The 116173-nt window shown below is 43.7% G+C and overlaps 3 protein-coding genes across 4 annotated transcripts; 2 read left to right on the top strand and 1 right to left on the bottom strand.

Annotated features, from left to right (window-relative positions):
• Window positions 1-23162: 23162 nt before the first annotated feature.
• Window positions 23163-70278, top strand: MYH15 (myosin heavy chain 15; the record flags this gene model as incomplete). 2 transcript variants are annotated; one of them, XM_084274485.1, is made up of 42 exons in its annotated part: window positions 23163-23253; window positions 24366-24469; window positions 24779-24922; window positions 26585-26741; window positions 28117-28144; window positions 29202-29295; window positions 30624-30641; window positions 31258-31350; window positions 32316-32379; window positions 32477-32575; window positions 34771-34874; window positions 35305-35443; window positions 36022-36140; window positions 37169-37318; window positions 38220-38390; window positions 39433-39612; window positions 40821-40953; window positions 42777-42844; window positions 44283-44370; window positions 44602-44719; window positions 45010-45133; window positions 45831-45967; window positions 46472-46727; window positions 47186-47428; window positions 47903-48079; window positions 48607-48752; window positions 49369-49459; window positions 50299-50688; window positions 51644-51770; window positions 53854-53972; window positions 54452-54648; window positions 55837-56186; window positions 56729-56853; window positions 59070-59185; window positions 61153-61345; window positions 62058-62261; window positions 63194-63319; window positions 64529-64699; window positions 66064-66168; window positions 67365-67460; window positions 67877-68014; window positions 70261-70278. In XM_084274485.1, the coding sequence occupies 42 exons, from the start codon at window positions 23163-23165 to the stop codon at window positions 70276-70278; spliced, it is 5811 nt and encodes a 1936-aa protein (XP_084130611.1). The 2 variants fall into 2 exon arrangements, with proteins under 2 accessions (XP_084130611.1, XP_084130610.1); XM_084274484.1 differs by having other exon boundaries at window positions 30621-30641.
• Window positions 70279-70394: 116 nt separating this feature from the next.
• On the bottom strand, window positions 70395-88951 carry HHLA2 (HHLA2 member of B7 family). Its single transcript, XM_084274502.1, has 7 exons — window positions 88629-88951; window positions 78633-78729; window positions 77223-77543; window positions 76512-76772; window positions 75006-75296; window positions 72593-72720; window positions 70395-71547 (listed from the first exon to the last, which is right to left on the bottom strand). Exons 2-7 carry the CDS (start codon window positions 78694-78696, stop codon window positions 71380-71382), a joined length of 1233 nt encoding a protein of 410 aa, XP_084130628.1. The 5' UTR covers window positions 78697-78729; window positions 88629-88951; the 3' UTR covers window positions 70395-71379.
• Window positions 88952-91786: 2835 nt separating this feature from the next.
• IFT57 (intraflagellar transport 57) lies at window positions 91787-109176 on the top strand (the record flags this gene model as incomplete). Its single annotated transcript, XM_084277312.1, has 11 exons — window positions 91787-92133; window positions 94318-94480; window positions 95557-95675; window positions 96596-96686; window positions 99692-99760; window positions 100320-100442; window positions 103304-103375; window positions 103921-104052; window positions 104932-104994; window positions 107451-107517; window positions 108747-109176. The coding sequence occupies 11 exons, from the start codon at window positions 91787-91789 to the stop codon at window positions 108923-108925; spliced, it is 1425 nt and encodes a 474-aa protein (XP_084133438.1). The 3' UTR covers window positions 108926-109176.
• Between the last annotated feature and the right edge of the window lie 6997 nt (window positions 109177-116173).

Genomic DNA, 116173 nt, shown 5'->3' with positions numbered 1-116173 from the left:
AGTCTAAAAACCATTTATGTTATAGATTCAGTCAGCAGTGCCAAAAGCGTTCGCTGCTGGGCAGGATTTATGTCCTTTTTATGCTTACAGTTGTCTTGATCCAGAGGTATGGGTCTAGTTCTCAGGGAATTCTCTAGCAGTGTGCTTTCCTGGAATGTGCACAGCCCAAAACTATGGGACAAATGCCACTGAAACTGTGACATCCAGCTTTATGGGTTTGATTTAAGTGTTCTTGTGAAGATGTAAGGAGAGGTTCTCTGCTCCTTTTTCTTAGCATTTATTGTTAGCAGCCAAAGATCAAGTATTTTTAGTGCAAGTACTTATTTCACAAAAAATGCTTTCAACCTTGCAAAGCTGGTTTATATATAAACTCCTCCATGCATTCCCATCTGGCTACTTTTGAAATCTTCAGATTTGCTCACTGTCTGAAACAAGCTTCCTTTCCAACTCTTTCTCACCAATTTCCCTTCTGCAGCATGGTGAAATTGGGAACAAGCTGGTAGCTTTTTATCCCCAGCGACACATCCATGTTTCTCCACCCCAGTCCAATCTAAATTGGCTGCTGTCCTAGGAGTACATAAAGATGAGGGATAAACTGGTTAGGCTGAATTATGCCACGCTGAAAACTCTGTATATTTGTTGCTGTAAATATCCTGGTAGTCCCACACCATGCCTGACAACCAGGGCATGGTGGCACTTCACCTCCTGAAGAGCAGCCTGGATTGTCCTGGTCACTGCTGGAAAAATGAAGTACCTTTTCTCAAAGAGGACATCCATTTGGGGACAGAACAAACAGATAGTGTGACCCTCTGTTTTATGTCCAGCTGTAATGGGGAGGGTCTGGCGCTTGGCAGCAGCGTTGTGTGTATGTGATTAGAAACTCTCCGTGTCTCCTCTTACACCTGCTTGGCTTTCAAACTGAATTATAAATGCAAGTTGGAGTCTGAAGGGAGGAAGTGGGTTTGGGTTGGTTTCTTTGTTTGGTTATGGGGTTTTTCTATGGCCACTAGTTTTTGTCTGAAAAAGGAAGCTCGAGAATGATGGCAGCCTTTATCTGATTGGTGTGTTTGCAGTCACTCTTCCTAACACGTTATTGTTGCGATGTGCTGGGTTTTGACTGAACTTTGCAGCCACTTTGCTCATAAAAATAGATTTTTTTTAATTATCTTTTTTTACTGAGGATGTTATTGGAAATGGAAATAAGTCTTATCGTTATATCTCTGCTAAAACTTTTGTGGTGTTTGCCCTGCTACCCCTTCTTTCCAGGAGTGTGTAAGAGCATCACTGCATGCTGAATTCTTCCTTCTGCCAGTATCTTCCCTTCTAACCAGAATGTTTGTGAAGAAACCTGTGAAAAGGGAAAACGCTGACAATGCCAGTAGGGCAGCGACTTCCTCATTCAGCCTTTGAATTCTCAGCATTGACGAGGGAAGCAAACCCAAAAAATGGTGTTGGGTGCAAGGCACCTGACTGGGAAGAAGGAAGTCTGAGTTTACCTGGCACTGAACTTCAGTCTTGCAGTGCAGGCCCTGGCCCAGCTTGAGAAATAAGCGATGTGGACAGCACTGGCAACAGGAAGTGTTCAACCGAGTTGTATCTGACATCGCTGTGTTATACTTGCAAAGCCGAACCCATTGCTGCTGGGCTGCTGGCTGAGCCTTTGCTCAGCCCCAAGGAAAGCATAGTACAAACTTCATGTAGTGCATGGGCCCATAAGGAAGAAGGTACACAGGACCTTGAAGAAAATTTGGGAGTGAGTCTTATTGCTAAGACGGACTCTGAAAGCACAACGTGCTCGCAAGGCTTTAAAACATCTTCTGAAGCTCTGCATCACAAATCAACCCCTCAGCATCTGAGAAATACGGTGAACGCAGCATGGGGAGCCAGGGGAGACAACCTGTGCAATTGGTTTGGGATTTTTCCCTGTGGGAAGCTCCCAACACTGCCTATGCTCTGAGATAAGGAAAGGAGAGTGCAGAGAAAGGGGACGACTGTGTCACCAGATCCTAAAGAAATTGATAGGAGGGGAAAAATCCCAGACTTCCTTGGCTAAGCTTCTGTAGTATACCAGAATAAGAGACTGCAGTTTTCTTCTCATGTGGTTGGCTTGTGATGCAGTCTCTGTTCTAACGCCAGCCTGTGGGTTGTCACTCAATATGTGCTGATTTAATTCTGTAGGATCTGGTTCCTTTGGGCAAAGCCTGCCTTAGAAAAGGCATCTGTAAGGAGACTGACCAGCTTGTACTGCTGGGATCTTCCATGTAGGGGTGATGGCTCGCTCCTCACGTCCCTGTTTGTAGCTAGGCCTTTACATGAGAGAGCAAATACTGTATTAGTTATGTTTTTCTTCAGAGTAATTGAACTATCAATGTGTCTTAGGGATTTGCACTGTATTAAGTTATTAAAATCTAATTTTGTAAGCAAGCAGCTGTTGTTTTGGCTCAGTTTTACTTCAAAATAATCTCTCTGAGCCTATTATTTGCTTGTATTGATACCCAAGTGTTGCGTTTCAGCTGTGATTTACAGCACAGCCAAAATGTACTGTAACCTTTGAAGGAAATATAGGCCTATTGTTATTTAGAAAGCCAGAGGCTTATGATAAGCTCCGTGGGGAACAAAAAATAATCCACTGCTGCTCAGTTACAATATATTTTGTTTAGTCTTGGTTGGAGGGTGGGGACTGTGATCAGAAGCCGTTTCTGCTTATGTGTCATACCAAGTATCTTAATTGTTTCTCCTTTGATTTCTTAAGGATAAAGCTTTTGAAAAACATCTTTGGTGTATTTTAGTTGTGTATCTAGCAATTGGAAGTGAATCTAGGTTTTCAAGGAAGCCTTTAATTTTCTTGCTTACATTCAGGATGAGGTGAATCAATACAACTTCTTGTTGTGGCTTGCTAAGGCAGCTGTTGTGTTCGCTTCGGTATCAGTTTACTGGTTTGCTTCAACACCAACAAGCTCCCCAGAATGTGCTTCAAGATGGTGTGTGGTTGCCTTGTTTGTGTTCTGCAGAGACCAAGTAAGTGTCTTTGTGCCTTTCACTGGCAGGAGCACAAGTGGTTTTACTGGGGGCCTGGGAGTGCTAATACGGTGGGGGACTGCATCCTGTCGGCATGAGGCTGTTGTCACTTCTTCACCTGTTTAATGTCTGTGGCTTGACATGCTGTGTATTTTTAGGCATGGTGTGCTTAGGAACTGCAGTCTTTGGGCTGGCTGATGCACGCTGCCCTCTGAGGTGACTGTTTTACCCCAGGGAGGTAACAGGCTACTCCACTCCGTGGAGTGCCAGAGTACAGGTTGCTCCTGTCTCTCCTTGCAGGAGCAGAACAGAGAATCAGCATGCAAATTGGGGTAAACTGCTAATTTGAGGCTTATGTAAAAAGTTGAAAGCCTATGTTTTTTAGTCCATAACCCTTTTGTACCTGTGTATAGATATCCTTTCTTTAGCTCCAAAGAATGGTTCTTGGTGGCTTTGGCTGCAGCCCTACATAGCGCGAAACACTTTCAGGTGCTTCCACTCGGCATTTTCATGTAAATCTGGGGATTTCAGTCCAGTTACATAGAAAACAAAACCAGTTAGGGAAGTTGCCAGTCCAAAGGTTGGTGTAAACAGCTGGCTTGCCATCAAACAGGTAGTTGGTGGTGAAGTCTCTTGGCATTGTAAAGCAGCAAGGAATTACTTGAATCTTAAAATCGTCTTTCGCTCCCCACTTCTGACTCATAGAGAAGGCAGCTTCTGCAGCAGAGTGAAAAGGGACATGCAGACAGCAGTGTCTCCTTCACCACCTGACTTCGCCTCCCTCCCCACGCAGAACGAGACAGAGCCCCCAGGGGGAAAAATAGCATCTCATCGCATCACTGGAAGCAGAGTGCTTACGCACGCAGGTGCTGGAGCAAGGTCGCGCAGCCTCCAATTTTAGTTCTATTTCTGAAGCTGGAGTACTCAAATGACATTTTTCCTTCCCCCTTTCCCTCCTGCTCCCAAGCCTTGTTTATTATAAATCTAACTACTCCAGGCCTGACGAAGAACAGTCATGTTTATTCATGAGCTGGTGAGAAGATAAAAGCTGGATCTAAACCGTAACCACTGTTTTATTAGTTTACCAAGTCTGCGCACAAGGAGGATTGCAAATGACTGTTGCTAGAGGGTAGGAAGCCTTTTGGCTTGAGCCCAAGCAAGTGAGTGCACCTCCTCAGGTATGGTTCTCCAGGAGATGACTTCACTGCTCAGTAGAGGAGACATAACAAACATCAGCCTCTATCTCAACAGAATATTAAGAAAAGATAAAAACTTATGGTTTTATGTTATTAAGCCTCAGGTTAGAGGGGAAAGTGTTCAAATTCTACATGAATTTTACCATTGTGTGTGATGTGTGCAGCTTAAAAACTATTGCTCTTACAGCCGTGGATAGGCAGGCCATAGGAGCAGGTCTTGCCCCACAAGCTAAGAAGCAGGGGATGGCTTGCATTACAGGAGCTGGAGCATCCCCTCCACCATCATCTTCCCAAAATTCTTCTTAAAGTATAAAGTGATGAGAAAGAGGAGAACTGGTGCTCATCTTTGGGAAGTGTCTTCCGTTCATGGCAGTGTTGAAGTCTGGTAAAAGTTACAAATCAGGTGCAGTCTGGCATGAGGCTCTGTTGTTAGCTATAACACCTTACTGCATGTTCCCCAGACTCATTAAGCATCTTGTGCCCGGGAAAGACCTCTGCTAGGCTGAAATATTAAACAATGGCCAGTCATACCACTGATACAAACTGGTCATTTTCTGTTGGGTAGGTCCCATGATGCTTCACAACTTAGGGATGAGCTAAGGGATTCAGTGGGCAACTGATGCCGGCTGGGCTCTGGTAACTTCTGCACTTGGGCATCACCCAAGGTGAAGTTAAGCCCAGCAATTTAGGTCAAACCTGTTTTACTGCTGGCTAAAATAAGTTGCTTTCTGCAGTTTGTGCATGTGAACTAAGGCACCACCTTACAATTAAATATCACAATAGCTTTGACTTTTCCTCAGACTTTACGTATTATTCCTCCATGCAAAGATCTCTGTAATCTCTTTAGTGCTTTCTGGGGAAGGAGGTAGGATTCTTCCTTCTTCCAGGAGCAGGTCTGTGGTCTAAGCTACCATTAATTTCATATATAAACACCACTATTTACTATAAAGAGCTCAACAACTTCAGTAGTGCTCGCTGTGTGTCCTTTTGGGGTAATCTTTGCTGCCTGGCTCAGTCATTCACAGCATGCATGTGCTTCCTTTTTTGCCATGTTTTTGTCTCCATAAAGGGTAAGAAAAGATGTGTTTATTTTTACCCATTTGGAAAGGGATAAGGCTTAGATCAGATCTGGGACTTGAGTTCAGCACTCGGGTAGCAGCACTTACAAAGTGAAATTGGATTTTGTTATCTTCTGTTAAAGGCTCTGACTTGCTTGTATCTTTAAACAGTGAAAGCTAAATGTCTTCAGATTCAAGATCTTCTAGGCTGTGAAATTCCATGAACTCACTGAAAATTGTTTTCCAGCCCCTTAGAAGTATTAATACCTTAACTGAGGAATTGTTTGGAGATATTACTGCACGTTGAAGTTGCGTCTTTAATAACCCCGCTTAGAAAAGAGAACATTGGCTGGTTTATACAGACTCAAGTGGGTCGATAAGTGGGTAACAGATGCATGTGACGTGCTGGAAAACCACTTACAGAACAATAGCCAAGGTCACTCCATGTCATTTCTGCAGCGTGTCGTAGAACTGCAGAGCCAGGTCTCCCTCACCAGCTCTTCCAACCAGAATAAATGTAAGCTCCTCTTCACAAATCCACACATCCAGAGACTGACTTCAGAAGGAGAAGGAAGACTCGGTGGCAGGAGCTGGTTACTATGGCTATATGCATTACTCACTCTTGATGGAGAAATCAAGCCAACAATCATATACGTTAACTATACTTGTATATGAAGGAAGCTTGTTGCAGCAGCTGTGTGAAGGTGTCATGCTGGAAATCTAACATTGTTCTTGCCAGTCAGGGACTTAGTGGCTTTCATCCATTTCAAACCGTGCTTACCAAAAGTAGCAAATCTTACGCACTGTGGGATCGGATCCTTTGGCCTCCTTAGGCCCTTGTTTTGCTCGATGCAAAAGTGACCTCCGTTTCCTCACCTCTGTGCCCTTGGTTATCATAGAGCAGCCCATGTGGGAAGGGACATCGAAAGATCATCTGGCTCAACCTTCCATGAGAAGACGGAGTCTAGATGAGATTATCTAGCACCCTGTCCAATTACATTTGGAAAGCCTCCAGGGCCAAGGCTCTACCGTGTCCCTGGAGGGGGTTGTTTCCTTGGGGTGGAAACAGTGTGTCATGGTACCTTGGAATCTATGGAGGTGCTAGCTGGCCTGGGCTCTGGTGCACAGAATATGAGGGGAAAAGTCCCAACTTCTGCCCATGCTGGCTGGGTGGATGGAGGGAGAGCAGTGGATGTCGTCTACCTTGACTTCAGCAAGGCTTTTGATACTGTCTCCCATGACATCCCGATAACAAAGCTGAGAGAGCATGGGATAGATGAGTGAACAGTGAGGTGGGTTGAGAATTGGCTGTCAGACCGAGCTTAGAGGGTCGTGATCAATGGAGCAGAGTCTGACTGGAGACCGGTGACTAGCGGTGTTCCCCAGGGCTCGGTGTTGAGTTCCAGTCCTGTTTAATATCTTCATTGACGCCCTTGATGCGGGAATAGCATTGACCCTCAGCAAGTACGCTGATGATACAAAGCTGGGAGGAGTGGCTGACATGCAGGAACACTGCGCTGCCATCCAGAGAGACCTGGACAGGCTGGAGAGCTGGGCAGGGAGAAACCTAATGCAACAAAAGCAAGTTTGGAGTCTTGTACCTGGGGAGGAATAACCATCTGTATCAGTACAGGCTGGGGGATGACCTGCTGGAGAAGAGCTCTGCGGAGAAGGACCTGGGGGTCCTGTTAGATGACAGGTTGGCTATGAGCCAGCAGTGTGCCCTGGTGGCTAAGAGAGCCAATGGGATCCTGGGGTGCATCCGGAGGAGTGTGGCCAGCAGGTCAAAGGAGGTGATCCTCCCCCTCTACTCTGCCCTGGTCAGGCCCCACCTGGAGTATTGTGTCCAGTTCTGGGCTCCCTGGTATAAAAAGGACAGGGATCTCCTGGAGAGAGTCCAGAGAAGGGATATGAATATTATTAAGGGCCTGGACCTTGATTGATCATAGGGCCTTTCCCTATGAGGAGAGGCTAAGTGAGCTGTAACTGTTCAGTCTTGAGAAGAGAAGACTAAGGGGGGCCCTTATTAATGTTTATAAATAGCTTAAGTATGGGATGCAGGGGGAAATGGCCAGCCCCTTTTCAGTGGTCTGTGGGGACAGGACAAGGGGCAACGGCTGCAAGTTGGAGCACAGGAAGTTCCGCACCAACAGAACTTTTTCAGAGTGAGGGTGACAGAGCCCTGGGACAGGCTGCCCAGGGAGGTGGTGGAGTCTCCTTCTCTGGAGATATTCAAGACCCGTCTAGACACCTACCTGTGCAATATGAGCTGGGGAGCTGCTTTGGCAGGGGGGTTGGACCCGATGATCTCTCGAGGTCCCTTCCAACCCCTATGATTCTAGGATTCAGAGTCCAGCTTCTAGCCAGCTACTGACTTGTAGCACTATCACCAGAGTCATTTTTCCTTTGTCAGGTGTCACTGGAATTGATCGGTGAGAGTGTGTGCAGGAGGAGATCTGTACCACAACCACAAGCCTCGTTTTCATTGGCTACAAGCTTAAAATGTTTTACCTTTCCTCTTTGAAGTTACCCACTGAAGCTCGTGTTCTGGGGGGGGGGGGGGGGGGTGTAACCTAGCAAACACAGTTTTCTTGCTGCCTTGAAGGGTGACTGTTCTTGGCCATCAGAGCTGGATGTTGGTTCCCCCCCTTACACAGTGCTGCACAGACAGGTAAGCATTTGGTGGGTGAAGGGGGTGAAGCCACAGCGGTTACCCCCAAAGGCTCTGGCTAAAGCTCTTGTTTCTCTCTCTCTCTCTCCCCCCAGTTTCTCTCACCTAGGTCTTCGTGCAGGGGGGAGCAGATTTGGGTACCTTGAGCAACGGTTTGTTGCTTGGAGCCCAACCAGACAGAGCATTTCTGTTACCTGCTGCCGGTTTTAGCTCCGCTGTTGAGACTGAAGAGGCTTTTGCCCTTAAACCAGCAGAAAACAGAGCATATTCCCTAGAGATGTAAAGGTTGGCTTTCTGAAAATGGACTAGATTGTTGCAATCTGCAAATCTTTTAATTAGCCTAAGTTCAAATTAAAAACTGTCATTGAAAAAATTGTTTCACATTTTACTGAGTTCTGAATGATCTTAATGAAATAAAACAGACACTTAGAACTTTCTACATAATTAAACATAACTGAAATCTTTTGCCTGCATGTATGGGAGGAAAGCAGCTAATAATTAAGCCAAGTTATTAGGAATGGCCATGTTTAATGTTACAGATAGAGTACAGCTGGGCTCCAAATTCTTAAACAGGTCCACTGTAACATCAGAAATAATGCAATTTATTATTGGTCTCATGCAGTGTCATGGTCTAACCCAGCAGGAAGCTAAAGTAACTATGCAGCCATTTGCTCGCTCCTCCCACCTTCCTCCCTCATCCCCTGTGGGATGGGGGAGAGAATCAAAAAGAAAAAGGTAAACCTCTTGGATTGAGATAAAAACAGTTGAATAGGGCAGAAAAGGAATAGAATAACAATGATGGTGATAAAAGAGTGTACAAAGCAAGCGATGCATAGCACAATTGCTCATCACGTGGAATGGAGGTTCAGCTAGTTCCTGAGCTGTGGCTGTTCCCAGCTAAATCCCCCCAGTTATACATGGAGCATGATGTCATGTGGTATGGAATGTCCCTTTGGCCAGTTTGGGTCAGCTGTCCTGGCTGTGTCCCCTCCCAGCTTCTTCTGCACCCCCTGCCTTCTCGTTGTCAGGCCAGTGTGAGAAGCTGAAAAGTCCTTGGCTGCTTGTCAGCAACTAAAACATCAGTGTGTTATCGGTGTGATACTCCTGCTAACTCCCAAACACAGCAGTGCACCGGCTGCTTGGAAGAAATGGACTCTATCCCAGCTGAAACTGGGACATGCAGGTAATTTGAAGGCAAGCACCTGACTGACTGGAATGCTGCTCTTTCAAGGGACAGGGCACACACAGACTTTCATTGGTGGACTGGCACTGTCACTTTATTCTTTAAAGCTTGAATGACTTAATGGTTGAGTGGCTTGCATGTTTCTGCTTGAAATGTCCCCCATACCACTGAAACCCTGCCTCGTGGTAAGAAGGAGGTGGAAGCAGAGAGAGCATCAGAAATTTGGTGCTTGTGGGACTCAAAGTAGGATCTTTATGCCATCTCTTCCTATGTGTTCTCACTGAAAAGAAAAAAAAAAAAAAAGTCCCAAGCCAGTTGTTGTTCTGTAAAGTAAAAGCCAAGCTGCCTTGTGAGGCTCCAGTTCTGCAAAATGGGTGTGAGCCTCTTCAGAGGGCTGGAGACCACTAGTTGTTTTATGCATCTCTCAGAGGGTAGCTCTCCCCTTAAAACAGTGCCCTGTTCAGTGCTGTGCTCCTCCAGAAGTCTTGTGTGGGAGCCCAGCTGGTGCTCTTGGTTCAGTGTCTACATAGTCATCTTGAGATGGGAACTTCTGAATGGGAGAAAAGAAAGGAGGAGTGGGGCGGGGGTGAAGCCCGTAAAAATGCATAGATGCTGGGGATTACTCATTCAGTGGCTTCAGAAAGGTGGAGCTGGCTTTGAAAAAGCTTGTAGGAATGCAAACATGTGGATGCCTTAGTCCCAGGCTGTCCTCGCTGTACAGCAACATTAAGACTTTCTGAACTCCCTAAGTACATGTTTCCTACTTCAATTTTAGTTTGGTTTCGTTTCATCTAATCTCTTAATTTCCTGGATCAGTGGTACTTGGCTGGAGGCTAACGGCAGCATTCTGCCCTTAATATGTGTTTTTCTTCAAGCTGAATACGTAAATACTGGGCTCAATTTACTGAAGGCTGGCCAAAAGGAAAACTAAATATTATGAGTAAGTTAAGGCACGGCTGAGTGATTGTCATTTGGCTTGCTCTTTGAGGGCACGCTGTTACGAGCGGCCTTCCTGGCTGGCAGAGGTCCGCACACAGGCGCTCTCCTCGCTCACCCCGTCGCCGCTGAGCTGGCTGGCAGCAGTCGGATGCAAACCCCATCCACTGAGAGAGCCCTGTGCAAAAATATCCTTCCTTTCCTAATAGCGTCTGCTTTTGGTTCTGGTAATGGTAACGGGGGACACTCCGTGGAGTCAGCTGGGTTAAGACAGGCATTGCTGACTCCCATTGTGCAGGGCCTCGGGTGGGCCTTTTTTCCATGGTACAACTTTTATCAGTGGTTCAGAGGTCTGGAGCTCAGCTCAGCAGAGCCCGGCATGACATGCCACACGTTGTTACTGCTAGCATACAAGCTGCGGTGTGGGGAATGGGAAGAGAGTGGAAAATGTTGGTTTATTAGTCCTTTTGGAGCCTCCTTTCCATAAATTGTACAAAAGCACCTAATTATACATGTCTGTCTCTTTTTTTAAATGCTCGTTATAACACATCTTGAAGCTGTAGTGTGAAAGACACTGTCCTTTCTGGCTAAGGGAGTATCTGGGTGGGTTTTTTCTTTGACCTTTAGGTGTATGCAGTGATCAGATTGGTCAGGCCTGTCTGTATTGCATGGGTACAGTATGGGATTGGTGCCCACTGTTGGACTTGGTCTCAAACAGCATTTGGTTTATTATTTACGCAGAATGGATCTATACAACTGCTTTCTGATTCCTTCTCCTATTGAAATAAATTCTACTGATTGGTCTCATGCTCAAATTTGTATGGCTTTTTTCCCACCAAGACAGAGACCCCCTGTGTGGCAACAGAAAAAGGTAAGTAGTTCAGGTGTATTTGGGACACTTCTCTGATTGTTTAGCCTGGGGAAAAGGAGGCTGAGGGGAGACCTTATCACCACCTACAACTACCTGAAGGGTGGCTGTAGAGAGGTGAGCAATGGTCTCTTCAGCCAGGTGACAGGTGATAGGACAAGGGGAAATGGCATGAAGCTGTGCCAGGGCAGGGTCAGATTAGATTTTAGGAAAAAGTCCTTCACTGAAAGAGTTGTCTGGGCCTGGAACAGGCTGCCCAGGGAGGGGGTTGAGTCACCATCCCTGGATGTGTCTTAAAAAACGGTAGATAAGGTACTTAGGGATATGGTTTAGTATACGTCAGGAACAGTTGGACTTGATGATCTTAAAGGTCTTTTTCAACCTTGTGATTCTGCAAGTAGCTAGGAGTCAACTCTGTGTCCCTGATGGAGAGTGAGACGTAGCCTGAAACACAATGGGCGTTGCTTTTATCTTGGAATGTAGGTATCTGCCCGGTCCACTCTGAAGGATAGCACTGCTTAGTGCTACTGCTCCTTATACCCTCAGGATCTAAAATCTGCCCCTCTCATTCCTAATTCAGAATAAACTGTTTGGGCAAGAACGACTTGCTATTAGTTTTTACATGGATAATCTTCCTACCTTTTAAACCAAGGAAATGTGAAAGGGATGGCCCATCTGTTGGGAAGCCAGTCTCCCTGTGGAGAAGAGTGAGACTGACTCTTGGGGGTTTGTCAAATTCTTTTCAGCCCTATTGCTTTGTTGTTTTTCCTGGTCCAAAGGGGTACTCGTGAAGGGACTGCTTAGTCCCTTCTCTTTGAGTGTAGCAATCTCTGTAACCCCTGAGAAAGCAGGGGAAATAAATGCCTCATTGTTTATACAAATGTAGCCTGTACAGGTGCCTCATTTGGCTTCCATTTCCTAGAAAGGCGGCAGTAATTTCTGTATCATGGGGATTTTTTTAATTATTATTATTATTATTTTCCAAGGATGGATACATTGCAGATCTTGAAGTACGAAAGTATGTCAGCAATGGATGAATGTAGGTATCCTTGCTGTGTTGGCAATGCAATGGGAATCACCTGCACCTAAGCTCTGTAATTCCTTCTCCATGATTCTGGTGCATGTTTGGATGAGGATGGGATGAGAGAGTTTTGTGCTGTGGAAAATCTCTGTTCATCAACTGCACCACAACAGGATGGATGGGCATTTCCTGAAAGGCAAGCGGCAGAATAATTCAACTTTAAAAAAAATAAAATCAAGATCCTTTTCTTTTTTCCATGATGTATTTTCATACCTCAAAAAACCCCTTTTTTGTCAAATTTCTGTGTCAAACTTTTCAGCTAAGCCTTCTGCTGTAAATTTAGATTTTCTGAAAAATATCATCAATGTTGATTTAAAAAATAAATAATCTTTCTATAGCTATATAAATAAAAATGTTCTTTTGTTGCCCTGCAGGAGTTATTGCTGGGATAATATTTCCTCCTTTAGCAGAGGCAAGGCACAGGCACCAGACCTGCAGAACAGCATCTGGAGAGACGAGGTGAAGAAGCATCTGCATCCACAGGGCAACAGGTCTTCAATCAAGGTGGTTCCAAAATGCTTTTTTGGTGAATGGCTTTGAATAGACTGAGCTACAGGTGAGAAGTTTCTCTGGGATGGGCTGGATAGATCGAAACCTCAGGCTTTCCGTCGAGTGAATTTTGATGAAAATTTAACAAGTTACTTGACTGGGCTGATGGTCCCGTCAAATGTTTGGTGTTTTCATGCTGCTGAGCTACTGGTATTTAAAGTGAAGTTTGAGGCCCCCAGTGAGACAGGGAATATAGTCCACTCTTGCTCAGTGTTTTTTGCAGCGATCTAGCTTTACATCATCATACTAGATGCATAATTGAATTGCTTCCTCCCTTTTCTTTTTTCCACTGCTGTGTAAGACCTAAAAACATGTATGTGGCAGGTACTCTGGCTTTGTGCAAGCATGTAATTTTTACCCCATATCCTTTGTATTTTTCCCCCTGTAGAGACAAAATATGTATTTAAATTACAAACAAAAAGACACTTAAAATCATTTCTGTTACAACAGGATTAGCAGCTGCTGGGGAGCTGTCAGGACCCTGAAGCAGGTTGTACCTGGAACATCACTGGGAGTCTCAGCTGCCACTTGCTGTTGTAGCAAAGGTTGTCCTCCTCCCGGATGCCTATGCCCAGCCCATCTCGACAGTGGACTTTTGGTGGGTTTTGGTCTCAACATGTTGCATGGCCTGTCTCCAGAGGGCTCCGTGGGTTTCTCTGGGTGTCCCAGCATGGTCTTTTCTCACCGCAGCCTCCCTGACCCCCTCTCCTGTAACTCCTGGCCTCTCTGCGCTCCTGTCCCTGCCTGTCCCAAGCAGCGCTGAGGCAGGGGGAGTGCAGCAGCCCGTTGTGATATCACCCTGCCATGCCTTTCAGGAACTAATCTGGGGTTAGAGGTGATGTGCTCACGTAGCAAAATAGAAATGCCCTGTGCAGAAAAGAGCCTGAGCCTGAAGTGCTGCAGGGGTCTTGCTGGTGATGGGATTTTGTCAGCCCCTGTGCCTCACTGGTGCTGAGCCTGGGTAGCAGGAACCTGGTGTAGTGAAAGAGGGGAGTGCAGCGGTGGGGGGGTCCACACGGGTTTGGCTGCAGTACAGTGCCCAGTTGGCAGGATCAGTTCTGCAGCTCTCTGAGCTGTAAAAGTGTGTTTTATCTAGTATGGAGCTGTAAGTGAGGAGAGTCGTAGCTAGAAAGAAGGGGAGAGGTTAGAAAATAAACCTGGCTTAACACTTGTAAATATATATATATGTATATATATGTCTATATAGACACACAGACATACAAATATATAGGAGTGTGTTTATATCTATGTATATATATTTATATGCACACACCAGCCAGTCGCTCCAGAACACTGCTCCTGGAGAGAAGGATGTCATGTCCATTTTTGGAGGTGTTCACATTTGACTGACAAGAAGCACCGAGTCACTAGACCATATGAGAAGCACTGGCTTGTGCTTTGTCGAGGTAGTAGCAGAAAGTAATACCTCTGGAAATATATATATATATTAAAAAATCCAACAATAACCTGGTGTTTTATTTTTTGAGGAGCTTTGCTGACCGGGTTTCCTGGTGGAGGTGACCAGCTCAGCTGTGCTTGGGAAGAACCAGTGACTTGCCTTTGTGTGCAGAAGGTAAATACTGAAAAGCTCGCAGCCGGCTTCCTGCGGCGCCTTCTCGCTGTGTGGTGTTGCGTCAATTCGGTGTTGATTTTTTTTCTGCTGGCACTTGCAATGTTAATAAAGTATTCACCCCATGGCAATTATTTCGCCAATTAAACTGTCGATGCACTGTTGTAGTGTGTAGCTTGCGGTTGGCATAAGGTAAACACAAAACAGTCCTTGATGGAAAGATGAGTTATGACTCAGAGTTACAGAAGCAAAAAAATTGAAAAACCTTTTGTGTCTAAAAAGGCACGGATTTTCCCTTCTTTTCCCCCTCACTTCCTCTGAAAAATAAACCTTCACAGCAGCGGAACCAGGGGATCAGCAAGGGCCGTACCCACCCCTGCCCATCACTGCCAGGCAGGCTCCTAGGGGCTGAAATGTGAAGAGAGAAAAAAAACCCAAACCAAAAAGCAGAGAGAGGTAAGTTGTCTTGCAGGAGCTCGGCACTGAGAGCTGGAACGCGTTGTGTCTGAAGGCCCAGGAGTATTTCAGGGCAGTGCTGCCTATTGAAATGGAAATGTGGTTTTTCAGGCCGCTTGAGCAGAGTATGCATCATAGTCATGGGCTGCAGTAGGGGTAATGAAGTACCCCGGCTTTGAAGCCGGATTGTGTAATGCAAACCCTAGAGAGACGTTTATGGATTATTTTTTTCTTTTCTGCAATAATCAAGGCTAAAGTACTTCTGACTATTAACTTCAGAAGGGCATAATAACGCTGGTGAATGGGCTACAGTAATTCTAATGACGTGCTGTGCAAATAAATGCTTAGTTAATGAATGCTGAAAAGATTAACCTGAACTACTTACATGCATTATTAGGGCTTTTAACTCCCTGCCTTTCCCCATGGTTATGGAAAATGCAGAACACTTCGGGGAGGGAACCCAAACCTCACTAGTGGCAATTACAATATGTGAAAGTTGGAAAAAAGGATGAATTCTGAAAACATGCCATTATGTACTTTCTGACCTGACTGGCAAAGTGAGATGGTCAGGATTATTTGGGACTGAAACCTTTTCTCAGAGGGGGTGGGTAACTTCAACTTTTAAAGAGAGAAGAGCGAGAAGGCACGTGGCAAAAGCCTTCTTTCCCTTCCCTGGTATCGAATCACTAGGTTGGAGAAGACCTTTGAGATGGAGTCCAACCATACCCATCCTCTACTAAACCATATCCCTGGGTACCTCATCTACTCATCTTCATCCAGAATCAGTGACCCAACCGCCTCCCTGGGCAACCTGTTCCAATGCCCAACAACCCTTTCAATGAAGAATGTTTTCCTAATGTCTAATCTGAACCTGCCCTGGTGCAGCTTGAGGCCATTCCCCCTCGTCCTCTCACCTGTTGCTTGGGTGAAGAGACCAACACCTACCTCTCTACAACCTCCTTTCAGGTAACTGTAGGCAGTGATAAGGAATCCCCTCAGCCTCCTCCAGGCTAAAAAACCCCAGTTCCCTTCAGCTGCTCCTCATAAGGTTTGCTCTTCAGCCCCTTCACCAACCTGGCTGCCCTTCTCTAGACACGCTTCGGGACCTCGCTGTCTGTCTTCTATTGAGGAGCCCAGAACTGGACACGGTACTCGAGGCTCAGCCTCACCAATGCCGAGTACAGGGGCACAATCACTGTCCTGGACCTGCTGGCCACACTGTTTCTGATACATGCCAAGATGCCATTGGCCTTCTTGCCCACCTGGGCACACTGCTGGGTCATATTCAGCCTGCAGTCAGCCTACACCCCCAGGGTCCTTCTCTGCCCGACAGCTTGGTAGCCACTGTTCCCCAAACCTGTAGCGCTGCACAGGGCTGTTACATCCCAAGTGCAGGACTCTGCAATTGGCCCTGTCAAACCTCATCCCATTGGTCTCAGCCCATCTCAACTGGTCCAGATCCCTCTGAAGAGCCTCCCTACCCTCAGGCAGATCGACACTTCCTCCCAGCTTAGTGTCATCCACAGACGTACTGAGGGAACATTCAGTCCCTTCATCCAGGCCATTGATAAAGATATTGAACAGGACCGGGCCCAGGACTGAGCCCAGGGGAACACCACTTGTAACTGGTTCTCCGGAGCAGAAGAGCTGAGACCATTTATTTAATTAGGCATACTTCTTGCTGTTTTCACCTTCCTATTTTTCTTAGGGCTATGAGTCAGTTTGAGATTGATTTATCAGCGCTGTTAATCCGCTCTCAAAGCGCTGTCAGTCTCGCTCCCAGAAGCCGAGCTCTCCCATTAAAACCCTGACCTATTTAAACGTTCTTCAGATACCGTAATGATCGAATGTCAGCAGGGGAGAGGCAGCAGTGACAGCTCTGAAATGTTTATTACCATCCCGCGGGTGAGGAGGGGAGCGTGCCGATGCATCCCGGAGCTCAGGGCTTGGCACGGGATGAGAGGCTGGGGCCTGCCGGCAGCACGGACGAGGGACGGACGCTGCTGAGCGCTACCAAGCTAATAAGAGCGGCCACACTCTGGGTTTCGTTTGGTAATTCTCTGCAGTCACTGGTGATGTCAAGCTGCTCAAAGCGGGAAGAGGTATTCAGTTTTCGGGAGTCTGCATACTGATAGCAGTAGATCATGGATTGCAGTGGCTTAAAAGGCACTTAAAGCATTCTTGGCAGCTTAGACATTATTTCCCCAGGCATGTTTGCATGAAAGCAGATGCTTTCCATAGAGAAATTTAAATTTCCTTTAGACTCTCACACCACGCAGTAGCTATCAGCAAAGAATTAAGTGGAGGAAGCTATTTAAAACACTGATTCTGAAAGGAGCCCGGACAGATCCACCCGTACCTCCTCCGGTTGCAGGCGCCTGTGTCCGCCAGCCCGTGTGCACACTGTGGCAGGGGCAGCACAAAAGCTTCCAGAGACCCCGAAGTCTCCAGTTCCAACCAGCAGATCTAGCTGTCATGAACACGCTCTAAGTGTACTGTTTAGTGCTAATTTTCTCATCCTTTAGAGATGCAGCAGAGTGCAACTATTTTTAAAGCTAAGCTTCTCTTCCCCCTCCCATTTCATTTTGGGGCATCAGCAGCAGCTTGAAGAATTAAACTGTAATTCCTCACCCCAGAAAACACATCCACTCCTGCAGAATGGGCTGGGATTTGCTGCTGGGTACGACATTCGCATTTTTCTGCTGCTGAAACTATTCCCACATGAATGACCTTTTTCTTTCAAAGAGCATCAGACTAGATCATTTTGGCTCTTTCCCATTTGTCCTTTAAATGGAGACTGCAACAGCAGCAGGGACCATTAGCCGAAAAAAAACCCCAACCAAACCCTGAGGTAAATAACAGGTTCTCAATCTCTGTTCTAACAGCCACTTAGGTGCATCTTGCAGAGGAAGAGTCCTTCTGCTTGCTTATGGAGCAGTCCGGAGGCTCCTGACTCAGAAGATGCTTTCTCCAAGCATCTATATCTTGAACTAGTGTCCTTCTATCTCACTGATCTCGCTTTTCAGGCATGCTAGATTATTACACTTTATTAAGAGTAGTCTAAAGGACAGCTTTTGTCAACGCTTTTTTATTTTCTAAGAAAATAGAGAGGTCTCATAACTGAGCTTTTACAGATCCCAGGTGCCAACTTTCCTATATAAGACCACAATATTGACACTATCTGTGTCTTGAGCTGATAAATGTTATTGCATTCCTTTCCAATATGTAATGTTATTAAAAATAGGTTAGTCACAAGGGCTTCTTATCAAAGTCCCTTGTTTCCCTAGAAACAGCGACCAGCATTAACCTTTCTAAAAGTAGCCCCTGCAAGAGACAAATGCCTTTGGTTTTCACTGTTACAAATTTAACCTGGGGGAAATGTGTTGCAAATTCTGGTTCGTATTAACAGAAAACAAATAAAACGCAGCAAGGCAGGAATAACGTGTGCAGCAATAGTTCACATCAGGCTAGCAGTACAATAAATTGATCGTGTTTGAACGGGCGCTGGCCGTGTCCCTTTCGAAGTGACACAGGCAGTGAAATCACATTGGCATCAGCTACAGAAACAGTTGTTTGCAGCCCCAAAAAAGAATAGGGAGGTGTGGGAGCGAGATTGTAGTGTTCGTGCAGGACTGATGAAAGCTGAGTATTTGCAGAACAGGAAAGAAAGAAAAAAAAAAAAAGAAGCAAGTGATAACAGAGTATTTGTAAAAAGATGCCGCCTTCTAAGCAAAGTAGGTGGCAATGGGAACGTTGTGTTTGGAAGTGAAGCTACTGGCAATGTGAGAGAGGAGCAGGAGGGAGGGAGTACCCGTGCATTATACCCTCATGTCATGAAATAATCATTCTCAGCCTTCACAGCAGATTAACTGCATAAATCCTGGCAATGCATGCAGTTTACCTTGTTTCAAGTTACATGACTGGGAGCATCTGCTTTAGCCTTGCACAGTGGCTCGCTGTTCAGCTGAGCAGCTGAGATCGCCAGCTCGCTTTCCTTTATCACCAGATATGAAACACAAAAGCAATGACTTGGATCCAGCATCAAGACACATCCCTGCTGCAGGGTGCCGAGCACCTCTGAAGCGGCAGGCTGGGAAGGGTGGGAAGTGATGCTGGTTTAAGGGAAGGAGTGAGAGGAGCGTGACAGCCAGTCAAGCGCCGCAGCGTGACGCATGCCGCTTACTTTCAGCTGCAGCGCAGGTTCTTTTCACTGAGGTATCCAGAGCAGGACTGAAAACATCACCCCCAACTTTAACTGAGGGCCCTCTCCTCAACCAAAGTCTCTCTTGGAGATGGGCATGTCTCTAGCAAAGCCGTAGTGATTCTCTGTCTCTTGGTTGCGTTCCCCAACAGCTAAAAATACCAGGCCACTAAAGCCTGCCACATCAGCCTCCTGTCTTTGAGTCTCTCACTTCCATAAATCCCTCTGTTTCTTACAAACCTACTTTGTCCGTGCAACCTGTCGCTGTCCAGTCATTGGGACAACAGCTTTAAAAATAGCCGACTCAGTAGGCAAGTGTTTTTCTTCTTGCCTGGTCACAAACCAAACCACTTGCTGCTGCGGGTATCTAAGAATTCGATGAAGCTGTGGATAAGCTCCCTCCCTGCTCCCCCTTGCTGCCTTGGAAATGAGTTTTCTCAAGCCCTAATATATTGTCTTTTCTTATGGCCAACAAGCATTATTGGCAATATTTATTTTCCTTTGTGCTTTTAGATTCAGTTTATGCTGGAACCAAGGGAAACCTATATATCTACCCATGTTGGTAAAAGCAAATCAATCTGAATGTGTCAGTTGTTTTGCTATTTATGGGTTGAAGTGAAATGAGACCTGAGTTACTTATGGAGCTTGTTTTGCAGGAAAAATGAGTTTACGATGGGAAATCCAGATAGTGCCTAAACTCCATCTCATAAATGAGTTTCCTGAAGCAAAACACTCACTAAAATTGATGCCTCCTTTGTTTGTTATCTGTAATTCACTTTCCAGGCAGAATCAATACATTCTTAAATTTCTTCACCATCTTGTCTTGTTCATAAACCTGTGTATCCCAAGCCTGAGCCTGAAGGTTGGCTTTTGTTCTCTGAGGAAGGGGATTTAAAGTGACTGGGGTATGAGAACTCACATCCCAGCTTTGTTCCTTGAAGGCAGTTTGGCTCACAAAACCAAATTCCCTTTAAAATCCCTCCTCCCTTGTGCAAGAAGCTTTGCCTTTTGTATTCTAGGAGGGTTATGTCTGAATAATCTTAATTTCCACCCCACGACCCCCAGGCCCATGGTAATTAAGCTCTGAGGCACTGGGAAAAGCAATACCTGCTCCTGTGAAAACACAGAGGCAGGAAAAGCTTCTTCCATGAAGTCATGGAGCAAGAATGGAGTGGCGGGGGGCGACCAGCAAGGAGTGTGCCGCTCCCCACTGACATTCCTGCCCCCACCCTCCCCCCTTCCCCAGGGCACAGCCACACATGTCCCCTCCTCAGGCATTGTCTCCTCACCCGGGATCCGGTGGACAAATATAGGCATGGAGGAAAACTGATGATGCCTCTAAACTGTTATCACCAATGACCTTGAGATAGGGACATATAAAGTCTGGCCCAGGCGGAGTCGTGACACTTTCTGTGTGCTCTCCAGGGTGAGTACCAACCTCTCTCACTTCTAAACGCGGGTACCCGGCTGTGCTCTAACACTGTACCGCGGGTTTGATGTGACTTACGGCTTTCACGTGGCTTAAGGCTTTTGTAGGGAGATCGCTAAACATACAGCACTGTGCTAGTCACCCTAGGGTGCTGCTTGACTGCTAGGATGGCAGGTATATGTTTCCTCTCTAACGTCAGGACGTTCCTTTAGCCAGCTAGAGTAACTAACTGCCTAGCAAAGGGTCAAGTCCCCTGTGATGATGTATGTACCTGGGTGGAGTGATTAGCCAGGACCAGCAGGTCCTATTTTCTGTCTTCTCTAACATCCTGCAAGAGGTGGAGGCTTATGCAGTTTGCAATTTTAAGTAGCTCCTTGGTTGAAGGAGTTCTTTAATCCAGCCTGAGTTACAACCCTGGGGGTCCTCCTGGGTTTCCTTCAAAGAGGGGTGATACCTGTTGTCACAGCTATTGCAGGCGAGCTGTTAGTGCTGCGTGAGCTCTTCCAACAACCTCAGACAGGTCCCTCCTTTCCAAGCCTGAATGCCCCACCAAATCTTTGATGGTCCTGGGCATGCCACTTAACTTTGTGTAAGAATATTGACCTTCTACAGGGTGTAGGTGGTTTTGAGAATCTTCCAAGTTTCATATACAAGGGCCGTCTCTTTTTGTCATTACCTGGAGCAGACTGAGAGGAAAGAGTGTCTTTAGCTCTGCCTTGTCTCTTCCAACTATACTGCTGCTTAGAAATAATCCCATGACCATAAACCAAATGACATTTCCAATTTCTCCTCCCTGACAGTGGATTTGCCTTGCTGAATCCTCTGCACCCGCAAGGTGTGTGCTGACTGGGCTCTGGCCTCTGTCATAACATCAAGTATGCAAGACTCCTGAAGAAAAGGGGATTCTCTCCCAGCTGCTAGAGTATTTCTTTACACCATAACATGTTTGCCATTAAAAAAAAAAGCAGGGGAAGGGACTGGGGGAGGGTGATAACTGAGAGACTGTCCATAAAAAGTCTGCAAATGGAACTAGATTGCTCAGGAGTGGTTTAGAGCCCTTTAGTGTATGTTAGGACTTGTGAGGACCTGTCCCAAACCCTAACACTGGAGTGGCTGCACTGGCATCTGCACGTATAATGTGAAATGACACTTACATGTTCTAACGCTGTTCTGCTTAAACATATGAACTGATGTGATTTCGTTGCTCCACAGACAGACTGCCCATGGGAGAGAGACTTTGCCATGCTAGTTTTGAGTCATGCCTCCAACTGGGAATTTTGGTCAGCTCCAATGCTGTTAAAATAATTGCTGATGGTTGTGCTCATGTGGGCCCTTAATCTTTAAAAAGGAAAAAAAAATAGTTAAGGCTAATCCTGAGGAAGAAAGTTTTTGCTCTACAGGAGCAAAGCAGAAGGTCTCAAGCTTGTGCCGCAGCAGCGGGAGAGGGCTGAATGCAAAATGTTTGGCAGCTCTGCTCTCTTAGGGCTCCATATTCCCCAGAAGGAAGGAATGTGTTGGGAAAAAACCTGCCTTGGTTGACAAGGAGTTGTTATCCTTACCAGAATTTTGTTAGAAAGAAATCAGATTAAATTTTGGATGATTACGGTGTCTGGCTTGATACAGGGCTCTTGAAAATTTGTCCAGCTGCTCAGGATATTGTGCAGTAAATAAAATAAGGGAAGAGGTGGTATCCAAGGGTCACTTGTTGAGCTTCGAATAGTAATCAAACAGTGTCTCGACTTTAAAGGGAAAAAATAATATTGAAATTGTTAGTGTGTGTGTTTATGTACACACACCTTTTAGCAGTGGAACTTCTACACCTTTTTAGATGGCACCCTGAGTGTTTTACGTACATGTGTGTAAGTATTTATGTGTGTGTGTACAAAACCCCAACCAAACAGAAGAATAAACGTGTGCAATCACTTCAGAGAGTGGGTAGCAATCAAAGCAGTTGCTTGGCCATACAAACCCAGAAAACTGGTCTCACTTAACCCCTGTGCCCTGTCCTCTCTTTCACAACAAGAGACTCCTGAACATCCTGGCCCTGTCATTTGGGAAAACAAGTGTATGTGTTCAGCAGGTCTAAGAAACTCAAATATAAGAAAACCTGTGAAACCCCCTCTGGGACACTGCAGATTCACTTGCCCCCGCCACGCCTTGCTGCAGGGGGGTACCCAAGCTGGTGGATTCAGTAGTACCAGCAGCTTGGGAAGCTGCACCAGCACAGGACCTCCCCAGGATGTGCTAGCCCTGCTCTTTATAACGTGCCTGTGTGTGCAACCAGTGGAGCATGCTGCAGGCAGCAGAGCTGTCTCCACCTTCAGCACTGGCTTTCTCCAGCAGGAACGTGGGCATACATCCCTGGAGCCCCATGAAGGGTGCAATGCACACCTTTGCAGTAGTTCTGGGTTTGCAGCAGCCAAGTCTCCCTCCATGAAATACCTGCCTGAGATAATGCTTGCGGTGGCTGGGTGGCACAGCCCCAGGGAGACTTGCTGGAGACCTGCTGCATACCTACTCCGGAAGAATTTGAAAAAGGCTGGGAAAGCCACCCCCACCCCCACCTCTCCTGCCTGCTAAGTGGTTTTTAAAATCACAGCTTCAAGTGGTCTGCTTTATCTCCCGCTTTTAAGCACCAGTCGTGCCACGGAGAAGAGATTAAATTCTCCTGTGGAGATAACTCTGTGACCCGTGTCCAGGTTTTGAACCACACAGGATCCGGCTGGGAAGGGTTTGACTAGGGTGCAGGATAGACCCAAATCTCTGTTAGGTATTTGCATTTCAAATTATTCATCACTTTGGATCAGCTGCCTGACACATTGCGTTAAGTGTTTTGTGTTTCCTCAGATCATCCACACAAACATTTATTTCCCCTTCCCCTCCTTCTGTAGACCAGGTCCCTTTCTTTTTCTTCTTTGAGCTGTGCCACCTTGAACCCTTGCCAAGATGATGGACATGTCGGAATTCGGGGAGGCTGCTCCCTTCCTCCGAAAGAGTGAGAAGGAGCTGATGATGGCACAGACCGTCGCCTTCGATGGTGAGTTGCAGTGACCTTTATGCTGCCGGTGGCCGGTTAAGAGTGACAAGGGTGACATCCAAGTGTAGCTGCAGGGATGCAGAGCAAAGCAGGATGCAGAGCCTCTGTTCTTGCTGCTGGGCTGCCTCTGCTGTGTGAAGTAGCTGGTTCAACCACATTCTGGTTTATCTATTCTGCAAAGCTGTTAAAAAACCCAACCCCAAAACAAGAAAGCAGGTAGTATTAAATAGAAACAAGCTACCAATGTATGCTAAGTGATTAGCTGGATTTAGAAGCAAGATGTATTTGTACTGTTCTCCTAAAGGGGGGGAGGGCCCTTATTCATCTGTGTGAAAGAAAAAAAGCCACACATTAGCATTCCTGTAATAAGACTTCTTGGCCTGACTGGATGCCTTGTTAGGGTGTACCTGTACATCCTTTTGATTCGCAGGCTGTCTGATAATCTGATGCTAGCTTTTAATTTCCCATAATTTATTTTTCATCAAATGGATTTACAGGGGCCCTGAGGTGTCAGTAGCAAGTAAAAATACACCAACACCCACAGCGTTTTGCCTTTCAGAATAGTTGCTGTAACCAACAACCAGAAGTGTGGTGCAGCTGCTCCAAACTCTAAAAAGCCATATCCATAACTCAATGTGAGTTATTATAGTGGCTGTTTTTTCAAGCAAGACTGCAGGAATAAGGTTGAAACTGATAGCTGACAGGGAAATAATTGTGGGCTGGAGTCCTCATTCAGATTGCAATAGAAAATTGTCGCTTTTTATCAAATGCCTTAATTCGGGCTTGGATCTCAGTTCCCCCATCTGCACACTGGTGATAGTGATTATGGATTTCCTGTGGAGGCTGAGGCTTAGCCAGCGTTTGTGAAATATTTTGACACCTCATGCTGGAAGGATCTAGAGGAAGCCAAGTAGTAGTTTTGAAGAGGAGGCAACATTTGGGAGCCCTATGTCTTCTGCTTTGGTATGCAGCTCCCCAGCACTGATGGTCTGCTGCAGTCACGGAGGTTCTGTCTGGCTCATGGGGAAAGTGACCTGACAACCTCACTCAGCTAGGCAGGGTGTTACTGTTTCACACAAGGCTGTGAACCTTCCGTGTCCTTAATTTCACAGGGAAGAAGAAATGTTGGGTTCCAGATGAAAAGAAAGCTTACGTTGAAGCTGAGATTACAGAAACCAGCGGTGGCAAAGTGACTGTGGAGACGACAGATGGAAGGGTAAAAAATTGGTCTTGTCTGATCTGTGACTGGCAGGACTGGAGCAGCAGGCTCCAGGACACAACCTGTCCTGCTTCAAAGGCCAGCTGCCCGGTCCATGGTAAAGCTGTGCCACTGCACTCTTTACTTTTGTCTTGCCCTTCTCCTGTTATGATGGCCATGAAAACAGGTGCTACAATACTCATAGGCTAGGGTAGAGCTGAAGGGCATCTCTCTGCAGGGGAAACAAGATGCCCTCCTGTAAGGTGTGTGAAGCAACAGAAAATCCCAGTGTTTTCCAGCACTGCTGTACCTAATTTGTCTTTGCAGACCATGACTATTAAAGAAGATGACTTGCAGTCCATGAACCCTCCCAAATTCGACATGATCGAGGACATGGCTATGCTGACTCATCTGAACGAGGCGTCTGTGCTGTACAACCTGAGGAAGCGCTACAGCAACTGGATGATCTATGTAAGGGTCATGTTGAGGCTGTGTTTGGAAATCTGTATTTCAAGCATGGCCTTCGTTTTTGAATGTGTGTTCTTCACACAAAGCTTTGCTAAGTCACGTAGCTGAGGCTCTTGCTCATCCTTTCAGGAGGGAAGTTGCTTGGAGCCAGCTTGCGTGTGAATGCATGCAGGCAAACCTGAATGAATGAGACTGTGTAAATAGAATTCTTTGGTTTTGCTTGCTTGCCTTGGAGCGGGGTGTCAAGGGACATGCTTTCAGCAACCAGGGCGTAGGGGCGACCTAGTTTATTCTTCCTCTCCTAATATTTAATGCGTGTCAATACCAGCCGTGAAGATTTCCATGTTAAGAAACAATGCCTCAAGCTCAGTGCACACACATGACTTAAGTACAAGACTTTCTATCTTTAGTTCAGTAATTTTATTCTCTTCATTTTCAGTGCTGACACCTGTCTTGTTTCACTCTGGCTTTTCCCCTTGCTCTGTATCTTCCCTGTGACATCATTAACATCATTTCTGTCAGGACCAGAACAAGCACCTAATTTCATGAGGCTACACTTTTGCTCCCAGCTTGCTGCATTCAGTTGTGTTGGAAATCAGTCAGGGATATCTATAGATTTTCCAGGCAATCCTTGTTCTGGTTTCTGGTGTTCATCAGAAGAGTGAATTCAACATTTTACCATTTAAATTCTGATTGTTAATCATTTTATGCATTTTTCTAATAAACCCCATACAGACATGTATGCCCTAAAGCACAGTTTTGCCTGCAGATCAGTATAGGTAGCAATTACATTTGTCATCTTGCCTTAATCCATTTACTGGCTGGTCTTTTTCTTTTCCATGTAGAAAACAGGACTGGGGACTCATGCCAGGGCCATTCTAGAGCAGGTCCTGATGCTGTTTCTAAGAGAAGTCACCTGGATTTCACCTGAAACTTTTAGAATGTAACTGAGCTCACTAATCTATGTGCACATAGTGCTTGTACCCATGTAATAACTGGGTTTCTTTGAAAACTTTTGCTTCGACCTGGACTAAGTAGCTGAGAAGTTACCAGCTAGCACTGATTCCCTGGGGTAACAACTGAAAACTCATTCTTCCCTAAAATGACCCAGGCCCCTAACTGATGTAGATAGCGTAAAGAGCAACAATCAAGATAGATTTTTACCAACTGCATTTCTCCAAAAGCAGGAAAAAAGCTCTGCAACTTTGGGGAGCAACACTATGAAGTTATGTTCTTTTTTGGACACCCACAAGAAATTGCCCCAAATCAATAATGGGAGATTGTTTATCCTCCTAAAAATGGGGCTTGAGGAGGAAAGCTGTAACTTTTCTTCCCTTCATAAGTCACTGTTGTCAAGAGGAAACAACTCTCCTGTATGGCAAGGCAGAAAATCAGAGGGAAGTCTGTTTCCTACTCCTTTGTTTGGCTGCAGGGGTGATTTCTGGTTCTGGTTGTCTTCTTGAAAAAGCTTTCTCCCCTTTGGAAAACTGTCTGGTATCTGTAGGTTTTCTATCAGTTGCCAATAGGAAGTCACTTAGAAGACATTAGCTTTAGAAATTGAGATCAAAGGCTGCTATTCAAGTCAGAATAGCAGCACCAGGAATGCCTTGGTTAATTAAGATTTATTCCCTGAGTGATTTTTCTCACTCTTGTGCTCCTCTCCAGACCTATTCCGGTTTATTCTGCGTGACTATAAATCCCTACAAGTGGTTGCCTGTCTACAAGTCGGAGGTCGTTGCTGCATACAAAGGCAAGAGGCGCTCGGAGGCTCCTCCTCACATCTTCTCCATCGCGGATAACGCCTACCACGACATGCTGCGCAGTAAGTGGCACTGCCTGCTTCCAAATTTGTTTTCACTTTGGCCAGCCAAAGGGGTGGAAGTTCGTGAGACGTTTTTTTTAACGTGCAACAAATGTGCAAACACTCTACGTGCAACAGGGGCTTTGTTTGATTGGGTTTTTTTAAGCCCCCCCAGCTGACGTCCCTGTGGTACTTCAGTATACCCTGAGTAGGGATTAGCTGCCAGGCACATGGATTTAGTGGTCTGAGCTGGGGGGATCCATCAGCTTGTAACAGAAATGGGGCCGAGCCCCAAAGGCCTGTAAGTATTTCCCCAACCTCAAAAGTAAACTTCCTGTCAGTTTGTGCTCCACACTCTCACCCTTCCAAGATGTACGTAGGGAAAGGTTAGCAAAGGCCAGTTATCTAAGACGGTGCGCACATCCTTTGCACCATCCTGCTGTGGGTCAGTGTAGCCCTGACTGCTGTGGGTCTGGGCACCAACCTTGCCGCAGCGAGCGCCGGATTTGCCTGGGAGACGTTGTCATCCAGACGCTCGGGTTACTGGGAAAAACCGAGTCTTATCAGCAGAGGGCAGCAGTGATGCGCTCACATCAGGTCCTGTGAGGCGGCAGGGTAAATCCTGCTGTCACCTGGTTCTACCAAAATGGAAAGTGCCACGGCTGTGAGGGGACAGAAGGTGTTGGTCAAAGAGGGGATGGATGCTTGGCTGCAAAGAGATGCTTTTTTTATCAGATAAGGGTGAAGACGGCCAGGCTGCCCAATATGAAGCCCGTCCAGATGACGAATTTAGAAACAGAAAGAGGCATTTAGGTTCAGCTGTGTGGGAAGCTGTTATAATTTAGTATTTGATGAACTTGGTTAATAATATATTAAGGTTGCAAAGTGTTCTAATAAATGCTTATTTCTGGTCAGGCCATTAACAGCAGGGGCATCACAAAACTTCATTCCAGCCACATGGCCAAGTGAAGAGGAAGACATATGCATAGTAAGGAACAGCCTGTGAACAAACAGCAAAATGGCTTGGGTTGGGCAAGTATTGCAGGAGCAGAAGGGTTAGATGTGAGCAAAGACAAATGAGTAAGAAAAATATTTTGATGGCAGGAAATTACTTTATTATAGCTTCCCAGACTCGGGGAGTAATGGTATGCAACCAAAGGGACTCTAATAATGACTTGAACAAAGCACAGGAGGAGGATTCAGGACAGGGCTAGAACCTCCACTGTTGGAGGTTGGGCTAGGTGATACTAGTTTTTAGCTTTTCATCTCTGCTTCATGTAACTCTCTGCTGTCCTCGCAGGACTGATTCAGGAATAGTTGTTATTCCTTTGCAATTATAATAAGCAATTTTTACAGCCTACTAAGTTTCTCTTCTAAATTTTTTTCCCCTCCACAGATAGAGAGAATCAGTCTATGCTGATCACGTAAGTGCATCTTTTTTGACTGATCTGAGACTGTTGCCATGAAAAATGTAGAAGGAAAAAAAAAACCCAAACCCTACTGAAATGCAAGTTGTCTCTTGATAGCTCAGCTAAATTGCCCAGAACATGTTCCAGGCCAAGTATCTGGCTATTTGGCCCTCTGATGGCTTCCTTGAGCCCCATGGATAACTAGTAGCTAAGGATTTGATGGAGTCTGGCCCGATTGTGACCCTCATCTGGTGTTCATTCCAAGTAGACATGATAATACCTCAGCAAGCAGTTAAATGAGCTTCTTCAAGGGTTAGCCCTGCTGTGGATGCCCTCCTCAGACACAGAAAACTCCTTTCGCAATGAGAACAGTCAGTGTCCCCAGCATTGGACACTGTTAAGATCTGGCTGGATGGAGTGCTGGGCCATCTTATCTAGATGTTGCTTTTACCTAGATGGGGCTTTTGCCAAGAAAGGTTGAACCAGATGATCCTCGAGGTCGCTGGCAACCTCGTATTCTGTGATTCTATGATTCTTTTCAGTGTGGTTGCTCTTGCTGCAAATCATATGTGAGCATGTTGTGTAGACACACCCAAGGGGAGGGAAATGGCCAAGGCAAAAAAGATCATTTACTGACATGCATGGAAAGTAGTGAGTTGGGTGTCTCTCCATGCAGTTCACACATGCTTCCTGGATAATGCTGGCAAATTACTGCAGCTTTTCTGCACATTTTCTAATTCATTAGCTATTTATAGGTACACCTCAGATCCTCAGCCTGGATGTCTGTAATAAAACTTTGTGCCCCTAGAAGAAGCTCAGTCCAGTGTGCGTTCGTACTCAACTTCTGAGCCCCATCACGTGAAGAATCAATTGCTGCTATCACTGGCATTTACCTCTCCATTCAGACAATTTAAAATGGTTTCCACTGGCTGCAGACATCAGCCAGTGACTCTGAGAACAGCCTGTGTGCGGGCAGGAGCTGGCAGGATGGGGGAGTGAAAGGGACAGGAGGGTGAAAGGGAGAGTTACAGCTGTTTGAGCAATGCCTGTGTTATCTCCCTCCTTCCTACAGCGGAGAATCTGGTGCTGGCAAGACCGTCAACACGAAACGTGTCATCCAGTACTTTGCCACAGTGGCAGCCCTGGGGGAGCCTGGTAAAAAGAGCGTAAGTCTGCTGGTGGCTGCTCCGTTTTCCTGCTCCCGAGGTTTTCCTGTTGCACCCGACTAACCTCGTAAGTCTGTGCCCCAAACACCAGCCCATGTGCCAGATCCCAACGGCCATGGTTAAGAAAAGAAACTGTTGGGAAAAGGTGCTACCGCTGCCACATGGCAATGCAGAAAGCAGGCTGTCCTGGAAGGTAGGGGGGCAATGCTCCCCTGAGCTTGACGTGCTCCAGACACAGCAGCAAAACCACTCTTGGTTCTGATCAGCTGCTTGTTGCTGATGCTTTTTTTCCTGGGAGTTTTAGTATTTGTGTGTGTTAAATATGTTTCTGGTTGTGCCAAAGCTGGTCAAAAGATGGGGAGGCTCTAAAGATTAAGAAATCTCATTTTTTTCACGGGGAAAATAGACTTCACAAGGACTAGGATTATCATTTCTCATCGAAATGTCTGTTTTGTTGAGAGCTTTTTTTCTTCACAGAAAAGGAATATTTTGTCAATTTTTTTTTTCAATTAGCTTTTCTGTATTTATCCTTGGATAAGTGCTGCTCTGCTTGCAACTGCTCTCTATGGTTACAATGAATACAGTCGTCACGCTGCTTTTTATCTTGTGTTGCTGTGAACTTACTCACTACAAGCTTCATTGCACTTGAAGGCTCAGTGGTCTTCCGTGGTGAATTAACTGGTTCCTAGGAACTGTATTTATAAGGCCAAAATTTCATACAGAGATATATATCTAATCTAAGCCTTTATAAGGCATAACTCCCATCACCAAAATCTAATATACATTTGTCTGAGGTCTGCAAGTGTCTTGTAACAAATGATTGAGAGCCCAGAGCCAGCTTTTGGCGTGCTCGTGATGGTGTCTGAAACCTGATGTGCTCAGGGAACAATTGTGCAAATAACACATATTGCAGCTGGAAGGTATTCCACGTGATTTATCAGCTCAGGCTGCATTTTATTTTTATTATCATAACCCCTTTTCTTTTAAATAATCCAAGAGCTCAAGTGAAACATGAGACAATTGTCTGTTGTTCTAAGTGTCTATCGATCTAATCAGTTCATTGTGGAACAACTCCAGAGCAAGACTGTTTGAAGCAGGGGTTAAAACAACAAGCTGGGTTGGAACAATGCTTGGCTATTTCATGATCTATGGTGAATGCAAAATAACAGTCACACGTGCTTTTTGAAGGAAGGCTTTAAAAGGTCTTGCTGGTGTATTGGTGCCCACAGACTTCTAACCTTGCTCATCTTTACCTTTTGTGATGTCTTCCATGTTAGTACTCACATTCTCTCTTCCTTCCTCCCCTTCTGTTCCTCTTTTGACAGCAACCAGCTACCAAAACTGGGGTAAGTATCAGTTTTGCTATTTCATCTTTTCCGTGGGAAAATGGTACCAGGCTCTGTCAGCCCACATCACAACCCTCAGCATTTCACTTCGCATGGCTCCTCCCACAAAGGATCCCCGAAGCCCAGGCAGTTGAAGTGGTTTGTTTTGGCAAACTGAAGTTTGTGCGAGTGACAGTCGGTGCTTTTCTCATCTCAAAAACCCCCAAATATCATAAGCTCTGAGTGCTTTCTAATCTAGAGCATTCTAGTGCTTGCCACTGTCTTCAATAGCCCCTCTCCTACACACGTTCACTTGGATGTCCCCACGTGCTTCACGCAGTGGGAAGGGGAGGGTACAGTGGTTGCTTTTGCGTGTGGATGGCATAAAGCACCAAAGCTACCAAGCAGCACAGTAGAGCACAAGGGAATGTTGAAGGCCTTTTAAGCACCCCTGACTGACTGACCACCTTGGGGTTACGCCACTTGCGCTGTGCCACCCCGGGGGTGGAGCTAAGTGGCTTTGCTACAAAATCTTCTCTGTATAAGTGGCCGAGTTGTAGCTCACCTCTGAGTAACAGCTGACAAATGAGTTTGTGGCCTGCAGGTTTCTCAATAATATTTCAAACTTAATTTGTAGGGAACCTTGGAGGATCAAATCATTCAGGCGAACCCAGCCCTAGAAGCTTTTGGAAATGCCAAAACTCTGAGAAATGACAACTCCTCGCGTTTTGTAAGTCTGTAACGTAGTGTAATGATGTCATCTTCAATGATGACCAGTTAAGAACATCTCTCTAATAATTTCTTCATAAGTTGCTTCTCATTTTGCCCACTAAAATGGCTGAATTTCCACACAGAGGAAGAATAACCAGGAAAAACTAAAAGGATTAAAGATAAAAAGAAGCGAAGACAGATCCACCCTGACTAATTATTTAAACTGTACGTGATCAGGAGACAAGTAAAGCATAGGTGCATGAAGCCCTTTGAACAGCAAACAACATCTGGTTGATGCTGACCCGGCAGTCCAAAGGGAATGACGTGGGAATGCCAGCCTGAGTTGGTAGCCCATACTTCCCCCATAACAAATCCAGTTACAAATGAAACTGGAAGGGGTGGAGGGGATCAAATGTTGTAAGCATCTGTGGAAAGCTATGCAATTGTATAAAGAGTCTGTCACCTGGAACGGAAATTAATTATTTTAAAGAATGGATGTGTTTGATAGATTAAAACTAGTCAACTTTTATTAATTTGGGGGGGACAAACATGCAAGTGTAATGGGCAAAGCAATGTAAAATCACAGCATTCTTCTGATGTAGGTAGTTGAGTATAAGTTAAGGGTGCAAATGAGGATGAGTCAAAACAAGGAGCGTGTGTGTCTCATGTCCAGACCTGTTGATCTGAGTCCTGCCTTACAGTAAACCTACATCATGAAACTGGAAGCTACGTGTGTTCTGTCTGTCTTAGCCTGGTGGATAAGTGCACTGTTATCCTTTCCCCACAAGCTGATTACAGAGCTGTGTGTAAAGATTTAGGCTTGAAAAAGTGTAGTCGTCATTGGATATTTCTTATTGAAAATCTGCCTGTGCAAAGCCGAGGAGTTAGCATAAACTCATTCTTTGGGTTAAATGATTGCCTTCAAGCAGTATCCTTTGTTTCCTTCTGTGTGCACTAATTAGAATATTCTTCTGTGTGAATTAGGGTAAATTTATCCGAATCCATTTTGGAACTACAGGCAAGCTGTCATCTGCTGATATTGAGATTTGTAAGCAGCAAACTCTCTCCTTTTAAAAAAATACTATTGCTCAGCTGAAAGCTTGGAGAACCTTCCTTGCTCACTAAATTTTCCTTTGTGTGACTAGATCTACTGGAGAAATCCAGAGTGATTTTCCAGCAACCAGGTGAAAGAGACTATCACATCTTCTACCAAATCCTATCAGGGAAGAAACCAGAGTTACTGGGTAAGCGTTATATGGATCCACAGCTTTTAAAAATCAACCTTCAGCTGAATGAAGGGGCTGAGGAGGGGGTGGGGAACAGACCCATATCCAGAAAGGTCCTTGCACTTCCACTTGACAGAACTGAACTTCTAACATCAAATACGTTCTTTCAAAGATGCCCTCCCAGTGGCAGCAAACAGCGGTCATTTTTCTGTGATACACTGTGGCAGGTAACCTGTAAAGTGAAGTGATATGGGAGATTAGTCTAAAGGAGTAAGACTCAGACAGGACTCTTGAAACATAGCATCAGAAAAGCAAAAAAAATGCCTCACTGATTTGTGTAGTCTGAGGTCTCGAAGCATCTGGAAAACACTATGCCACTCAAGCATTCACAGTGATAAAAACTTTAGTTACCCAGGTTTCCACTTATGTGGAGACTTGCTTATATGTCCATGAAGGAAAGCTAGCTCCTGCATTCAGCCCCAAGTGCCAAAACCGGCACCCTGGCACGTTGTGTAGCAAGAGAGACTATGCAAAGCTGCCTGTGCCTGATTGCGTGGCGGTTACCCCTTTCAAGCTCTCCCTGGCTGCATGTGGTCCTGTGGGCCTGCTGGAGAAGAGCAGAGAGCAGATGAGGTCTCTCCGCTCCCATCTCCTAATGCTTTGAATGAAGCCTTCTCTAGTTATTTAAGTGATGTGGTTTGCTGACTTTAATTTGTGCTTTGAAGAAACATGGTTTATAAAATACATTGAAGAGTCACTTCATTGCTGCACTAAACTGCCACTAAGCCATAGCAATGGTAATCTGTTTTGAAGTCTTATTATCCTGACAGTGCGTGGCCAAGCCCCTAACCCTCTTAGCTTTTACATGGCCTAATTAATGACAATTACGGGAAAGATTTAAAGGAAGCATTGCACGGAGTTTGCTGTGTGAATCCCTGTGCTGGAAAAATAGGCTCTTTCTCCTAAACTCTCTGTCTGTATACTCCACATACTTTTCTGGCCAGCGTGTCTGCAGGCTCTTGAGGTTGAAACCAATGGGGACTATTGTTTTGTAGACAAGCAGTCTATGTGTTTATATACAAGCACATGCATTCTGAATATAGAAAAATACAAATCTAGGTAAATAACATAGTGACTACATAGCTAAGTAATGCAGACTTATAAAGATGATTTAACTTAACAATATATTGATAGACATACAGGCGTTTGCATACATACATATTTGGACCTGTAGGAATGTGTTTGTGTATATAAAATATTGAAATCTAGACCACACTTTGGTCTGCTGAATGTGGGTGAAACTTGCTGTTTATGTAGGGAAGCAGGACTCTCCCTGTTGTTTTTTAGCACCAGTTAGCTTTCTAGAAAGCAGTTCTACATTTGGGGGTTTTGATGTGAAGGAAAGGGAAAGAGAAGAGAAAGGCAATGCCATATTCAGCCTTTTGTTCATCAAGAGCCAAGTGTCTTCTGCAAAAGGTCCTGGAAGTTGCTGCATTGTGATTCTGCTTATAAAAGAAGGGAACTGTGCCCATCGTCCTTTTCTCAGATTACATTAAATTCTTTTTTCTCTGTGCTTAGATGGATTTTTACCCCACAGGCATGCCAGGCACAAAGTAGGGCTATATGGGAAGTGAAGAACTGAACTGCAAAACAGCCTTCATAGATCTGTGTGCAGTATTCCCATATTCTTTTTCACAGAATCATAGAATGCATTAGGCTGGAAGGGACGCTTAGAAGTCATCTAGCCCACCCCTCCCACTCACCCACCCCACCCCCCTGCACCCCGCAGTAAGCAGGGACATCTTCACTAGATCATGTTGCTCAGAGTTTCATCAAGCCTGACCTTGAATATCTCCAGGGATGGGGCTTCCACTACCTCTGGGCAACCTGTTCCAGTGGTCCACCACCCTCATATTGAAGAACTTTTTTCTAGTTTAAAACCACTACCCCTCATCCTTGCCCTTTTATTCCCACTTCATCTAAATCACAGTCTTCAGACTGGAATAGAAGAATGAAAGCTTGGTTGCTGCCCTGCAGTTGTAAAAAAATTATATATACAAAAATCAAGCAAACTAAAAACCAGAAACCCCCCAAAATACCCAACTTTATATGCAGTTGTGCAGAAACAAATGTATGTCGGAGTTGATCTTTCAATCTCAATATTTTTAATATTCTGAATGAACAGTACTTTGACCTTAGCAGTTCTTTTACAGATATGCTGCTGGTATCTACCAACCCGTACGACTACCACTTTTGCTCACAAGGAGTAGTTACAGTGGACAACTTGGATGATGGAGAAGAATTGATGGCAACAGATGTAAGCCTGCATTGATTTAATGTTCTGTGTTAGATGAGGTGCATGTGGGGAGGAGAAGTGCTGGCAAGAGCCTGACCTCTGCCACTGAAATGTCTGGACTAACGTGAAAGCAGAAATGGGTCTTAATTGCATCCATACTATTAAGCACAAGGCTTGATAAAGCATAGTACTTTTGAATCTGGCCTTGCTCCATGTAATCACTTGGGCACAATATTCTTATAATTTTGAAATGTAAAATGCTAGACAAAGGGAGCTCTCCTCCTGTCTCCCAGCCACTGCTGGGTCTTCAGGGTGTTCCAGTGGCTGTTTGTAAGATAACACCCCTTGGTAGGTTGGTAACATCTGCCAGGCTGAGGTAGATTGCAGGGCTGCAAAATGCCATTGCGTTCAAACAGGTAAGTGACAGAGCATCTGCATTTCCTTTCCACAGCAAGCCATGGACATCTTGGGATTTGTGCCAGATGAGAAGTCCGGTTCCTACAAGCTCACAGGTGCCATCATGCACTTTGGGAACATGAAGTTCAAACAAAGACCTAGAGAAGAGCAGGCAGAGGCTGATGGCACTGAAAGTAAGAGTAACACCTAAAATTACTCCTTACCTTGAAAGGTCTAACATGTAACATGCACTGTGTTGAGAAAGAAGCCGCGTGTTTACTTTGATCTTGCACAACACAGGTCCTGCTCAACCATGCGTGCTGTGCTTTGCTTGTAGCAGTGGCTTGTTCAATAGACGGTAACCTTGGTAGAAGGTGAATAAACACAGTCAGAGTAACCCGACGAAATTCCGTTTTAGTGACTGCTTGAACACAATGGTTGTAAAAAGTTACTGCCTTAGCTTTCTCTTTCAGGTCTTTTATAATCCCTCTTGCCCCTGAAACTGTCAGTACCTAGTGGGGAGATTTGGGCTTTTCCTTATACCTGAAGAGTTTCTCAAATGTAACTCTTGCAGCAGTTGCCATCTAAGGTATCTAGAAGACCTTATCAAACACAAGGAAGAGTACAGGCACACCTAACACAAATCATTAAAAGAGCAAGATCTTCATCCAGTTTCTCTTTGGAAGTGGATATGCTTAGTGCCTTTTTCTTGGCTAGGTATGTTTCCATGTAGAAGTTTGAAGCCAACTGAAACTTCATTTCTTTTGATCAGGTGCTGACAAAGCTGCCTACCTAATGGGGATCAACTCCTCTGATTTGATTAAGGGCTTATTGCACCCTAGAGTGAAAGTTGGCAACGAGTATGTAACCAAAGGCCAAAGTGTTGAACAGGTAAGGAGAAGATTTCAGGGTATTTGGGTATCTGTCCTGCAAGCCTTGAGGATTCATCTGTAACATCTCAGAAAGATAGACAGCTGCTAGAAACATTAACATGTACCTGTTCACATTGTATGTCCCCAAACTTGGGGAAATAGACAGTGAAAGTGCAGGAAACTGGTAAAGAGACTGACAAGAGGAACAGTGGCCAGCACACCCTTTGATAGCATAGTTTTTCTGATATGTTAGTAGCAGCCACTCAAAGAAACCAGGTGCAGGAAAACTACGTGGAGATTGGTATCTAATTCTGGATGACAACAGTTATTTAGAGGAGTTGAGCCATGGATTATTTATTCACTCATTCATTATTCATGTACTTTTAAGCTCTGTGTGACCTCAATCAGCTAAAGGTATCTCTTCATTTAGGAAACTAAAGTCCTTGGGTTAGCACTGCTGCAGCTGTAGCAGTGTGGTAGAAGATGCTGCAGCATTTTGGTTACAATGAAAATGGTTGTTTGCAAACAGGCTGTGCTACAGGCTCAGAGATGAAAAAAACTCCTGGAGAGAGGTCTATACTATTGGTGCAGTCATATGTAGGCTAAAGAAGAGACTTCTGACAGACTTTTCTGATCACCTGCTTATGCCATAGCATCCCTTAAAAATTAGAAGCAAATGGCAATGAACACCTGGAGCAGCTTCTCCTATGCTGACAGCGTAGCTCTGGACATTCAGCCTGTGAGCTTTCTAGTACCTAACTTCCATGGCAATGCAAGGGGTTAAAACATTTGCAACTTGCTATCTTATTTCTTTCCCAAAAGGTATTTTAGTAGCACTTTCTGTACATGTTAGTACACGTATGTGCATATAACAGTTTGAAGTTGGTGCCGATAGTGGGGGAAGCGATATGGTGTATTAAGCATGCCTTGGTGACTGTAAGAACCATTTCAATGATAAGTAGGGATTGCAATAGGCTACTGGACTGAAATTCTTGTCTTCCACAGTGAATTCTGTTCCACACAGCGGTATTTTGAAACGTGTTTTAGGTTTTGTATGCTGTCGGGGCCTTATCCAAGGCAGTGTATGACCGGATGTTCAAATGGCTGGTGGTCCGTATCAACAAGACCTTGGACACTAAACTGCCAAGACAGTTCTTCATTGGAGTCCTGGATATTGCCGGGTTTGAAATCTTTGATGTGAGTATTAATGTGTTAGGACTTGCTGGAAAGACATAAAAGATACCAAGCGATAGCTCTTGAGTGGGTATTTGTTTTTCTAAATGAACAGAAGAAAAGAGCTGAGAAAGCCCTAAAGCAAATAGTGTACATGATTTTACAAGGTTTTGCCATGAGTAGAAGTAGAAAACACACAGCATTTAAAAATGCTGGACAAACTGGATAGTTGCCAGGGAGGAAGAGGGTGGCAACCTTTAGCAAAGACATTTAACGTGCTTTGGGCTGTATTTTACGGTAATGTGTAGTTCCCACTCTTTGAGAGAAAGCATCTTTTATAGGGTATGATATTTCTTCCTCATTGTATCTCAGTGTAAGAGATATATCTTCATCTTAATGTAAGAATTTTTTACAGTGAAAACAATCATTCACTGGAACAACCTCCCCAGGGACTCAGTAAAGGTTTTCAAGATGCAATTGGACAAGGTGCTAGATAATCTCATCTAGGGTCTATCTCCCATCTTGAGGTCCCTTCTAACCTGGGCTGTTCTGTTATTCTATCATCATGAACAAGTGTATGTGAGAAAAGAACATCAAAACTTATCTTTGTCAGAATCCAGTCCTGAAGATAGGCGCTTAATGCTGTTGCTGCTACATATTGTTCTCCACACAGCAGAGCAAAGAGAGTCCTGCTTTACAGGACTGGGGTGATGTGTTGCTGAAGGAAAGGCACATGCATCCTGAGACCTGAACAAATCTGGGCATCCTCACGCACTGGGGGACAGGACAGTATATGAGGCAGCCAGCAGCCTGCTACTGAACACCCCCCTCATTTGCCTTTGGTGTTATGCTCAGTAGTTTCTCAACCAGCTAGCATTTAGTCTGCTTTAGATGTAAACAGTCCCCTTCTTATCTTCCTCTGCAGTTTAACAGCTTTGAGCAACTCTGCATCAATTACACTAATGAGAAACTGCAACAGTTTTTCAATCATCACATGTTTGTCCTGGAGCAAGAAGAGTATAAGAAGGAAGGGATTGAATGGGTATTCATTGATTTTGGCATGGACCTGCAGGCCTGCATTGATCTAATTGAGAAGGTACGTACAGGAGCGTGAAGGTTTATTTACTGAATTGGTTTTATCCATGATGCTCCCTTGGAGATGTCCTCGAGTACAAGAGAACAAAGCAGGGTAGACAGCAGGACAAGTTTCCTGCCTTTCTAGGTGCAATACAGAACCAAATGAAAATTGGTATTTGTGGTGACTTGGCTTTGGCTCCTTCAGTTTGCCATAAAGAGCCAGTAGTGACAACAAGCTGTAACTGTTAATTTGTATGGCCGTATAATCTTCTTTGGTTGTTATTTTTGTCTTCCTCTGGCCCTACTGGTTTTCCATTTACTTTGTTCTGCATGTGCTTTTCATCAAACTGGCTTGTCAGCTTTTCGGGGCAAACGCCCTGTACCTCTCCTGTGAGGCCCCTGTTTCTCACACTGCACTGCGCGTTGATGTACTTAGTGCTTCATAACCTGGAACTAGTGCTTCCTCCTCACTGCTTCCCCAGCATGGGGCAATGCCTCTTCCCTTCTTTGTGAGTATAAAGTGGTCCTGGTGGGGAGACAGCTGTCCCTCGCTGTGTTTCTCTGCCATCTCTTATGGCATGGCATCTAACCCCGCTGATCTGCGAGGAAGAATTAACTTTTGAGTCTTGCCTTAGCAGGACATTTGGAACAGCTGTAGTAGAAAAGCTGATTATTAGTTGCCTTTGTACTTGATGGCTTTCTCCTCCAGGGGCAGGATATCCATACGCATGATCCTAATCCCTCAAACAATCTGTCCAGAGCTAGGAAGTTAGTTCATCTCTTCCAGAGATACGAATGATAAAATGCTAGTTGGTCCAACTGCATTGAAAGGTAAATCAAACTCTCTCTGAAGTAATCAGAAAGCCTCTTAAGGCAAAACTGAGACACTGAATAGTCATAGGTGTGCTTACTGTTTAACAGAATAGGCAAAGGTTTCCCCCTCAGGACTGAATAGAAATTTTACTGGTTTAAAATTCCATTAGATTAACCTTAGAGGCTGGACAGCTATTGAAAGCAGGTACCCAAAGCATTTTCCAACGAAGATGTTCTTAAATCCACAGCCACTGGGAATCCTGTCTATCCTTGAAGAGGAATGTATGTTCCCGAAAGCTACAGATATGACGTTCAAAGCCAAACTCTATGACAATCATCTTGGCAAGTCACCGAACTTGCAGAAGCCCAGGCCTGATAAGAAAAGGAAATATGAAGCTCACTTTGAACTTCTTCATTATGCTGGTGCAGTAAGTTCCTCTGATGAAGGCTGGACTTTGTGTTAGAGGTCTTCCCGGTGGGGTTAAATCTGTAACGCACAATGAGGGAGGGTGGGAAGGGTGAAGAGGGAAGGAAACGTACAGTGAGGAGGAAAAGCAGATGACTGTTCTCTGCACAAGTATTGCAAAAGTCATATGCGACCAGACCCCAGAACATCTTGGTCCTTGGATACACAAATAGAATGAAACAAACTAAGGAAGGCTAATAGTGCTTTTGCTGAAAACATGTCTTGTGGAGTCATCTCTGCCTAACTTTTCAGGGATGTAAAAAAGAAGAAAAAACCTCCACATTTTGACATCCCTTTTAATTCATGTTAGGACTGGTGTGTCAAGGTAGCAAAAGGACATGCGCTTAATTCTGCTGTGAAGGTTTAGTTAACAGGTCTGTTGATGATGGGGTGAGTGGGAACAGAATCCGGTACTGTGACACCTGAGCCAAAACTTGCCCTGTGTCAAAGCTCAGTTTGCAGACCAGATCAGTAGAAAGAATTGGAGAGGGACACAGGCATTTTTTTTATCAAACTAGACTTGATATGAAGCCTCAGCACAGCAGAGCTGGACCATACCTGATGCTGTTAATTTCAAATTATAATAGACCATTACCCTGATTTTGTATTCACTAGGAGAAATAATGCCCATCTTGCTCTTTATCTGTAGCTGCTAATGTATTCATTCAGCAAAGAAAATTAGAATTTCTTTCCCCTTGTGGCACTAATAATGGAATGTATTCTCCCACTAAACAGAGCTGTGTAAAAGTCCAGGAGTTTTAATCATTAGATTTCTGTCCAGAAAATCTTGATTATTCCAATGTAGCATGCTGTTGTGAGGCAGAATTATTACTTGTGCGTTCTATAGTTCAGCACTTCTTTGCAGTGTTCCTGGGACCCTGATGTCATGAGGTATCTCTACAGCCAACCGCATGGAGTCCATGAGGTGTAGGGACCAGATAGGTTGGAAGGGGTGGGCAGGATTCAGATGGTAATTATTAGGGAGACCACTTTGGGAATCAGGAAGCAGAGAATTGGAGGGGAAGTGGTGAAAAACCAGGTGGCTGGTACCGCTCTGAGAGCAGCGCTTCGCAAAAGGTCATTGACTTCAAGCCAAACCATAAGGAGCTACTGGCTAATCTGAGGGAGAGCTTTCCCAACCTCTGGTTTGTTTTCAATCCCTTGCTGTAGGTTCCCTATAACATCATTGGGTGGCTTGAGAAGAACAAAGACCCACTTAATGAAACCGTAGTAGGTATTTTCCAAAAATCATCCAACAAGCTCCTGGCAAGCTTGTTTGAAAGCTACGTTGGCGCTGACAGCGGTAAGCAGAACCAGCTCGCGTGGGTTTCCTTTCCTTTCTGGGGTGTGTGCTTGGGAATACATTTAAGAAACAAAACTTTTCTCTCCACTGCAATTGACTCAGTGCTAAATGAGGCAGTGACTAATTATTTAGATGTGCTCAACATCTGTGGGAGTCTGATGGTTATACCAAGGAGGCCATTAACTCAGCTAGTTTGAATGCGTGAAACCTCCAAGCGATTTTGGCAAGGAAACCCGTGTGGCATGAACGCTCCAATGGGAGTTTGAGCATGCAAGTGGTCAGCTGTGCAGGCAAGTGTTGCACTAAAAATCTTGTACATGAATGCCTATGAACAAGAACTGCTCTTGTTTCCCACGCTGTAGTCTTTCTTGCTAGCCACTCTGAATTAAATAGGAAATAAAAGGTTGAGAGAGGGTTCTGGAATATTTTGTTGTGTTAGTGGCAAGTAGACGTTGAAGTTACCTGAGCACCATTCCAAATTGGCTGAAGTGGAAAATTTTGCCCATGTCTTCCTCTTTGCTTGCTGTTGGTTTTTATTTGACAAGACTAATGGGATTTTAAGAATGTATTTAAGCAGTATGCATTACACAGAATGGTTTTATTTGCGAGAAGACAAGTAGCAAGCATCCAGAAAACTGATCTTAAGTAAACAAGACTGGCATTCATTATAAATATGTAGCTCTCACGTCCTGAAGTTGCAATCACAGCCTATTTATTAGTAACCTCATTTCTATAGATGATGCTGTCATGAATTGTAAGATAACATTCTGAGAAAGTAAGCGGGCTGCAGTCTTCCCAGGGTGAATGAGACAGAGCTGAGTGCAAACGACAAAAAACTCTGCCACTAGCAAATTCTTGCAAGTTGCTAACTGCCTATTTGCCCGTGGATATTCCTGTCTGTCAGAATACTACCTTGCTTTTCCTCCCTGTCAGGAGAAAAGAGCTGCCTGTCCAGATTAGGCTCCTACTAGTCTCAGCAGTGTCATTTTCAAAAGGGGGGAAGGCTGTGGATAATTGCATCAAGCACATCACACTCTTCACTTCTCCTTTTATGCTAACTGCTGTTGACAGGTGACAGAACGCCAGACCTCCTGGGAACGATCTAATAGCCCAGTGTTCAGAAAGCTACAGCAGTTGCTGTACATTTTTGGGTCAAGCTTGGCTCTTGTGAAACTTTGCAAAGGGCACATCGGAAGCCAGCAGTTCCTTTGGAGGATCTGAGTGGCTTTGATTCTGAAGCTTTAAGCAAAATTCAGGGGACATGAAGCTACTACATCTAAAGTTACAAAATAAATACTGGTTTCCTTCTATTCTGGACAAATATTACTTGCACATGTTCGGTGTCCAAGTAGCAGACATGTGAGAATCAGTGTCTATACTGTTTAATGTAAAGTACAAATTTTCCCTAAGCATCGCTCCTCTGCATTGTGTCACCCTATAGGCTTTTTAATGAACTACAGGTGACTTTATTTTGTTACAACTTATTTTCCTGACTTATTTCATATTTATGGACTTTCTGGCTACCATGTCATGCTATGTAGATCTGAAATGCAGATACAATCCAGAAAGCCTAAAGTGGCCTGATGAAAATCCCAAGTATGGAGAGAAAGCTGCAAAAATGTGATATATATCTCGCTTACTGTTCAGAGGGTTTTGTATAACATTTGAGCAATCAGAGCCATCAAGTCGTTAGCAATACCTTTCATTTAGAGGGAGCTGCACTACTAGAACGGTTTGTCTGTCTGCTATGCCCTGCATGCACCCCTTACTGAGATACAGATTGTGATTTTTATTTTTAATTTTTTTTTTTAATTTTTTCTTAGCTGACCAGGGTGGGGAAAAGAAACGGAAGAAAGGTGCTTCTTTTCAAACGGTGTCCTCGTTGCACAAGGTTTGTTTACCTCTCCCCACCTGATGGTCTGAGATAGGACTGTGCATTGAAGAGGAATGTTACGGATTGTAATGGACAAAAAAAAAAAAAAAAGAAATCTAGCAGCAGGATTTGATTCTAGGCCTGGGTTATTGCCCTTGGCTATGTGAATATATTGTTATTAAAACCACACATGTGAGAGACTGCTCCATTGTATCTTCTTCAAGCCTTCAGAAGATGAAATGCTTCCTATTTGAGAGGTTAACAAAATGTGGTGAACAACCTTTATCGCTTATTGCTTGTTGCTTCATGCAAGTCTGTGAAGCAGGCACTGATTACGAGTAATTAGCTAGTCCCTGTCTGATTACTGTTTGTAACTGGATCCCAGGGTTAAAGCAGTCAGGGAAAATGAAAGTTGAGTGTGGTGTCATATAGCCTTTCTTCCTGAGGAATTCCCTTCTGCTGGGACTGGCACATGCTCCTGGTGGAAGCCTTTACCAGGATCATCCTGAGGGGGAAATGGGACATGTAATTTACCATTAGTACATTTTCTTCTGGGTAACATGGAAGAAGCTGTAACGTAAGCAGACTACAGGTAGGGAAGGAAGTAGTTATCTCCCACTAGTCATGTCATTTTACCTTGTTTGGAGGTACTCCAAATTTGCCTCATCAAAGGCGAATCACAGGAAACTCAGACCTGTATCTCACCAGGTGAAGAAGTGTAAAGATAAAGAATCACTCAGACAGTAATTTGATAGTCCACAAATAGAAGCCCACTTTCCAGCACACAAGGAGCTGCTAAGTGCCCAGCTCAGGTTCTCTTTTGTCCTCTTTACTGCTGTATGAAATTTTCAGTTGGAACTGTTGTGCTGTTGATGTTCTATTCCACCTCCAATGGTCTCTGTTTTCAGCTTAGTAGACAAAACACTTTCCGCAGAGCTTGGTGACCACTGGTAGGCACTAAATGGTTGGCTTCTTCCGAGCAAGCTTGCTGCCTGCCTGGGAGATACCTGATTAAGATTAATAAAGGGGAAATGTTTGGCCAGGAGGAAAAAACCCTAGCTTTTATGAGGAACATATGGGAAAGGTAAAGTATCCTCGGTGAATGGGGAACTCATCAGGCAAGAATACAGTTGGCTTTATAGAAATGCTCTGCAGGATGATACTGGCTCTTGCTTGCTGGTCATCTTCTTTCTGACACTTCTGGGGCCGTAAGCAAAACACATGTTGTCTTAAGACTTTACTAAAACTGTTGTGGTTCCTATATTAAAGTTAATTTTTACTTTGCCTCAACTGAACACATTTCTCTGTAGTGATTTTGGTAAGCTTATAATTTTGCTGGAGACTATTCAGACAGATGGCATTAATAAATTTAACAACCAAAAAACCAAGGAAATAAGTGATTGAAATTCCACTAAGCCGCTAAAGCTAATTGGTTTTTTTAATATGTCTGTTCTAGGAAAATTTAAATAAGCTGATGACTAACCTAAGATCGACAGCCCCTCACTTTGTACGATGCATTATCCCTAATGAATCAAAAACTCCAGGTATGGAAAACACAAAAGTCTTAAAATTTTTAGTATATTTGAACTATGTCATTCCAATACTTACTTCTGTGTCACCAGATCGTACTTAAATGGTGTCTGCAGTATTCACCTTATCCAACGGTGTTGCTCTTTCAGGAGATGCCACCTCACGTTTCCCAGTTCCCTTGGTGAGAGGAAGATTAAGCCCTATGGAGAAGCTCGATCTAATTTAGCCTTGGTTTCCCCTTGTAGGTGAAATGGATGCTTTCCTTGTCTTGCATCAGCTCCGCTGTAATGGTGTCCTGGAAGGCATCCGGATTTGCCGTAAGGGTTTCCCAAACAGGGTGCTTTACGCTGACTTTAAACAAAGGTAATGCAGAGCTGTGTTGTCTCTTGTCCTAACCCATCAGTCAAAACAAGCAAAGCATGTCTCCTCATTTTTATTTGAAGTATTTTATTCCATTCGAGTTTATTTTCCATTCAGTTTGCCTAAACATGGAAGGCAGAATTCTGCGCTGGCTTGTGTCAGTGTAGATGCCAAGTAGGATGTTTCCCTAGGTGATTTTTTTCTTTTTAAGTTTTGGGGGAAAGGGGCGGGGGTGGAAGGGGTGGGAGGAGAATCTAGGTCAATTTTGCTCACTGCTTATCTGTCATTAACAGGTACCGCATTCTGAATCCAGGCGCGATCCCAGAGGATAAATTTGTGGATAGCAGAAAAGCTGCTGAAAAACTACTGGCATCTTTAGATGTTGACCATAACCAGTATCGTTTTGGACACACTAAGGTAACCAGAACAGACCATCACCGCTTATGTGAAGAGAAAAGTGATGGATGTAATATAGAATTTGCAGAACAGGACGTTATGCAATTTCTGGTGGTGGTGATTAATGAAGAGTTAGTAATATAAGGAACCAGAAATATAACAGAAAATAATGCACATTTTTAAGTTGCACTAGAAGAATTTTATTTCCCTGGCTCAAGCTCCCACAAAGCTTTTATTGCAGCAACACTAGAAGCAGACACAGCAGCAGCTGATGCTCCATGCCCCCCAGTAAACCAGCAGCTTATTTAATATAATATAGGTACACTCAAACATATATGGATCACAAGATCAGCTGCAGCCTTTGAAATGAGGCCATGTGCAATTATGACATGATCCCATTAGCAGGGTTCTGGGAGTCAGGGCTTGTGGCAGGGTTCAAAGCAGGTCAGCTGAACCAAAAGTTAAAAGTACCGTGGCAATTAAAACGTGGCAATAAAATAGTTTGGCCTATTCAAAACTGGAGACATGAGACATGGTATTAAAACAACTTTGGAACTGCACGGTGTGGTCCCTGGCACAAGTCATATTTGGCTTCCTATACTCTTTCACTTTGTAGCATGTCAATACACATACCATTCTTCAGGGTGATCTCATTAAAGTCTGTGACTCTGGAATAAAAATGTTCGTTATGGTGAAATGACATCTGTGCATGTACCAGGTGTTCTTCAAGGCTGGTCTCCTGGGCCATCTAGAAGAAATGAGGGATGAGAGACTTGCAAAAATCTTAACGATGATCCAGGCGAGAGCACGTGGCAGACTGATGCGGATTGAGTTCCAGAAGATAGTGGAGCGCAGGTATGAAGGCACCCCCTTAAATCTTAACAGATAAACATAGAATCACAGAACAGTTTGGGCTGGAAGGGACTTAAAGACCATCTAGTTCCAACCCCCCTGCCATGGACAGGGACACCTTCCCTAGACCAGGGTTCTCAAAGCCCCATCCAACCTGGCCTTGAACACTGCCAAAGTAATCATTATCATTTAATTATATGTTGAATAGAGCCATCATTACAGTCCCTAAGGCTATAACTAACCCTAAATTAAAGGCTTAAAGCAGATGTATGATAAAAATAATAGCAACTGTATATTAGTTGCCTGCAGCTCTGATAAAAAGCAGATTTGGAAATTTTCATGTCCCTGAAAATCAAGAGACATGGAAGAAGTTTCTTGTAAATCTTGGAATACAAGTTACCAATACTACTGATAACAAAGCCATAACACTAAGAATGAAATAAAATTCTCATTTTGTCAATTTGGGCTGAGCCTCAGGGAATTTTGTTTGTTTTCTTCACAAACCAGGGACGCCCTTCTTGTAATTCAGTGGAACATCCGTGCTTTTATGGCTGTGAAGAACTGGCCCTGGATGAAGCTTTTCTTTAAGATCAAACCTCTTCTGAAGTCTGCAGAAACTGAGAAGGAGATGGCCAATATGAAGGAAGAATTCTTGAAACTAAAGGAGGCCCTGGAAAAATCTGAAGCCAGGAGAAAGGAACTTGAAGAAAAGCAAGTCTCTTTAGTTCAGGAAAAAAATGATTTGCTGCTGCAGCTCCAAGCTGTGAGTGGACACATGCATTCGTATATTTATTAGATGTTCTCTGAAAGTCAAAAGCTTACAGAGTAGAATGTTAGTGCAATTCGATTAAAATAAGTTGTTGGTCCTGTCAGAGTCTTGCCAAAAATTAGGATGTATAGACATTCTCACATTCTAACACATAAACAGATGGGCTAATAATGCAGGTCTTGTAATAATGCATTGTAATAATGCATGTCCTGTCCAAGGCAACGTCCATGGCAGTTTGATGTGGAAGGAATCTTACACAGGACTGTCCATGCTCACCACTGTTTCATCCTGCTCCATTAATCACCTGTCAGGCTTGTCTTATGGTTTCATAAGTAGGAAATTTTCCATACCCTGCTCTGTAGCTTCTCTGATCGCTTACAGGATATAGGGGGCAAGTGAGGAAATATACAGGCCAGGCAGTCATTGCTGTTCTCTTCTTTGTGTGACCCCAGGAGCAAGACACTCTGGCAGATGCCGAGGAACGATGTGACTTGTTGATTAAATCCAAGATTCAGCTGGAGGCCAAAGTCAAAGAACTGACAGAGCGGGTTGAGGACGAGGAAGAGATGAATTCTGAGCTGACTTCTAAGAAGAGAAAATTGGAAGATGAGTGCTCTGAGCTCAAGAAGGATATTGATGATCTTGAAATAACTCTTGCAAAAGTAGAGAAAGAGAAACATGCTACTGAAAACAAGGTACCTGTAGAACTTCAGCATGTAATGAAAAGAGGTTGTGCACGGATTAACTTTATGACAAGAGCTACTGATCTTACAATCATTTTACACTGTCTGCCACACAGTCACTATATACAGAGTTATTTGACCTTATGAGGGGGAAAAGTGCTAATTCTGAGCCTGAGTTTCCCTTTTATTGAAGCAATTCAGCTAAAGAATTATATCTTAGTTGGATATTTTTAAGTAAACAACTTTCTACTGTAACCATGACTTCTTCCAGCTCTTCTACTGCACATGTAAAGCTCATCTCCTGCTTCTCCCAGAGAGGATCAGAAGCTGGAGTTCACAGTGAGAGTGACACTGAAAAGAATTTAGTACATCTGAAAGAGGCCCCTTTCTTTCTTCCTGCATACAAGTTCAGTACAGTCATTTGAGCCAGGTTATAATAAGCTCTTGCTTCAAAGTTCTACAAATATATCTTCCTTTCTCAAACAGGTCAAAAATCTGACAGAAGAAATGGCAACTCTTGATGAGAATATAAGCAAACTTACTAAGGAGAAAAAGTCCTTGCAGGAAGCTCATCAGCAAGTTCTGGATGACCTACAAGCAGAGGAGGACAAGGTCAACACACTGAGCAAAGCTAAAGTGAAGCTGGAACAGCAAGTGGATGATGTAAGCTGACTCTGCCTACGTGTTTCCCCAAGCTCACCTGTCCACTGTCTACAACTCACACGAGTTTGAAGTGTTGCTAAGCTTTCAAAAGTGTTCCCATCTTTTTAGAAATAATTGAGGATTTAGAAAAGCAGTCATTGCACTGTCTGTGAAAGGTGTAATTACAGGGCCAGCACAAAAACTTATCTGTGTAGTTCAGCCTTTTGAAGGAGTGTGATATCAAGGGAAAGCCTACTTGTTTTGTATTTTCAGTGCAATTGGCATGAAGTCACACAGCACTTTGCTACCAAGATAACTGTAATTCTTATACAAATGTAAAGCATCAACTAAGCTTCATGTATTTCTACAACCCATATGTCCACTGGTTGCTATAAACCAAAAAATGTAAAGTAGGATGCTTGCACTTAAGTATTTCTGCTTCTCAACTTGCTAGAACACAGCACAAAACTGGGCTTAGCATATATTTGACTGTTGCAAACCAACTGTCTTCAACATATTTAATAAGTGATTTTTTTTTTTTTCTGAAGCTTGAGGGCTCACTTGAACAAGAGAAAAAAGTGAGGATGGATCTAGAAAGGGCAAAACGCAAACTGGAAGGGGATTTGAAGCTGACCCAAGAGAGTGTCATGGACTTGGAGAATGATAAGCTCCAGATGGAAGAAAAGCTAAAAAAGTAAGACTGGTTCTGTAGTGCAAAATAAAGCAACACAGTTACCCCTGTCATTTTGGTGCCTTCAGGTGTGTCATTCTGCTCTGATGGTAGCTAAAAGAAAATTCATAAGAAAGCATGTAGCAAGGAGGGAGGGGACATAACTCTTACTTGCACACAGTATATATGGAACATCAGAATTCATTACAATTTCCAGCATTAGGAAAAAAAAAACCCAAAAAGGAAAAGGGAGACAAAACCCCCCAAACATTTCTGTTTTTCATTGTTTACAGGAGAAAGCTGAAGGAAGTATCTAAAAAGCTGTTCATCCTATCCAGCTATAACAGTATTGTTGAGAGACACGACTCTGTTAAATATATTTTTCCACTGAGTCTGAAAAAAATGTTCCTTTCTATAACATAAAGATCCAGAAATATAGTTGCACAAATGCATGAGGAGTCTTGACTTGGAAACTGCTGCTCAGAGGAAGATCTGTTTTCATGCAAATAGCAATACATAAGAATTGCTTTCATTTTTAGATAAGTTAGAAGTTTTGTTGAACAGCTCTTCAAAAATTGCAAGAGCCTAACACGAAGCTACAGAGAAAATTGTCATAGTAGGATTTTTCTTTCCATGGCAGGAAAGAATTTGAAATGAGCCAGCTGAATTCCAAGATAGAAGATGAACAAGCTATAGTGATGCAGCTGCAGAAGAAGATCAAGGAGCTTCAGGTCAGTTGATTCTTTCTTACAGATCTTAGAACAAGTTTCTCATTGTGCCTTGCTGAAGGGCTTTGCAGAGACTTTTCATGGGTAGCTGCAGTGGCTTTGAGACTCAAAGTGGTGTAACTCCGTAGCTTCCCGCCCGATCCCTTTTCCCCTCAGGATGCTTGCTCTACAGTGGTTCCTTCCCAGTAGTAGGATATATGACCACAGAATGCTAGTGGCTTCAGGCAAGGAAGAAAGTCTCTGGTGTTTTATTGTAAGAAACAAGCTCCAAACCGTGAAGCTGAGGATAGATGCTGGGGAGAATTTAATGTGTGGTAAGCATGGATTTGAAATTTAGGGCAAGGGCTGAAGTGCACAGGAAATGTTCACATTTCATAAAAAAAGACTGCTCCTTGTGAGTATCTGTTTTCATGCAATTGTACAGTTATATCTGAAATCTTAAGAATCCTAGAGAGATATTACTTCAGACACAGAGCTTTTAAAATGGGAACAAAGATTCCCCTTCAATGACAATTTAGTGGTGTTACTCCTACTATCAAGTAACGTCTCTCATATACTTCAGCTGAATGTCAAGTAACATAACGTCAATGCACTTGACATAAATGTCTTGAACTAGAGCTTGTAGAGCAATCTACCATGAGAAAATGTGACTCATCATCCTTACTTTGTCTCAAGATCTGATTTACTGGCACAAACAAGCAAGCCCTTTAACTGCTGTGCTTCCACCTGTGTTATAGAGTGTAGGTTGGCAGAGGGTTTAACGATCTGTAAGGTCTTCTTCATGGTCTTCCAATGGGAGCCATCATGAAGGTGACCCAAAGGTGCTTGTGTCTCTTTGGTAGGCTCGTATAGAAGAACTGGAAGAGGAGTTGGAAGCAGAAAGAGCTGCTCGTGCCAAGGTGGAAAAGCAGAGATCGGATTTGGCTCGGGAGCTGGAGGAATTAAGCGAGCGACTTGAAGAGGCTGGGGGAGCCACAGCTGCCCAGCTGGAGATGAACAAGAAGCGTGAGGCAGAGTTCCTGAAGCTGCGGCGGGACCTTGAGGAGGCCACACTGCACTACGAAGCCACGGCTTCCACCCTGAGGAAGAAGCACGCAGACAGTGTGGCTGAGATGGGGGAGCAGCTGGACAACCTGCAGCGGGTGAAGCAGAAACTGGAAAAGGAGAAAAGCGAGCTGAAGATGGAAGTGGATGATCTGTCATCCAACATGGAGCAGATGGTCAAGGGAAAAGTAAGGGTCCTGAGGCTTCCTAAACTCCCAAAGATCTTGTGTAGCTAAGGATGGTCTGAAAGTTTCCCAGGACACGTGGTAGGGCCGCAGTGTTTTTAAAAGGTAGTGGCCTGCAATCTGAAGGTGTGCAGTGCCCCTCCCTTCCCCGGCTGGGAGCTGTCCCATCTCCTCTTACATGAAGATGGGACAGCAATTAAGATGGCCTAAAGTGCATAATGTGCCTCCAGTCCCAGGCATACTGTTTATCCATATATCAGAGCACAAAACTGTGGCACTTAAATTGTGCTCCCCCATGCTGGTGATGGTATCCAAGGCTGGATACCTCCCATCCTAAGCAGAGTCATCCCAGATCCTGCCCTTGGCTCACAGTTTTGACCAACATTAGCAATGAGGGCAAAGCAAAGGCTTCAATAGCCACATGTGTATGTTTATTTCTCGTGCCTGAACTCTGGATTTCGTTTCCTGTGCAGATAGTCTCAGTGGTTTTCAGAACACTCTGAAGAGTTCTTTTAGTGTAGGTGAGGGAATTTCAGTATTCTGAGAGTTAGAAAGCTGTCATAAAACTCAATTTGTCATAAATGGCACAGAGAATTAGTAAAGCAATCTTAACTGGAGGCGATTTTTTTCCCATCTAGCGATGATAAGGAGACTATGCCTGAGCTCCATAGGCACGTGATTGCTTTCAAAGTTCTTGCAGAGTATTTTTACCCTGGTGCTTCCATTCAGAGCCTAGTTCAGGGAAAGCAGATGGGGAAGGTGGGGAGAGCTCTGGTCTGGGACTCTAGACACAGGGTTACTACTCGCACTCTACTGCTGTGGCATTTCTGTCTTTGCCCTCTGCCATTTCTCTGACAGACAAACCAAAAAAAGGGTGCAATGGGCAGGCTGCAGCTCCCAAATAGCTGCCTGCAGGCCACAGCTTCCTTTGTCTTTTCTCCTGGTTCCCACTCACTAGGCTAATGCAGAGAAACTGTGTCGCACTTACGAAGACCATCTGAACGAGACGAAAACAAAACTGGAGGAAATGACTCGCCTCATGAATGACCTCACTACTCAAAAGACAAAACTCCAGAGTGAGAACGGTAGGTGCATGTGTTGCGATGAGGGCAGCGCTATGCCCAGCCAGTCGTTACGAGTCCGGTGACGTTCCGTGCGCTGAACTGTCGCCATCTGGGTGCACAAATGACGAGATGCTCCGCCAACCCAGTCGTGTTCCTTGAACTGCCACGGCCGCCTCAGAGGAGTTTGGTCACACTCAGTGAGAACCAACAGGACAGGCTCAAAGGAAAGAGGGTTTAGTTCCCGCAGCAGAGATGCAGGTTCTTTGGGTTGCTGGTGATAAATTCCCTGTCTGCAAAACATTAGTAAACACTAAAGGTCTCAACTACTAACACATTAACAGATGGACAGTAACGCTAAAGAGGCTTCTGAGTTTCCCGGGGGAGGCACTTGGGGTGACCAGGTGTTCAAATCTTACCCAAAGGCGTCCTTGTGGGAGGAAAGAGAGGCCCAGCCTGTCGGCTGGTCCCAGGGATCAGGGTGAGGCGCAAGGGTGTCTTCCCTGACACAATGGTATCTTTCCTAACACATCTGGGATTTTGGGCTATTTTTATATCCTTTCTTATCTTTAAGGTGGAGCTTGAGAGACTCCAGTCCCTGTATTGTGGTTGGTGTAAAATTCTCTCGCCTCCTGTTAATGGTACAGATTAACAAAATTGATGGAGGTGTGTTTTGGTATTGTGATGACATTATAATTCACCAAAAGGACAGCATTTTGTCAAATTCATGACAGGTCGTGGGCCAGGGACAGCAGGGATACAACTTATCAGTTCCATCCTAACCCTCAAGTTCCATTTTATCGCAGAGTTTGGCCGCAATGTCTCTGCTTCACTCCATCCTCGTGTAGCTGTCTCAGGGTCAATACATCAAGTTCCCCTGATGTTATTAACCTTCAAGATTGTCTTGGAACTTATTATGAAGGAGGATGTTTAGGAACTTTATGGCTGAGTGGGTGCCTGGCATCTCAGCAGCTTATCACCCTGGAAAGTTCTGTAAATACTGAGCCTTTTGAAGTAGGGTTTAACTTTTAAAATACCATTACCTCCAGTCATCATCTCACAGCATGTTCAGCCCAGATAAATTAATGGAAAAGTCTATCAGCTGTATATCAGCACAGCATTGGTGAGGTGTATTGTGCAATGGCATCTGCCCTGAAGGTGTCTGGATGAAGATTGCTGAATGGAGCAGTAGCTTTGTGCCTTCTGACATTCCTATCTTCAGTATTTTTATAACCTTGCCTCAGACTGGCTTTTAAAACAAAACTATAGCCATTATTTACACACATACCTGTTAATACCATCTTGTGGACTTGCTGGCTAGGTAGCCAGTTTCAGGAACAAGGATGTGTGCATCTGTCTTGCAATGCTAGAGGGAAGATGAAGGAGCTGGCACACTGCTGCTCTCATTGTAAATACTGTCTTCACATCCACCAAAAACCACCATGTTTCTGCTAAGTGCTTGCTATATGTTTCAGCCCCAGTAGTACAATTTGATCTCTGCATCCTCATCAGACAGCACAGTTCTGGGTATTTTCAAAGACACTTCTCTCACTTGCTGTTCCTTGTCTTGTTAGTTCCGCGTACTCCTGTGCGGCTGCAGCTTGCACACCGCTGTGGTGCCCTGCTTGCAACAAGGGAAGTTTTCATTATGAGTCCCTCTGTTCTGTGCCCTGGTCCTTCTGAGGTTCTCAGGGTGCTTTGCAGCCCTCTTAAAAGAATTCTGTGGAAAGGCAATGTGACATAGTGAAGTATAAACAAAACCACTGGCAACTGTACACGAAAGTATGAGTTGGTGTAGTCTGATTCATAAGCTGAACTAAAACTACTGAATCAAGGCATCAAACCACAAACACCCCACCACCCCACCACCCCCCCCAACAAAAACCCCAACCAAGCAAAAAACGCTAAGGAAAACTATCCTGGTGAAGTGTCTGATGGTTACAACTTTGGAAGAAACTTCACCAAAGGTCAGCCACAGTCACTGTTATCACTGTTAGCTCTTTTCCTCAGCAGATTTGGACAGGTGGGACTTTGATTTTGGCTGGGACTTTGTAATTTTGTGATCTTACTATGTTCCTTTTTTTTTTTTTTTTAAATCCTGTGGCAGGTGAATTTGTAAGACAACTTGAAGAGAAGGAGTCACTGATAAGTCAGCTGTCCCGTGGGAAAACATCATTTACACAACAGATTGAAGAACTTAGGAGACAGCTAGAAGAGGAAACCAAGGTAATGGGGTTACTGTGCCCCATTCATTGATACAGAATGGGGAAAGCTGCTCACTTTCATCTGTAGCCTGGATAAAAGCTGAAGAGAAACATAAGAGTGAGAATGGTTCCTGGTAATTCTACTGGCATAAGTTCCTGTCCCTGAATGAGGCAAGTCACAGGAGAAGAGTTTGGAAAAATGAATCAGCATCCGTAGTTGTTAAATAAAACTGAACTAGTAGGACAACCAAAATCTCAGATCTTGCTTCTTAGAAGTTTAGATGCTTCTCCAAAAGTGTTAGATTATGTTCAGTCTTGATAGGTTCCTCAGCATGTCATCAGTTAGGCATGACTTCAAACACATCTTCCATCACTTGTCCTGGACTGACAAGGCCAGAGGCAAAAAGAAAAAAAGGCTTAAGCCTCCTTTTGAATTTCTAGGGGCTGGTTTTGGGGGGGGGTTGCTGTAGGTAACCCTGTGTGACCTCTCTATCCCTGCAGTCCAAAAATGCCCTGGCTCACGCCCTGCAAGCAGCCAGGCATGACTGCGATCTCTTGCGGGAGCAGTATGAGGAGGAGCAGGAAGCCAAGGCAGAGCTGCAGCGGGCCCTGTCCAAGGGAAATGCGGAAGTGGCGCAGTGGAGAACCAAGTATGAGACTGATGCCATTCAGAGAACTGAGGAGCTGGAAGATGCCAAGTAAGTGGTTTATGTGGACTTCATCATGCCCTTGGCTGGCAGGACTGTGCTCCATGGGACTTGTTACAGCATTAAGGAAATAGGGCGACCTGGTTGGAAAAATCCTTATATGGCTCATTGCTGCCATTTGTGTCTCTCTTTCTGTTCTTTCCATTGCTTGACCGGGTCAGTGTTTCTGTTGAGTCCTTGACTGTGGAGTAGTGGATGTGGATACTGGGGTTTATTTAAGAACAATATTACATTAGCTTTGTTGGTTCTCGTACACTCACTGCATAGAATCATAGAATCTTTAAGGTTGGAAAAGACCTCTGTGATCATCAAGTCCAACCGTCAACCTAACACCACCATATCTACTACACCATGTCCCAAAGTGCCACGTCTACATGTTTTTTGAACATCTCCAGGGATGGTGACTCCACCACCTCTCTGGGCAGTCTCTTGCTTTTCCCTGGCCCAGTGCTGTTTCCTTGGTCTTCACTTCCCTTCCCAGCAGGAAGATGATGGCTGTTCTGGAAAGGTAGGGCAGAAAGTCATGCTGGTTCATGCTGTGCAGCCACTCCCAGTTACCAGTCTTGGGCATTACTGGACAAGTTCTCTGGCATCTCCAGCATCTGCCTCCACGCATCTCTGAGCTGCAAGATTTTCCTCCACTTCTACTGTATTTTCTCCATCTAGCTCACATTCTTCTTTCTGGGGCCTCCTTTCTTGTCAGGGTGACTTCTTGTGAGGACTCCCAGCCCCCCATCTTCCCAATATAAATAGTCTATGAACAAAAGCCCAAGGTGTGCCCAGCCTCCTAATTGCAGGTTCTGTCTCATATCTCTTAACTGGTGGCACATGACACGCTCGTTTAGATAAGGTCTAAATGACCTAAAGAGGTTACAACTAGAAAGTAACAAGCTGCTGTTCCAGAGTTCAAAAGTTCAATTTCAAATATTCGCATGCACGCACGAAAATTATCTGCCACATGTCAGCACTCATAATTGAAGATGGGTTTTTTTGCTTATCGTAGTTCCTTCTCTCTAAAGTCTTGATTTCCCCCTCCATTCCCCTTTTCCCCCCACCCCACCTCCCAATTTTCCCTTTCAGAATCGATTCATTGAGCTAATGCTTTGGTGCCAGTTTTTCTTGAATAAATGGCGGCAGCAATGGCTCTCGGTTATTTCACTGTCTCTTCCCACCTGGTAGAAAGAAGCTTGCGGCTCGCCTGCAAGAAGCTGAAGAGGCAATCGAGGCAGCCAATGCCAAGTGCTCTTCTCTGGAAAAGACAAAGCACAGGCTGCAGAACGAGTTGGAAGACATGATGATTGACCTGGAGAAGGCCAACTCTGCAGCTGCCTCCCTGGACAAGAAGCAGCGTGGGTTTGACAAGATTATCAATGACTGGAAGCAGAAGTATGAAGAGTCGCAAGCTGAGCTGGAGGCTTCCCAGAAGGAGGCCCGTGGCCTCAGCACTGAGCTCTTCAAGCTGAAGAATGCCTATGAGGAGACCCTGGACCATCTGGAGACATTGAAAAGGGAAAACAAAAACCTCCAAGGTAGGCTCCATTCAGGCCTCATGCCCAGTGCAAGAGCCACAGCAGTGAACAGCTGGAGGGTTGTAAGCACCCATAGTGGCTGTGGGGAAAGTTATTTCTCTCACCCTTGAGACTAGCTTTCCAATGTGTTTGGAGGCACTGATGCTGGCCATGAAGGTTTTAAACATAGAAATTTGTATGGCCAGAGGAGAGCAGGCTTTCTTTTCTCTGCCAATGAAAGTCACTGGAGGAGATGTCAGTCTTGGGGAAGGAACAAGAAAGATGACAGAGGTGCAGTAGATGAAGCCTAGACAGCTCCCAAAGCAGAGCACAGTGTTGCTAGCCTGCAGATCACAGATGAAAACTGAACCACTATAACCACTTCAAAAAGCATTTACAAGAAAGTCTGTGCTTTCAAGTTGGCCAAATAAAAATCATTGCTGTAATTGAATGTAAGGCTGAGCTAGTGTACAGAGAGGCACGGGTCCTGTATCCATGCTCTGTGAATTGCAGTATGTTTGAGACACTCTGATCTCTATATCTGCCCATCCTTTTTGTTTCAGAGGAGATTTCTGATCTGACCAATCAGATTAGTGAAGGAAACAAGAGTCTCCATGAAATAGAAAAAATCAAGAAACAGGTTGAACAAGAAAAGTCAGAAGTTCAGCTGGCTCTGGAAGAAGCAGAGGTAAGGAAGGAAAGTTCAAAGGAAGAAAGCTCAAAGGAAGAGAAAAGACTGTCTCTGTCATGATTTCCCTACCTTTTTCATCCTCTTGGCAACACAATGTGTTGATTGTGAGTAAGTGCACCCAGCTCTTTGCACCCAGCTCCTCTGGCCTTGCCAGCCAGTGTTGTCAAAAATTACTGGTGACTTTTGGAGATGTCAGCTCTAAGAGCCTCTTTCAGAGGAGGTAGTTTACAGGTTTTGTTTTGATGGGTTTCTTTTTTTGTTGTTTTGGGGTTTTTTTCCCTTTCAGTAAGCTCAGAAATCTTCTGCCCACCTCCTGCTCACTTTGATACAGAATAATTCAGTCTTTTTGGAAACAGGAATTGCTGAGAATTACGGCCTTATAATATTTTAGCAGATATTCCTCGTGTTTAGTTTCCAACAGCAAATTCACCATTTCCTGGTTTTGAGAATAAGAAAACAAGCCTTCTGATGACTTTAAATTTTGTAAGGTCTCAGATATTGTCTCGGATACTGCAGCCTGCTAAAACAAATGGTAGAAGTCTCCGAAATCAAAAGAAAGCAGGCTAGTTAGAAAATCTTCTTTGCCCAGGAGGAGTTTGATGAGTCCTGGTTACGCACTTCAAGGGCTTGGTTGTCAGGGATTTTTGAAATCTTTGTGCATTGCAGAGCTAGGACAATATCTAGATGTGGCTGGTTAGACACAACACAGCAAATGCCAAGGGATTTTTAGTGATGGCCATGTTTGTTTTGAATGGTACTCTAAATAATATCTGCTGAAAGGAACATCACCCACTGATAAAGATCTGCTGATACCTTAAATGCTGTGCAACTCTTTTGTCTGTTACAGGATGCTTTACACTTTGCAGGGATTTCACAGCCAAACAAACAGGTGTCATGATCAGAGCAAAGGAAAGAGCATCCCTTTCTTCCACAGCTCTGAGATACAGAGAGTGATTATATGCTCTGTCAACAAACTTGCTAGATTAGAATACATCAGTTCTCGGGGGGTCTAAGGGGCACACTTTACTTTCCTGGGCTGTGTGGAATGGCTTCCTAAACCTCAGTGATATTGGGAACCAATGAAAGTAAAGTGGTGATGTATCTTATTTTAACTGGAAAAGAAATGGTTTAATGCAGATTCTCTCCCTGTCTCGTGAATTTGGATCTGTGGCAGTCACCACCGGTGACACAAGGCTTCTGCTCGCGGTTCCCACTCATATGTTGTGGCTCCTTGGCATGAGGCGTGCATTCAACTGACCTGTAACTGATGCATGATGGCTGGGGATTAATGAGGGTCTTGCACAGCTTTGTCTTCAGAACCTCCATTCTGCTCCCATCGTCTCTGGAGGGAAGAATAGCTAAGCCTGTGCAATGTGACCCTTCAGAGAGCACTCCAGAACAAACCAGGTGGCATCCAGTTTTGTGCTTTCCTCCCCTGTTGCTGCAAGCCACGAGGAGACAGAATGCCACTGGGCCTGGTTTACGCAAGACCTGGAAGCCAGAGGCCCTGTTACTTATCTATGGGCTGTTGTCAGCTTTTAGATCTTGACATCCATATGTGAGGGAACAAAGACAGAGGAACAAATCTTCCTTGTTTCATAGGGTTGTCTTCACATTATTTGGAAAGAGACGACAGAGTATTTTTGCGTTTTGTCATACAGAGATGATGACCCTTATTTCTTCCCTTGAAGTTATGTTGCCTAATAAGACTGTGTAATTAGGAGGCATTCAACACTTAATGATGTGGAGACATCTTTGTGAGCTGGGGGATGTGTGGATCCCTTCGCCCTCCCAACAGCAGTTTTGTTTTAGCTTTTGCCTATTGCTTACAAGCCTGTGAATTTCTGGAGGGTGTCTGTACAGGGGTGCAGAGCACGGAACATCTGTTGATATCAAAACCATGCAGGCAGAGCCTAAGGTTTGTTTGGTTTTGGCTTTTTTTTTTGTGAACCGTCCACTGCTTGACAATTTGTCCTCTGAGGAGCTTGCTGCTCGGCTTTCCACCTGCCAACTTGCATTAGAAGGCAAATAAATGCATTGTTTTGCCATGTAAGCTGTTTGTGTCCTTGCCTAGAAAGAGAGGCAAGGAGGAAACTGTGCTTTTGGGAATGGGAATGAAAGTGTGAAGGGATCATCTTTGTGTAGCAGTTAGTGATTTTAAAAAAAATAATAGCAACTCCTAGCCTACAAGCTCTTGGTGCTTTCTATTTCAGGGAGCTCTGGAGCACGAAGAAAGTAAGACCCTTCGTTTTCAGCTTGAACTCTCACAGCTTAAAGCAGATTTTGAGAGGAAGTTGACAGAAAAGGAGGAAGAAATGGAAAATATAAGGTACTGTGCAAGAAGCAGCATGGTTTTTAAGGGGAAATTCATAAAAGACCTGAAATGTTCTCAAGACCCAAGCCAGTGCATTACACCACAGGCAGTTATGCCTAATGCAAGTAGATCCTGTCCTTACTAGAAACTAGGGCATCTCTGTTTGCCAAAGGATTATCCTACCACATTACTGTTTCTTACTTAAATATTCCTGTCACTTCCACCTCTGCCAGTGTACACATACATATCACATATGGATCATGCAGTGGCTGTAACACAACAGACTGGCACACCCCAAAGTAGTAGTTGACCAAAGGCTAATAAATGCATGTTTTTATAGTATAGAAAACTAGGTCTAGAGAGCTGCCTTCTCTCTAGGGTGGCTGCTTCCCCAGGGGAAACACAGGCAAAACCAGCAACACTACTCCAGTGGTGCTCTGAGTTTTGTTATCAGAAGGCAATTAGTTAATCCATGCAGTTAGAGCCACACTGATTGGGGGAGGATGTGAGGAGCTTGCTGGTACCAGTACGCTACTTGGGTAAGCAGTGAGAATGGCAGAGGCACAGAAAGTATGAATATAAGAGAGGAGGAGCTCACAGGTGGAAGGGATAAACAGAAAAAAAATGGAAAGCAATTAGATGAGAAAAGGAGGGTTTCTTTTGCCTCTTCCCTCCCACCTGGCACAAATACTGAATGAAGAGTTACACTCCTAAGTGATGCTACGCTGGGCTAGATTTTCAGCAGTGTGTGTGTCTGTGCATGTGCAGTCCTTCTGAAAACTTTGACCCTGAAGTAGTCAGTTTTGCAACACTATTGACCTAAGGACCATGTCATTGTTCGTTGTTAAGCTAAAGAATAGGGAAAGGAAAGTCTGAAACTGTACCTTGGGCAGGGTAAGTACAAAGATTGGTAGGTTAATTATTTAAAAACCCAGGAATGATTCACCCTTTCAGGTACTACCTTACGATATCCTGTAGATGTCTGGGTTACAGAGATGTTAGGACAAGCTGTCCTAATCAGGGCTTTCTGCTTCTTTCATTATGAGTGTTTTGCTGCCAAGTTTTTCCAAAGGCATGCTGTGTTGTTACCCAGGAGTCCTTGCTGAAGCAGTAAGGCCCTCAAGGTTTTCTTTGTTGACTCACTGATTTCCCAGAACTCACACACTTTCAGCAAAACTTGGCCAACAGCAAGGTTAACTCCATGTTAAGCCTCTGTGAGTCATGCTTTGAGTTACCTTCTGGTTGTAAGAAAGCAAAACTTTTATTGTAGGATTTGACTGTTAGAGAGTGAAGAAAGTGAAGGCAAAACAGATACCAACAGGTCCGACTTTAGATTGACGCTAAGCTGCCTTTCACGGGGGGACCAGGTTGTTAATTGGGTGGGCTTAAATTCTTCGAACTTTAGATGTCAGTAACACAGATTTCTACTCCTGAATTATTCCCCTTATAATTAGCACAATAAATGTTTTTCAACATCTATTTTAAGACACAATAAATTGCAGCTTACATATGCCATTTACTGTAAAGAGCACCTAGGGTAATTAGCTTAGAATGTAGCTGCCTACCTTCAGTTTAATTAATCTCCTCCACTAATGCCTTCATAAAAAGGCTGAGGTGTTTTACATCCCAGTAAATGATTCAGTGAGTGCTTGCTAAGCTTCAAGTGCTTCTTGTTAGGTCCAAACCTGTAATTGCTTGAGTTTACAAGAGATCTGAGAGAACTCCTTTTCGCAATATTGCCAGAGACGACCAGGGAGAAGGATGCTGTAGGTGCTTACAGATCAGGAGTTAACTGAGGGTGTGAAGCACACTGGCTGGTTAAGTGGCAGTGAGGCACTAGAAACCTGTGGTACATATGTCATTCAGGAACACGCTGTTTGTGGGAATGAGATATTTTCAGGAAATGAAGTACTCTTGCCTGTGGTTCTGTGTTCCTCAGCAGGGATAAACATTTCTCTACTCAACCTTCATGTCCCTTTCAGGAGAAACCAGCAACGTGCCATAGATTCACTGCAGTCCACCCTTGATTCCGAAGCACGGAGCAGAAATGAGGCTATCCGGCTGAAGAAGAAGATGGAAGGGGACCTCAATGAGATGGAAATCCAGCTCAGCCACGCTAACAGGCATGCTGCAGAAGCAACAAAGTCAGCACGTGTCTTGCAGACTCAAATAAAGGTATTGTGAGAGCTGCCAGTCCCAAGCACCCAGTGGTTGGTGCGGGCTGGGATTCATTAGCACAGAGTGAAACAGCAATGGTGATGGTCATTAAGAGAGAGGCTACTCCCAGGGACGTGCAGGGAAGGCCCTTAGTGATCATGTCTGGCATAAGAGAACACCGAAATATGGATTTCTTCCAGGGTTTGCATACAAGCTGGCTGAGACCCAGGCGTAAACCCCTTGCTGGCTGCAGCCTTCTGCAGACAGAAAGCAATAGCATGAGAAACTGAAAACCTATTGTTTTCTTGTGAGCCTGCAAGCCCTTTAAAAGTGGGGAGCAAGTCAGTTGGCAGGAGTACAGAGTTGTGTGCATATATTCAGCTTTGTCATTTGTTTCAACACTTGGGATAGTTTAAAAAATAAATAAAAAGTGTTTTGCTGAGGCACTCCTCAATCATACCCTCTCCCACACCTAAGCAGCTAGTTCTGCCTCGGGCAGAACGGCAAGCTCTGGCAGATTTGAACACAGGGCCTTTCCCCTCATGGCACCCTGTACCACAAAATCAATTCAGCTGAGAGAGTGGAGGCAGCCTTCCTCCAATAAAGAAGCACTGAAATTCTTGAGGGATGGGTCCCACACAACCTCTGCAGTCTGGGGTCCTCTTGTGTAAGCACAGCAACTTGGAAGGGAGTTACGACAGTAAAAAGACAAACATCTGTTTTGCTGCAGGAGCTACAGGTGCAGCTGGATGATTCGGGCCATGTGAATGAAGATCTGAAGGAGCAGCTGGCAGTCTCTGACAGGAGGAACAATCTTCTCCAGTCAGAGCTGGATGAGCTGAGGGCTTTGCTGGACCAGACTGAACGGGCAAGGAAGCTGGCAGAGCACGAACTGCTGGAAGCCACAGAACGTGTGAACCTGCTTCACACTCAGGTTGGCTTTTTCTGTGTTCACTCCCTCACTGGGTTACACTCAGCCTTGGCTGTTCAGCACTGACACTGCTTATCCATGGCCATGGAAAGTCAGGCACACCTTCCCTTCCTTAAAGAGAGAAAATAAGGGCAAGGCAGTAAATCACTCCCTTCAAGTTAGCTGGAACCGATGATTCAGCCAGCTGCTTTCAAGATGAAAGATAACAAGATATTTCTTTCCTTCTTCCACCCTGTAAAACCAGTTTCCTGCTTTTGTTAAGCCCTATCTGGGACAGGGTGGCATTTCTTTGGAGAAATGGTACAGGTTCTGTTCTTCTACAGGGCACTGAAGTTACTCTGCAGTTAAAGCTGCAGGGGCTGGGTTCTGAATAACTGTGTGGTGCAGGGCAGGATACCACCCCGCAGCAAAGGGCTCTGCTTTCCTTGCTTATCTTCACTGAGATAGGCCTTTGAACTTTGTCAGTTTTTACACTGCTGGTGTTTTTGCTGCAAGAACAAAGCTTCCCTTCACCAAGTAATGGCCAGGAAGAAATGAAAAGGTGCTACAGGCTGACAGTGTTTTGCAACCGTGTCCTCCAGCCCACTGAGGAGACATGGGGCATCTATTTAATCACCTCATTGACGAACTGATTATGGATTGTTAGTTTTCCAGAATGAACTGCCTTATTCAGTCTCCTCTCCTACCTGAATCAAAATCAAGTCTTTACAGCTTGGAGAGTATTTTTAATATTTCCTCAGTCTGAAGCTGCACATGCTAGTCAGTCAAGGCCAGCCTTTACCATGTACTTGGGTCTCCCTTCCCAAATACTGTTCTGTGAAATCCAGGAGTGTCAACAATCAGTAATCCTTGGTGTGCTGTGGTATTTACAGGAGCTGTGTCTCTAATAATCACTTTTTCTCCTTTTCCTCTGTTCCTTTGGGTGAAAATAAAAGAACACAAGCCTGATCAATCAAAAGAAGAAGCTGGAGGGTGACATTTCCCAGATGCAGAATGAAGTGGAGGAATCAATCCAGGAGTGCCGGAATGCAGAGGAAAAAGCCAAGAAAGCAATCACAGATGTATGTAGGCTGATTCCCTGCTTCCTTTTTTTCAGTACCACAATGCCTTAGGACAGGCAAGACAGTATTTCCCAGGTTGCCCTTTCTGTGCTCGTTACAAAGCTCATACATCCAAAGTGCTCCGCAGCTATCTGGAGGAAACTGAGGAAACTGCAAAGTAAAACAGGCTGGAGGTAAAAAGAGAGAAAGGACTTTTTCCCGATGTGTAGGCTTTGGGTTTGGTTGTTTTGTGGTGGTTTCTTGGGTTTTCCCCCTTCCCCTCAAGAACAGTGTTTTCACTGAGCCTCAAAGTCTCAGGTCATGTCATCTTTGAATCAGATAAATCACATACTTGGATAGGCTAACTCAGTTCAGACTGAACTAGTGCTAACTGCTCTCATGGTGTATGTAGAATTTGATGTGAGAAACAAGATTATTGCACTTTAAATGATGTGGCCTAGAATTAGTTGTCTGTTGGACAAACATGAGGCCTAAGACCTCAGGAGGAGAGATGGGGTGCATTCTTTCTCTGCAGAAGGCGTAATTCGGGCGGGTATAGTTGATTACCCACAGACTATCTCTTCAGAGTTCAGCTGATAAAATGAGAGATAAAACTGGAGGTTTGCGTGAGTTACATGCCTGGACAAAGCTATTCCTGTACCTGACAGCACTGTCACTGCCTGCCAGAGAGAAGGTGCTGGCTGTCCTTGATCCAGCTCCAGCCTGGATTACAGTGACAGCTGTCTTCCAGTGACTGCTCAGTGGAAGGCACAAGATCTGCAAATGGCTCTTGGTGGCAGGCAAAAGCAGGAATGAGCTAATTGAGACCCTTGTTACCTGACCCACAGAACGGCCAGGGACTATGTAAGGCATTGAGACTGAGCTTTCTATCCCAGCACAGACAGCAGGAACGGCTCTGCTGTTACAGCTGCTCAGGCAGCTTTTGTCTATGGCTGTGCAGGGAAGTCTGTCTGCCGGTTGTTTGAACCTTTCAAGAGCTCCAAACACCAAGATTAGGCTTTGACTACATTCTGTGCGGTAAGTATGCAGTGAATGTCACAGATTTACTTGCAGGCATTATAAATGAGGACATGGTATCACACAGATACAAAAATAAAAAGGTATTCTCTGGAGCTTTGGGGACAGTGAATGATCCAAACAGGGGATAATCCAAGACAGGTTTTTCATCGTCTCTTCTGAGAGCTGTAGTAAAATATGGTTGTTTTTCAGGCAGCAATGATGGCTGAGGAGCTTAAAAAGGAGCAGGATACTAGTGCTCACTTAGAGAGAATGAAGAAGAACATGGAGCAAACCATTAAAGACCTCCAGAAGCGGCTGGATGAAGCAGAGCAAATAGCCCTGAAGGGTGGCAAGAAGCAGATCCAGAAACTGGAATCCAGGGTAAGTTTGTGATCCAGCTTCGGACCACTGTCTCCTGCTTACAGAACTGGGACCACGAAGGTATCTTAGGGCTGCCTGGTAAGTTCGTAGAGGTCAGTAAGAGATACTGGGAGTGCCTTTTCTCTGCTTCATAAAACCCAGGTGAACAGTTCTTGGAGGCATGCTTCCCCTTCATCGTGCAACTACAATGAGCTGTTGTAGCACAGCAGATGACCAAGCCCTTGGTGAAAAAAGATTATAAAATTAAAACCCCAACATCTTAATCCAGCAAAAGCCTCTCCAATGTTTGCTTCAGTTAAACCTTTCTGCCCTTTGCATACATGTGCACTTTTGATGGTACAGCTGAAATTCATTTATGAAAAAGCATAATGGAAATCACGGAATCACAGCAGGGGAGGGGTTGGAAGCTGGAAGAAACCTGTGGAGATCCAGTCCAACCTCCCTGCTAAAGCAAGTCCACCTGGAGCAGGTTGCACAGGACAAAGTTTCAGGCAAGGTCTGAATTATCTCCAGAGAAGGAGGCTCTGCAACCTCTCTGGGCAGCCTGTGCCAGTGCTCTGTCACCCTCTCAGTGAAGAAGTTTTTCCTCGTGCTCAGACAGAACTTCCCATGTTCCATTTTGTGCCCATTGCCTTACGTCCTGTCACTGGGAACCAGTGAAGATTCTGGCCCCATCTTCTTGATATCCACCCTTTAGATATTCATAAGCATTGATGAGATCCCCCCACAGTCTTCTCCAGGCTGAACAGACCCCACTCTCATCCTTTCCTCATACGAGATATGCTCCAGTCCCCTAATCACCCTCGTAGACCTCCACTGAACTTTCCAGTAGTTGCCTGTCTGTCTTGAACTGGGGATCCCAGAACAATACTCCAGGTGTGGCCTCACCAGGGCAGAGCAGAGCAGAGCAGAGCAGAGCAGAGGAGAAGAACCTCTCTTGACCTGCTGGCCATACTCTTCTTAACACACCCCAGTATACAATTGGCCTTCTTGGCCTTGAGGGCCCACTGCTGGCTCATAGAGAGCTTCCTGTCCACCAGGACTCCCAGGTCCTTCTCTGGAGAGCTTCTTCACAGCAGGTCAGCCCCTAACCTGTACTAGTGCCTGGAGTTATTCCTCTCTAGGTGCAGGACCCTTGTTGAACTTCATTTGGTTCCTCTCCACCCAACTCTCTAGCCTGCCCAGGTCTCACTGAGTGGCAGTGTAGCCTTCTGGTGTGCCAGCCTTGCTGACATTTTATCTGTTCCTGAAATCTGACTGTCTGGAGATGCTGAGAAAATTAGGATCTGTTGAACTGTGATTGAAATTACCAGATGTTTAATATACATGTAACACATCGGCAAGGGGGTTTCCTTGTCCCACAGGTTCGTGAGCTGGAGAATGAACTTGAGACTGAACTCCGTCGCAATTCAGATGCCCAAAAAGGAGCCCGCAAGTTTGAGAGACGCATAAAAGAGCTGACTTACCAGGTATGCTGGGAGCTGCGGTAACCACTCGTCACTGGGAATACGTGTTCACCCAGACGGTGTCTTAACTTGCCTCAGTACTCCAGAGAAGGATGGCATTACCCAGAGCTTTCTGACTGTAGGAAGCTTTAGGGGTAGGAGGAACATCTCCCTAGGGCTAACATCATCCAGCCTGATTCATTATCACTAATGTCAGAAAGCTTCTCTTGATGGGATCACAGAATCATGGAATCTCCTGAGTTGGAAGGAGCCCATAAGTATCATCAAGTCCTACTCCCAGCTCTGCAGTTTTAGCGCAGTATTAATATAGAGCAGGCTTAAATGTCTGTTCACACTGCAAGAGAAGAAAGAGCCCAGCCATCTCTCAGCTGTGCTGATGCCGCTGAAAAGAGCCTGAAGGATCCAGCTGACTAATGCATCACTCGGTGCAGGGTTGCCCAGCCCCAGGGCTCTGTCACCTACTGCTGAGCAGCAAGGTCTAGTTCTGAGCCTCCTGCTTCGAGTCTGCTAACAGCTGCTGTTGCTGCTTGCCTTTCACAAAAGGTCTTCAAAGCACAGCACTGATCCTTTTGCTTTCAACTGCATTCTTAAAGAGATAATCCCCTCCCCCCCATCTGCTTTAGGAGATTATTTAGCCTGCTACCTGTTTTTTACTCTGACTTTTTTAAGCAGAGCCTGAAGGTTGTTTTCTCAGAGCACAGAGCGCAGGCAGAATTAGCTCGTCCTTCTCCTTATGGACTCTGACAGCTTAAACCTGGCTTCACTTACCAGAAATGCCTTCAGAACAGACTTTAAAATATGGAAATTATGTCTTTTTAGGCCCATGCATAAGTTCTTTTCACTAAATAATGACATGGTCTGTAACGACAGGAGTGCTCCTCAGCCCTGAGCGAGGAACTCTCTGCATGTATGTATGTGTATGCCTCTGAAAGCACGTGCACATGTGTATTTCTGTTTATAGGTGTCTGTAGTTAACATGCATACAAACAAGGAGGGTACTCTCTCTGCCCTCAGCCTCCCAGCTTGCACACATCTTCAGTCAACCTCTAGAGATTTTTCTCACGTATACTGAGGCAGCTTGCTTGTCTTTGAACTACATGTTTCTGAGACAATATATGTGGCACCCATACCTATTGCATTGCGGGAGGTGCATTAGGTCTTTTTCAGCTATTAATGCAATTAGTGGTGTTTTGGTACAGTCTGAAGAAGACAAGAAGAATCTGGCCAGGATGCAGGATCTGATTGACAAGCTGCAATTGAAAGTGAAGAGCTACAAGCACCAAGCAGAGGAAGCTGTGAGTAACTGTTTGGGCTGGTTTACCTTTGAGAAATTTAACTTCCAAACCCACAGTCTCTAATCTGTAGAGGCTTTTAGTACCAATACATGGGGGGTTGTGCATGTATTTTGTTTTATATACATGTAAACCACGTACATATAAATGTATTTATAATACCTACGAGATGAAATGTGTAGCATGTGTGCTGATTATGTATAATAAAAGGTATTACATTTTGTCTTAAGACGGCAGCATAATTTGCAAGGGAAGGGGAGAAAGGAGGGAACACCAATGGTGTAAAAGAACAATCTCTGTTCTGCGGGTGGTTCCCATCCAGCTGCCACCTTGTCATGCTCAGCCCTTCACTTCCCGCCTGGAGAGCTTTGTTTCAGGCAGATGGGAGGGAATGAGCTGAGCTTTTTCTCTCTCACCAGGAAGCACAAGCCAACCTGTACCTTTCGAAGTACAGAAAACAGCAACACGATCTGGATGACGCTGAGGAAAGGGCTGAAATAGCCGAATCTCAAGTCAACAAGCTGAGGAGCAAGTCCAGAGATATTGGCATGAAAAAGGTATGGCTGCACCGTGTGGGGTAAATGGGACTGTTTAATACACAGCAGTGGGTGCTACATAGGCAGGAGTTACATCTCTCAGAGGAATGTGAACTAGAATAGATTCTTCTTTACTATATTTTTAATTTTTGTTTTTGTTTCTTTCAGTCTACCCTTTATTTTAACATGAAGGTAAGCCTTTAGGACAGCAATCTGATGCTTAGGCAAAATGAATTCTCTGTCCCCTTGATGTTGTCATTTAACCCCTGTGCTCAGCAGCCAGAAGTCCCCAGAACTGGTGGTTTGGGGGTTGGGTTTTTTAGCAATATTTGCTTTTTCTATCTTTTTCTCTTCTCCCTCTGATAATGTAGATTTGTGCATATGTAATACTACACTAACAGATTGCCAGATACTCCAATATTGCTCTTTCAGTGAACTTATATTGATTTCAAGAGCTGGATGAAAGGAAAATATTAGTGATCACTCACTTAAGTGCCAAGAAGTCATTAGTAATTAGAAAGGTATTTGTGGCATTGTGCACTTGAGCAGAATGGTGGTAGAGTAATATTGATGATGCTAAAAGGTGCCTAAGAATTCGGTCCAGGTGCCTCATGGCACCCAGGGCAAGTAAGAGTGAGGTTGTTACTAGCAGGAGCAACAGAAAGAGGAGCTGGGTCATTGCCTTTATGGATTTCACTTGCAAGCATTACAAACTCCCATGCTTCATGTCACTTAAGTTTTATAGGGGTGACAGCTCCTGAGTCAACAAAGAGAAGAGAAACCTTTCTGTAGAATTTCAGTATTTTTCACAGAATCACAAGGTTGGAAAAGACCTTTGAAGATCCTCAAGTCCAACTAATCCCATCCTAAGCTAAACCATATCCCTAAGTACCTCATCTACACTTTTTTTAAACACATCCAGGGAAGGTGGCTCAACCCCCTCACTGGGCAGCCTGTTCCAGGCCCTGACAGCTCTTCCAGTGAAAAATTTTCTCCTAACATCTAATCTGAACCTGCCCTGGTGCAGCTTTGTGCCATTTCCCCTTGTCCTATCTCCTGTCACAGAATCACAGAATTGTAGGGGTTGGAAGGGACCTCGAGAGATCATTGGGTCCAACCCCCTGTCACCTGGCTGAAGAGACCAACATCCACCTCTCTACAACCTCCCTTCAGGTAGTTGCAGGTGGTGATAAGGGCTCCCCACTTGGTCCCAGCACCTTCCTGCTGCCTTCTGTATTGGCTGTTCTGTGGGAGGAAATACTCCAATTTCTGCTTTTGTCACCTTTAACTGATACAAATGATTTTGGCTCCACTGTCCGGAGCGCAGCTACATTAAAACTACATGAATCACTGAATGGTAGGGGTTGGAAGGCACCTCGAAAGATCATCTGGTCTCGCATACATTTATGCATGATGAAAGCATCTGAAGCTCAGAAGTGATGAAGCTTTTAAGGGTTAAAAAATCTCTACATATTTTTCTTCAATTTTTTTCTTTAAATTATTTCAGACCTAGGAAAAACCCATGTAATTTCACAAAGCCACAACATCACACAGACACTGAAATAGGCAAACCATGGGAGTAATTGATATTTTTTCAATACTCTTAAGAGCGCTGTTCATTCCCCGTAGCTTACTACTACCTTCTTTCTGTCTCAAATATGCAAAAGCTATAGAAGAATGGATGCCTGGTTTTAGTAGATGGATTTAGTGTCGGCAAACAGTAGCTCTGGCTTACAGCAGAGTGCTGCACTGTCAAAAGATGAGCTCAATCATACATGCACAGTGCATTCCCACCAAAAAGGACTTGTGGCAGTGATGCCAGTATCTGCCAGGAAACATGTTCAGGCAGCCAGTGCTGTCTCAAAAGTCATGACCCATCTCCTCTGCGGAGAGAAAGGCACTGGGCAGACTTGCTTTAGTAGTGTGGCATTAGAAATATCTTGTCTACTGCTACTAGCACCCACGTTCCTGGAAAGCCTAAGAACTGTGAGTGATTCAGAGCAAACACCACCATTGCAACAGGGTTGTGTACGTGTTGTCTGCTACCAAAGGGGCAGATGCCCTAGCATGAGGATGGGGAACCTGTATTGTTAGCTGAAGTAAGATGGCAAGGGTTGGCTGGATTGGTGCTAGTCCTTTTCTGACACAAACGGGTAATGCTAGGGAGCAGAAGCATTAAGGAAGATAAGCTTGGGAACCTACCCAAAAACCCCCTCAATGCTTCCATTTATAACATCTCTATACGACCTCTCTCAATTGTATTTCAGGTTCATGAAGAGGAATAAGTGCAGTCCAGGCTGACAGACATGAGAAGATGCTTAATGTAATCCAGCACAGCTGAAAGCAGATGTAGAAAACACCAAGCACTTACTGAAATAAATACGAAGTGAAAATCCAAAGATACTGTATAGTGTATTCCATTCATTTCTTTGTGGTTTTATTTTGCCAAGCCCCAGGGATCAAGAAAAGACTACATCTTGCTAACAGCCTGCTTCATTATGTTGGAACAAATCATAATTGGCAGATCTCTGACAAAATCAAAACCAAGGGCCAATTCAGTCATGCTTCACAGCCTCGTGTATTTCATGTGCAGATTGTTAAAGCAACACCGATTAAACCTGTGCAGGGGGAACAGTCCAAATAACCCATTGTGTTTGTCCTGCCAGTCAGAGTCCGTATGACTTCAGTAGGAAAGCACTCAGTGGACTTCGTATGAATTTAGAAGCTTCCCCTGTGACCAGCCAAAGGATGTCTGTCTGCCAGCTACAGGAGAGACATAGGAGACGCTGTGGAAGGATATGTCCGGTCAGGACTGCCTGTGGCTCAGAAATAAAGTGTTATCTTTTAATCAGAGAAGTTGGTTTTGCTTGAAATTTAAATACTAAATGAAGTGCAAAACAGGAAGCTCTCCCTCATACTGGAAAAAAAAAATCCCTCAAAACTAAGTCCTCTTCTGTAGAAACCTTTTCATTGTCCCCTTAGGATACCCAAGTTCCAATTTCTCATGCCAACTCTTCCTCTACACGTGTCAATTGACTTTCATGTTTTTTCTTATTAGTTCAGGTGTTTGTTGCTCGGATAATCACACCTCGTTAGCATCTGTCTGTGCAGGGAGTGATTTTCTTCTGTGTCCTGGTTTTGGCTAGCATTGAGTTAATTTTCACGAGGATCTGGGACATGGGTAGTTAGGACAGGTGACCCAAACTAGACAAAGGGTTATTCCATACCATATGATGCCATGCTTGGCATGAAAGTCCATTAGTTGGGGAGGGCTGTTTCCAGACTGGATCTGGGGTGCTCTGAGTGTGGGCTGAGTGTCCAGTTGGTCAGCGGGTCTGTAAATTGCCTTGTCTTTATCACCCACTGTGTTATTCTAAGTCCTGTTGTTATTTTTCTCTCCTTTCTACATTTGTCTCCCCATTCTTCTCCCCAACCTGCTGAGTGGAGGGGTGAGAGGCCACGTGGTGCTCAGATGCTTGTTGGGTAGAACTATCAGATTCTTGTGTGTTACAGTGATTATATTTCTTCCGCTGATTCTGTTTCTTCCGATGCTTCTGTCAAAGGTAGAATGTGTAAAATTAAACCTCTAGTGGAAACAGCACAGAACTGTAAGGAAGAGTCAGTATTTTCCATTTCAACATTAGCTGAGTAGAATAAACATCTACATGCAGAAACATTCCTGTTTCTTCCACCTAGTCATCCATCATGGTAACCAGAGCTGAGTTAACCTGTAAACTGTTCCACTTCCTCTGATTATGGTATGATAAAGGTCTCAAGAAACCCCAAGATAAATGAATCTTGCTTAATTTTTTTAAGTTAAACAGCTGCATCTCAAAAGTCTGTCAGCATCTCTAAAGCATGTTAGCATTAAAATTGACTAATAAGCATGCAAGTGAATCTCTTAAGTGACAGGATAAATGAGGAAATACAGAGATTCAGTCATTTTAGAGTTGGATTTTTGGTATGTTCTTGTTGAAGCTTATGGCAACAATTGTAAAATACCTCCTGAATGTTACCAAATTTAGGTTATGACAAAATCTTGAGGTCCAGAGAATTCAAAAAGTGTACCGCTCCATGGATGGGGCTGTACTGTCTGATGCAGAAATATGTATCATAAGAACCTCAAGCTACAGTTCCTTTTTTTGAGGATACGTGCCACCAATGCACAAGGAGACAGGGACTATAAGACAGACAACCTATTACAAATGCACAAGAATAAAATGCATCCACTTCAAGATGCAGTACTCTAGGAGACAGGTAGACAGATGAGATCAGGGACCACATGATTATAAAAGTACCTTAAACAAAACAATTAGTATAAATTCACACTGCAGCTTTGGTGAGCTTTGACACTGGTACATCTAGAGCCCAAAATACTATTTTGATTATACCCAAAGAGGGCCTTCTGGAAGTAGGAAACAGCAAGAATGAGGACAATTTATTTATGCTGAAACATCCTACATTATTATCCTACATTTTCAGTCTTTGTTGTATGTTTTAGCCCATGAAAATGGAATTTATGTTTTGGTTAAACATTCAAGGTCTGGATTTAATCTTGATAGTACCTTTAAAAATAAATCCCCTAAAGACTGTACATACCTTACGCCTGACCATCAGCAGCAGTATTGTAATCCCTCCGAGCAGCACTCCAAGCACTCCAAGCACTCCGAGCACTGCGAGCACTCCGAGCCGTTGGGACACAATCTTCAAGGTGTTACTTGAGTTTTCTTTAAAAACACAAATCCCAAAAAGTTTAACAGAAGCGCTTTATATTGCAAAGTAACGTTTGCTCTTGTTCACTAAGTACATTGAGGCTATGATTCTTCTCTCACCTATAATCTAAAAGCTATGATTTAGGGAGAACCTCTGTTTCTTCTTAATGTTACTAACACAACAATGTTCAAATTATTTGACCCATACTGTAAGACTGGGCCATTTTGTCATGCAACTATCTCATGACATTTATCATGAGTTAAATGATACTTTAATGAGTTAAATGCAAATAGCTGAAAGCAGATTATCTAACTTAACTATACTGATACAAAATTCCACATGTTCTCACGTAGCACAATTTGATGACTTAACACAAATCCTGCTAAAAACCCCTCAACTGCCCAGTACAGTAACCACTGCCTCTAGGTACTCCAGTGCTTGGTGCCATTAACGGTACTGCTGATTTCCAGCAGAACAACTCCGTAAGCGTTATCCCACCTGGACCTTGGATTTCTGCTGCAAAACGCACACGACCCTTATCTGAAACATTTCTAAACTTCATGATGGAACCGTGCAACCCAGGTGGGCACAGAAGCAGTGGATCCCGAGGTAGGCAAAGGATACCACAGGAGACAAGAGCCTGTCTAGCAGAAACCTCTACACAGCACCAAGGGTCTCACTACTCCAGCCAGGTTCAGCGTGAGAACTCTCAGGCCTGGAGTACTCATTCCTTTAAGTACTGTTCTTCTACTTCAGGCTTCCTTTCCACTGCTGCATCTCATCCAAAGAATCTGAAAAATTCTCCACTCCTCTGGAAACTCTCTGCAGATGTTTAGCAAACAGTTCAAAAAAGAGAACTGCCTAAACAGAGCATTTAATCTAGTCACTGCCTTTAGCTTGGCTCTACCTCTACATGCAGACCTGTGTTTACATCTTGTCAGTTCCTCTGGCAGAGCAGTCTGAAGCTGCAGCCTTTCTTCACACAGGATAAGCCTGTGCTGCCACAAAGGTGCTCATCTCTCCGGTGTCTTCTCTGTACTTCTGTTTCACCAGGAGGAAAATTCCATCAGCAGCACAGTAATTTAGCCGCTAAAGAGGGGATTTATATCACCTATGGCTATTGTAAGAAAGAGCCACCTGCAGAGAGCAGCTAGAGAAAGGCATTTACAGAGGATTATCCAGATCATGTTTGCACTGGACAGGTGCACATGCCTGTCTCCAGCCAACATACAGGGGGACCAATGGACTTGTGCACACGGGTTAGGAGCACCCACTAAGCATGTAACTCCTTGGAGGTGTTCAATGCCCCCCACTGCAGAAGCACAGTACTGGCTTTACTGGACAAGGAAAATCATGCTGAAATTTGAGCTGAGAGGAAGTTTGTTTGTCTGACTTAATTGTTTTCTTTAATCTAACTTCCCTCCTTCAGGTTGCATATAGCCACTGCCATTTAAAACACACCCCCCAGATCAAGTTTTCAGACTGAAACGAAGCTATCATGGGGGAGGGGGAAGAAAGGAGTGAAAAATACAAAGTCACTTATTCTAGCCCCTTGGCTGTTACGCTGCCTCTGTTTGTCAGGTCTTGCTGGCTTGTTTGAAATTTTTTTCTTTCTTAAAAAATAAAAAAACACACCCAGAAAAAAAACCCCAAACCAAACAACTGAGGTGCCCTATATCAGTTCTCAGCCTTTTAGGTGGTTGTAGTTGACTACTACTACTCTTTGCCTATGTATTACTGGGTGAATGGGTTTCTTTCTCCTCCGTTTGGACTGAGATTCAAGGAAGCTGCATCCCAAACATCACCCCCTTTCCAAACAAATCTGTAACTTGTTTGCGCTGTTATTTCAGAAAGTGCATGTTCTCCTCAGCCATGTTTCTTCTTTAGGCAAATTTCCTCCACATTTTGGGCTTCCCTTCACCTCCCTGCTACCTTAAAAGATTGCATTTGCTCGCAGCAGGGCATTTAGGACTTCTGAGAGTTTTGCTGTGCCCTCAGCTCTGAGGGCAGGTTTGGCAGCTGAGGGCAGCCCCTGATTTTGAGACCTTTCCCACAACAAGCTGTTGATTGGAAAAAATAAAGAAGAAACTTGAAGTCTTTAGATAAATACAGCTTAGGTCATGTGGATCTTTGTTTGGCTGGTTTTTTCCCCTGGGACAACAATAATAAAATCTCTCATCTACCCACCTGTCCTCATTACACAATTGTTTTTTCCCACTATTTTAAAGACTTTTGAGTGCCCCTTTGGCCCTGCATTCCCTTCACAGGTCCCCATCCTCCACAATGAGTGGCAACTTACCCACTTGCAAAGTTGTCACAGAAAGTTTTGTGTAGCGGGGTGATGAAATGTCACAGACATACTCTCCGCTGTCATCTGCCGTAAGGTCATCCAAGATCAGCGAGAAGTCACTTTGGTTAATCTGGACTCCAGGCTGGTAGGAGTGAGATGTACCATTGAAGGAAGCCAGGACTGAGGTCGCTGCATTTCTGGTTAACGTCCAGACAACGCTGAAGCTCTGGGTGTTTGCTGTGCTACTGCTGACTTCACAAGGAATTACAGCCCTGCTTCCTTCCACGTCAGACAGCTGGTCTGAAACAGATAAATCAAGAACCTGCTAACATTTATTATTTTTAATACTATGAAGGTTATTTAGGTAATTTCTGAATTTTAAGTCCAACCACGCTTGGTTTTGGTGTGTGGATCTAAACAGACACAGGCATGGGGCTGAAAACCATGAGGACAAAACAATAAAGTACATTATATCAGGAAAAAGAAAAGCTGGGTGTTTTCAAAACATTCCAGTGAGAGGATAGAAGGATGCAGGGAAACTCCAACAGAAGGGTAATGATGTGTAGCTTTTTTCTTGTGGATCAAAAGGATAGATTAGCAAAATAAGACTTGTTAGCTGTTATGATGCCATCACTGAAACCTTCCATAGTAGTAAACTACTGTATGTAAAACAATAACTGCACTTTTGTTTGGAAGCACATGCGGGGGATTAGGAACTGAGTGTGTCTGGGCACACCTTAGGGGGAAATTGGGAATGGAGGTAGCCATGCACATCACACAAAGGAATTGCTCTCACATTGCTATTGATAGAATTAAAATATAGGTCCTAAGAAACAGGAGAGGTTGAAAAGTACCAGTTAGTTATTTGAACTGAATTTCCAGTAAAAGTTTGGGATTGCAGGAGGACAAAACAGAAGAGTTGAAATTTAACAGCCCTGTTTTCTCTTAACTAACAAAATGAGCTGCTCTCTGCTCCAATGTAACCAGTGTTTGCTGCGCTCCACCGCCAGGCACCCCCAGGACTCAGCCCAGGTACTTGGACTCAAATGAACTTGAAGTGTAAAGAGCTGACACAGTTCTGGCAGAAGATGGGGAACAGACCCAGTAAGGACTGCATGTGTCTAGAGCAGCAGGCAAACTTCACCCTGCCTCGTATAACCCACAGGGTCACTAAGGGTTCCGTGCATTTGGTCTAAGTCCAGTCTTTTCTTGATAGACTGTAAAGTTGGATTATTGTGCACAGACTGTGAAGTTTGATTATTGTGCACAGACTGTGAAGTTTGATTATTGTGCACCACTTGAAATGTGAAACAGATAAGGAAAAAATGTTCAGAGTAAAGCTAACTTACAGAATTGTGATGACATCCTGCCTTGTAACTGTAACAAACGAGTTTCAAAGAGGAAAACACAACTTTTTGTACCAATCCTGTACCCATCCTGACCTACTCACTTTGGCCCTGAAAGCAGCTGCCACAGTCAGTAACAATGCAGGAAGGGACTTCCATTCATTCCTACCTTGCATCCTCCATTCAGCATACCACTCTTCCTGAGGCAGACGAACACGACAGTAGTAAGGATCAGTTGTGTTTATAATGTTCTTGTAACTTCTAAAATAATAGAGAACTCCATCTCTGGTGTCCTGCCGACCTGTTTCTTGAGTGGATTCATTACCTTGTACCCAAGATATATCTGGTGTTGGATAAGTGAGAAAGGCATAGCACCTCAGTGTCCTTTCTGTGTCTGTCTTCAGGTATTCCAGTGCATAGTAGGAAGGAACTGTACATTAAAAAAAATATCCTGTTAGTATCAAAATCCTTTTTAACTTGAAATTATCAGTCTTTCGAAATAACACTGGGGATAATAAATGAAACTGGGAAGAAAATTTAATGTGTTTGATTTCAGAAGGAAGCATATTATTACTTATTGCCAGAGTCCATACTGTTCTGAGAAACCACATAATGTTTTGAAATTCAAGTATACTACTTAGTTAGCCTTCAGAAATCATGGAGCAGTAGGTTATGAGAACAATGATGCACTATATTTTTTCAGTCCATGTTAGTACATCTCACCAGAGAAAATTAATTGCCTTGTAATACTATTAGGTCCCAAAGGTACTTTGTTAGCTTGGAAGATTTTGATTCCATGTGAGATATAACACAAGAAAATCTGTTGGTTTAATCCCATTTCCACTGCTGGGACCCAAGCAGTTTTTGACATCTTACTGACCTCTTACATGCAGCACGACTTCAACTTCTTTTTTATCTTGCTGTGTTCCCACATAACATTTGTAACGGCCTTCATCCGTCATGGTCAAGTTACTAAGCTTCAAGGAGGCATTTCCATCACGAATGTTCTGATAGAAAAGGTATGTTCTATTTCTGTAATTTAGGTCTTGCTCTGCCAGCTGATCCCTATGGTAATAGTAAGCATGCACGTTTTTAACCCCTTTCTTCCAGTATATCACTTCATCACGCCCAGGTGTGAAAGCACAAGGGAGGATGCAGTCCTTGGAAAAAAGCCCTGTTACCGTTTCCTCTTCTGTATCACCTAAATCACATCAAGCAGAAATGATCAAGTTAAACCTAGTCTTCTGCCCCTCCTCATCTCTGACAAAGAAACTCCCACTCTGGCAGGCAGCACATGCCTACAGAGCAGGCCAACGGCTCTTTCACAGTTCTCTGGGAATGTGAGTCCCTGGGACAGCAAGGGTTTTAATTTTGTTTAATCAATATTATAATGCAGAGTTCTTGTCTTTGAACACCTTTAAGTAGATATCCTGAGTATGCACCTACATATTCAAATCACTACCCTGCCACCTTAGCACCTGAGCTTCAAGTGCATTCCAAAAGCACCACCTTGGAAATCAAAACCCTTTTGAGCCGCACTTCACTACTCACTAAAGCGCTGGTGCCACCATGGTGCAATGGCCTGGGTTGCCAATAGCCTCACATAGAGCCAAGCCACAGGAAAAAAAGGACATGCCAACAGGAAGGACAGAACTGCCTGAAACAGCTTCATCACCTCAGTGGGTGTCAGGGAGCTCTGCCCCAGCCCCTGGAGGTAATTACAATGTGGATGCCTCAACATTTAATTCACATAAGTGAATAATCTCATTGCTGTTAACATTTAATCTAGGCCTTGCTGGAAGAAAAGAACAATTTTAAATTAATCTTTTTAAAACTGACTGTATTAACTTACTATTGTTATACAGACTTTCTTGGCCAAGGTCAGACAATCTGTTAAGCTGGTAGTGAGTGTGTGGCTACAGCTGTCTCCTCAGAAATTCTGATGCTCTCTCCAGCTCATCTGGCAGTGCAATCCAGATGAATCAACCAATGTACTTCTAATCCATTTTCAGTATAAATTGACAACAACTGCCTGTTGAACATGACACCACCAGCCAAGCCATAGGACAGAAATCTGGGCAGGTAACAGTTTGGGTGCTCAACGTGATTGATGGCCATGGCCATCCATGTAGACATCTTCCAAACAGTTGTCCATTTGCTTTGGGACTATTTTACATTACCCCAAATCAGTTATTTATCTTTAATAAACAGTGTTTGAATTCATTCCCCCAAATAAAAACAATGCATAATAACAGTCTTATTTTTCATAAACAAGAGAGCTAAAACCTACCAAGAACTGTAGCACTTATGTAAAATAAAGAGATGAGAAGAGATAGTGTTTCCTGTCCCCTCATGTCTTCTTTGGTCTATAGTAGATGCATGTCAAACTGTCAACATAAAAGGAGGGCAGAAAACCTGGTTAAATGCAAGTAAAATATTATACCCTTATTATATAATTACCTTTCTACAACTTATTAAGAACTGCAGCCCTCTGTAACATGTTTTTTGTTTGCAACGACATAGGCACAATTTTTGGCCTTAAGGTCATTACGTAACACCATACATTTAATAATGGTTGAGACCCTCTCATTAACATGTAATCCCTCACTGATTGATACTGTACTTGTTTTTAAGTGTTTGCTTTCAGTGTTTTACAGGGCTAGGGAACATTAGTCCTCACCATCCATGAACAGAACACTGAGGAAAAATCATTACGTGCCATTTCCAAATGAGTTTAAGATGTCCCATGTCAACCCTTCTACCCCCTAAAATATATTTTTGATCATGGCAAGATTTGACTGAGGCAGGAAACTTCCCTGTGTTTGCAAATACTGCAGTTACAAAGAACTTTTCACACCTTTCCCCAGACCAAAAGAGCATCCACTGAACTTCCAAAAACACAAGTATGTAAATCTCAGGTAGGAAGGCTAAGGAAGAGGAGGAGGTTCTGCCATCATGTATTCTGTTTTGTCAGTTAAATGATAATGAACTGCAAGCTCTTTTGCAGAACAGAAAAGAATGATCTTATTGTAGCTGGCAGACCACACTCTTCCTCAACCAGGCACACTATTCTAAAATACAGCATACCACGATGCAGAAATTCCCCCGCAAATTAAATAGCTTGAAAAGGTGCTAAAGAGCTTGCCCTAATTCCTTTCCCCATCCCCAAAGGATGGCTATCATTACCATTCCTGACTTACACACATGCTGTGGGTTTGCATGGCAAGATTTGGGGGGAGGGGGGAGCTGTGGGTGTGGTTTCTGCAAGAAGCTGCTACAAGGCCGAGCCAATTAGCAATGGTGGTAATGCCTCTGTGATAACATATTTAAGAAGAAAAGAAAAAAACCTCCAGGTGGCTGTTTTTTGCCACCAGAGGAGGGAATGGCAAGATGTAAGAAACTGTGTGGATACCAAGGCCAGTAAAGGAGAGGAAGCTCCAAGTACTGGAGGAGAGATTCCCCTACAGCCTGTGGAGAAGACCATGGAAAAGCAGGTTGTCTCCCTGCAGCCCATGGTAGATGATGGGGAGTAAAAATCCCACAGGACCAACAGAAACAACTCGTGATGAACTGACTGAAACCCCATTCCTCATCCCCCCCACGACACCTAGAGGGGGGAGAAATGAGAGAAAACATGAATAAAGCTGAGCCCAGGAAGAAGGGAGGGGTGGGGAATGCTATTTTAAGATTTGGTTTTATTTCTCATTATCCTACTCTGTTTTCATTGGGTACTTTCTTGGAGGGTATTTGGGTGTGGTAATAAATTAGATGCATTTTTTTAATTCCATGTTGACTCTGTTCTGCCCATTGTGGAATGATCTCTCCCTGTCCTTATCTTGACTCAAGAGCCTCTCAGTGTATATTTTCCTCTTCTGTCTGGCTGAAAAGGGGAGTGATAGAGCAGCACTGGTGGGCATCCAGCCTCCAGCCAGGGTCAAACCACCCTATCACAGCAAAATTTTAGCCAGGTTTTCTAGCCAATTCTTTTAATACTGATGAATAATTTTGACTGATGTGCATCACTGGATTTGGGGTGAATTTTAGTCTTATGACCTATGGATTTTTGCACATTATTTCTATTGTAAAGTGTCCTGGTTTTGGTCAGGATGGAGTTAACTTCTTTTGTAGCAGCGGATGGAATGCTGTGTTTGAGAGTTAAAATGAAAGCAGTGCTGGTAACACCCTGATGGTTTTAGTTGCTGTCAGACAGTCAAGGACTTTCTCAGTTCTTCATATTTCTCTATTCATGAGAAATATAATGCCAATTACGTCCTGCTCAGTATAACGGGGGGCTGATGGGAGGAGGAGCAGGGCGGCTCTGGGATGCGCGGTTTTTGGGGGACAGTTGGGTTCCGGGACGGCTCTGGGTGGCATGGCCTGAGTTGTGGGTTCGGTGAGAAACTGCATTGTGTATCAACAGCTTCATAGATTTTTTTTGCTCTAAAGTCCTGTTAGCATTGATATATTTTATCCTTCTGCTATTTTAGTAAACTATCCTTATCCCAACCCACAGGCTCTTGGTTTCTTGGTTTTGGGGTTGTTATTTGCCCCTTCCTTTTCCCTTCCCTTGCCTCGCACACCCCTCCCCCTCTTGCCCTGCTCTTTTCCTTTAAAGGAAAAAGAGCCGCGTGGATCTCGGCTCTCAGCCAGGGTAAAACCACGACAGTCTTTTTTGGCACCCAATGTGGGGCCCGAAAGGTTGGGATAACAGTAGATTGGACCCTGACCCGATTGTAATTAAGACAAAGTTGTGATGAGCACTGTTGTTTAAGCAGTCTCTGGTCACAATGCTGTGGTATTTATTCACAAGGCTGTGGTCACAGCTGTGGCAGCAAAACCACTGCATGCTGTATGCAGTCCTGGCAGGATTTTTTACCATCTCGGGGCTGCAGCTTCTGTTTTTGTTATGATAGCAGTCTATGATACCATAATATCGATGACCATGAGCTTGTGCTGGTACTTGTATGAGATTTTCTGCCCTGTCTATTCTTTGGACAGGAAGGGGTTAATGACGGCAGCCGGTATGGTGGGGGTACAGAAAGAAATAGCTACACTGTTTTCTTTCTCTTTGGGCTAAATACATCAGCTCTTATAACAGTTTTTGAAACTTTTCAACATCCCTGGGATATTCAAACTATGAATACCACTCATGAGCTTTCTCTGAGGCTGGATAATCACGAGTGGCAGGGTACGTGGCAGAGTATGGGCAACTACCTAGGCACTTTCTCACGCCCGATGTTTTGGAGTTTCACCCCTGAACAGTTACAGGACCCTGATAAAGTGACTGCATATCTGAAAAGAAATTGCTGCAAGTTTCCCAGAGATGCACACCTTACTGCACTGTGCTGGGCCCTGGCCACTATTTACCAAACACTGCTTGATAGCAGGCAGCACTGTCAGTACTGTCAGCACTGTCAGAGGGAAAGGAAGGAAAACAGACCAGCAGAGACTGTAGCTGCTGCAACCCCTATGACTAGCACAGAGGTCACTGTAACTCCCATGACTAGCACTGTGGCTACTGCACCCCCTGTGACAGGAAATGTGGCTATTGCAACCTGTCCAACCGATGCTGCAGCTACTGCTACCCCTACAGCAGATACTGCTGATGAAACAAAAAACCAACCCACACCAGTGTCTGTTGCTCCCATACAAAAAAGGAAACACACAGAGCAATCGGTTCGTGTAGTGAAGGATGATGATGATGATGATGATGATGATGATGATGATGATGATGATGAAGCAGGGCCATATGGAGCATGTCAGGATGAAGCAGAACCAGAGGTTGTCACACAATCCCTGAGCCTGAGTGAGCTGCGTGAGGTTCAAAAGGATTTCAGCCGCCACCCAAGTGAGCACATCATCACTTGGTTGCTCCGATGCTGGGATCACAGGGACAATAGTCTGGAATTAGATGGCAGGGAGGCCAAGCAGTTGGGATCCCTAGCTAAGAAAGGAGGCATTGACAAGGCTATTGGGGAATAAAGTGGAAATCCTCAGCCTCTGGAGGTGACTACTGTCAAGTGTGAAGGAAAGGTATCCCATAAAGGAATATATTACATGTCAGTCACCCAAGTGTAACAGCATAGAGACAGCTGTCCAGCACCTGAGAGAATTAGCTGTATGGGAGATAATTTATTATGATCTGGACAACTCACAGCTTCCCTCTGATCCTGATGAAGTCCTATGCACCCCAGATATGTGGCGTAAGGTTGTACGAAGTGCACCAGCAGGGCACACCAATTCACTGGCATCAATGGACTGGAGTGATGCAGATCCACCAAGCGTGTATCACGTGTCCTGCCAACTCCGGAGATATCAGGACAATGTTTCCCTCTCTGTCATCGCAGTGGTAGAGAAACTGGTCAAATGATTTGACAACAATGTGTCCAACTCCCAACCCATATGGAGCGATGTTGCAGCTACTGGGAGAAAACGTCCATCATCCCAGAAGGGAGGATACAGAAGGTACACACCGCGAGAGACGCTGTGGTTTTACCTGCGTGACCATGGTGAGGACATGAGTAAGTGGGGTATGCAGCCCACCTCAGCCCTTCAAGCACGAGTAAATGAGCTGCGAGGTAAAAGAATCGCACAACGAGATTCTGCCAGGAAGAACGCTGCACCAGTGAACAGCCAATACAATCAGAAACAATAGAGGTGCCCTGCCTCCAGCCAGGTGGAGGAGAGGGATAACCGTGTTTATTGGACTGTGTGGATCCGATGGCCTGGCACGTCAGACCCACAAGAGTACAAGGTTCTGGTGGATACTGGTGCCCAGTGTACCAGGGACAGAACCTGTTTGCATTTCCGGAGTGACAGGGGGATCCCAGCAATTGACTGTGTTAGAGGCTGAAGTGAGCTTAACTGGGAAGGACTGGGAGAAACAACCCATTGTGACTGGCCCAGAAGCTCCGGGCATTTTAGGTATAGATTACCTCCGTAGAGAGTATTTTAAAGACCCAAAAGAGTACCGATGGGCTTTTGGAATAGCTGCTTTGGAGACAGAAGAAATTGAACAATTGTGTGCCTTGCCTGGACTCTCAGAGGATCCTTCTGTTGTGGGGTTGTTGAAGGTTGAAGAACAGCGAGTGCCAATTGCTACAATGATGGTGCACAGAAGACAATACCGTACTAACTGAGATTCCCTGATCCCCATCCATAAGCTGATTCGTCAACTGGAGAATCAAGGAGTGATCAGCCAAACCAGCTCACCCTTTAACAGTCCCATATGGCCAGTGCGGAAGTCTGATGGAGAGTGGAGGCTGACAGTAGATTATCGTGGCCTAAATGAAGTCACTCCAGGTATGAGTGCTGCTGTACCGGACATGCTGGAGCTGCAATATGAATTGGAATCAAAGGCAGCCAAGTGGTATGCTACAATTGACACTGCAAATGCTTTCTTCTCAATACCACTGGCGCCAGAGTGCAGGCCACAGTTTGCTTTCACTTGGAGAGGCATCCAATACACGTGGAATCGTCTGCCCCAGGGGTGGAAACACAGCCCCACCATCTGCCATGGACTAATTCAGACTACACTGGAAAAGGGTGAAGCCCCAGAGCACCTGCAGTATATTGATGACATCATTGTATGGGGCAATACAGCAGAGGAAGTATTTGAGAAAGGAAAAAAGGATAATTCAAATCCTTTTAGAAGCTGGTTTTGCTATAAAACAAAGTAAAGTCAAGGGACCTACGCAAGAAATCCAGTTTTTAGGAATAAAATGGCAGGATGGGCGTCGTCAGATCCCAATGGATATTATCAATAAAATAGCAGCTATGTCTCCACCAAGCAACAAAAAGGAAACACAAGCTTCCTTAGGTGTTACAGGTTTTTGGCGAATGCATGTCCCAAACTACAGTCTCATTGTGAGCCCACTTTACCACGTAACTCGGAAGAAGAATGATTTCCAATGGGGCCCTGAGCAGCAACAAGCCTTTGAGCAGATCAAACGCGAGATAGTCCATGCGGTGGCCCTTGGGCCTGTCCGGACAGGGACAGATGTTAAAAATGTGCTTTACACTGCGGCCGGAGAGAATGGCCCTACCTGGAGTCTCTGGCAGAAAGCACAAGGGGAGACTCGAGGTCGACCACTGGGGTTTTGGAGTCGGGCCTACAAAGGATCTGAGGCCAATTATACTCCAACAGAAAAGGAAATACTGGCCGCCTATGAAGGGGTTTGAGCCGCTTCAGAGGTGATTGGAACTGAAACCCAGCTTCTCCTGGCACCCTGACTGCCGGTGCTGAGCTGGATGTTCAAAGGGAAGGTCCCTTCTACACACCATGCCACTGATGCTACGTGGAGCAAGTGGGTTGCACTAATTACTCAGCGGGCTCGAATAGGAAACCCTAATCGCCCAGGAATCGTGGAAGTGATCACACACTGGCCAGAAGGCAAAGATTTTGGGATGTCACCAGAGGATGAGGAGGTAACACGGGCTGAAGAAGCCCCACCTTACAACAAACTGCCAGAGAATGAGAAGCGATATGCCCTGTTCACTGATGGCTCCTGTCGCCTTGTGGGAAGGCATCGAAGATGGAAAGCTGCTGTATGGAGTCCTACAAGACGAGTAGCAGAACCCACTGAAGGAAAAGGTGAATCAAGCCAGTTCACTGAGGTGAAGGCCATCCAGTTAGCCCTGGACATTGCTGAGAGAGAAAAGTGGCCGATGCTCTACCTTTATACTGATTCATGGATGGTAGCTAATGCCCTGTGGGGATGGTTGCAACAGTGGAAAAAGAACAACTGGCAGCATAGAGGCAAACCCATATGGGCTGCTGACTTATGGCAAGATATTGCTGCCCGCTTAGAGAAGCTCGTTGTAAAGGTATGCCATGTTGATGCCCATGTACCTAAGAGTCAGGCCATGGAGGAACATCAAAACAACCATCAGGTAGATAAGGCTGCTAGGATTGAAGTGGCTCAGGTAGATCTAGACTAGCAACGTAAGTGTGAATTATTCCTAGCTTGATGGGCTCATGATTCCTCAGGTCATCAAGGGAGAGACGCAACATATAGATGGGCTTGAGATCGAGGGGTGGACTTAACCATGGATGCTATTGCACAAGTTATCCATGAATGTGAGATGTGCTGCAATCAAGCAAGCTAAGCAGTTGAAGCCTTTTTGGTATAGAGGATGGTGGATGAAATATAAATATGGGGAGGCCTGGCAGATCGACTACATCACCCTCCCACGAACCCGCCATGGCAAACGTTACGTGCTTACAATGGTGGAAGCAACCACCAGCTGGCTAGAAACGTATCCCATACCCCATGCCACTGCCCGGAATACAATCCTGGGCCTTGAAAGGCAAGTCCTATGGTGACACGGCACCCCGGAAAGAATCGAGTCAGACAACGGGACTCATTTCTGAAACACTCTCATAGATACCTGGGCCAAAGAGCATGGCATTGAGTGGGTGTACCACATTCCTTATCATGCACCAGCTTCTGGGAAAATTGAACAATATAATGGGCTCTTAAAGACTACCCTGAAAGCGATGGGTGGTGGAACATTCAAACACTGGGATACACATTTAGCCAAAGCCACGTGGTTAGTTAACTCTAGGGGATCCACCAATCGAGCTGGTCCTGCCCAGTCAAAATTTCCACGTACTGTAGAAGGAGACAGAGTCCCAGTGGTGCATAAGAAGAGTATATTAGGAAAGACGGTTTGGGTCATCCCTGCTTCAGGCAAAGGTAAACCCATGTCTGGGATTGTTTTTCCTCAAGGACCTGGTTGCACTTGGTGGGTAATGCAGAAGAATGGAGAAGTTCGATGTGTACCCCAGAGGGATTTGATTTTAGGTGAGAATAGCCAATATAATTAATAAGGTAGAAAGTGTATTATAATAATTGCTAAATAACCCATTACTGTATATTCATTATTGCTTTAATTGCTGTATGTTGTACCAATGGAGTTACAGCCGGAGTCATACAAGTCAACAAAGGAAGAGTGCCACAATGATGGGACCAAGACCTGGTGTCCCAAGAACTTTTTCCTCTTTCCCTTTGAAGATAAATACCTTTGATTCACAGACTATGAGCATGGACCATGTCAGGTGTATCGGTCGAGAACCCGAGATGCGGCATACAACGATCCAGTGTCACATACTCACACCATGAGAGACTGTTACGACAAATGGAGCCTGAAAATCATGGACTAAAAGTTAATTTACTCAACAAACTCAGAGGAATGGTCCATAGACTAAGGGAATAATACCTGTATGCACATGTGTGCATATACATGCGTACATACATATATGTGTGTCTGAAACAAGAAACTGGTTGTACCCAAAAGAAATGGTTGGATCTGGTCATGACGTAAATGGTATGGAATAAGGGATGGATAATGTCCTGGTTTTGGTCAGGATGTAGTTAACTTCTTTTGTAGCAGCGGATGGAATGCTGTGTTTGGGAGTTAAAATGAAAGCAGTGCTGGTAACACCCTGATGGTTTTAGTTGCTGTCAGACAGTCAAGGACTTTCTCAGCTCTTCATATTTCTTGATTCATGAGAAAGGAGGGGTGAAGCCAGGACAGGTGACTCAAATGGGCCAAAGAGAGTATTCCATGCCAATTACATCCTGCCCAGGATATCGGGAAGCTGATGGGAGGAGGAGCAGGGGTGGCTCCAGGACGTGCAGTTTTTGGGGGACGGTCGGGTTCCGGGACGGCTCTGGGTGGCACGGCCTGAGTTGTGGGTTTGGTGAGAAACTGCATTGTGTATCAACTGCTTCATATATTTTTTTGCTCTAAAGTCCTGTTAGCATTGTTATATTGTATCTTTCTGCTATTTTAGTAAACTATCCTTATCCCAACCCATGGGCTCTTGGATTCTTGGATTTAGGGTTGTTATTTGTCCCTTCCTTTTCCCTTCCCCCCGCGCCCCCCCCCCCCCACACACACACTCCTTCCCCTGCTCTTTTCCTTTAAGGAGCAGGCAGCTGTGTGGATCTCGGCTCTCAGCCGGGGTAAAACCACAACAGAAAGCTAGTGTGATTTATGTATTCTCACTTTTAGGGTAAAAAAATCAATAGAGGCTCATAAAAATATTCAATTTGAGACAGAGATGATGCAAGAGTAAAACAAACACTTAGGTTTTGATGTAGCAACAGTTGCAGTATTCAGAGAAATGTTTGCTGGTCTGTAGAAAAAAATCCAAGGGGTGCGAGATCTGGCCAGCCTTCTTTTTAGAGATCTTACAGGCATGAAGTACATGTATGCAGATAGTTTGAGTCACATTGCAAAGTGCTGAGTAAATATATTTTTTTCTGTTACAGACCTAAATGGCACCACCAAGAAATCTCACCTGAAGGCTTCAGAGAGAAATATGAGTATGAAAAAGATTTTTAAACTGACAGCCTACATCCAGAATTAAGATCACTGTAGTCATGTCAGTTACTGATGCTCTAGTTTTCAGGAGACTTACTCCATCCAGAACCATCACAGGCTCAATTGGGCAGCAGCTCAGCCACGGTTTCTGAGAGCAAGGCAAGGCACCAAAAACTATTTCCAAGACATATAGTGAAGGCAAGCATTGAACAGCTCAGGCTTTGGAAGGGGAACCATTGCACTGGCTTTTGCCACTATAGGAAATTAATACCAAATAGCATATCCTTGCTTTTTGGGGGTATTTTTTCTTGCTATTAGGCATTGGCCAAACCATATATCCTTTGGCAGAATTCAATTTGAATTTTGCAGTCTGAACCCCTGGCTTATTGGCATCCTTATCAGTCTGCTCAGTGAATTTAACCCTGACAGACTTGGGGAACAGACAAGTATTTCACAATATTCTCCTTACCCTATAAAAAGAAAAGTTAATTATTCCTTAGTGAAAAGGGCTCCGATTACTGCCTTTCCAAGGGCAGCATATGTTAATCACAACCGACTTACGAGGACAGGAAATACCTGAGACACTCACATTTTACCAACAAGAAAACTGAAAGCGTGAATTTCTAAGTAACCTGTGTGACTCCCAGACTGCTAAAATCCCATACTATTGATCCACGATACTAGCTCTTCAGAATTTCCCCACTGAATCTTCAGAAGGCATTTTCCATAAGTATTTTATGCATTTCCCCAGTGAATCCCTGATGACTCCAATACCAACACCATATTTCACTTGTTGAGGAATACCCACAAAGGAAGAAGGATCCAACATTTTAAACTTCCAAAATTGTCTCAAGAAGTTGACCAAACCCACTGTATTTTAACATCAATATATACATATCATATATTCCCCCTCCTGCACATTTATAACATCATAGAGTTGTCAAGGGCTTTTTACCTTCTCTGGTTTCACAAGCAGCCAAAAAATTCAGTTTTCTTGTCTCAGGGGTTTCTTGCCTCAGGGGTTTCTTGCAGTCAGGATTTGCTTAAATATATCAAGCAAAAAAAAGCACTTTTCCAGAGCTATGAAACTTTGCTTCTTCATTCTTTCCAAGCCGCACCTATACCTGCCCCAGGTAATTTAACCTGTAGAGTCCTTCCCATGCAGAAATGAAACCAGTTGTTTCTGTAGTGTGAACCATGTTTCTATATACATGAAGCTTCCACATTTTTTGCAGTCACTTCTCTCTCTTCGGGTTTTTCTTAACCATCTCTTTTGCCTGTTGCTGTAACCCAATCTGGACAGCTCTGGAAGCCTTGGAAAACTCGGGGTTCTGCCAAGAGTAAGGGGAACGAAGGGCAGTGGTAGGGGGTGTGGCCTCTTTTAAAGGGGAAGCAGATCAAACATTACTTTTGGATCCCATGGTGACTGAAAGAACATTTCTCCAGTGACAGGCACATGCCTAGTTCGATGTTTTTGTGCTTATATACCCTAATCTCTGCCTCTTGAGAAAGTAATGATGATTCTGGGTGCAGAATTTTTTTATCATCTTTTGATCTTTTCCACCAACCAGCCCCTCCCCATTGCCATGAAGATATCTGTTTCCCAGCACAATGTTTGACGTGAACCCTTTCAGTTTCTCACACTGCTCCATGGCTCAAACACTGTGTAATCTTCATCCAGGGTGGTGATTTTCATGTAACAGATAGAGGAAAGAGAAGATAAAAGGCATGAAATCATACACTTTACAAGAGCAAGGCCAATCATCAAGAATCAGCCACCTAACATTAGAACAATGTTTAAAAACCATTTGCCCCAACCTGTAAGTCTTGGTGAATTCAGGAGAGAGATGAACCAAGATTTACAGTTCCAGCCTTGAAACCAGTCCTTCCTTGCCTGGAAAAGCTCTCTGGTCTGTCCAACACCTCTCATCCTCTTTTGCACTTCTTCCAAGGTGGTAGTTGCACTGTATATGGTGAGACAGCATTCTCCATCGGTTGGATTTAAGGTTCCAAACACCCTCTGCCTGCTCTTTTAACAGTAACATACCTAAAGCTATTGTGTTTTGCAAAGTCATTTTGGATACCCCTTGAATCTGTAAATTGACTTCACAGAAAGTATAACTGGTCCAATTGCTTAGGACATGTATTTTCCAGGTTACACTTTCTAACACAAATTGGTGCATTTTGAGGTCTATATATGGGCTATATATATTTTCTAACATCAGAGAAGTCGTCATGCCCCTGGTATAGTAATGGGGTACTTGGATTGAATGCACCACCCACTCGGGTTACACCTTAGATCCAACACTTTCTTGTCCCCTTTTGTTTTGATGAGAAGGACACATGGTCTGAACTCAATATGCTACTGAGTCAGGGGCCAGGGTTGTCTGTTGTCACTGTAGTTACAAAAGCTCCCAGTCCCCAGTCCCCTCTCACATCGTTCTCGCTAGCAACCTAGTCACCACCAATAAGAGACACTCTCCATACACTCTCCTTTGTCTTAACTAAGGTTTGCATTAGGGGTTCATCCCTGCCCCACACCACGGGGAAATATTTCTCTTATGTGTTCTAGGTCATTAAGAGGGTATGGTTTTGTTTTTTTTTTTTCCCTTGTCAGAATCTGCACCCTTACTTTCGACACCAGTTTGGCAGTGGGTTTCATCTAATTGTTCCCTTCATATTTTCTCCTCATCTGAAGCCCCTGCCAAAGCAGTATGTAGCCTCTGGTTAGTCACTTGCTCAGCATCAAGTTGATCAGGAGAGACTCACTATCTCATTTTATAGATTTTGAAGAGACTTTATTGTCTGTTTGTCAGGGAGTTTTATTTATGGTAGAAGCAACCAGAACTTGGAAAGCATAATGGTAGGTGGTGTGGCCTCTTACTGAGTCATTTGTAGGAAGGAAAGAGAGAAAAGATGAACAGAAACGAGGGAAAGAAAAGGGAGAGGGGGTGAGAGAGAACACCATTCCTGGATCCCATGGTGACAGATTGAGCAATCCTTGGGTAACAGGCTGGCTCCCTGGGTTTGTGCCTTTTATAGTCTAGTCTCCACCTACAATTACAGCTCTTGAGAACTTATATGGTTCTGCTTCCAGAATATTCTTTGTCTTCTAAGAAGCCTCTCCCCTGTGGCTTCCCGTTGCCACCCAGACCATAATGTTTGCCCACCAAAATGTTTGAGACGAGAACCCTTTCAGTCTCTCATGCCTCCCTGGCTTTGTTGAACATTTGTTTTTTCAATGATAACTAATGCAAGCTGCAACTGAGTACCAAAAGGAATCAGTTATTGTCAGGAATGTTAGTGCTACAGCAGGGGTGATGCTGCCTTGGGACTCTGCTGGGTTGTTACAAGAGCCTGAGCACCACAGGCACAGCAGAGGCCTTCAGGTCTTCTGCTAAGGCAGAGCACAGGCCTTCAGGTCTTCTAAGGCAGAGCACAGGAACCCGACACTGGGAGAGAGGCAATTTCTGTCTGGGCACAGACAAAAAGAACACAAAACGCGAATTACCATGATGCTCAGAAAGCTCCTAATCTGAAAGAAGAAGAGTAGATGCCCTGGCTGACTGCAGGGTTAAGGAACCTGCCTTCTCTTGAACCACATTTCACTGGTGCGCTGTTTTCTCGGAACACTTCGAGCCTGCCATGCGCTATGAGGTAGGAGAGGCTGACAGGAGGACCGATGCATTTTAGGGAAGGGGACTTACAAAAAAACCCAAACAAGACGCAGGCGGGAGCGAGAGCAGGAAGCGCCCGACCTCGGAGATGCCGGCTGGCGTTAGCAGTACACCCACGGCCCGTCTCCCGCCTTCCCAGGAGAAGCCGCTCTCCCACGGGGTCTCCAGCTACCGGCCCTCCCTGCGCCCGGCGGCAAGCTGCCCCGCCTCGGGCCATGCGCCCTGCTGCCCGCGGCTATCGCTGCCGCCTCCTGGCGGCTCGCACGGTGCGTGTGACACGCCCGCGTCTCGGCCTGACACCGGGTAAGCGCTTCTCCGAGGGACCGGCGCTGAAGCGCCCAAGGCTGACCGCCGGTCATCTCCATGGTTACCGGGCGGAAGGAAACACGGTGCCCTCTTGCCGTCCTTAGAGCGGTGGTTGGGCGCTGACCCCGGCATGCCTCGCTGCCATTGGCGGTCTGCGCTGGACAGGCGGGGCTTTCCGGCGCAGCGAAAGCGCGTGATTGGTAGGCTTCAAGGCGGAGGAAGGTGGGGATTGGTAGAGCTGGTTGCCTTGGTTGCGGGCGGCGGCGGGGGCGCTTCCAAAATGGCGGAGGAGGGTCGGCGCGGGGCGGTGGTGGCCGCAGCGGGGGAGCGGGATGAGGAGGGGGCGGCGGTGGCGGAGCGGGGCCCGGGGGCCGCGTATCACGTGTTCGTACTGATGGAGGACCTGCTGGACAAGCTGAAGCTGCTGAGCTACGAGGAGGAGGCGCTGCGGCGTCACAACATGCGACCTCTCTCCAGGTGCCCCTGGACCGCTCGGCGGGCGGCTGGAGGCGACGGCGTCCGAGAGCGGGGAAGGCAGCGGGCAGCCTCGCCCGGAGGGTGTCCGGATGGCGTCCGCGGGGCTGTGGGCGGGGAGGGGGGGGGTGTCGCGGCGTGTGGCGCGAAGCTCCACGCGTGAGGGTGGGCAGGTAGCGGGGCTGGCAGGGAGAGGCGCCAGACGCCGTACATCTGGCTGCACCCCCGGGGCCTGAGCGGGGAGAAACCCCCGCGGGCGGTTACGCTCCCTGGGATCAGGGATTAAAGGAAGGCCGGCCCTCAGGTGAGGTGCCGGGGTCAGGTGAAAACCCTGTCAGTTTTACCGCTTCCTGCGTGATTTTGAAGCTTTCAGAACGAGAAGTCCCTCTAAAGGCTGCGATGCCAGAAGTAGAGAGTTGCTTCCCCTTCCCTGCCCCAGGCAGACACACTGGCAAAAATGCCTTCTGCCCTACATGAGTTTCCTGTATTTAACATAACTGTTTATGTGTGTGCCTAGGTGGTTTTGTCTGTTATGAAAATATCTAATACACATGTGTTTCAAATAACTTTCAAATCCATCCATCAGTTTCAGTCCAGTTGCCCAGCAGCGTATCACACAGCGACGCTTTCTACAAGCGGCAGTTTAGTAGGGAGGAAAAACTCAGTCCAAATCATTCTCTGGTTGGGACAGAGCCTCGAGTATGAGCTCAGTGGCAATAAGCCCATTTTACTCCACTCTCGGACCATCGCTACATTTGGAGCAAGAAAGCAAACCTTTGTCCACCTTGCAAGCAGCCCTGTCTGGACAGGGAAGCTCTTGGTTCCAAGTGTCTGGTGTGCACATGGTTTATACTTTTGGGGGACTAAATGTGGTCTGATTTTTATGGACTGAATTCTCATTCGGACCACATCTTTTAATGTGGTGTGATCTAAGATAAGTGCAGTTTCTGTACCTTGCTCTCCAAAGTAACCCAAAGCACAGTAGGTGAGGATGGGTGAAAGGATCACTTCAAAAACATGCTGATTTGAGCTTATGCACTGATTTAGGTACAGCAGCCTCTTGCCCACCTAGTAGCTGAGGAGTGTGGGAAGAGGTTTAGGGAACTCTGGAGCAAATGGTAACTGGATGCGTTGCTGTTGGCAGGAAGTGTATTTGGGGATGTTAAAGAGGGAATAGGAAGTGAGGTTACTTTGCTATAATAAGATGGATGAGCACAATATGCAGAAAGAGGACCCAGATCTTTAGGCAGTGAGGCTTCAGCAAATTTGTTCTCTCCTTAAAGAAGTGCCATTTGAGTTTTTGCAGATCAATTGCTGCAATATTTAGTTAGCTAAAGAGCCATATACCCAGATACAGAGACCATTCTTTGAGATGTTTGTCTAAGCTCCCTTTAATGGAGAACAATATGGAGTTCAAAACCATTTTTCAATGTTCTCTACAGTAGCTAAAAGGTGAGACAAATCCACCTTGCCTTCCAGTGTCATTGGTAAAGGTATACAACTTTAGTGATGGATCATTTTAGTTTTGTTTTTGGAGTAGGTTGTTTGCTCCGTGGTGTTGACAGAAGTTATCCATCACTTCTGCTAATGTAGTCAGAGGATGTTTTTTGAAGTTAAATTTTGCCTTGCGCTGTAAATCACTTGAACCGTGAAAAATGCCCGAGATTCAGCAAAATCTTAGCTCATTTATGGCCTACAAGTTATGGGCAATTGTGGATATTTCACTTCCAATTTTTTTATGTTATGCAAGGGACACGTGAATCAATCCATTGCATAGGCTCTTAATTAAGCAACGATGGTATTTTACAGAATGATGGCAACATAATTGAGCTCATCGTGATTTGAGACCGCTCAGGGGAAGAGGAGGAGGAATTTGGGTTTGTGTGGAAATGTTAACTTGATGGTGTTTAACTGAAACTGTAGAATCCTGCTGGCAGGGGAGAGGAGTACACAGTTTCCATCTGATTCCTCAGAACTCTAATGTTGATTCACAGTTCAAAGCTTCTTACTCAAAGTAAGAAACAGGTGAGCACCAGATAGAAAACAGAGTCTGAATTTAGTTCTAGTCTCTCGCTCCTGGGGAAAGTTACAGAAGCGGCTTGCTAGCACGGGCTGGCCTATAATGGCTCCAGAGCTCCAGGAGCTCAGAAGGATTCTTACTGACTGTTCTTTCCCCTTCTTAAACAGGCACTACTTTGCACTGCCCACTAACCCTGGTGAGCAGTTCTTCATGTTCTGCACGCTGGCCGCCTGGCTGGTCACGAAGGCGGGACGTCCCTTTGAGCAGCCCCAAGAGTACGATGACCCCAATGCCGTGATATCGAACCTGCTCTCGGAGCTGCGATCCTTTGTAAGTGTGGAGCATGCTGCTTTCCCAGGCCTGTCTCAAGCACCTGCCTCGCCTTCAGGAACAGCAGTAGTGGCACGCTTCCTCTGCTGACTGGTTATGTTCCCGTGGCTTTTCCCATCTTGAAGTTTGTACTGTGTTAATTAGTTAATTGGAAGATTATACTGTGTGCCCCTACTTGCTAACTTTTTGGCATTACAGAAATGGTCTTGCAATGGTTTATGTTATTCCAGTTAGTTTTGTTTCCACAGTCCATCCAATGGATTAAATAGGGTTTACTTCTTACAGTGCAGCATATGTTGCTCACTTGCAGTAAGATAATTTACAAAGATTTTTGTCTAGAAAGCTTGTTTGTGATCCTGCTCCTGCCAAAGGCAATGGGGCAATTCATAGAGAAGGAAATGGCTTAGAATTGCACTTGGGTTTTCTTCTTTTTTTGTTATGGAGTAAAAGGCTGCATAAACTGCCAGGAAGTATGTGGATTTGTTTCACTATTAAAAATAAACCCTGAAGGTCAGGAGACTTATAGCAACTTATGAGAAGTATGATCTTATGGAAGTTTATATATATATATATATATATACATATATATACACACATACCCTCACTGTTGTACAACTGCGGATGATATTAAGAGCGTTGCTCTTCAAAGGAGTTACTTGATTAAAAACTAAGGTATTTCTTCTCTAGGACAACAATAAATAAACTATTTTATAAATAAAATCTGGAGCAAACAAGGCACTGTTTAAAAGCTGCTGGTTAAGTCTCCATGCCTGAGTTGTTCTTGCCTTGCCAGTGTGTCACTTGTGTGCTTGACCATTGAGGTCCCTTGCAGCTCCCTGTGAGTATCCTTTTACCAGGTGCTTTAGGATTTCTAAGCTGCATCTGTTCTTTGGGTTGCTCAGTTTTCCCTCCTGTTGCCTGACTGGAGCTGCATAGGGGAAGAATATGAATTAACATTGGTAAAATCTTCATATACAATGGACGCTTTGGTTTTTGGCTTAGTAAATCTTGTTACCTCCCTGAGAGGAAACTATTGATGGGTAGCTATGAGTAAACAGTGTATCTCTCTATTTTAGGGAAGACCTGTGGATTTTCCTCCTTCAAAATTAAAGGCAGGTTACGGAGAACAAGCATGCTATGTTCTTAATTGTTTAGCTGAAGAAGCCTTGAAATACACTGGCTTTAGCTGGAGAAGGTATAGTACACTTTTAAGCATCCTCCCTTATGCATTGTGTTTCAGCAAACAAATGTAATTGTAAAGATAAAACATAGTAATAACTGAAAAGGTTGTACTCAGTGTTTCATGAGATGCAAAATTCAACTGGGCTTGAAGCAGTGGGACAAATAGATTCCTAATGCAGTTTCACACCACTTAGTCTATTACCAGCAAGGATGAATTTGGACGGTTAGTACTTAGCTAATTAATAAAGATTTGACTGATGGTCCTTTTTTGGTCATTTTCCATGCAAAACTGCTTGTTAGTATGACAGTTGAGTTGAAACAGATTAATGCTCGTTTAGGTTCTATCAATCAATCTTGACCTCTTCAGCTGAACACATGTACAGTATGGGATCATGTTACAAGTAGGCTATGGTAACTTTGAGCATTAAATCCAAAGGAAATGTTAGGAGAAATTAGATGACAGGTAATTTCAAGTATATGAAAATTTATTTAAAAGGGCTCTTTATTTCGTTCATTCCCTCTGATGGGTTTTGAAATGGATACAGCAAAGTAATTCCTGGCTTGGAAATACTTTACTGTTACCTCTATTTAGTACACAGATTCCACTGTAAGCCGAAAATGAGTCTGTGGTGACTTGCACTTAAAATTTAAGAAGTTAGACCGAAAGAGAAAACAACTCAAAATTTACTCCCCAGATGTCTTTGCAGTATGAATGTACTATATTGCTTGATGCAATAACTAACCCTCTCTTTTAAGACAGACCAAAATAAACCAAGATTTTTAAGGCTATGCATAAATTCTATTTGTGTGTGTGAGACACTGTTTATTCCTATTCCACATCATTCACTCTTCCCATGAAATGCTTTGTTTGCAAATACAATTTACAGGGGTATTTCCAATTTACAGCCCTGCTGTTCTCTGAACTAATTTCAGGCCGGTGTATCCAACAGAAGAGCTAGAAGAAGAAGAAATAACAGAAGATGATGCAGAATTAACGCTTAATAAACTGGAAGAGGATGTTGCGGTAGATTTTATGACTGTTCCCTTTGTTTGGCTTTGTTTAAGAAGCCTTTTTTCCTGCTGGCTGTTCAATCACACTTTTCCCCTGCATCTCCTTTCCTGCATTGTCAGCCTCTCTGTAGGGTTTTTTGTTTCCTTTCAGATAAAGTTGTTAACTTGTTGTTCTTAGGTGCATGTATAGTTAAAGTGAATCTAACCATACATTCAAATTGCATCAATTCAGATTTGTTTACTGCTGAAGGAAGCTGTTGGCATTAAAAGAAACTTCAATCCCTGTTCGCAGAATTGGCTCATAATTGGTTAAAATTTGCCCCATGTTTATAATAGAGTGGTTACTACTGTAACTTAGATTTCACTGCAAACAGGAAGCAGTAACTTTGGTGCTTAGTTGATCTTAAGAATTGGGAACAGGGTAGTTGGAAAAGAACAACCGCAAAACGACCATTTGTTTTAAAACACCAGCAAAGACCTAAGTAAAGGTTGCAGAATGTTTTCTGTTAGAGAAAGGTCATGGGAGCTCATTGCTATAGATTCCATGAATGAAATGGTTGTATCTAGTCATGCCTTCTGACTGTATGTTAAGTCTTTCTGCATTGAAATACCTTTTACCAGCAAGATGGCAATGTTTGAGGAGGAACAGTTTTATTTATTCTTGCTTTTAAACTGTAGTAATTACACTGAAGTTGTCATGTCTACGGAACAGCCAATGAAGTACACCTGTAAGTTCAGATATGCTTTTAGGACTCAGTGATTGATGTTAACAGAATTTGGTTTTTTGCTGACTGTCTCTAGATTATTTTTGAGAGTAGGAGTCTCATTGTTTTCTGGTAACATAATGCTGTCACAAGACATTGTAATTTTTGACTGGTCTCTGTCGGTCTCCCTGCAGTCAGTCATTAATAAAAAGACTTAAAATTTTCCTGGGGAGAGAAGTTAGCTGAAGACATTTAAAATGAAAATTACAAAAGTTAGTTTCACATCCAATTTCTCCAAAAGCTGATGATTTGGTGCAAAATGAATGTAGATCAAAACAAAAATATCAAAAGCTGTGAGCTTGTAACTGTTTGCTTTCTGTGTCAGTAAGTTACTTGAGGAGAAAACAATTTTCTGGGGTGTTAAGGCCCAGCAATATTGGATATAAGATGCCACAACTGTTCCATTTTTGTGTTTGTGTTTTGCAAGTGCTTGGGAAAAATTAGAGGTCATAAACCTTAAAAATAGACTGCCAGTAATGTTATTGTATGGTTTTGATCATAGTCCTGATTTATATGCCCCAGTAGTCTGTAAGAATGTAGCAGTTGAAGAATTTGCTTCTTTTCTTTTTCTTCTCACAGTTTTCCTAAGTATTGCGTTATTTTTTCATTTTTATTAGCCAGGACACATTTCTAACATTCTTAAATTTCACACAATATGCAGATATTGTGATGTGGATGCCTGGTGGTGTTTTTCTTGGCTTTGAAGTTTCCATGGAAAAAATCTGAATAATTCTGAGATCAATAAGAGACATTCTGTATTCTGTGTTTGACCAGCCTCAGGAATGTAAGCCGTTGGCTTTCAAAATATGAAAAGAGCCTGTTCTTCTTCGTGTCTCGTTAAGGTCTGAGCTGTTTAAATTGGGAAGTATGGGGAAAACAGTTAACTAAAGCACAGTTGAGACCTTCAAAGAACCTCTGGATTTGCTCTCAGATAGTATCTTAGGCCAAGATTTTCACAACTAACATGCTTTGTTAGCTGTTCTGAGTTTGTGTGTTAATAAAACCATTGAGCTAGGTTTATACCAAGTGGATAACTGCTTTTTCTAGAGCCCATAATGATTCTACAGGGATTGATCATATGCTGATACAATTTCTTTTTTTCCTCCCTGGTCCATTGTTGCCACCAATACATTGATATGTCCTGGATGTATTGGCTGTATCCATAATTGAATTTAGCAGTATTTCCAGTAGTTAAATGCTAATAATGAGGTTCATTGATGGTTCTTCTGGCTTTGATTCTTCTGAATAAAATTGGTGAGGGTGACAGAGACAAGCCTAGTTCTCTAAACCTTGGGGAAACAGGTAAACAGTAGCCAGTGAGACTGACTGCACAGTTTTCTTCCCCAGTTTGGGTAACTAGTCTTTTTGTTGTCATGGTAGTGTTGTAATATGTTTTTTCTAAGTGCTGTACAAATATATGTTGTCTGTTTAGCAAAAGATAGCCCCAATCCAGCCTTCATTAATTTCTGGCAAGTATTCAAGGGACAAGGGGCCAAACATCCCAGAAGAAAATAAGTTGGTCCCTGTTGGTTAAAATAATAAATGAGGTACAGGAACAAGCTCCCAGGTTTTCACTGAGTCTTGAAGGCTTCTACACTAAGACCTGTGTTATTGCAGCATTCATGATTTGTCTGGGAAGGGGGTGAATGATGCAGTTTTACTTTGGTGGAAAAGATGATGGCTACTAGGAGAGTTAGAGAAGGACAAGGTATGTAAGGGTGAGGTGTGTGTGTATTAAAATGGAAGGTGAAATTGAAATGGAGGGTAATACAAGATAAAAGCATCTTTGACTTGAGCAGTGATGGGCTCTGAGCTGATCACAATCACTGAGGAATGCAATTTTGAGACTGTAATAGATAATGCTGTAAAATTGTCAGGATAGGGTCATGGGCAAGAAAACAAATCAATTGCCTCAATTTGAATGGTATCATTCTGCATGCTTTTAAAATGTGGCATGGTTCTGCAGCTCCAGGTCTGTAGTGCAAACAACATCTTATCTTCTTGTCATTTGGTATTTTTTAGTTTTTAAATACTGGGGTGCCCTGAGGAAAATATGGGGCAGCTTTCATCTTTCAGCTTGTCCCAAATATTGTGTCTCCTCATAAAACTTTTCAGTAAACACACACTCTATTATCATAAAGTCTCCATGTCAGAAATTTGGGATTTAATACTACTTGTCCTGTGTTCCTGTGAAAGACAGTTACGGTGAAAGGCTGCGCAGTGCTTACTGAAGTCTTACTCTGCAACTTTGCAGGAAGAAGAGTCGGACAGCGAAGACAATGTTATTGACCTGGATGTTCTAAAGGCACAAACGTACAGATCGGTAGGTTGTCACCCATCAGTCCCTTCCAGAGAGGCTTTTACATCTGTAGCAGCAGTTTATTTCTGTTGGATTTAAGTGTCAAAGTCCGTATGTAGTGTAAACTTGAAAAAAACATTCCAACTGAACTGGTTTATTTTAAAAGAAAAAAAAATTAATCAATCTGCATCCAGTTTCTAAACTGTTACCACTGCAAGTTTGCTGGCAATGTTTGCAAGAAACTTTGGCAGAGACTTTCAGGGAAACATGGTATTAGTTTCTTGAATATAATATCCCCCCACTCCCCACCCCCACTATTTCTGGAATGTATTATAATTTTTTATTATTATATACGTTTAATGTTTTTTTAATTCTAAATATGATGAGAAGATATATTTATTTAAATTCCTAGTCTTTATAAATTCAAAGAAAGCCATTAAATGTGTTATATCTGTAGTCTAGATCATTCTGGATAGACTTTTTTTCTGACTGTGAACACTGTGAGCCATTGTAACATGATTTCTAACAGGTCTCACTGTACATAATGATGATATTTTGTATACAAATTTTCATTTTTACACAGGACATGAATGACTCTGCAAAGCAAGAAGAGATTTTACAGTCCACAACAGATGCAGCAGAGTGGAACCTGGAAGTGGAACGTGTGCTTCCACAGCTGAAGGTTACAGTCAGGACTGACAATAAGGTATGGGAGAATGACTTTGCATGTGTACACGTGGCAATTAAGGTGTGATTTCAGTCAGTGTCGTTAACTTTACGTTTACAAATTTTTTTTTCCTCTTTTGTCATGTCAAGAATTGGGACTAATGGGCTCTCCAGTCTATCTTGTCTGAATATTTATAATTTGCTTTGACCCTAGAATTAATAATTATTAGTAGGTTTTTCTTCCTTACAAAAGAATGGGGTTTTTGGCTACTTACAGGGCACCTTATTTCCAGGTATTTATTCAATGGAAACATTCAATTGTTTAATACTTCCAATGTGTCCATACTTCTGAAAAAATATACCCTTGGTTTAACAGCTAATCAGACATCCTTCTGGAATAGAGTTGAAGGACTTCTTATCTTTCAACTGTTCAATTTGTCAGCCACATGAATGGTTGATTGTATGGAATTCATCTTGCTGAACTTTAAATGACAATAAAGTATGTCTGTACCTCTGAAATAGTCATTATGGGCTCTCCTTGCTCAGGAAAAACAAGTGAGTACTTTTTTGACTGATTTTTACATACCTATCCAGATAATTACCTCAAGATGAAGTTCATCTTTGCTTAGAAATTATTATTTCTCTCCATAATCTATTCCAAGAAATCCAGAATGAGCAGCTTATTAGTAAACATCTGTTTTTGGGAAGTCAAAGTCCAAACCTGAGGTCAATTCCTGGCATTGCCATGACCCTTTCTAGGAGACTGTGTAGCACACACATATCAGTGCAGTATTGAAATTGCTCATTTGTTGTGACCCAGCTAGTTTGGAGTATTGGAGCAATCTGTAGCAGTGATACAGAATTCAATGAAAGATAATTATCTTGCCAAAAATAGGCTAGCTCTCAACTCTCCATTAAATTGCTGGCCTGTCCTGCGCTATACTGCATTCTTCTATGTGGAGAATTGCCTGGCTTGAGCCGCTGTTCTCTGATCCTCGGCGAGCCCATCTGTTCCAGAGAACATCATGCTTGATTCTCACACTAAGAAATTAAAACTTAATAAAGACATACCTGGAAAATTAAAGCCACTGTAAGAACTGAGCTTTTACTAACTGCTAATTTAATGGACCATCTCTTGGCTTTCAGGAATATTTCATGATGAACATGAACAGAGGATTCTTCTTTTTCTGGCTCCTGTGCTATCATGCTTTCAGAAAAATAAAATGAAGTGTTTAGCAATTTTTTCACTGTACAAGAAAAACATCATGTTCTGCTTCCTGTGTGGTGCCTATTTACATAGTACCAGGAGAGGGTTAATGGTTTAATCCATGGAATTAGAAACTGGAACTTATTTGTAAAGTTCTGTGCAGGAGTAGTGAGTGTGTCTAGGGGAGGTGTTTGGGGTTTTTATTTAAGTTCCAAAGTTTGACACACAAAGTTTGAAGCACTTTGCTTTATCAGTTGCACCAGCCCTCACCTGGAAGATCCGGAACCTCCAAGTTTGCATCGTTATTAGCAGCAAGTGCTGCTTGCAGTGTGACTGATGAGTGTTGTTTCTTATCTTCTCCTTTAGTGTTTGTCTGACAGGTCTGTCTCTCTGCAGGTTTTGTTTTTTCCCCACCTCCTTTTCCTTATCCCCTTTTGAGAAGGCTCTCAATCAGATAATTGTACTGATACAAACATTCTCACACTCCACATGCCCTGATCCATGTAACTGTCCAGGTTTGTTTCTTGGTGTGGCCTCTGTTACTGTTTGTCATGTTTTTGCCCCTCTCTGTTTCACTGAGCATACTTTTTGATGAGGCCCTTGATCAAATAATTTCACTGCAGCAATCACCTTCCATGTATTCTTACAGCCTCTATTTTACAAGAGTGTCTTCTAAGGTTCAAGTCATAAAGACTTATTAACATGTTATTTTTTTAAAACCGCTATATCAGTACAGTACAAAAGCTGAACAACATATTCTAGAATGTTCAGAAACACGGTACTGAAAGGGTAGTAATTCTGCAGTGCTGCTCCCGCTTCGTTTTGAGCTCAAAGTCTGCCTACTGCTGTGCTTTGGGTTGGGAGATGTAGAAAGTTTGCACTGATAAGGAAAAATTTATGGTAAAACTTGGGAACTGGTATTGATTTCTAAGTAAAAGATGCCTACTTATCAAGATAAAACAGCACCTTTTCTCATCCCCCATTGCTGAGTCTATGTATGTTTCCCATGACCTAGAAGCTGCTAGTAATTTCACAGAATCACAAGGTTGAAAAAGACCTTTGAGATCATCAAGTCCAACCGTTCCTGTCCTATGCTAAACCGTATCCCTAAGTACCTGATCTACCCGTTTTTTAAACACATCCAGGGAAGGTGACTCAACCCCCTCCCTGGGCAGCCTGTTACAGGCATTTATCACCTTCTAATTCTGTCCCACTACTCAAAACAAGTTTAGGTATTTCTGCCTCTTTCATTTCTTTCTATTTTTCCTCTGATAATAGTAGGGGCTAAGCAGAAAGGGAAGATCTGGTAATCTGGTAGTGGTGGGTGTGGGGCATTTGAAGCACTAATTTTGTCTTAAGAACAGACTGAGTTGTGCAGTTATAATCAATATTATCAGTGTTTGTGCCCAGAGTGGTTTCTAGCAGGGATAGTTCCATGAAGATCACAGAGACTCTAAAAAGCATAGCTGCTGTGGTATCAGTGAGGATGTCTCTGTTTGTTCATGGATCTGAGCGTCACATGTGACACGTAGGATATAAATGTGCCAGTGCCTCTGGATCTGAACATGGCAGTGGCAGAATGACACGCACTAATTGAATAAAAGGCCCTGCCTTGCATGCCAGCCTTTGTTTAGTAACCAGAGAAAGATAAAAATTGAACTTACCTATGTTTTGCTTTGTGGCCTCTTTTTTAGGATTGGAGGATTCACGTAGATCAAATGCATCAGCATAAGGATGGAATTGAATCTTCCTTGAAAGAAACTAAGGTGTGTCTTGTATGCACAGAGTATGTCACTGATCTCTCAGCATGTTTATTTTCTCGTTTATTTGGTATATGTTAAGAACTAAATGGATTTTAATTTTACTCCATTTTATTGTGCTAATGCTGTAAAACTAAACAGGGAAACATACAGTGATGATTAGGGACAGTGGGACTGGCAAAATATCTTGCTGGGGAAGAGCTGTATATGTGAGGATTAACAGGGATATTAGCGTTCATTAGCATATGCATTGCCACTAGTACAGCCTGACTACAGAGGGCAAAATAGAATAATACAATCTGAAAATAAGTGCTGATTAAAAAATACCAAATACTGTCAAATGCTGTTAAGAGTGTAACTTACTGACACTTGAAAAAAAGTGTCTAAAAAAAGAGCACAATAGGAATATTTTTTGTTGGCCAAACACAGCACTTCAGTACTCTTTTTCCCTAAAATTGTAGGCTTCCCTATCATTTTTTAATCACAGCACCATCTGAATACTCTTTGCATACTATCTGTATACTGCCAACTCACAGAATGTGATTTTCTAGGGTTACCTTGACAAACTCCATAATGAAATCAGCAGGACACTGGAAAAGATCAATAGCAGGGAAAAGTACATCAACCATCAGTTGGAGCACTTGGTCCAGGAGTATCGGTCAGCACAAGCCTTGCTGAGTGAGGTAATGCACTGATCTTCTGTTGTCACCTTTCCTAGTCTTAATTGGTTATTAAGGGAGGGTAAAGGCAAAGAAGACTCGGAGGAGTTCTCTCTGAATTCTGCTGCTGGATATAAAGCAGGAGAAATGTTGATTTGCTGTGAAATTATATAGTTCTTAAGCTAAACTAGCGATTTTATTCAACTATTCTACAGGGGAAAATAAATGGGTTTTGTCTGAATATTATGCAAATCTGTTGCAGCTAGTAAATTGCTAGTTCTGCTTTCCCTGTGAAGTTCACACATCTGTGATGAGTGGAAAAACTACAGTCTCAGTCCAGCATTTATCTCTTCTATTGATCACTCGTGCTAACGTGCACAAAGCACTCTGATTACTTCTTTACTTCCTTTAGTTTTTATGCCAGTGGAGTGCTGTTTGAGAAGCGTTGTGATCCCCTCTGCAGGAGGCCTGTATAAGCTGTCATTTGGCTAGCCCTCCTATCCTAACACATACCAGGATTTGACCTTTGTGCTTTCTGTTTACTTTAGTGTTAAACTTTAAGAAACTTCATGATAGTAATTTACTGTTGATGAATAAATATTCCAGGTTTCAGGATTCAGTTCTGTCTGTGTTCAGGCAGATTTTCCCTATGCCTATTTCTTATGATTAGAAAACATCCTTATTGTGTATGAATTAAGGCTATTACATTTCTTAAAGCTGCTTTTAGTTTTTGAATGATAGTCATTAGGGGCTGATGTTTCCAGCCTGTCCTCATAGGTGTAGAGCTGTAAACATCACTGGGACTCTGTGGAGTTTCTGGAGCAAGTTACTGTGTTCTTTCTGAGCTATCTGCATACACCTCTGCAGCTCTGTCATTACAGCAAAGAACACATTTCTTTCCAGGCTAAAGAGAAGTACCAGGAAGGAAGTGGAGGAGTAACTGAAAGGATGAGAGTGCTTTCTGAGGTAAACACATCTTTATTTAATTTCATTTGCTTATTTTAAAACAAACTTCAGAGAGCTGGCATTTAGTGTTTGCAGTTTGATGAACTCAGACCTTTCTGGGTTAAAGATTGATCTGCTTGTTCACTGAAGGTAATCTACTCCAGTCCCTAAATTTTAAACCCAGGCTGCCATTGATTTTTAACTTGTGAAATGGAGCAAGCTGTTGTGGGCTTTTATTTTTCACGGTTTGTAAAAGAGGGTAAATGTTCTGTAATTTATAACCTGTGTTCTGGAGTTACTGAGGATTAATCAAGCCACGTCCAAAAATTCTTTGGAAGAAGAAAAGCTTAACTCTCAGTTAAAATTAACATTTTGAAATTTTCATCTTCCAAGCACTTAAAAGCAGTATTTGACTAAATAGTTAACCTTTCCATGCCACTCAAATTACCTGTCGTGGTTCTGCCCCAGCCAAGAGCCAGGCACCACGCAGCCTCTTGCTCTCTAAGGGGGGTGAGGGAATTGGGGAGGGGGAAAGGGAGGGAAAAGAAAACCAGAGAAACCCAAACCTCATGGGTTGGGATAAGGATAGTTTACTGGGATAGCAGAAAGATAAATATAATAATAATAATAGGACTTTATAGCAAAATACACGAATCTGGTGACACACAAATGCAGTTTCTCACTGAACCGCACAGCTCGGGCTGTAAAGCTCAGAGTCGTCCTGAAACTGGACCATCCCCAAACCACATGTTCTGGAGCTGCCTGCTCCTCTCCACACCAGCCCCTTTTTATGCTGAACGTGACATAATTGGCTTGGAATACCCTCTTTGGCAACTTTGGGTCACCTGTCCTGGCTGTGTCCCCGCCCAGCTTCCTGGGCTCCCCCCACCTTCTTGCTAGCAGGGAAATATGAACAACTGAGAAGTCCGTGACTGCTTGGCAACAACTAAAACATCAGGGTGTTACAGCACTGCTTTCACCCTGACTCCCAAACACGACATTCCACCTGCTGCTAGAAAGAAAATTAACTCTGTTCTAGCTGAACCCAGGACATTATCATAGTATCTAAAACTGGTTTTCTGTTGCTTGGTTGTTGGGGTTTGGTTTTTTAGGGGTGTTTTGGTGGTTTGGTTAAAGCAGCACTCTGACAAATTAAAAGAAAAATTCCCAGACTCCTAACTGCCTCAACTTGTTGAGTGTTTCATGGCATTTCATTTGGAATTACTGCCCAATTTCCAAACTTTTCAACCTTTTGTCCACTTCAAATTTTTTTTTTAAACAATTATGTTGTTTGGGTTTGAAAAACCCACTTTATTTATTAGATAATAAAGTGTCTGGAATAGTCACATAAAATAGGTCACACTGTAGGAATGTGCTGGAAATTGTAAAACAGGTTGGGGACTTCTTAGAATAGAAGAGTGATTATGTAGTCCAACTGCAGTAGGTAATAGACACAGTGGTTTAATGTGAGTTTTCTAGCAAAGGTTTCTGAGTGTATGCATTCTGCAGAATTGGAGCGTCTTTCTATTTCAATCTTGAGGAAGCAAGTTTGGAAAAAAACCCAGTATTTTACAAAGACTTCGGATTTGTAATGTGTTTGTACTTTGGAAATTGCTAGCCGATGAGTAATGATGGATGTGTTACTAGTCGGCAGCTTCCAAACGCCGTGGATGCAGTGGTGCGTGGCTGAGATGATAAGCCAGGCACGCTGGGTCGTACTGCTGATCAGCTTCCAGGCATGTAGTGAAATCCCAGCCCACTTGGTGCTATCAGTACCACTGTAGGTATGCATTAACAATGTAGGTATGCATTAACAGTGCAGCGCTGTTTGTTTCCTTACCAAACAGGCGTACGGAAGCCTTAACAAAGGACCAGTTTTCCATTCTAGGCAAAACTGTTGAATCATTACCTAAACTGTACCTTAGAATTATGCATTTGCCTTTGTTGTCTACAAAGGCAAACTGGCCAATAGATGGTCAGTGCTGAAATGCACTTTTCTTCTTCATACATGCATTTTACACAGCCTACCCGTGCCAGCACCAGTAGGCTTGACTGATGCACTGTCTTTCGCTGCTGTGCTGATCCTCAGCTTTCCACTGTCACCTGCTCAAGTCCTGACACTTCCAGAATGGGACGGTCATTTGGTGAATCATGGTCCACAGGGATTTTGGTCCCTGTGTTCCATCCAGCACCATACTGCAACCCGCTGCTGTTTTCTATTGCTTTGGGATGCACAGATTCTCTGTAACGTCATTACTTTGTTGCTCTTTTTGCTGTAATTTTTACAACATACATTTATTAAATTTAAAATTTTATTAAAGTTTGAAACAAATTGCTGCCCTGTATGCAACTACTAAGACAGGTTAGTTCTTATTTTTTAGCTAACTTTTTTAAACTAGAGCTATTCAGCAGAGAAGCTTTTGTTTTCTTTTTTAACATTACTCTCATTTAGTTAAGAAAAAAATATCTATTTTAAGATTACAGAAGTATTAGAGAGAGTAAAGCAGGAAACAGAGGAGAAAGGAAGCAGTATGACCGATGGTGGTAAGTATGTTTGTGGTTTTTTCTTTCCTCAAACCAAACACCCACTTTCTCAGTGACAGGTACATAATTTGTCCTCTATTAACAAAAAATAACGACCATAATGAGTGACTAGTCTCAGATATCAGTGTTAAAATGGTAAAAAGTATCAAAGAAAATCAGTAGTCTAAACATCTTTGAAAAGGTTACATAATTCTGCAGAAGGTAGAGATTCCAGGAATTCTTCCCTTTGGTAATTTATTTCTAAAAATCTAAAGAAAAGAAAAAAAAAAAAAAGAGGTTTGTGTTTGCTTTGAATATTTATCAACTCACTGGAATAAATTAACACATTACAGGTTCAAGCCCTTTTTACTCTGAAATAGTTACTGGCAGTAGGTGGTAGATTCTCTGACTAAGGCTGGCTGGAGCCAGTGAGAGAATTAATTTTGGTGGTTCTTTTAACATTTAAAATGACATGCCTGTTTGTATTCGTTTGTCTGAGACTTGGAATGTGGTGGTTTGAGGTTTTTCCTGATAAATGCATTTTGTTGCACTTGTATAAGGATCATGAATGCAGAAATAAATTGACGCATGCGACAGTAGGGCTGGATATGCAAACTGTATCCATGTTTAACCACTGCAGCTCATTTACTTAAGTAGTTGTGTTGTTGTATAAGGAAATCTTCTGCACCTTTGCTTCACTGTGAAGGAGCCACTCACTTGCCTTGCAACACCTTTTTTTAGTGTTGTGGCACACCCAAGGGTACAGGATAAAAACTAGAGCCCAGAAGGAGCACTATGATGCAGCAGCAGCATCCCTAGGGTGATTTTAGTGGAAAGTGAGGGATTAGAAAAAACATGTGGCACACAGAACACTTTACTAACCTTTCACAGGTAAGATGACCTCCTGTGGAAGGTATGTGCAGTTCTCTACCAAACCTCTAGTCAGTTACCGGGATGAGGCTTTCAGCTGAGAAAAACACATCATTGACAAACCTATCTTAATGTTGATGCACATCTTTATGCAGATCTTAGATGTCAAGAAGACAGCAAAATTGTCATCGCCTATTTCTGTGTTTAAAGTGTCTTGCATATTAAAAGTGATGTATCAGTACAATCAAGTCTTTAGAACACCCTTTTGTTCATTCAACTCCTCAATTTTCAGGAGTGGATTACAGAAAATAATGATTTTGTTTTAAGCAGCTGATGCAGAGTTGCACTGTTGATCTTTTTTTTTTTCTCCCTTTGAACAGCTCCTCTAGTGAAGATTAAACAGGCCTTAACAAAACTGAAGCAAGAAAACATTCAGATGGACATACAAATTGGTGTAATGGAACACACGTTACTCCAGTCAATGCTGAAAGAGAAATCCAATATGACTAGAGATATGGATGAAACAGTGATTCCAGAAGCTACAGTAGGTGCCTATTAAAATTGTTTGGAGCTGACTTGGCTTGCCCAAAGTAGTTTTCTACCACTTGACTTTTTAAAATTTTGTTTTGGTTATTTCTTTTTGTTTGGAGGGTTCCTTTTTGTAAGGGGAGAGAGCGTTCTTTTTTTTGGTTTGTTTTAATCAAAACGCTTTTCATGCACTTGAAAGAAATTAACATCTGCACGTTGGACTCAGCACAGAGCCATGTTTAGTTTTGTGCCTTAAAGATTTACTGCGGAGCCCCTCCACGTATACTAATAAATTCTTATTAATGAACATGTCTCTACTTCATTGGAGATTGTTATGTAGTGTGAAAGTTTAGAGAATGATACTGACAGCCTGTAATCTGGATATTCTACAGTGCTGAAAGAAAATTGCTTGCAAAGGACTTGAATTTAAAATGTCTATTATTCCCATTTACATACATTTAGGATAAGGTACTGATGATATTGAAATAATACAGCATTGCCCTTTCTGAAAGGCTGGGTCAAAATTGATTTTCAACTGCAAGTACAAGTAAATTGTTGCTTCAAATTGAATTTTGTGAATTAATTAACAAAGTAATGTTTCAGTAATACTGGCTCACTCCTAGGGCAGCCGTATGCAAATTTCTGAATGGACAACCACCCTGTTCCTCCCTATCCTCTTTTTGTTTTGGAGTGGTCCTCTAGGCACATTGGTACGGATGCCTTTTGTAATTGTTTTTATTTTATACCTTGCCTGTCAACAGAAGTGATGATAACAAAGCCTATATAAGACCACAAGGATATGGAAAGGACTATCTGGAAATTACTGTTGGCTTTCTAATTTTTTCCCCCTGTCGTCACTGTTTCAGTCACTTCGCATTAGCACTGTGTGCTGCTCTCATGGATAGTACGTAGTAGAGTTCCATGGGCATTGTTCAGATTCTTCTTGTGTCAGAACACCTAATTCTGATCTCCTTTAAGGAAAAATGTTGCCAAATCTAGTTGTGTAACAGGGAATGAGAAGGAAAATGTAGGAGGAAGGAGTTGGAAATGTAATGGCAACAGGAGAGCTTCTTTTGTCTTGGTAAATGTTAAGGTTTTTTGTAATGAAGGAGAAATAGCCTTCTTAAAGTACTATTACACTGTTTTGGATGTATTACCATTTTTCATAACCCACAGACAATATTGGTAAAATTCCAGTGGCACTGAAATCCTCCCCTTGCTCCTGTAGGCAGTTCCATTCACCTTGTAATTAATTTTTCTCACTTAAAGTTGGGTGGTATTTTGCAAAATCAGTGGATCAGTTCTGTGTCTGAAAGTCACTTGACACATCCAGTACCATGAGCCAGTTTCTTAACTTTGTTGTGCTTCAGTATTTCATTTGCCAAAAAGCCTTAAACCCATCAGAATTTATTAAGTGAAAAGCCATATGTAAATGCCAACTATTATAATTTACCTGTGCAAGCAACTGCTGAAAATCTCTATGAATCACACTGGAAATCGGTTTCCAACTTCTTTTGCTGCCTACCTATATCCTCCCACATTCAGCTTAAATTAGAAAAGTTATTATTCATGTTCTGTTTGTTAGGTGGTGTTGCTGCTGCGTATTTACTTTAACAGCGGGTTTGCTTCAGCTAAAGATAAAGCAATCCCCTTCTGCACTGCCTGCAAAGCAGCTCGCTGACGCTGCTGGATTGTAAATGTTGTGCTGTATAAATGCTGTTTATGTAAATACGTTAAAAAAAAAACCTAAACCAAAACTCTCCTCCTTCATGCTCCTATTAACAAACACAATTAATGAGGAACCTTCTTTTATGAATTGAGCCTTTCATTCTATTAGAAGGGAATCTGTTGAGACAAGCATGACCAAAACCCCCCTAATGTGGTGGAAGAATCTCCAGAAGAAAAGCTAGCCACTTTTATGCCAAAGTAAATCTAAAATAGTGTGCTAATTATGTGTCATTGATCTTCATTCTGTTTCACGGTATTGTCTGAAGCTGCATTAATCTAAGCAGGACACTTCTCTTGTTTTCTCAAGAGTGATCTGTGGCCCTTAATTGTCATCTGGCAAAGAATGACATTTGCCCATTTAGCCAGTAACCCACTTGACCCTGCTCTGAAAGCAGTTGTACTGATCCAGTAAGTGGCCACACCACCTTACTTAAAAATATGAGGAGAGCAAGCAGCCTGAAAGGCTGTTCTAAAAAACCCAATTATCTCAGTTAATTATTCCACTGCTGGATCAATAGAGGAAGCAGAGGCTACATAAAAATAGCTCGATTCACATCATTTCATACATTGCTCATTACCTAATGCAATGTCAGAACTGAAGACCAACAAAACAAAGGTGTCCCTAAGTTAGTAGGATGCACATGAAGCTGTGCTGTAAAACACTCTCTTCTTCTGAAGAATATTTGGGGCAGAAGGACTATTAGCTGTTATATAGAGCTGCCCTCTTCCAGGGTCTCAACATTTTCACTCCTCTGGAATACATCAGCATGGAGGCATGGTGTCACTCTCACATTTCATCTAGAAGCCCAACAGGAGCTAGCTGTAGACAGATCCAGAAATAGTGCAAAGGGACAAACAAGGAGTTTCACTTTCTGAAGCCGGTCATAGAAGGGATGCTTTTTGTTCTAGCCATGGAGACTGCAGTAGTTCAGTCTCATACCTGGCCCCCTGTAGAGCTGAGACCTGACTCTTGGAAACATGTGGCTGAGGAAGTGCTCAGCTCGCCTGTAGTCTCCAGAAAAGGAAGAACATCAATGTATTACTTCTTAGGGTTTCTGCTGCTCTGAAATCCCCCTGAACCTTGTAACAGGACTCAATGGCTTACTTTCCCGGGCTATCTTATCTCTAGACTAGGATGTAATGGATGCAGGCACTCTGCTAAGTACTGAAAGTAGCCTTAGTGCTTGTGTACTGGCTTTGGCTAGGGTAGAGTTAACTTTCTTTTTAGCAGCAGGTGGAATGCCATGTTTGGGAATCACACTGAGAGCAGTGCTGATGACACACTGATGTTTTTAATTGTTGCCAAGCAGTCATGGACTTTTCAGTTGCTCATATTTCCCTGCTAATGAGAAGGCAGAGAGCCCAGGAAGCCGGGAGGGAACACAGCCAGGACCGGTGACTCAAACTGGCCAAAGGGGGTATTCCATGGCAGTGATGTCATGCTCAAGGGGATTGGCAGGGCAGGAGTGCATGGCTCCAGAACGCGCAGGTTGGGGATGGTCAGGTTTTGGGACAGCTCTGAGCTGTATGGCCTGAGCTGTGCGGTTCAGTGAGATACTGCATTTGTGTATCACCCGTATTGTGTTTTTTGTTATAAAGTCCTGTTATTGTTCTCTCTCCCCCTCTCTGCTGCCGTATCCCAACCCATGAGGTTTGCTTTTGGTTTCCTTTTCTCTCTCCTTCCCCCTTTCCAACCAACCCCACCCTCTTACAGAGAGCAGCTGCGTGGTGCTCAGCTCCTGGCTGGGGTGAAACCATGACAGCTTGGTGTACTCTGTTAAGAGGTGCTGGTTACAGGCTGTTCAGGATGTTTGAGACTGATGTCATATTTATTAAAGTATGACAGTAAGTCATGTAATATTCCAATCCCCATTCTCTTATAATGTCAGCAGACAGCATAATTTCCTAAATATTATGTGCTGTGCTGGTAGAAAGTGCAAAGGGCGGGTTGGATTTTTACCTCTTAATCCAGCTCTTGCATAGAGAGCCTCCTCTGTAGTTAGTGATACAGTATTGAAATTGCAAGAGTTTAATACTGGCTTTCAATCATATGCCAAGAATTCAGTATTTTGGCAATGGCACAAATTAATACTTTGAACTGGCATCAAAGTATTACTGTGGAAGAAGGTGAGCCAGAACCTCGTGTGAATTTGAGAAACCACTAACTGTTCCAAACAACTCCCAGATCTGGTAAAAATAGTCTTGTTTTTTCTGCTGATGGCGTTAAAGGCCTTTCCCTCTTCCTTCACCTGAAAGAGAGGAACTCCAGGGAAAATCCTGTCTGGAAAAGGAAAACCAATGACCACCTACTAGTAAACATTGCCACTCTTGTTTTGAGTATAGCTCTGCTGTCCACTGATGTAAAAAAAAAAAAAAAAATAAAAATAAAATCACCGTATTGCTAATTGTAAGTTACAGTAAGAGCAATTATGCCATCTCTGCGTGATGTATAGAAAAGACCAGGCATAAATGAAAAGCCTTTATGTGAACGTTTCCAGCTTCTGAACCCTTTCAATTTTGCATCCAGATTTTTCAGGCTGGGCTTCTCTCCAGGTTTGATAAATGTTAATTATTTAAAAAAAAAAAATAAAAGAAATTAGCGCGATGCTGGTTCTTTTCTTCTCCTTGCCTGGCTCTGGGCCTGCTCCCCGGGTGCCGGTGCCGCAGCCTGCCTCCACAAGGCAGCGGCTGCCCGGCGCTTGGCCGGCACTAAGGGCAGGCTTCGCAGCGATAGCAGCATTCCTGCCCGCACCCTGCCCCAGGTCGTGCAGCCTCGCCGCTCTCCACTTCCATCTTGACGTACTCACCTTTTAGGGAGTGGCCGGTTTCCGACAAAAGGCATGAAATGAAACTTTGGTAAAGCCCGGCCTGTGATATCAGCGCCTGTGATCTTAAGTAAACAGAGGACAGGAGCTCCAGGCCTTCATGAATGCTCTTCACAGGTGGGGAGTTTCTACAGGAGGCTCGGATTGCCACATTTATTTTGTTTGCCATTTCCTCCTCCTGATGTATTTCTCTCCAGAGCAAACACATTTACCAGGGCTTTCTCAGATATTAGCTAATACTTAGCTACTGCTCCAGGGTTTGATGGTGTTGAAAATGTTTTTCAGCCTCCTAGAAGCAGCCCTGCCATTTTGCAGGCAGTTATTCCCAGGCAACGCTCCTAAAAACAGGACTTCTACTAAATATGAATAATGCTAGTCTTTCACTTACTGGCTAGTTTTACTCAGTTCATTTTCATTCCTGATCTTAAATAATTACAGGTGGCTGTATCTCAGTACTCCATCCCAGGAGTGGCTGAGATGTGATAGTCACTCACATGCCTTAGCTACCTGTTGTGAAAGTCAACAAAGATGAATGCTTAAGCTCAGCAGCTCAGAATAATTATTTCTAGAAATATTCCTCTTGAATTGCTAATTGCAATTGTTCATTCAAAACATTTTCCTGTTTCTGTTGCTTTCAAAGAACTTCAAATGACATCTTAGTGTTACGTAGTAGTAGCAGGAAGAATTAAACTGTAGATTGCAGGCATCCTCTGGACCAAAGGTTCCCCATCCCTCTAGCTTTAAGGCTGAAGTTTCATACTGTATGTCACTGATGAGGATGTTTGACACAGGTATGATTTAGTCAATTCAGAATTAATAACATAAGGTAAATCAAACGTTAAATTTTAGCAGCATTTAGTGATTGACTAATATTAAAGATTTACAAGTAATTCAGTAAAATTTATTATCAAAACAGCAACTTAAATACAGATTTGAAGATGACAAGATTTACAGTAACGTACTATAAAGTATCTTAAAGTATCTAGATATACAAATATAAAATATAGGATGGAGATATTTGGGCCCAGTGATATATGCCACCTACACTTGTAAAGGCAAATGTATGTATTTAAGACCTATCTAAGTAGAGAGATGGCTGAAGAAAGCTAACTTACAAGTAGGGTTTCCCTCTTTGTGTTCAGAGTAAATACAATGTATTGGCATTCCTGAGCGGGCGACAGTTGAGCCTGGAAAAGGCTGGCTTCCCCCTGGCAGGCGATTCTCACAAAGCTGGCACCTCGAGAGGTGTCTCGGTTCATGGGGGTCATACAGTCACAGCCCGCTGCAATCCAGGAGAGCTCCAACCATCTCTCTTAGAACTGCTATTTACAGGGTTTGGGATGACTGACTTTGGTTAGGTACTTTTTGGCTTTGGTCCAGCTTGGATAACAACACATTCTGCTACCTACCACCAGTTGTGGTATCTCACCTATGGAAGCACAGCTCGGGCACAGGTGCACGAGGCTGTCAGGAGGTGATGGATTATCACTGTCATTCCCAGTAAGGGAACAAGTATGTTACATTTGGAGTACAGCTGTACCAGGCCATTCCTGCTACCAAGGAAGCAAGAACCAGGCACATTAAGGGAGTACCTTAATGCTCCAGTCTGTTGCTTACCTACGTGTCCTGGAAAAGGGGGGAGATTTCACCAAGTATCGCACAGCTCAAGGAGAGGTTGCACCACCACACTTGGCTTCTTGGGAGAGGGGATCATGTAAGGCTTATGAGTTTTCTGTATCCTTCTCTCAGCGTTGCTGGGCCATGAGCATTTTACTCTCTTTCACAGAATCCATTTGGGAAAGAATATAAGCCAGCAGTTAGGCCATTTGGCTGGAAGCTAGTGCCAAACAATGGGGCAGAAGGTTTCAAGAGGTTTGACAGCACCTATTCATGCTGTTTCCTTTGTTGCAGGAAGTGCTTAATTTCCCATTTCTGCAGAGTTTGACAAATGCTATCAAACAACTGTAAAAACAATGAAAGCACAGTGATCTTAAGAGTGTCATTCACTAATTTTATCCTACTGTATGTAGCAGCCATTTCATTACAGCCAGCTGTAGCGTGCCCATATCATGAGCTCAGGTAAAACAGAGTGTTTCGACATCTTCAGCTGTATCGTACTGACAATAAAGATTAAAAAATACCTGTTTCAAATAGACTTTGTCCCTGGGGCAGAAAGGTATACTCTAGGTGTGGTAGGTTCAGAGAGGTTTTCTTCTGTAGTACTTAATACTAGAGTGCTTAATATACTGTGAGTATATATATATAAGGAGAGTGTACTTAATATACTTTGTTTGGGTTTGTGAGATCTTTTATTGGAAAACAGAATTGCAGGTCACTGTGTTAGAGAAGAGAAGCAGTGGGAAATCAGATTTTCTCTGGGTTGTGAGCAGGGCTGATACACAGGTAACAAATTCAAAGGGGTAGCAAGAAAAAGCTTCCTTTAAAAATCCTCTTCAGTATTACCTTCGCTTAAATATAGAAACGTCTTCATTTAGTTATAGCCCTTTCATTGCTTGTAGTTAATCCTCACCCCTCTCAGGTGCACAGCGTACGCAGCTGTGATGGTATTTCCTCCCCCGCCAATAGCCTGGAAAGCTTGACAACACGACCTGAATGTAACTGGTGCAGTCAGTCCCTCTGAGCTTCTGCCACCCTGCATGGAAACCACCAGCCGTGTCTCTGCTGCTGAGCGCCACACGTAAGCAGCCGCTGCCCGGAGGCCTGTG

This window comes from Gallinula chloropus (assembly GCF_964237585.1).
Source record: "Gallinula chloropus genome assembly, chromosome: 1".
Classification (NCBI taxonomy): Eukaryota; Metazoa; Chordata; class Aves; order Gruiformes; family Rallidae; genus Gallinula; species Gallinula chloropus.
The sequence above is the reverse complement of the archived record's forward strand: the minus strand, read 5'-3'. Positions and strand labels throughout refer to the sequence as shown.

What these genes read in the sequence shown, in the direction of transcription:
- HHLA2 (XM_084274502.1), bottom strand. Translation starts at nt 78,696, where the DNA reads ATGAGGGGACAGGAAACACTATCTCTTCTCATCTCTTTATTTTACATA. An exon ending in AGTCGTGCTGCATGTAAGAG is followed by an intron (nt 76,773 to 77,222) that starts GTCAGTAAGATG and finishes TTTAATGTACAG; the next exon opens with TTCCTTCCTACTATGCACTG. An exon ending in TGCTGATGGTCAGGCGTAAG is followed by an intron (nt 71,548 to 72,592) that starts GTATGTACAGTC and finishes TACCTTTGACAG; the next exon opens with AAGCATCGGAAGAAACAGAA.